This window comes from Pan troglodytes, chromosome 3, assembly GCF_028858775.2.
Source record: "Pan troglodytes isolate AG18354 chromosome 3, NHGRI_mPanTro3-v2.0_pri, whole genome shotgun sequence".
NCBI lineage: Eukaryota > Metazoa > Chordata > Mammalia > Primates > Hominidae > Pan > Pan troglodytes.
This window is the reverse complement of record NC_072401.2, coordinates 145,590,469-145,734,647: the sequence shown is the minus strand read 5'-3', so window position 1 is coordinate 145,734,647 and position 144,179 is coordinate 145,590,469. Positions and strand designations below refer to the sequence as shown.

At 38.0% G+C, this 144,179-nt stretch overlaps 1 protein-coding gene and 2 long non-coding RNA genes across 4 annotated transcripts; 2 read left to right on the top strand and 1 right to left on the bottom strand.

Moving 5' to 3' along the window:
- Positions 1-47,909: 47,909 nt before the first annotated feature.
- LOC129143851 (uncharacterized) lies at positions 47,910-101,854 on the bottom strand. The gene is made up of 3 exons (XR_008547792.2): positions 93,971-101,854; positions 91,896-92,000; positions 47,910-48,323 (listed from the first exon to the last, which is right to left on the bottom strand). It is a non-coding gene; the product is annotated as an uncharacterized LOC129143851 (long non-coding RNA).
- Positions 48,746-83,765, top strand: LOC100609966 (glycophorin B (MNS blood group)). 2 transcript variants are annotated; one of them, XM_009448361.5, is made up of 6 exons: positions 48,748-49,349; positions 72,615-72,713; positions 73,423-73,518; positions 74,453-74,491; positions 76,283-76,368; positions 77,611-77,699. In XM_009448361.5, exons 1-6 carry the CDS (start codon positions 48,812-48,814, stop codon positions 77,614-77,616), a joined length of 864 nt encoding a protein of 287 aa, XP_009446636.2. In that variant the 5' UTR covers positions 48,748-48,811; the 3' UTR covers positions 77,617-77,699. The 2 variants fall into 2 exon arrangements, with proteins under 2 accessions (XP_016807772.2, XP_009446636.2); XM_016952283.4 differs by lacking the exon at positions 76,283-76,368 and having other exon boundaries at positions 48,746-49,349; positions 77,611-83,765.
- On the top strand, positions 55,235-62,063 carry LOC129143852 (uncharacterized). The gene is made up of 2 exons (XR_008547793.2): positions 55,235-55,404; positions 57,787-62,063. It is a non-coding gene; the product is annotated as an uncharacterized LOC129143852 (long non-coding RNA).
- Positions 101,855-144,179: the final 42,325 nt, after the last annotated feature.

Sequence of the window (144,179 nt, the reverse complement as noted above, 5' to 3'; positions counted from 1 at the left end):
TTGCAAGCCCAGAGCCCTTACAAGCCCAGAGTCCTTGCAAGCCCAGAGCCCAGTTTGGAGAGATACCCAGAATTCTCACAGCTGCATTGCACTGGATTAGGAGTACAAAGTGTGCACTCCTTATTCCCCACCCATGCCCTGTGAGCCAAGCTGCTGCAGCGTGGCACTATCTCAAGACTAGAGATGACTCTGTTGTATGCCTTGCTCTGGGGTCAGCAGCCACTGCACTGGGACTCCATCTTCATTCCACTAAGCGCACATTGGTGACTGAATGCCACAACCCCAGCAGTGCGAATTCTAGGCCCAGGGATAGCCGTGACTTTGGTCTTGCACAGCAAGGAAGGCAACTCCTACTGTCCTCACTTAGAACCAGAGGAACAGTCCTGCCCAGGGTGAAATCACTCTCCAGCCAGCCAAACTGGTGAATGCCCTTCCCCAAGCGGGAGAAGCCCTCATATCTCCAAGCAGCCAACATGCTTCTGGGTTGAAGGAGCAGCTATGTGCCCACACCCACGTCCTGAGAAACAGCCACACAGTGCCCCACACACTACAGACAAGCCCCAGTCCCACCCAACAGCTTTGTATCCACAATCAGAGCCTGAGAAACAGACCTGTGTGCTGCCCCTGACAGACATGCTCCTTGGCTGTCTGAACAGCTCTGCGCTCACATGCCAGGACTGAGAAATAGTCTGCAGGCCACTGGTGGTGGGACAGCCCTCGAGTCAGCCAATTATCCCTGTGCCCATATCCCAGGCTGAGAAGCAGCCCTCCAAGCAGTATCTGGTGGGCAGATACTTCCCAAAGGAAGCAAAAGACCTCTACAATGAAAACTACAAAACATTTATGAAAGAAATTGAGGAGGATACAAACAAGTGAGAAAATATCTCATGCACATGGATTAGAAGAATCAATATTGGTAAAATGGCCATACACGTTCAATGCAATCCCCATCAAAATACCAAGGACATTCTTCACAAAAATAGAGAAAAAAATCCTAAAATTTGTATGGAACCACAGAAGGCCTTGAATAGCCAAAGTAATCCTAAACAAAGAGAACAAAGTTGAAGACATCACACTACCAGACTTCAAAATATACTACAATGCTGTAGTCACCCAAACAGCATGATACTGGCATAAAAACAGACACAGAGGCCAGTGGAACAGAATAGAGAACCTATAAATTAATTCACGTATCTATAGCTAACTGACTTTTGACAAAGGCACCAGGAACATCTACTGAGGAAAGGACAATCTTTTCAATAAATGGGGCTGCAAAAACTGAATATCTATATGCAGAAGAATGGAACTAGACTCTCACCTCTTACCCTTTATAAAAATCTAATTATAATGGTTTAAAGACCTAAAACCCAGATATGGAACTAGAAGAAAACATAAAGGAAACACTTCCAGACATTGGTCTTAGAAAACATTTTATGAATAAGACTTCAAAAGGAGTCAACAAAAGCAATAATAAATAAATAACATCATAGCAAACTAAAACACTTCTGCACAGAAAAGAAAACAACAGTGAAAAGACAACCTACAGACTGGTAGAAAATATTTGCAAACCATTCATCTGACAGGGGATTTATATGCACAATATACAAGGAATTCAAGCATCTTAGCAACATAAAAACAATCTGATTTTAAAATGGGTAAATGATCTGAACAGACCTTCCTCAAAAGAAGGCATACAAATGGACAACAAATATATGAAAAAATGCTCAACATTACTAATCATCAAAGAAATGCAAATCAAAACCACAATGAAGTATCATCTTGCCCCTGTTAGAATGGCTATCATCAAAAAGACAAAAAAATATCAAATGCTGGTGAGGATGCAGAGAAAAGGGAACTGTTATACACTTGGTGGGAATGTAAACTAGTACAGCCACTATGGACAACATTAAGGAGGTTCCTTAAAAAACTACAACTAGGACTACACATGATCCAGTAATCCCACTACCAGGTATTGACCCAAAGGAAAAGAGATCAGTATGTTGAAAAGACATCTACAACCTCAAGTTTATTGGAGCACTATTTACAATAGCCAAGATATGGAATCAGTCTAAGTGTCCATCAAGAGAAGAATGGATAAAGAAATGTAGTATAGATACAAAATGGAATACTATTCAACCATAAAAAAAATGAAATCCTAGGCTGGGTGTGGTGGCTCACACCTGTAATCCCAGCACTTTGGGAGGCCAAGGTGGGTGGATCACCTGAGGTCAGGAGTTCAAGACCAGCCTGGCCAACATGGTGAAACCCTGTCTCCACTAAAAATACAAAAATTAGCCAGGTTTTGTGGTGCACACCTATAATCCCAGCTATTCGGGAGGCTGAGGCAGGAGAATTGCTTGAACCCAGGAGGTGGGAGTTACAGTGAGCCAAGATTGTGCCACAGCACTCCAACCTGGGTCACAAAGTGAGACTGTCTCAAAAAACAAAAAACACACACACAAAACAATGAAATCCTGTCATTCACACCAATGTGGATGAAATCAGAGGACATCCTGTTACATGAAATAAACCAGGAGCAGAAAGTTAAATACCAAATGCTCCCACTCATATGTAGAAGCTAACAAAAAGTTGATCTCATAGAAGTAAAGCAGAAAATACTTGAGGCTATGAAGCATTGGGGGAAAAATGACATTGGGAGAGATTTGTTAAAGGATACAATGTTACAACTCAATAGGAGAAATATGTTCTAGTATTCTATACCACAGTATGATGACCAGAGTGAACAATAACCTAATATATAGTTTCAAATAGCCAGAAGGATATTGAATGTTCTCAAAACAAAGAAATGATAAACGTTTGAGATGATGGACAGGCTAACTACCCTGACCTGATCACTATGCATTATATGTATGGCAACATCGCTATGTACTCCATAAATATCTACAATTATTAGGTGTCAATTTAAAAAAATTAAAAAAAAAATAATAAAGGCATTCATACCAGAAAAAAAAACCAGAACAAAAGAAAAACATTTGTAAAATCTTCATACTATAATTCATTGTCACTAGACAATGAGCATATAAAGCATTGCCAACTGCAAGTGCTTATTAAGTTGATTAATATTGATCAAAGAAGTACAGAAGAGGGATGCAAAGCCCAGCCAATACCTAGGCATGTCAAATAAAATTCATTTTCTTTTTCCAATAGAATCACTAGATCAGTAGATCAGAGGAACATGGCCACATAGTGTATCTATGAATAATAGATCCTGGCATAAGCTTTCTTATCATATTCTTGTAGAGCAGATGGAGGAATACAGGCTAAATGAAATCACAGTTTGAAAGATTTTATCTTTATCTTAAAACTGGCTCTTTCTTCAGGATTTTCTTTCTTAGTTCATGGCACCGTCTTTCATAACCCAATATCTAAGCTAGAAACTTTGGTGTCATTCTGATTCCTCTTTCTCCTTCACCAGCCACATTCAATCCTCCACTATTTCTAAAATCCAATCTCTTTTCTCCATGCCCATTGTTCCTGCTCTGATCCAAGTCCTCCTACTGAAACAGCTTTTGACTTGTTTTTGGCCTCCAAAATATCCTCTTTTACTCCATCTCCATAAGTCCACAAAGATTATTTAAAATAAAAGTCTCTCAATGGCACTACTCTGCAAAAAACCCACCAATGGTTCCTCATCCACAGTCCTTCCTGATCTTAGGTTGTCATCATAAAATTCAAGATCTAGCATGTAGGCACTGGAGGTGCCACTTTGTTCCACACCGACATCTGGGCAAACGACAAATAAACCAGAATCACAAAGAACCATATAACCCTTTCATATAAATCTGGAGACATTCTGTGTGAAAGTTAAAAGTCTCAGATGCACAGAGCAATCTGGAATTAATGGTAGGACTGTAGTTAGATTTGCTCTGCAAGGACCCAAGAAATGGAGCTAGAATACATATATGCTAGAGAATCAACTTTTCACTATTACAATTCAAAAAATTTAATACTCAGAATTAAATAAGACTATGCAGAGATGAATTTCCCATCACTAAAGATATTCAAAATAGACTGGATGGCTGGGCATGGTGGCTCATGCCTGTAATCCCAAAATTTTGAGAGGCTGAAGTAAGTGGATCACTTGAGGTCAGGAATTCAAGACTAGCCTGGCCAACATGGCGAAACCCCTTCTCTACTAAAAATAAAAAAAAAAATAGCTGGGTGTGGTGGCACGCACCTGTAACACCAGCTACTCAGGAGGCTGAGGCAGCCTTGAACCTGGGAGGCAGAGGTTGCAGTGAGCTGAGATCACACCACTGCACTCCAGCCTGGGAGACAGAGCGAGACTCTATCTCAAAACAAACAAACAAACGCCATAAACTGGACAATTTGTTTGATCAGAGTACTATAGAAACTGTTCAAGTCTCTAATAATTCAATTATATGAAACCTAAAGTCCTTCCAATCCTCATACACTATGATTATGATTTTCTAAAATTAAAAATACTCAATACCACTAATTTTCTTTTTATAAGATTTAATACATCAAAATACTGGTAACTGGTGACTTATTTATAATAACATAATTTCTGTTTCACACCTTTCATCCAACCACATCCACCTCCCAATTACCCAACCCATCAGTTCTATCTTTTTTTTTTTTTTTTTTGAGATGGAGTCTGGCTCTGTCGCCAAGGCTGGAGTGCAGTGGTGCGATCTTGGCTCACTGCAAGCTCCGCCTCCTGGGTTCACGCCATTCTCCTGCCTCAGCCTCCCGAGTAGCTGAGACTACAGGTGCCCGCCAGCACGCTCGGCTAATTTTTTGTATTTTTAGTAGAGACGGGGTTTCACCGTGTTAGCCAGGATGGTCTTGATCTCCTGACCTCGTGATCTGCCCACCTTGGCCTCCGAAAGTGTTGGGATTACAGGCGTAAGCCACCACGCCCGGCCAGTTCTGACTATCTTAACTAGAGCAAACAAGAACTCCCTGGCTACAAAAAAAAAAAAAAAGAAAAAAAAAAAAAAAAAACCTCAATGATACAACCACTGCCCAAATCCATTTCTCATATGAGTCAGTGGGCAACCCTGACACTCAGAAAATGCCAATATCAAGGCATTTATCACTCAAAGTCCTTCAAAGATACCCTTTCACCCTAACTATGCAATAATATTTTTCAGTAGGTTCTAATTTTAAACTCAAGTCTAAAGTCTCTGATGAAATAAAGAATGCCTATGCAGATTCGCTTACCTCTACCACCCAGACTTTATGACACCCAGAGCCAGCAGAAAGGAGGAAAACGACACGTGGAAAATATAAATTCAAAAAGAATACTGCAATGTAACTTATGTGGTATTAATTCCATTATTTTGAATGATCAGTTTTGTTATTTTTATAGTATGAAACAAGTTTCCAGGACTAGAACTCTCTTCCAGGAATGAATTAGGTAATAAGTCGCTCATATTTCTCCCCAGATGGAAAAGTGGGAAAGGAAAAACAAACACAACATAAACATGGCAATGGTGGATGGCCATATCATTTTTCTGCTGCTACTCAAGCCTCTTCCTCTTTCCAAGTGCAGACGGACTGAATGTATGTAAAGATTTATCAAACTTTTCAACATTCTGGCCACCACATAGAAAAGATGTTACCCAGCACCATCTTGAAATTCATAAGTGTGAGGTTGGGAATCTGATTCTTCTCTTGAGGATCCTCCAAGCATCTAGAGGAAGAAGGTCTGTGGCCAAGTCTCTATCAAGTTGAGGTTTCTGAAGCCCATGGGAGGATTACAAGATGATAACCAGCCAGCATGCCGAAGATAAACCACTCTGGTGCTCTCTGTGGTACACATGCTATACCATGCCAGCTTCTGTACTGATATGGCAACTCCATCAGAGGAAAAATTTCAGAAGCAGAAGTGCAGGAGGATGGAGGGATCTGGGAAGCATGCAGCGAAAGAGCCACTGTAATAGAATGGTGAGCCTTGTAGGGGCTTCACTTCAGAAATTCCTTCTAGGGACTTCACTTCAGAAATTCAGATCTCTAAAGAAGAAAGCCTCTTCCCAGTATATCTGGGAGTGAAATATCAACAAATCACCTTCAATGTCTTTTCTAAAATACCTAGCAATGTGTGAACTCCAATGGAATGTTGACATTAGGTAATATCAGAAAGGAAACTTCACTAATGGTCACATAGCGTGAAGAAATGCAGCCACTAATCTGTTCTCCACTCTGTTAGTTCTCTTAATCAGTCTCCCTGGAATCTCCAAAGCATAATAACTCTCATTTGCACCTCTTCTGAAAATGGCTAAGTATGTTTTGAAATTGTATGGTTCATTTTGTGGTCATTCTAACAGCAATTACAATATTCTGTAGTTAACACAGCATAATGATCACTGAAACTCTATAATAATTATGCCAGCCAGTTATAAGTGAATCACTCTGGTAGAAGTCCTGAAATATAATACCACCAAATAACCTTTCTTGGCCACCCACAAAAGACAGCTTTCCCTCTCAGAGCAGAAGGTAAGTTAAGTATCTCTCGCAGTATCCTGGGAGAGATACTGGAAGAGACTGCACATAGCAATCTGAAAGAATATCTTTTGATTGTATCATTTGTTTTCAATATTGAGAACCTGAAGAAGTTGTAAAATATCAGTCCCCAAACCACATTTTTCCCTGTGTTGGATTATATCTAGTGTCCTGCAGGGATTTCTTTTTGCTAATGAATCATTTTACACAACTATTCTCCTTGCAGCTCAGAGCTGGCTGCTGCGGTGCTTTCAAGACATCTATGGTTTCATTGTAGGTGGGCTCTTATGATTATTCACAACTGAATGGTATTTAAAATTTAATATGTTTTGAATAGAGTTCAAATCCCACACAGGATTTGAACATTTTCATTTCTGCCTTGTTCCTCTTGACCACATTAGGTATCCTGAATAGATGCAGGAGAAGGAAGAGGGAGAAAGCAGAAGTAGAAGCCACAGTTCTTGGGAGCCAAACAAGCCATGGTAGAAAGAGCATCCGGCTTTAATTCTCTGCCAGAGCAAGCTGCCTGACATAATCACTCTTGGTCTCATTTTCTGCCTTATGACTGTATTCCATAGTTTCTGTTCTCTCTAGGAAAAGCTGCACACAAAAATTCCACCAAGCTTTGCATACTTTTGATGTCCATGGACTTTTATAAGCTGTAGTTCTATGCTTAAAGGCACCACTAAAAGTTTTCTTTCAGAAACTCCTTCAGTCCCGCCAAGGACAGGGACTGCATTTGTTTCATTTTTTACTGTCTTCCACTTCTTATTTAAATGTAGACATGAATATTTCCAAAATTAAAATTCCTATTCAATATTCAACATACTTTTTAACTTTAATTTCTACTATTTATTATTCAATTCAAGTGGAATGGGAATCCAGTGGCCAAAAAATAATAATAAAATAGCATTTAAAAATTTTTAAAGTCAGAAAAAGAAAGTATTAACAATTAACATTGTATTAGTTCGTTCTCACACTGCCATGAAGAAATACCTGAGTCTAGGTAATTTACAAAGAAAAGAGGTTTAATTAACTCACAGTTCTGCATGGCTGGGGAGGCCTCAGGAAACTTACAATCATGGCAGAAGGCATCTCTTCCCAGGGTGGCAAGAGAGAGAATGAGAGTCAGCAGGGGAAATGCCAGACACATAAAACCATCAGATATCATGAGAACTCACTCACCATCATGAGAACAGCATGGGGGAGACCACCCCCATGATTCAATTACCTCCCACCTAGTCCCTCCTGTGACATGTAGGGATTATGGGAACTACAATTCAAGATGAAATTTGGGTGAGGACAAAGCCAAACCACATCATTACATTCCTGGCCCTTCCCAAATTTCATGTCCTCACATTTCAAAACACAATCATGCCCTTCCAACGGTCCCCCAATGTCTTAACTTATTCTAGCATTAACCCAAAAGTCCAAGTCCAAAGGCTCACCTGAGACAAGACCAGTTTCTTCCACCTATGAGCCTGTAAAATCAAAAGTAAGTTAGTTACTTCCTAGATACAATTATAAGCATTGGGTGAATACACCTGTTCCAAATGGGAAAAATGTGGTTAAAACAAAGGGGCTACCGGCCCATGCAAGTCTGAAATCCAGCAGGGCAGTCATTAAATATTGAAGTTCCAAAATGATCTATTTTGACTCCCTGTCCTACATCCAGGTCATGCTGTTGCAAGAGGTGGGCTCCCATGGCCTTGGGAAGCTCCACACCTGTGGCTTTGCAGGGAACATCTCCCAACCTGGCTTCTTTCACAGGCTGGCATTGAGTGTCTGCGACTTTTCCAGGTGCAAAGTGCAAGCTGTCAGTGTGGATCTACCACTCTGGGGTCTGGAGGATGGTGGCCCACTTCCTACAGCTCCACTAGGCAGTGCCCCAGTGGGAACTCTGTGTGGGGGCACCCTCCACATATTTCCCTTCTACACTGCCCTACCAGAGGTTCTCAATGAGGCCTCTGTCCCTGCAGCAAACTTCTGCCTGGACAATCAGGCATTTCCACATGTCCTCTGAAACCTAGGCAGAGGTTCCCAAACCCCAATTCTTGACTTCTGTGCACCCACAGGCTCAACACCACGTGGAAGTTGCCAAGACTTATGGCTTGCACCCTCTGAAGCAATAACCCGAACTCTACCTTGGCCCCTTTTAGCCACAACTGGAGCTGGAGTGGCTGGGATGCAGGGTACCATGACCTGAGGCTTCACAGAGCAGGGGAGCCCTGGCCCTAGACCATGAAACCATTTTTCTCTTCTAGGTCTCTGGGCCTGTGATAGGAGGGGCTGCTGTGAAAGTCTCTGACATGCCCTGGAGACATTTTCCCCATTGTCTTGGTGATTAACATTTGGCTTCTCATTACTTATGCCAATTTCTGTAGCCAGCTTGAATTTCTCTCCAGAAAATGGGTTTTTCTTTTCTATTGCATTGTCAGGCTGCAAATTTTTCAAACTTTTATGCTCTGCTTCCTCTTGAATGCTTTGCCACTTAGAAATTTTTTCTGCCAGATATTCTAAATCATCTCTCTCAAGTTCAAAGATACACAGATCTCAAGCAGAGGCACAGTGCTGCAAGTCTCTTTGCTGAAGCATAACAAGAGTCACCTTCACTCCAGTTCCCAACGAATTCCTCATCTCCATCTGAGACCATCTCAGCCTGGACTTCATTGTCCAAATCACTATCAGCATTTCAGTCAAAGCCATTCAACAAGTCTCTAGGAAGTTCCAAACTTTCCCACATCTTCCTGTCTTCTGGGCCCTCCAATCTCTAGAAATTTCCAAACTTTCTGACATTTTCCTGTCTTCTGAGTCCTCCAAACTGTTCCAACCTCTGCCTGTTACCCAGTTCCAAATTTGTGTCCACATTTTGGGGTATCCTTATAGTAGCACCCCACTCCTGGTACCAATTTACTATGAAGAAATATCCAAGACTGAGTAATTTATTTAAAAAGAGGTTTAATTGACTCACAATTGCATGTGGCTGGGGAGGCCTCAGGAAACTTACAGTCATGGCAGAAGGCACCTCTTCACAGGGCAGCAAGAGAGAGAATGAGAGCCAGCAGGGGTAATGCCAGATGCTTATAAAACCATCAATTCTCATGATAACTCACTCACCATCACAAGAACAACACAGGGAAAACCACCCCCATGATTCAATTACCTCTCACTGGGTCCCTCCCATGACACATGGGGATTATGAGAACTATAATTCAAGATGAGATTTGGGTGGGGACACAGCCAAACTATATCAAACATCAAGTAATATTTCTTAAGCATCTCTTTGTGCCAGGAATTCTTAAAACGGTGTGTATGCACAAATACCGGTATCACTAACAAGAAGTCACAAGAGCAACAAAACCAAGAAATTGGCCAGTGAGTGAAATGGTGAGAAGTGGTGGTTGCCTGTTCGGTCTCATGCACTGAAATTTTTAAGAACTACACTGGGTCCTCTCTCATCTGCATGGTATATATCTGTCCTGGACAGAGGCTACAGCATTAGAAAGCTGGCTACTGAATTTTGACAACTCTGACACAACTGTGACTCAATAACATTTTTCTTTGAGATGAAGTTTCACTCTTGTTGCCCAGGCTGGTGTGCAATGGTGCGATCTCAGCTCACTGCAACCTCTGCTCCTGGGTTCAAGTGATTCTCCTGCCTCAGCCTCCCAAGTAGCTGGTCTTACAGGCACCCACCACCACACTGAGCTAATTTTTTATATTTTAAGTAGAGACAGGGTTTCACCATGTTGGCCAGGCTGGTCTCGAACTCCTGACTTTCAGGTGACCCACCCTCCTCAGCCTCCCAAAGTGCTTGGATTACAGATGTGAGCCACCATGCCCAGCCAACTCAATAACATTTTAAAAATTCAACCTGTTTCTTTTCCTCTCCCCTCCTAAATCGAGCAAGTACTCAATCATGCATTTCTTGCCTCTTGCCTCTTGCCTCTTGCTTCTGAGTAGTAACCTAACAGAAAAAAAAAAAAAAAAAAAAAAAAAAAAAAAGCAGAACTAAATTTCCTGGGCCTGGGAATCCTGAATACACCAGTTCCAGAGAAGGAAGAGAATATGGTGTCAACAAAATATTTGTAAGAAGCAAGGAGACAACTAAAAGCCCTACCACAAGGATTCTCCAAACCTGCAGGAAATGAGAAGGTGAGTAGCTGCTGTGTGCTTTCTGTGTAGTGCAAACAAGGAAGTGGCAAGATCCCAGGAGGAGAAGTGGCTCTGTGTGCAGCTCAGAAATTGAGACCACACCATGGTATCACAAAGCCACCGGACCTCCAGGGCTGTGCTAAAATACAGAATGAGTGTCTTACTGCTAACATGTGTGGGTAAGTGACTCAATCCCCAAATGCCATGTCCTGAATTTTTAGCACTGGGCAAATTTTTATGTTATAGTCATGATATAAATTCCAGGGAGATAGCAGAGCTCTTTTAAAGCTGAAGTTTCCTCCCTTTCTGAAGGCACAGGGGCTCAAAGTCCTCCTTTTTGAAGGCACAGGGGTTCAAAGTAAGGCAGGATGATTTACAGAAACATAAAGAGAGGAGGTTCTTCCTCCCCACCTGTAGTGTTCCCGTTCACCGGGGAAGACCGGGATTCATGTTTTTGTTTTAATTGGCACATGTAAGGGTACACCATAGTTCCTGAGTTTTTAAGAGCCACTTTTCTCCCCATCTGCAAACTCATTCCAGCAGCTAATCTTTCTTCCCACCTCAGCAAAGAATGGAGGAAATTCTTTAGTTCTTAGCTATTTGATCATTAAGTTTTTTTGTTTTGTCTTTGTTTTTGTTTTGAGACAGAGTCTCGGTCTGTCGCCCAGGCTGGAGTACAGTGGCACGATCTTGGTTCACTGCAACCTTTGTCTCCCTGGTTCAAGCAATTCCCCTGCCTCAGCCTCCTGAGTAGCTGAGATTATAGGCGCATGCCACTACGCCTAATTGTTTTGTATTTTTAGTAGAGACAGGGTTTCACCATGTTGGTCAGACTGGTCTCAAACTCCTAACCTCAGGCAATCTGCCTGCCTCAGTCTCCCAAAATGCTGGGATTACAGGCGTGAGCCACTGTGCCTGCCCGATCATTAAGATTTAATAGCTAATGGCAACTATTGTAATTGGGATTTGCAAACACTTAACCTGTTTTAATGAGACCTTATGGATCCCAGTTCTCTTCTCGGCTGCAGGATCTTGATTCTTTCTCAGGATGCAGTTCCTGCTAAACACACAGCAAACTTCCTTACATTATTCTCTAATTTATACTTTTCACACTCCTACACCACTCACAAGTCACAAAGACAACTACCTCTGCAACCTCGAATAGGTGAAGAAAAATGTCTTCCACAGGAGCTTCTTTGTAGACATTTTTGTGCAGCAATCAGAGATTAAATCTTCTTTGTGACTCAGCCACCTGAGTGATTGGCTACTACACAAAGCAAATTCATCTCAGTCTTTTTCCACTGTTTGAGAGCAATGATGGGTCAATACCTACTGCATTGTTTCACAGTATGGATTCGATCGATGTCTCTGTTTTTTCCCTCTCTCTCTTACAAAGGGACCTGAATCTTCCCTTTATCAATATTGAGCAAATGCTGATGGCAAGGAATTTTATTTCAAACTACTGAAAATCCATTTTAGGTTTTTTCCCACTTGCAGATTCAGATCATTGTCTTTTGCATGTGTTGTCCCCTTTGTGATGGCATTTTCTAAACAGAAAGTAATCTACTTGCCTGACACATGGTATGTGTTCAATAAATTTTAATTAATAATAATAGCCCTTGTTGTTGCTATAGTAATAAAAAGTAAAAGTGAGCATAGAGGGGTTGATCCCAGGGCTGGGTCAGGAATGCAGTGCCTCCGTGCGACCAGAGGACAGGACAAGGAGGTGTAGATGTTGTAGAAGGAAATGATAGGCTGGGTGTGGTGACTCACACCTGTAACCCTAGCACTTTGGGAGATGAAGGCAGGAGGGTCACTTGAGTCCAGGATTTGGAGACAAGCCTGGGCAATACAGTGAGACCTTGTCTCAATAAACAAACAAATAAGTAAACAAACAAACAAATAAATAAATAAACAAAATTAGCCAGCCGTGGTGGAGCACATCTGTAGTCCCAGCTACTCAGGAGCTAGACGTAGAAGGATTGCTTGAGCCTGGATGGTTGAGGCTGCAGTGAGCCATGATCATGCCACTGCTCTCCAACCTGGGCAACAGAGTGAAGCCCTTGAAAAAGAAGAAAGAAAGAAAAAGAAAAATGAGAGAGAGAGAGAGAGAAAGAAGAAAGAAAGAAGGAAGGAAAAAATGAAAGAAAGAAAGAAAGAAAAAGAAAGAAGGAAAGAAAGAAAGAAAGATAAAGAAAGAAAGGAAGGAAGGAAGGAAGGGAAGGGAAGGAATGAAGGAAGGGGGAAATTAGTTAGAAAAAAAATTTGGTTCCCAACTGGTTCAGAAATTTAAAAAAAAAACGGAAATGGTAAAGTAAAAAAAGGGAAAGCAGGAAAAAGAAAAGTTGGAAAATCAGAAGGTGAAGAAAAAAGAGCCAGGTATATAAGAAGAGTGGCACCAATGAAGAGAACTTGAGGGGAGTAAAAATCCCCTGTATACAGAGAAATAAGAAGAGAGAAATCCAAAGAGAAGAAGAGGGAGGGATGAAAGGAAATAAGAAACAGAGGAGAGAAGGGGCCTCAGGAAGCTTGGAATGGCTTTAGTTGGCTTGTGAATTTCAGAGGAAACTACTATTATTTTTCCCCTTTGAAATTCTAATCTAATAATTAACCATTATTAACAGTTTTTATTTTTGTAGTCCTAAATGAGTTCACACTGAAGGGGGTAATAATAGCTCCCCATTGACAGAAAATGGAACGGAAATAATTATTTCCTGGCTTTCACACATGGCCAGAGCAATATTACCTCAAAGGCCAGATATTACAGCTAAAAACTGCATCTGATAGCCAAACATCCTCACCCTCTGTGTTAATCTTTTGATCATGTATGTTCAACTCAAAGACTCTAGGAGTGTTAAAAAGAGTAATGACCTTAGTATGTGTAAAGTTCTTTGAAGGTTAAAAAGTACAAGTACTGTGTTTTTAAAAGTCAACATTTAATTTGTTCACTAAAATAAATTGTAAGGTTTTATTTAGGCTAAGTCTTTGAGAAAGAAAGAAACATGCATTAATTACATTGATTTATGTCCTGTGCTTCTCCTGATTGGGAAAGTGAACTCTTAACATGACCTTGAAAAGATACAAGATGCCAAGTAGGCGATGGAGAGGAGACAGAGTAAAGTAAGGAAAGGAAGTGACCTATTTTGAAATCGCAGCTAACACAGGAGCACAGCCAAGGACTATGAGACTGGGAAACTGACAGTTTGCCTTCACCTTCATCTCTTTATCTCCTTATCCTGTCCCCTGGCTGTATGGAAGCATTCCATTCCCTGCACCCCAAACCCCAGATCAACCACCTGGAACTGCACCAGGTACAACTTCTCAGATCCCCAAATACCACTTTCTTAGCAACACCTTTCCTCCTATTTCTCTCATCTCCTTTCAGCTGCCATATCTGTTCTTCCACCATGGAGATACCTGTTTTTCCTGTATCAGCACATCCTGCTGTCAATTCCTTCCCTCCTGCCTGGTTAGTCGGTGACTTCACCCACATCATCAGCTCCCTCACTCCTTCTCCTCTCTCTGCCTCAATCCAGGCCTGGGTGGACGCCATCAGTCACTTCTTAGCTTGTGCCCATATGATGTTCAGATTTGCCTCAACCGATTACATCAAATAAAATAAAATAAAATAAAATAAAATAGGATAACATTTAAATAGAATAGAAATAATAAAGGAGAGTAAAATAAAACAACAGTTTTTAGTGGCTTCAGTTACAAAATGATGGCTTCGACTAGACCTTCTGTTCAATTGGACTCAGTACTGACTCCATTCAGCTCACATTTGTATTCTTGGGGGGAGTAGTTCCAATACTTTACCCCTCTCAAATACTCTACTCCACTCCCATCTTTAATTTCCCACCAATGATCCTGCCCCATACTTCATACAGAAAAGGCAGACCATCAGAGGAACCTTATCCAACTTCCTTTTCCTTCTCCTTTAGAGCCGATGTATCCAGATACGTTATTATAGTCTAACCTTTTCTCTTAAAAGTGAAGTGGCCCCATACTTCCTAGACTAACTATCTAAGTGACTTGATTATGTTTACATTTCTAACTTCTTTACTACACCATGAGCTCTTTTTCTGGGTGGCACCAACCCTTCTCTTTCTTGAAGAAAAAATGGCATAGGAGCACCCCTGAATTATATCACCAAAAAGGGAAAACACTTCACGAAGCTTTTTAAAAATGCAGCACCTTCTATACTCTAATAATAACAGTTCACATTTATTGAGCAGATACTCTGTCCCAGGCACTCTAGTAAGTGCTTTACATTTGGTATCTTATTTGACCCCCACATTAACTCTTTCAGAAAAATTCTATTAGTACTATTACTAACGATGAAATAGTGACAAACAATCACAACAACCCCTGGGGAAAAGTGCTATACAGTGCTGATGGCAGGTTGATAGCATTATACGAAATATACAAAATCATTATTAATATTTTTATTTGGTCATTGGCTAAATCTCAAGACCCCAAAGCAAACCTTAGAACATTTAAAATATTTATTTTCATTATTTTGAAGACATTAAATATATTACTTATTCTAAATATTATGTGCTCAGATCTATAACATTACACAAGAAAATACTTAGAGACTTTAAGAAGTTTTTTGAAAGCAATGTTGTAACTCCTAGGAGTTTGCAGTAGAGAAGCTTCCTATCTTCTTATCTTACCATGGGGCATGTCTTGCCTCTTAATGGTGTCTTTTTTGTACATAGCCTGAAAGCCTAAAAGTTATCTGAAATGCCTCTCTTTCTTATTTATTTGAAGTGTTCTATTTTGGCATAGAATGAGGATGTTGGAAGATTTCTGTGTTTCTATCATTCTAATAAGACTGAAAAATTCTAAAAATTGTCAATTTATATTTGGGTGTTGCGATGGATTGAATTATGCCTCGTTTCCCAAAAATTCATGTGTTGAAATCCTAACTCCTAAGTATCTCAGAATGTGACCTTAATTGCAAACAGGATCACTGCAGATGTAACAAGTTGAAATGAGATTAGACAGGAGTAGGGTGGGCCTCAAATCCAACAGGACTGGTATCTTCATAAAAAAAAGAAATTTTGACACACTCAGGGAGAATACCTTGGGAAGATGAAGACAGGCATCAGGATGATACCATAGAAGCCAAGGAACACCAAAGATTTCTAGCAAACTACCAGAAGTTAGGGCACAGACATGAAACAGATTCTCCCTCACAGCTCTCAAAGAAACCAACTCTGCAAACCCTTTGATCTGGGACTTCTGGCACCCCAATCTGTAGTGCTTTATTACGGCAATCCTGGCAAACTAATACAGGTGTCTTCAAAGGGACAACGATATCTGTTAATGCATAGGACTGAGAAATCTGGGGGTGGGTGAGGGAAATTTCTGAAGAATGAAGCATAGAAAGCTACCACATAAACATTTTTTTCCTAATGTTCCTTTTCCTATTATTTTGTTTTTTTTAACATACTTACAGCTACTTTCAGATTGCTTTATTGTCTGCAGTCTTTAGAGGGCTTTTTTAAGAGAAAATGTTGTGTTTTCTGATTCTTCATGATGCTCTTTTCCCTGTGTGGTTTATAATGTTTTATTTTGAGTTCATTTTCAGTGGATTTCCATTGTTCTTCAGAAATGCAGTTTGTCCTGAGATGTGGAAGTTTTCTGACAAAACATCACTCCCAGAGCCTGCCTGGCAGGTCTCTCCCTGACCTGCCTGGCCAAAATGGTGAAACCCCATCTCTACTAAAAATACAAAAATTATCCGGGCATGGTGGTGGGTGCCTGTAATCCCAGCTACTTGGGAAGCTGAGGCATGAGAATTGCTTCAACCCAGGAGGCGGAGGTTCCAGTGAGCTGAGGTTGTGCCTCTGCACTCCAGCCTGGCTGACAGAGCGAGATTCTGTCAAAAAAAAAAAAAAAAAAAAAAGAAAGAAAGAAAAAAGAAAAAGAAAGAAGCCAACAGGAGATCCAGATGTTGAAAGTTTTAGATATGGATTTTTAAATTACTGTGGTTAATATGCTCAAGAAATTTGCTGGTAGTATGAATAATTTCAAAAAAGGATTGGAAATTTTAGAACAGAATCAAGTGGAAATTCTAGAACTGAAAATTAGAAAAACTGCAATCAGACATCAAAAATGGGACTAATGCCATGTATGGAATATGGTCTGAAAGGTCTAAAATATATGTAACTGGAGTTCCAGAGAAGAGGTAACAGAGACTAGAACAGAGGTAATATCTGAAGAAGAAGTAGCTGAAGAATTTCCAAGTGATAAAAGTCACAGTTCACAAAATACTACCGTGCCCAACTGGGAAAAATTCAAAACAACCGCCTAACCACATAAAAAGAAAGATATCTAAAATGACAGAGAGGAAAATCCTTGCAGATAGAAAAAAATAATAATAATACTTTTAAAAGAAATAATCATCAGTCTGACAGTTAATTTCACAATTGAAATATTGGAAGCCAGATGACAACAAGCACCTTCAAAACGCTAAAAGAAAATAACTGCAGCCTAGAATTTTGTATCTAACAAAAATAGTCCCCCAAATAAATGTTAAATAAAAACATTTTTATACAAGAACAAAACAAAAAGAAAATATTACCAGTAGGGCTGCAGAAAAACAAATTCTAAAGGGAGCCCTTCAAGACAAAAAAAAATAATTTCAAGAGAAAGCACAGAAATAAAAAAGAATAAATAAATACATAAATAGCAATGAAAAAAACTAAATGATAATATTAAACATGTAAAATAACAATCATATATTGAGGAGTTTATAGAATAATATACAAATAGCACTAAAATAAATGACAATAGAAGAAAATGGGAGAAGTACAAAAGTAACTGAAATCATTTTAAATCCTTAGATTGTCCAAAAAGGGGAAAAATTACTAATTTTTATTAGAATTAAATAAGCCAGGAATTCATGTATAATCTCTAAGGTAACACCTTAAAAAAATTAACAGTAAAAGAATGGTTAAGAAGCAAAAAAGAAAAACTCATTTTTAAGAAAGGAGAGGAAAATAAAAGGTAAGAACAAAGAAAAAAACACACATTGACAAATTTTGAAGGATTGAAGTTATACAGCGTGTAGTCACTGGAAATGAGGTAGAAATCAATAATAGAATGTAACCAAAAATGTATCAAATATTGAAAAATTAAGCAATACTCTCCTAAAAAGTCCCATAGCTAAAGGGAGAAATCGCAATGAAGTTAGAATATACACTGAGCTGGGTGATAATAAAAATATTACATATCAAAACTTATAAAAGGCAGCTACAGATGTGCTTTAAGAAAAAATGATCATCTTTAATACATCTATTCTAGAAAACAGGAGGGCTAAAGATCAATGACTGAAGTATTCACCTAAAGAAGATAGAAAAGTAATAGTACATTAGACCCCAATAAGTTAGAAAGAAAGAGTAACAAAGATTCAAACAGAAATTGAGTCAGGACAAAAAATGCAATGAAGGTAAATAAAACCCAAAGTTGTTCCTTGAAAAGGCAAATAAATGTATAACCTTTGAAAAAACTAATAAAGAATAAACACAGTAAAGGTACTGATTACCAATAGAGAGACTAAAAAGGAATGTCACCATAAAGTCAACATCTATTAGACAGATAAAGAGAATTTTAAGAACAATTTTGTGCTAACAAATTTGAAAACTTACCTTAAAACACATTTTATCAAAATTGATACAACAGAAAATAATTGGAATAATTCTATACGAACAATAATTTTGAATCTGAAATTAAAACTTTGCCACAAAGAAAATTCAGACCCATATGTGTTTATTAATGAATTTCTCTAAACAGTTAAGCAATAAATAACACCACTTACACAATCTATTGTGTAGAATAGAAGAGAGAACACTTTTCATCTCATGTTGTGAATCCAAGACACCCCGATGAGTATATTATAAAAAAGGAAACTTCTAACTCAAACATTCTGAAGCAATATCAGCAACCTAATCTGGTGATTTCTAAAAAGAATAACATATCACAACCAAGTAGGTTTTATTTAGGAACAGACCCTTGAATTTCAATCATGATAACTCAGTACAATAATAAAGGAGAAATTATCCTGTCACTATCTCAGTAGATGCAGCAACAAACAGATGTTGAATTTTTTGATAAAATCCAATGCCCATTTATGATAGAAACTTCCTAACTAGCAATAGAAAGAAATTTCTTTAATATGATAGAGTATTTACAAGATAATCTTAAGAAAGTTTTCAGAATTAGCATCAAGAGAAAGAAAACTACAGCCGAACTGAAAAAAAAAATTTCTCAGATGAAATTACGAAGTTTACAAGGCCCAGTTTTCAGAGTCTTCATTTTCACAGGCCACTATAAGTGTTAGGAATTGCTGGGGATTGTAGAGAATTTTGGAGAGAGAGCAAAGTGGGTTGCAACCAAGAAACATTTATATGTTAACATGTCTGGAAAATTGTGTAAAGTTGTCTCAGAAGAAATGAACTCACATCTTCAAGTTTCCAATAATTTGTGGTACATATTTCTTAATCTAAATAAGTATTCATTTTCATACCACATATTTCTTAATCTAAATAAATATTCATTTTCATACTGTATATTAGTGCATTCTCACACTGCTGTAAAGAACTATCTGAGAAGGGGTAATATATGAAGAAAGGAGGCTTAATTGGCTCACAGTTCTGCAGGCTTAACAGGAAGCATGGGTGGGAAGCCTCAGGAAACTTACAATCATGGCAGAAGGCAAAGGGAAAGTAAGCATGTCTTGTCATGGCAGACCAGTAGTGAGAGAGAAGGCGGAAGGGCCACACTCTTTTAAGCCATCAGATCTTGTGAGAACTCACTCGCTATCATGAGAACAGCAAGGTGGAAATCCACCCCCATGCTCCAATCATCTCCCACCAGGCCCCTCCTCCTGTTTGACATGAGATTTGGGTAAGGACACAGATCCAAATGATATAACATACCTTTAAAAAGCATTTTCAAAAACCTGTGATAAATATCATATTTAATGGAGAAATATTGAAAACCTTTTATCTGACATTGCAAAGGAGACAGGTTCCCCTTATTAACAACAGTTTTATTTAACATTGGTAGGAAAAAGATCCTAGCATGTATAATAATGCAAGAAAAATAACACATATAAAGATTAGAAAGAAAAACTGTCATTACTTATAGATTGTATTATATCCAAGCTGCAAGATAATCCATAGGAAAATTATTGTGATTAAATGAATTTAGAAAAATCACAGAGTTCAAGGTCAAGATGAAAAATCTATCTTTATATACCAATAAGTGATTAAAAATGATATTTTAAAAATTATATCATTAACAATTATATCAAAAGACCAAATATCTAGAAATAAATTAACAAATGTGCAAAGCTCTACACAAAAAATATGAAACATTATTTTAAAAAATTTCAAAAGACCTAAATAAAAGGAAGACATTCAATACCATAAACATGTATATTATTTTTAAATTATTCTATAAAGAGTATCTTCAATACTGAAGGAAATAATGTATACAATGGCCCATGGTCCATTTCCAAGACAAAGTGCCTTAAATAGACTTATGTTAGCAAACTACAGAAGAAACAGAACATACTAGGCCCCTGCTTGGATAGCGGATGCCTGCTTGTTGGCCTCCCCCTCCCCCACTCAACCCCGAAAACCGTGTTTCCTTGCCTTCACCAGAACCAAAGAAGTTTAGTCTAAGATAAAAGATTACTAGCCTGCAAAATAGTTCATGTTGTCTGTTTTTATTAGCCTGCCCAGCTACTTAGGTCATAAGTTAAATACTTGAAGAGCCCCTGAGCTAACTAGGATTGCAATGCATTGTGGGCTGCAACAAAATGCAGCAAAACAACCCTAAAAACAAACAAACAAACAAACACCTAAAGCTCCTGCCCAACAATCAATAGGTGATATCCAGGAAGATTGTGACCCCCTAGTATTCAGCCTATGAAAAACCGGGAGAGGGACCTGCACACTAGGGGTTAAATTGCTTGTTAAAACTGTGCTGTGTGTGCCTACACATCAGACACCCAATTTTTGCAAGAGCATCATTAAAAGTTTCACTTTATCTGTTCTCCAGGTCTCTGAGTCCATTCTTCGGGTTTGGACAGGTAGGTTTGTTTCTCACAATACCAAGTATAATACCAGTAGAATGTTTCATATAATTTAACAAGCTCTTTATAAAATTACTTGAAATTGCAAAGAGCCACAAAAAAACCCAGACAATATTGACAAAGAAAAGAGGAAGTCAGAGGACCTATACTACAAGATATCAATATAAATTATAAAGTTACCATAATTAAAACTGGAACTGGAGTAAACATGGACAAGTAGACCAATGTAGTAAAAAACAATTCTGAAAAAGACCCACACACATATAGATGCTTGATTTATTACCATGTTGCTGCTATAAACAAGGAAAAACTGTTTTTTAAAATAAATTATGCTGAGTCAGGCCAGGCACAGTGGCTGGCGCCTGTAATCCCACCACTTTGGGAGGCCAAAGCTGATCACTTGAGGCCAGGAGTTCAAGACCAGCCTGGCAAACATGGCAAAATCCCTATCTCTACTAAAATTACAAACATTAGATTGGCTCGGTGGCATACGCCTGTAATCCCAGCTATGTTGGGTGGCTGAGGCATGAGAATTACTTGAACCCAGGAGGCAGAGGTTGCAATGAGCCAAGATCCTGCCAATGCACTCCAGCCTGAGTGACAGAGTGAGATTCTGTCTCTAAAAAAAAAAAAAGAAAAAGAAAAGAAAAAAGAAATTATGCTGAGTCAGTAGAATATCCATAGTGAAAAATATTAACCCTTCCTTCATACTACATACCATTTTAGGTGAATTGAAGATTAGTATGAAAAAAAATAGACTTTCTAAAAAAAAATGTTAGAAAGTATTTTTATGACTTTTGGGTAGGCAAAAGTTTCTTAAGCAGAGCACAAAAAGCACTAGCCATAAAAGAAAAGACTGAGAAATTAAGAAATTAGACCACGTTAAAATTAAGAACTCCTGTTTATCACAAGACACAAGAAAGTGAAAGGCAAGTCTCAGAGCTATTATTTGCAATAAATATAACAAAGAAAGAATTCATATTGAGAGTATATCAAGAACTTAGAACAATCAATTTTTTCAAAAAGACAGAAAACTTGATTTTAAGATAGGCAAATTTAGTGTTGCTCACTTTCAGGGAGGCAGAAATTAAAGTTAAAATGACATACCACTGCATATCAAACAAAATGGTCAAAATACAAAAGGACTCATATGTCAAGTATTGTAAAGGATATGGACAGAGCAACTAGAACTTGAAGTCACTGTTAATGGGAGTGTAAATTGGTATAATCCCTTTGGAAAACTGTTTGCCAGTATCTACTAAAGCCGTATGTATGCATATCATATCACCCAGCAATTCCATTTGTAGATCTGCTCCTGACAGAAGTATGTACAAATGTGAACTGAAAGACATTTACAAAGTGCTTATGACACCGTTATTCTTAATAGCCTCAAATTGGAGAAAATTCATGTGTCTATCAACAGTAGAACAAATATATTCTGGTATATTTATTCAGTGTAACACCATGTAGCCATGAAATAAACATGTGTAGCAACACACCACATGGATGAATCTCTCAACAGCATTGAGTGAAAGAAGCCAGACACAAAAGAGTACGTACTATAAGATTCCATTTATATATGTATATAATGTACAAGCAGAGTCAAAGCTAATCTACAGAGCTTAAACCTCAAGGTATTATCTGTGGTCTGTTAGAAACTGGGCTACACAGCAGGAAGTGAGTGGCAGGCGAGTGAGCATTACCGCCCGAGCTCCATCTCCTGTCAGATCAGCGGTGGCATCAGATTCTCATAGGAGTGTGAACCCTATTGTGAAACGTCCATGCGAGGGATCTAGGTTTCATGTTCCTTAGGAGAATGATGATCTGGGCCAGGCACGGTGGCTCACGCCTGTAATCCCAGCACTTTGGGAGGCTGAGGAGGGCAGATCACGAGGTCAGGAGATCAAGACCATCCTGGCCAACATGGTGAAACCCCATCTCTACTAAAAATACAAAGAATTAGCCGGGCATGGTGGCGGGCGCCTGTAGTCCCAGCTACTCGGGAGGCTGAGGCAGGAGAATGGCATGAACCCAGGAGGCAGAGCTTGCAGTGAGCCGAGATTGCACCACTGCACTCTAGCCTGGGCAACAGAGCAAGACTCCGTCTCAAAAAAAAAAAAAAGAAAGAAAGAAAAAGAAATTGATGTTCTGATGATGATCTGAGGTAGAACAGTCTCATCCCCAAATCATCTTCCTCCTGCCCCGGTCCACAAAAGAATTGTCTTCCACGAAACCAGTCTATGATGCCAAAAAGCTTGGGGACCGCTGCTCTAGTGATGATAAGAAGATGCTGCCCATTGTGATAATGGTCAGTAATGGTAATTACATTCATTTACATTTTGCATTCTAATTATATTCTTTTTTAAAAATGTGCTACAGAAATATATACTTTTTTGAAAAAACGAGCCAATATTAAGGAAGTTATATTAGTCCATTTTCTGTGGCTACAAGAGAATACCTGAGACTGAGTAATTTATAAAGACTAGAGATTTATTTAGCTCACATTTCTGGAGCCTGTGAAGTCCAAGATCAGGTGGCTGTATCATGCTGCATCACAATATAGTGAAGGCATCACACGACAGGAACACATGCAAGAACAGCAAGCAGGCACATGCAATGAAGACAAAACATATAGCAACTCACTCTCGGGTAGCTATTCCAGACCTATACTCACTCAAAAGAGATGGGATTAATCTCTTCATAATGGCAGATCTCTTATGACCCAAACACCTCTTAAGGATCCCACCACCTCTCAACACTATTACACTGGGGATCAAGCCTCAATATGAATCTTGGTGTGGATGAAGCACATTAAATAATAGCAAAAGTAAATTTTTTCAAAAAAAAATTTTGGAAAGACACTATGCATAAATTTTCTAAGCCTTTAAGGATTTTTTTTAAGTTTGAGTGAGAAATCTACATAAATTCTATATTATTTCCTAGAGCAAACATGGATGAATTCTTGGTGGAAAAAAAAAACACGAAGACAAAAATAACCATGTCTTCTCACAGCTTTATTTTATATCTACTTTTCTTTTCATTCATTTTTAAATTAAACAGATTGTAATATTCATTTTCTATTATTTGTTTAGCAATTGCAAAATCAGATATGACAAAATCAACTAACAGCATAGTAAATGTATTTCCCTTATGCTTGTACACAAAAATCTGTTAGTTTTCTACTTTACTAGGTTTTTTTGGCATATTATTTAAATGTACCCTCATTCACAGGAGTCCTCTAGAGCTAAAACACATAGTGATGTATGGTCTTTTCAGTTGATCCATTGAACATGATTACCATAGTCAACCAGAATTTTTTGGCAAGGTAAGTCAATTCTGTGTCAGAAGTGTATAACAAATTTCATTCCTTCCACTATTATAATTATAAGGGAGTAAAGTTGAGAGCGTAGCAACATGGATGTCTCCCTGACATAAATGAGAGAAAGCTCTCTTTGACTTCTCCCTGTCGTCTTCCCTCAAAAGAGCCTTCAACTTTACATAAAGCTTGCAAGAAACAGTACTCTACGGACAGTAATCCCTTCTGGGGTCTTTTTTTCCCCCCAAGAACTTCAGAGAAGCTCTATTAGTAAAGATGGTAACATTTATACAATGGCCCATATTCACCTCTTTATCCTTTGAAGATTGTGCCCCCAAATTTGCCCTCGAATCTAAGGCTTCTCTGTGACAGCACCTGTCACATAATTCTCCTCCAATTATTTCCAGTTGCCTAGATGTCACGTCTATTGAAGTTCATGATAACCACAGATATTATCTTGGTAATAAGAGTTTATTACTATGTTTACACATGAAATCCAGCTCATGTGGCCTTGGAAGAATTGCTTAACATCCCTAAGCTTAAGTTTGCTTCTGTAAAATGAGGAAAATGATAGTATTTCATAGAGCTGGAAGATTGAAGGTAATAATGCATAAAAAATACTGGGCATAAAGTATAGTAAGTATTCAATTTATATATTGAATATATCTTATAATTAAAGGGGCTCTACTTAGGAAGATTTTTCTCTCTTATGTATGTAATATCCACACTATTTTATATTTTAAGGACACAGCTATATTTGTTGTTGCACCTATTTCTCTCCTGTAGTTCAATAAAGTAAATGTTTGAAGAATTAAAAACAATTTCCCTGATAGACCACAATTCTCACACTTTGGAATTTATTCTCAATGACTCCTCATGACACTGCCAATTAGTATGCCCTTTATTACATTACCATTTTCTTTTGAATTCTCCAGAGGTTGTCCACACAAAATACTTCGAAAACTTTAGGAAAGTAAGTGTTGCAACGGTCAGAGTGATTGTGGAAAAAGGGCTACAGGGTCACTAATGAAAAGTTCAAGATAAATAGGTAGAATTTTTCTTTCCCTTTTTCAATTTCAACCTGAATTTTTCAACTTATAAACATTCTCTTAAAATTTTCATTCTCTTAATAAAGTGAACTTTTAGACAATCAAACAGCTTGCCTCATTCTATAAGAGTAAGTAAAATTTAACAAAATGGCAATTAAACCTTTTTGCTGCTTAGAGTAATTTACATATTGACAATTATTATATTCACGTTTTTGCCATTATTGATGCTACAAAATATTCTTTAACTCAACACAAACAAGAATTACAACACTTTACAATAACTACTCAGTTTTAATTGGGAATAAATGATGTTTATGTTCCTGAACTTGTGCTTTTAAAGAAAAGCCATATCAATAGCCAAACTATACAAGAGTTGACTCAGCTCAGCTTCAAATCACAAATATTGCATTAACTGACACTGATGATTTCAAAGAGGTTCCAGATAAGTGTGCTCATTTTACTCTTCACTCCAGTGTCATTTGATTGGTCCCACACTTACCTAATTAACAAGGTAACTCACATTGAATCCCATAATTGATTCAGGCCCTCAAATTAACCTCAATCCCCTATTCAACCCCATGTCCTTGGGTTTTCTCCACATAATTTCTCCAACGCCTACTTTCCTAGTCCCTCTCTCATTTTGTCATCTGCTGCCCACTCCCTTTGGATTCCTTTTCTTTTGCATTTGAATATCCTTCAAAAGTCCAAATGAACTAGTATCTCCTGCCTCATCATGAATGTTTTGTATAGATCACTGGACAACAGAACTCAGAGACTGAAGTATTTATGATCAGATTGTTCTGGCGGAGTGACTAAAGCATGTAATATTTGAGGGATTTCAGAAAGGACCTCACAGCAATATCAGTATCAAGTTGCTATTTTTGAATTTTGTGGTTGAAATATAAGTATTTCCACTGCCAGAGACCCAAGTTTCAATTCTTACTTGGTTGTTGACTATTTTATTTTTCTGACCTTTACTTTTCTCATTTGTAAAGTAAGGAAAATAGACTGTATGGTTTCTTTCAGCTTTAAAATACCATGCCAAAAGGTTAGAATTTATGGATCTGCTATAAATCAAAATAATTTAATGTTTTAAATATTATTCAAGCTCTGTTAAATTTCTAGGAGGCTTTATTCTTTTATTAATCTCATCTCTACCCACATCAATTATGAAAAAGTCATGCCTACAATGAATATATTATTTCATTATGAGTTTTTAGAAGCATATATCTCCTACACAAAACAGCACACAGTACCCTCTCCGAATGCTTAGTTCTCAGAGCACATATTGTAGCCATTTCATGATCTTTATAAAATAATTGCGCTCTAACACAAAAAGGCACAGGTATCTCAAGGTTAATCTAAAACTTTAGGGAAAGAGATCTCATTTCCTTTGTAAATAAGTCTATTTTTTGTGGAGTTGTTAATCAATTTAAGCAGGAAAGTGTGAAGATTGATTTAGCTGTACCTCAGGCCAGTGCTTTGCTGAGTATGATCAATAATCACGCAGCCTATACTTCTAAACGTTCTTTTTTTTTGAGTTTTTTTTTTTATTAAAGTTCTAGGGTACATGTGCACAACGTGCAGGTTTGTTACATATACATACATGTGCCATGTTGGTGTGCTGCACTCATTAACTCATCATTTACATTAGGTATATCTCCTAATGCTATCCCTCCCCCCACCCTCACCCCATAACAGACCCCGGTGTGTAATGATCACCTTCCTGTGTCCATGTGTTCTCATTGTTCAATTCCCACCAATGAGTGAGAACATGTGGTGTTTGGTTTTTTGTCCTTGTGGTAGTTTGCTGAGAATGATGGTTTCCAGCTTCATCCATGTACCTACAAAGGACATGAACTCATCATTTTTTATGGCTGCATAGTATTCCATGGTGTATATGTGCCACATTTTCTTAATCCAGTCTATCATTGATGGACATTTGGGTTGGTTCCAAGTCTTTGCTATTGTGAGCAGTGCTGCAATAAACATACGTGTGCATGTGTCTTTATAGCAGCATGATTTATATTCCTTTGGGTATATACTCAGTAATGGGATGGCTGGGTCATATGGTATTTCTAGTTCTAGACCCCTGAGGAATCGCCACACTGTCTTCCACAATGGTTGAACTAGTTAACATTCCCACCAACAGTGGAAAAGTGTTCCTATTTCTCCACATCTTCTCCAGCACCTGTTGTTTCCTGACTTTTTAATGATCACCATTCTAACTGCTGTGAGATGGTATCACTGTGGTTTTGATTTGCATTTCTCTGATGGCCAGTGATGATGAGCATTTTTTCATGTGTCTGTTGGCCACATAAATGTCTTCTTTTGAGAAGTGTCTGTTCATATCCTTTGCCCACTTTTTGATGGGGTTGTTTGTTTTTTTCTTGTAAATTCGTTTGAGTTCATTGTAGATTCTGGATATTAGCCCTTTGTCAGATGAGTAGGTTGCAAAAATGTTCTCCCATTCTGTAGGTTGCCTGTTCACTCTGATGGTAGTGTCTTTTGCTGTGCAGAAGCAGTTTAGTTTAATTACATCACATTTGTCAATTTTGGCTTTTGTTGCCATTGTTTTTGGTGTTTTAGACATGAAGTCCTTGCCCATGCCTATGTCCTGAATGGTATTGCCTAGGTTTCTTCCAGGGATTTTATGGTTTTAGGTCTAACATTTAAGTCTTTAATCCATCTTGAATTAGTTTTTGTATAAGGTGTAAGGAAGGGATCCAGTTTCAGCTTTCTACATGTGGCAAGCCAGCTTTCCCAGCACCATTTGTTAAATAGGGAATCCTTTCCCAATTTCTTGTGTTTGTCAGGTTTGTCAAAGATCCGATGGTTGTAGATGTGTGGTATTATTTCTGAGGGCCCTGTTCTGTTCTATTGGTCTATATCTCTGTTTTGGTACCAGTACCATGCTGTTTTGTAGACTTGTAGTATAGTTTGAAGTCAGGTAGCATGATGCCTCCAGCTTTGTTCTTTTGCCTTAGGATTGACTTGGCAATGCGGGCTCTTTTTTGGTTCTATATGAACTTTAAAGTAGTTTTTTCGAATTCTGTGAAGAAAGTCATTGGTAGCTTGATGGGGATGGCATTGAATCTATAAATTACCTTGGGCAGTATGGCCATTTTCACAATATTGATTCTTCCTATCCATGAGCATGGAATGTTCTTCCATTTGTTTGTGTCCTCTTTTACTTCATTGAGCAGTGGTTTGTAGGTCTCCTTGAAGAGGTCCTTCACAGCCCTTATAAGTTGGATGTTCTTTAAGCAATACGTTGGCAGGCAACAGCCAGTACGTAAAACTGAGGTTAAATTATATCTTCTATCAAAGATGTAAAAACCAAAGCCTCACAGTAATATCTGACTTGTAGTCTGCAATCAATAATATGGGAAACTTATATTTGATATACGATGAAATAAGACTGTTGATTGGGTAAAAAGGTAATTAGCATAAAGAGAAGAAAATACACATTGGAAATGATACTTTTTTTTTTGGGATGGTGAGATCTTATGGGTCTTCGGTGATATTAAAAATTCATAATTACCTTGGTAACTAGGAGTCTGTCTGTTTCCTAGACTGTCTTAACATTAACACCATCTCTTGCTTCAAAGAAACAGATTTGTTATACCTACAATTGCTTGTTTTATAGAGTCAACCTTGAATTACCTTAGAGAAACAACTGCGCTTCTCTATCTCATTCTCTGAAGCTATTAAGTGATTTCATAGCATGAAACAATACTTTAAAGACTGAAAGTGTATGTTGTAGCCATCAATAGAGTTATTTAAAGAATGTACTTTCTTAATTGGTCTATATTCCTTAATGTGATATTATTACTGTAAACAAAAAAATCTTTAGATATAAGTAAAATCTTAATAATGATTAAACTAGCAAATATGAAGAGAAAAATAAAATAAATTTTGCCAATTCAGTTTCTATTTTAAGTTACTATTTTATTTTTTCTTAGTGAGTGACCTAGAATCTTCAAATTAATTTCAAATACACCCGATACTTGAGTATTATAATATATTTGACAATTTATTCGAAAGAAGTCAAGGTCTTGAACTTTAATTTCTTTAATCCATTTACATATGGTCTGAAATGGCCTTTTAGAATAAAATGTTGATTAAAAATAACCAAAGCATAAAGATTCAATTCCATCCATTCATATCAAGGGCTACACTTCTTTCATTTATAAAATTGAGTCAGATGGTCAACAAGATCTATTTGCCCTACATTTCATGTAACATCTTGAGCACAATGTAAGAATGTGTTCATTAACTTGTTCTTTCAAATATTTAATTCTCTCAGCAGGGAAGGAGTCTATATCATGTCCTCCAAGGACACAGGAATAAATAATAGAAAGATCTCAGATACACACAAAAATTAAATACAGAGAAAGAAAAAGCTTTCTGAACAAGTAGAAGATTGCTAAAGATTGTAATCTGTCTGTAGCAAATGAACAGTTGCCCCCATTAGTTAAAATGCTATGCTATGTCGTTAGCCCTTTGGGAATCCTCCTCACTTGTGTTGCTCTTTGAATCAGAGATGCCAACTTCTTTTGAGAAATTCACCTCCTGGCATCACAGCACAAAAGTAGCTCAGATTAGTCACATAGGGAGTCTAGTCATAAAAGAAAATGAGGGGTAAAAAACTTATAAAAATCAAGTCATAAAAGAAGGTAATATGCTTTGGCTCTCTGTCTCCCACCCAAATCTCATGTCAAATTGTAATTCCCCATGATGGTGGAGGGACCTGGTGGAAGGTGATGGGAGCATGGGGGTGGATTTTCTCCTTGCTGTTCTTGTGATAGTGAATGAGCTCTCACAAGATCTGTTGTTTTAAAAATACGTGGCACTTTCCCCATCACTCTCTCTCTCCTGCTCTGCCATGGTAAGCTGTGCTTGCTTCCCCTTTGTCTTCTACCATGATTTTAAGTTTCCTGAGGCCTCCCAGCTGTGCTTCCTATACTGCCTGTGGAATTACTCAGTCTCAGGTAGTTTTTTATAGCAGTGTGAGAATAAACTAATAAAGATAATTGTTACCAGAGAAGTGAGGCATTGCTATAAAGATACCTGAAACTGTGGAAATGACTTTGGAACTGGGTAATGGGCAGAGGCTGGAACAGATTGGAAGGATCAGAAGAAGACAGGAAGGTGAAAAAAAGTTTGGAACTTCCTAGAGACTTGTTGAATGGTTGTGACCAAAATGCTGATAGTGATATGGACAGTGAAGTCCAGGCTGAGGTAGTCTCAGATGGAGATGAGGAACTTACTGGGAACTGGAGTAAAGGTCAATCTTGCTATGCTTTAGCAAAAAGACTTGTGGTATTGTGTTCCTGCTCCAGCAATCTGTGGAACTTTGAATTTGAGAAAGATGATTTAGTGTATCTGGTGGAAGAAATTTCCAAGCAGCAGAGCATTCAAGATGTGGCCTGGCTGCTTTTAAAAACTTACACTCATTTGCATAAGCAAATGTTTAAAAGGGAAGCAAAGGGTAAAAGCTTGAAAAATGGGTAGCCTGAATATGTGGTAGAAAAGAAAAACCCATTCTGGGGAGAAATTCAAGCTGGCTTCAGAAATTTGCATAAATAAAGAGGAGCTGAATGTTAATTGCCAAGACAATGGGGAAAATCCCTCCAGGACAGTTCAGAGACTTTCACAGCAGCCCCTCCCATCACAGGCCTGGAGGCCTAGGAGGGAAAAATGCTTCTGTGGGCAGGGCTCAGGGTCCTGCTGCTCTGTGCAGCCTCAGGTTATGGCACCCTGCATCCCAGCCACTCCAGCTCCAGCTGTGGCTAAAAGGGGCCAAGGTACAGTTTGGGCCATTGCTTCAGAGGGTGCAAGCCTCAAGCCTTGGCAGATTCCACATGGTGTTGAACCTGCAGGTGCACAGAAGGGAAGAGTTGAGGTTTGGGAGCCTCGGCCTAGATTTCAGAGGATGTATTAAAATGCCTGTTGCAGGCAGACTTCTCCTCATGGAGAACCTCTACTGGGGCAGTGCAGAGGAGAAATGTGGGGTTGGAGCCACCACACAGAGTCCCCAGTGGGGCACTCCCTAGTGCAGCTGTAAGAAGGCCACCATCCTCCAGACCCCAGAATAGTAGGTCCACTGACAGCTTACACCATGCTCCTGGAAAAGCTACAGGCACTCAACATCAGCCTGTGAAAGCAGCCACAGGGGCTGTACCCTGCAGAGCCATAAAGGCAGAGCTTCCCAAGGCTTTGGGAGTCTACCCCTTGCATGGGTGTGCCCTTGATGTGAGACATGGAGTTAAAGGAGATTATTTTGGAGCTTTAAGATTTATGACTGCCCTGCTGGGTTTGGGACTTGCGTGGGGCCTGTAGCCCCTTTGTTTTGTCCAATTTCTCCCTTTTGGAATGGGAGCATTTACCCAATGCCTGTACTCCCACTGTATCTTGGAAGTAACTAACTTGTTTTTATTTTACAAGCTCATAGGCAGAAGGGATTTGCCTTGTCTAAGATAATCCTTTGGACTTGGTCTTTTGAGTTAACACTCAAATGAGCTAAGACTTGGGGGACTGTTGAGAAGTCATGCTGCTTTTGTTTTGAAATGTGAGAAGAACATGAGATTTAGATGGGGCCAGGGACAGAATTATACAGTTTGGTTCTGTATCCTTACCCAAATCTCAAGCCAATTTGTAGTTCCCAGTTTTGGGGGAGGAACCTGGTGGGATGTGATTGGATCATGGGAGTGGATTTTCTGGAGTGGATTTTCCCCATGCTGTTCCTATGATGGTAAGTGAGTTCTCATGAGATCTGGTTGCTTACAAGTGTGTAGCACTTTCCCCTTCACTCTCTTTCTCTCCTGCTCCACTATGGTAAGATGTATTTGCTTCCCCTTCACCTTCTGCCATGATCGTAAGTTTCCTGAGGCCTCTCAGCCATGCTTTCTTTACAGCCTGTGGAACTGTGAGTCAATTAAACCTCTTTTCTTCATAAATTACCCAGTCTCAGGTAGATCTTTATAGCAATGTGAGAACAGACTAATACAGAAGGCTTGTTTTGAGATCTAATTATGTGATGTTACAAACTACTACATTGTTTAAATCTTCTAAGAGGAATTAATGTCTAAAATTACTCTCCTGGGCCATTGCAAAAGGGCATCTGAGTGAATAGGTATGTGGATGCTGAGTTCAGTCCCACATTCTGCTTACTAAGACATGGCCCATGAGGGTGAGCTTTTCCAAATAGGCCATCTTTTTCTACTTTTCACAAAAGAACAATATGAGCTAGCTAGACCTTTGTCTATTATAAACTAAGCAACAGATCCTACAAGCCTAGAAGATTCTATGAACTATGATGCTAATCCAAAAAGGAAAACAATATATGTCAATAACTCTTTCAAGGACATAAAGAATCCAGGGGTGAGACTACTTTCTGGTTCCAACCTAAAGACCAGAAAAGTAATAAGACAAGCATGCTGAGTACAGAATTTGTGAAGGTGCTGCAGAACTATGTTGAGCTTCTCTTACTGCTTCTGGGCTTCCTCTTGCCCAGTGAATGAGAGGCCATGACCAGAGGTCATCAAACAATAACTGGAGCACATTTTTATTTGAATGGCATTATAAATTCATAGAATGATTTATTTTAGTGTATCAAACCAATGAAAAACTAATGAATGTTAAAATATATAAGCACACGTTATTTTCTGATTTTTTATGTTAATAGAAATTCTAATGGGTGTGAGGTGATATCTCATTGTGGTTTTGCTTAGCATTTTCTTAATGATTAACAATATTGGGCATCTTCTTATATACTTTTGGCCATATGTATATCATCTTTGGAGAAATCTGTATTCAAGTTCTTTTCCATTATTTAACTGCTTTTTTTTTTTTTACTGTTGTGAGTTACTGGAGTTTTTTTTATCTAATCTGGGTATTAACTACTTATTAGATATATGAGTATCAAGAAGATATTGTACACCCATGTTCATAATAGCATTATTCACAAAAACCAAGAGGCAGAAACAACCGAAGTGCCCATCAATAGATAAATGGATAAAAGGTGGTATATATGAGATACCATTCAGGCTACAACATGAATGAACCTTGAGGATCTTGTGCTAAGTGAAGTAAGTCCCTCACAAAAGAAATGAATTTGTATGATTCCACTTATATGAGGGATCTAAAATAGTCCCCTTCATAGAAATAGAAAGTAGAATGGTTGTTACGGGGTGGGGGGTGGGAGAAGGAAGAAATGGGGATTACTATAGACTTAAGAATGGTTAATGAGGCAAATTTCATATGTGCTTGTTACTACAATTAAAAGTTTTAAAAACATATAAATAATAGAATGCTGAACAATTGTTTGCATTTAGTCAAGATCAGTGCTTAGATGTTTCAGAGAGTGGGACTTCACCATATTGTGACAGAGTGAGCACTGTGTGTGACCAACTCTCAATCAGAGGCCTCCTATTTGCTCTCCTACTAATAAAATACAGAGAAGACTTCAGGGCATAAATCTTACTAGATGAATATTTACTCTTCAGACCATTTTCCCAAGTGTGGATTGTGACCCTCTAAAGAAGGATTTAAAGAGCAAGTAGAGGCCAAGGGTCCTGGGAAAACTATCACCTTATCTCCTCACTTCCCCTGGTCCCAGCCTCCCTGAGAGATGCACTAGGACGCAGCACATGTGGTGGGTGTAGCTTGGACGCATGCCTCAGAGCCTGTGAGAATACCCACGCTGCCATTTCTAGCAGTATGACTTTAGGTGTATTCACTTTGCTTAGCCTCATTTTCATTACCTGTAAAATGGGGATAGGTTCTCAATATTGAAGTAAGATGAGGCATGGGAAGCTCTAATTTAGACTAAAAAGAGTAATGTGGAAAATAAGAAATTACTGGCCAGAATTGACAGCTTTCTGATGTATACTTGCATGAACATGAGATGACAAGTGTCCAGAAATACAGCAGTATGATGTGAATTAGAAATCTATTTTCAGGGGCATGGCTTTCAACTGTGCCTTAAAACTTGGAAGCCATCCACAATAGCACTATCTCAAAAGAAAATTTGACAAATAAGAACTCTCATGACTGAGATTATAATGAAGAAGAAATGTGAGATTATAAATTCCAAATGAGATTATTACTTTTCCTGATTTGGTCATTTTTGTCATGTAGATGTAGCAGGCATCAGGATGCAAAACTGTCTTGTGGGTGTGATTTGGGGAAACTGGTCCAAAGTGCATTTTGACATGAGAGAATGTCATATTCTAGATGCTATTAGTAACTCTTTTGAAATCTCAGTATGTAACTGTACATGCCCTTCAGATTGGAGTCAAACAGTTTGTGTTTCTGTAGAGTTTTATTTCTTCGATGGGAAAAAGGTATAAAAACTGGTTTACTTTGTGGGGTGAAATGGATTCTAGGTGGATGGGGGTGGATAATCAATTAAGTGCTTATATTGATTATGAAAATGTCAGTCAATGAGGTTATTGGTAGAAAGAACAGAGTTCATTGTTGTATGTCACAGAAATTTTTTTAATGAAGTTTTAGCATAGATCTTTAAGCATGATTCCCAGCAGAATAATGATGAAACACTGTAGTTCATTTGGCTTGCTCCAGCAGAGGATCTGTATCCAAAGTTGATAGGAAATAACATGTTTGAGATTTGGGGCACTCCCTCAGTCCATATTAATTATTTATGATGATCAGCAGGCCAGTTATAAAATAAAAACAATGGTTTCAAGCCTTTGCATAGCTGGGTTTCTTTCTTCTGGTAAAAGTGCTTGGTTCTATTTCTACAGAGTATAGATCTAAATAGTCTATGAAATCAATCATTTTTGATCTTCCATTATCATTGTAATTTATTATTTTTAAAGTCATGAGATATTTAATCAACTTTTTAAAGTGATGGATACAATCTTCCAGTACATTGGTTTATTTTGAAGTTTTAGGTCTTTGTACATTATCAAATTCAAAATCATTGTTTGAATCAAAAAAACATAGATGATTAGGCAAAGATTATTTTTTCCATTTTGTTCATTCAGTCAATATGATAGGCAGAGTAATGTCCCACCCCAGGAGGTCTGCATCCCAACCCCCAGAACCTGTGAATATGTTGTTACATGGCAGAGGGGAAGTAAGGCTGAAGATGAAATTGAGGTTGCTAATCAGCTGACCTTGAGAAGGGTGGATTATCCTGGATTATCTAGGTGGGCCCAATGTAACCACAGGGTCCCTAATGTGGAAGAGGGAGGCCAAGGGAGAGAATCATAGAGATGACAGCATGAAAAGACTCAGTCTGATGTTGCTGACTGTGAAGATGGAGAAAGAGGCCATAAGCCAAGAAATGTGAGTGACCTATAGAATTTGGAAAAGGCAAGAAACAGAACCTCCCCTGGAGTCTCCAGAAATAACCCAGCCATACCAACACTTTTATTTTTGCCCAGTGAGACCCATTTTGGACTTCTGACCTCCAGAAATTTAAGATAAATTCTTGTTTTATTCCACTAAGTTCATGGTAATTTGTTATAGCAACAACAAAAAAAACTAATACAGTCAATTCATTGTTTTTGTTTTTAATCTTCATAGGTACATGACAGTTGTACATATTTATGGGATACATGTGATACTTTGATCAAGCATACCATGTGTAAGGATCAAATATTGGTAATTAGGATTTTCATCACGTCAAACATTTATGATCATTTCTTTGTGTTGAGAACATTCCAAATCTACTTTTATAGTTATTTATTTTGAAATATACAAAATAAATTATTGTTAACTATACTCACCCTATCTACCTGGGCCCAAGGAGATGGGGTTCCTTGGGGTTTCAGAAAAAACTTCAAGAGTGGGATCTGATCTCTAAGAAAAGACTGTGGAGCCCAAAAAGAAATTTGAGGTCTCTTGGAGATGCCATGTAGTTCTATGGCCTACTGACCTTAAAATCCTTCTCATCTCTATTCACCTTTTTAATGCTTTCAGGAATCAATTTCCTCCTTCAGGAAACTGGCATCTTCTGTAGAGAAACTTTTCTATGCAAATACTTGTCTTTACAGAAGTAAATGAAGTTAAAAATATGGAACTTTAGGTATCTAAGTAATTAGACTTGGTCTTTTGTTCTTTAGCAACTTTTTAATGAATATAAAACTGATTTTCTGTCATTCAATAGCATTTATTTTACTTTGAAGAATCAGATAAAGTATGCTCCATAAAATTTCAATCATCCCGCTTTTTTTTTACTGTATGACCTGGAAAAATGAGATAACCTCCTCTCCACCAAACAGCTCACAGGTACTCCAGTGCATAAGGAGTCCTCTGCCTCTTAGTCAAGGAAAATGTTAACTTGCAGTAATGACTACATTATTAGGAAGCTCACTGAAAGAGGATCTTATGAAACATTAAATGTAGCACAATAAAGGTGAAAACTACCTTATACTCATCATGTAACAATCAGAAGTTTCCATAAGCTTTATTTTTATGATGTCTAACTATAAACATGGCTTAATGTACCTTTACTAATAATTGTGTTTGCCTAAAACTTCATCAAGATTTTTGGTTTATTTTTCTTGTATTGTTTTTCCATTTTTTTATTTTGCTTTTATTTTTAAAGGATAGAAATATTTTAAGAAATGTGTTCAGACAGCAGGATGTAGTAGAAACAACACTTTCTTTGGAACCAGAAATCCACAGTGACAATATGACACCTGGCACTGACTGAGAAACCCTAGACAAGTTCATGAAATGATTTCTACCTCAATTATTTCCCCCATAAAGTGGGCACTTTGCAGGGTTATCATAAAAACTATATGAAATATATAAATACCCATGTCCAATTGGAGAAGATATTTACTAATCATGTCTGCTAAGGGGTTAATATCAGAATATATAAAGAATTCCTACAACTCAGCAACACATCCAGTCAAAAGATGGTCAAAGAACTTGCATAAACCTTCTCCAAAAATGAAATACAGGTAGCCAAGAAACAAGAAAAGATGCTCAACATCACTAGTCATTAGGAAATGCAAATCCAAACCACATTAGGGTGGCTACTGGGCCAGGTTTGGTGGCTCATGCCTGTAATCCCAGCACTTTGGGAGGCTGAGGTGGGCGGATCACTTGAGGTCAGGACTTCAAGATCAGCCTGGCCAAAATGGTGGAACCCCCGCCTCTACTAATAATACAAAAATTGGCGGGGTGTGGTGGCATCTGTGTGTAATCCCAGCTACTCAGGAGGCTGAGGCAGGAGAATTGCTGGAACCTGGGAGGCAGAGGTTACAGTGAGCTAGAGATAGTGCTACTGCATTCTAGCCAGGGAGACAGAGCGCGACTCCGTCTCAAAAAAAAAAAAAAAAAAAAAAAAAAAAACAAGGCAGAGGGGATGTCTACTGTATTAATCCATTAGTGCTGCTATAACAAAATACCACAAATAGGATAATTTATCAAGAACACATATTTATTTCTTACAGTTCTGGAGGCTGGAAATTCCAACATCAAGGCACTGAGACTCAGTGTCTGGTGAGTGCTTATTCTCTATGCTGCTAAGATGACCCCTTGGTGCTGATCTTCCAGAGGGGATGAACACTGTGTCCTCACATGGCAGAAGGAGGAAGGGCAACAGGGCCTAAGTAGTTTTCTCCTACCCTTTATAAGGCACTAATCCATTCATGAAGGTGAAGCCCTCATGACTTAATAATCACTTTCCAAAAGGCCCCACCTCTTAATATCATCACACTGGGGATTAAGTTTTAACCTTAATTTTGGAAGGGACACATTCAAATAAGAGCAGATACTATAAGAAAAAATATATATAAAAAAATAAAAACTACACATACACCAGAAAATAAATATTGGCAAAGATGTAAGGAAATTCAAACCCTTGTGTCCTGCTAGTGGGAACATAAAATGATGCAGCCACTGTGGAACAGTATGGCAGTTTCTTAAAGATTAAGTATAGAATTACCATGCAATCCCGCTTTTCCACTTCTGGTATATATCCAAAAGAATTAAAAGCAGGGCTTCAAGAAGTTATTGCATATCCATGTTCATTATAGCATTATTCACAATAGCCGAAAAGTGGAAGCAACCCACCTGTCCATTAATGGAAGAATGAATAAACAAAATGTTGTAAATTCTTCCTTATAAAGGAAAGAAATTCTAACATACACTACAACATGGATGAATCTTGAGGTCATTATGCTAAATGAAATAGTCACAGAAAGACAAATTCTGTATGATTCCACTCTATGAGGTATCTACAACAGTCAAATTCACAGAAACAGAAAGTAAAATGGTGGTTGCCAGGGGCTTAGGGAGGGAAAAATGGGAAGTTGTTTAATGGCTATAGAGTTTTATTTTAGGAAGATGAAAAAGTTCTGGAGATTGGTTGAATAATGATGTAAGTATACTTAACAGTACTGAACTATACATATAAAAATGGTTAAGATGGTTAATTTTGTTATGTATATTTTGTCACCATTTTTAAAAACTCATAACATGTAGGAAGTTCTGATTTAATGCTGAGTAGATGGATGGGTGGGTGAAATCTTATGGGGCAGTGAAAAGGTCATTGCATTCAGGTGACCTTGTCCTATCCTACTAGTTGTGTGACTCTCAGCCTCTCAGAAACTCGGCTCTCTTCTCTTCAAAAGAGAAATAGTAACACCCTCGTCCTCATAGGCTTATTGTGAGGCTTGCCTTCAGTAAGCCATGTATGTGGAAGCATGACACCTTGCATAATTTAATAAGAGTTGAGGTAGTAAAATATAATTATTTGGTCAACATACATGCGCACGCAGGCACACACACACACGCCCCACACAGAAAGAGAAAGAGAGAGAGCCTGTCACCCAAGGTTACATTTTTCCATAAGTATCACATCTGCTGTCAATATCACTTAACTAATTAGGGCCCAGGGTTCTAAATCACAATTTGAGAATGGGTTATAAATACAGAGAAGTGTCTTAGTATGCTCAGTAGTTTTTAATCTTTCACAAGAGATTATGAAACAACCTTGTGTACAATGGAAAAAGACATAAATCTCTTGTTCTTCTGTAAAATTATTTATAATAGTCTTCTTTTTTTTCTTCCTATTAGTCTTTCCCTGTCTTCTGTTGAATTCTGAAATAAATGTGTCCTCCAATTTGTTGGGGGAACATAAACTCATATTTCATCTCTCGTGGCTCTGGGAAGGAAGTGGGTTTTAATTTAAAGCAAAGCTCATGTATCTAGCAATATATCTACTTTGGTTTTTTCACCTTTATTAAAGGAAAAATAGGAAATTAAGTGTATCCTGGTAGAACAATTTGGTTGATAAAGTAACATTAAGAGGAAGTTTGGGGCTCACTTCATTTTACTCACTGACCACTGCTGATGCAAAAGAGGGTAAGTGCTGTCACTTCCTTAGGCTGCCATTTGGTTCACACAAACTGGAAATCTGGCTGCTTCTTAGATGCCTTGGGAAGAAAACCCAAGGGCACGCGATGCACTTCCTCACTGATACTGAGAATGTTTCAAGTCTAGCCTGTAACTGCCAGCTTGTTTTGTTGCTTTAAATCAAATATTCAGCCTTGGGAAAAACACTTAGCCTTGAAATATCTGCCTGAAGAATTGTCAGTTCTGTTTTAACAGCCAGATCACATTTTTGGCATGTATTGGGGAAGACTGAGTCTGTGTCTACAGTCTATATCTGCTTTCAGAGAAAAAAAAAAAGAGAGAGAGAGACTCCACTGAAGGGATGTAAAAAACACAGCTCAACTGGGTCAAAATGTTGTTTTAGAAACAGTTGCCCTTGTAACAAAATTCAAAAAAACTCTTACTCAAACCACTGCATTCAAACCCATGTCCTGCTGATCTCTCATATGTAAAGTATAGATAGATAAACTCGTCTCAGTTCATGTCCTTTGCAGGGACATGAATGAAGCTGGAAACCATCATTCTTAGCAAACTAACACAGGAACTGAAAATCAAACACCGCATGTTCTCACTCATAAGTGGGAGTTGAACAATGAGAACACATGGACACAGGGAGGGGAACATCATACACTGGGGCCTGTCGAGGGTGGGGGTCGAGGGGAGGGATAGCATTAGGAGAAATATCTAATGCAGATGATGGGTTGATGAGTGCAGCAAACCACCATGGCATGTGTATACCTATGTAACAAACCTGCACGTTCTGCTCATGTATCCCAGAATGTAAAGTATAATAATAAAAAAAAGAAACTCATCTCAGCTTCTGACTTGCACAAAAGAAAAGCTTCCTGTGGTTTGTCTGCATGTTCTACTTCAACAACCAAGCTGACAGCAGAAAGTGGCAATACAGGGCAGTAGCACTTTTTAAAGAAAAGTTTGAAATTTGAAAGAAAGATAGGATAAGTGAAGGGTAAAAGCAGAGCCAAAGGAACTGAGGGAAAAGTTGCAGTATCAACTCTACTGGACCGGAGCCCTCGGTACCCTTCAAATTGCCCCTCTTAAAACAAATGCTTACACCTATGAATAAATATTTGTTTACTTGCTTTAATCTCCAATTTTGCAGCCAATAGAACCTGCCTGAGCTCTCCCCAACACTTCCCACTTTGAAATCTTCCTCTGTGTTCTCTCCTACATCCCACCATTCATGCCCCACTACCATTCTCCCATCCTCTACTAGTCAGATGGTCTTAGGACTACTCTAGGTCCCCAGGGCCACAGAGGCCCCTAGTTAGGTGGAGAGGTGGAGAGGGGTTATTAGCAGGTGGGGAGACCTGCAGGGATGACCGAGCAGGTGGAGAGGAGTGACCAGCTTATTATTCATTCGTTCATTTATTCAACAAATATTTATTTAGAGTCTATTTTCTGCCAGGAATTATTATAGATTCTGAAGATCCAGAAATAAAAACATAATCAAAAATCCTTCTCTCCTGGAGCTTACATCTAGTGAGATAAAGAGTATATAGTATGTTAAATGGTCAGGAGTACTACAGAAAAAATTAAAGCTGGGAAGTAAGAAAAAGATTGTTACAGACTGGTTGCAATTTAGGTTAGTCAAGGGAGCTATCTTTAAAGGGTGACATTTGAGTAAAGATCTTAAAAGAGACATGAGCCAAGAAATTATATAGCAAAGGAGTATTCCAGAAGGATGCATCAAAGCGAAAAGGTCCTGAGGTCTGACTTGTTGAAGTAGCAGCCCAAAAGACAGAATTACTAAAGGGGAGAGTTGAAGGAGACGAGGTCAAAGAGGTAGGAAGGACTGATCGTGTAGGCCCTTGGCTGATTTTCTTAGTACAATGGGGAACTATTAGAGGATTCTGAGAAAATAACTACTGTGACTTGACTTATATTTTTAATACATCTGGAATGGACACTCATTTTCATTTATGACTTGCCTATTCCCAGTAAGTTCCTAAGAAAGGTAAAGGGGAAAACAACTGAGGACTAGACTAGTAGGAAGGAGTTATTAGGTGGAGAGACACTCGTATTGTTGTGAGATAACAAAGGCAACAGGAGTCAGTGCTATAGATGTTCTATTGCTCAAGAAAGAAACTTCAAAGAGAAATGTATTGCTCTTGCATGACCAGGTATGGAACTTCAGAATGAATGTCTGAGTATACAACATTGTAAGCAGAAATCTGAGTCTCAAGAGAAGAAAAATCTCAGTTTGAGCACCTGGCTGCTGAGCTCTGACCCATCTTAGGAGAGCTTCATCATGTAAGAGCCTGGATGACATCGCTGGTGTTAAACCCTGTGGATGATCTTAATCATTCTTACTTGATCCCTCTGCAGTATTGAAGACTGTTTTTCCATTCTTAAAATCCTCTTTCCTTGTCCTTCTGTGACTTTAGGAACACCTCCCTTCTCTGGTATTTCTCCTTTCTCCAACACCATTCCTTCTCTGGACCCGTTATGGCCACTCTTCTTCCTATGCTTTGTTCAGTTCTCCAGTGTACATTTTAGCCCTATTTCCTCTCACTCTTGCTAAACTTACTCTTTCCAGTGATTTCAATTATCATAGATATTTGGACATTTACTCCACTTGAATATCCCATAGTCTTTCAAAGCCAGCATATTCCACATTTAGTCACCATATTTACTCCTTCCGCTATTCCTTTCTATTTTTATTTGTTGACCCTTACTTATCCTTCAAAATTCATATTACATTATCCAGAAAATCTTTGCTGGGGGCTCATCTCCAGCTGTTTACAGCCTGGTCTCAGACCCTATATTCCAGCTCTAACAGCTTTCACTTTGCACTTACCTCCACCATAGTATTTGTTACACTGAGAGGCAATTATCTGAGTAGGTGAAAAAATAGTATATTTTAAAAACTCTCTGATCGGGATGTAGAATTTATCCGGAGTACAGAGAGAACTGATTTTTCATTAAAAAAGACTTTTTTTAGAAAACATAGTCAATAAAGAGATGTATTTCTCTGCTTAATAAAGTAGGAGAGTACCTCTCTGAATCAGAAATTTGGGTTTAAAAAGAAAAACTAAGGAATATTCTGCTTTTCCTCAATAACTGAGGAAGAATACAGGAAAAGCCAGGAGTTTGGAGTCCTGAGGAAGTAAGAAAAAAAGGAGAAGGAATTCAATCCTGAGGAATGAATCATAGCAATACAGTGACAGGCCAGGATCAAGAAGAGAGCTGACCGAGAGGGGATTCCCTATGAAGATGGCTTGCAGGCTTCAGACACAGTGTTGTTTTCTCCTCTCTGCTGCAATTCCTCTCTCTTGTCTCTAAACCCTTAGTAAAATTATTTCATATATGATAGTCTTGTGTTAGCTGTCCCTGGGAAGGAATGAGAAGGGGCTGTGTCCATGAATTCCATGTAGGGCATAGTGGTGGGCAGTGCACACCCTGGACCAGGGCTCTGATAAAAGAGGTGATTGAGGAGAGGTCTTGAAACAGCTTTTGGAAGAAGATAATGTGGCTCCCCCAGTATGTTAGTCCATTTTGCATTACTATAAAGGAATACCTGAGGATGGGTAATTTATATAGAAAAGAGGTTTAGTTTGACTTATGTTTCTACAGGCTGTACAGGGAACATGGTGCTGACATCTGCTTCTGGTGAAAGCCTCACAAAGCTTCCCAATCATGGTAGAAGGCAAAGGGAGAGCTGGTGTATCACATAGCAAGAGGGAGCAAGTGGCTGGGGAGGAGGCATCACATTCTTTTAAACACATGGGGAAAGGATTCCCTTTTTAATAAATGGTGCTGGGAAAACTGGCTAGCCATATGTAGAAGGCTGAAACTGGATCCCTTCCTTACACCTTATACAAAAATTAATTCAAGATGGATTAAAGACTTAAATGTTAGACCTGAAACCATAAAAACCCTAGAAGAAAATCTAAGCAATACCATTCAGGATATAGGCATGGGCAAGGACTTCATGTCTAAAACATCAACAGCAACGGCAACAAAAGCCAAAATTGACAAATGGGATCCAATTAAACTAAAGAGCTTCTGCACAACAAAAGACACTACCATCAGAGTGAACAGGCAACCTAAAGAATGGGAGAACATTTTTGCAACCTACTCATCTGACAAATGGCTAATATCCAGAATCTACAATGAACTCAAACAAATTTACAAGAAAAAAACATACAACCCCATCAAAAAGTGGGCAAAGGATATGAACAGACACTTCTCAAAAGAAGACATTTATGCAGCCAAAAAACACATGAAAAAATGGTCATCATCACTGGCCATCAGAGAAATGCAAATCAAAACCACAATGAGATACCATCTCACACCAGTTAGAATGGCGATCATTCAAAAGTCAGGAAACAACAGGTGCTGGAGAGGATGTGGAGAAATAGGAACACTTTTACACTGTTGGTCAAACTGTAAACTAGTTCAACCATTGTGGAAGTCAGTGTGGCGATTCCTCAGGGATCTAGAACTAGAAATACCATTTGACCCAGCCATCCCATTACTGGGTATATACCCAAAGGAATATAAATCATGCTGCTATAAAGACACATGCACACTTATGTTCATAGCGGCACTATTCACAATAGCAAAGACTTGGAACCAACCCAAATGTCCAACAATGATAGACTGGATTAAGAAAATGTGGCATATATACACCATGGAATACTAGGCAGCCATAAAAGATGATGAGTTCATGTCCTTTGTAGGGACATGGATAAAACTGGAAACCATGATTCTCAGCAAACTATCGCAAGGACAAAAAACCAAACACCGCATGTTCTCACTCATAGGTGGGAATTGAAAAATGAGAACACATGGACACAGGAAGGGGAACATCACACACCGGGGACTGTTGTGTTGTCGGGGGAGCGGGGAGGGATAGCATTAGGAGATATGCCTAATGCTAAATGATGAGTAAATGGGTGCAGCACACCAACATGGCACAGGTATGCATATGCAACAAACCTGCAGGTTGTGCACATGTACCCTAAAATTTAAAGTACAATAATAAAATTAAAAAAAAAAAAAAAGAAAAGCTACTCCTGCTTGCTTCTGGTTACATTTGCATGGAATGTCTTTTTCTACCCCTTTACCTTAAGTTTATGTGAGTCCTTATGTGTCAGTTGAGTCTCATGGAGGGAGCAGATAGTTGCTTTATGAATTCTTATCCATTCTTTAATTCTGTATCTTTTAAGTGGAGCATTTAGGCCATTTAGATTCAATGTTAGTATCGAGATGTGAGGTACCATTCCATTCATTGTGCTATTTCTTGCCTGTATACCTTGTTTTTCAGTTGTTGTTGTTTGTTTGTTGTTGTTGTTGTTGTATAGGTCCTGTAATATTTACGCTTTAAAGAGGCTCTGTTTTAATATTGTTCCAGAATTTGTTTCAACATTTATAGCTCCTTTTAGCAGTTCCTGTAGTGCTGGCTTGGTAGTGCCAAATTCTCTCAGCATTTGTTTGTCTGAAAAAGACTGTATCTTTCCTCCATTTATGAAGCTTAGTTTCGGTGGATACAAATTCTTGGCTGATAATTATTTTGTTCAAAGAGGCTGAAGACAGGGCCGAAATCCCTTCTAGTCTATAGAGCTTCTGCTGAGAAATCTGCTGTTAATCTGATAGGTTTTCCTTTATAGGTTACCTGGTCCTTTTACCTCACAGCTCTTAAGATTCTTTCCCTCATCTTAACTTTAGATAACCTGATGACAATATGCCTAGGCAATGATTTTTTGCAATGTATTTCCCAGGTGTTCTTTGAACTTGTATTTGGATGTCTAGCTCTCTAGCAAGGCCAGGAAGTTTTCCTTGATTATTCCCCAAAATATGTTTTCCAAACTTAGATTTCTCTTCTTCCTCAAGAAGGCTGATAATTCTTAGTTTGGTTGTTTAACATAATCTCAGATTTCTTGCAGGCTTTGCTTGTATTTTCTTATTCTTTTTTCTTTGTCTTTGTTGGTTTGGGTTAATTTGAAAACCTCATCTTCGAGCTCTAAAGTTCTTTCTGTTGCTTGTTGGAATCTATTGCTGAGACTTTCCAGAGCATTTTGAATTTATATAAGCGCATCCATTTTTTCCTGAAGTTTTGATTGTTTGTTATTTATCCTATCTATTTAATTGAAAATTTCTCCCTTCATTTCTTGTATCATTTTTTTTTTCACTTTCTTAAATTGGGCTCTGCCTTTTCTGGTACCTCCTTGATTAGCTTAATAACTAACCTTCTGAATTATTTTCCAGGTAAATCAGGGGTTTCTCCTTCATTTGGATCTACTGCTGGTGAGCTAGTGAGATTTTGGGGGGGTGTTAAAAAACCTTGTTTTGTCATATTACCACAGTTGGCTTTCTGGTTCCTTGTCTTTTGGGTAGGCTCTGTCAGAGGGAAAGTCTAGGGCTCAAGGCTGTTGTTCAGATTCTTTTGTCCCACAGGGTGTTCCCTTGATGTAGTACTCTCCCACTTTTCCTAGGGATGTGGCTTCCTGAGAGCAGAGCTGTAGTGATTTTTATCCCTGATTTTATCCCATGCAGGTTGTCAGGGAAGTTGAAGTCACAGGCCTCACCCAGTTCCCACATAACCCGAAGGGCTGGTCTCACTCCCACTATAGCCCCTACAACAGCACCGAGTCTGTTTCAAGGCAGTGGGTGAGCAGGGCTGAGAATCTTCCCCAGGCTACCTGCCTCCCAGCTGCAAAAGCAAGTAGGGCTTTGGTACTTCCCCACCTGTGGAGTCTGCACACTGGATTCATGCCCTCCCCCAAGTTCTGGCCAGGAGACTTCTCAATCTGTTCAAATTGTTACAAAGTTCAGCTGCAAGTTTCCTTCTCTTTGTGACCATTTCCCAGTGCCTCTGGTAGCCCTCCTCAAGGACCCCTGTGACGCAAGGCAGAAATGGATGGCTAGGGAACCCAGTGAGCCCACAGGGCTTTTCGCGCTGCTTTCTCTAGCAGTGTATGTCACTTGGCTCTCTAAATTGACTCAGTTCCAAGTAAGGTCAAAATCTTCTCCTGTGATCTACACCCTTAGGTTCCCCAGTGAGGATGTGTGTTCAGGAGCTGACTATTCCCCTTTCCCACTTCCACAGTTTGCAGTTTGGGCTCCCACAGCATTTGGGGTGTCTCCTGAGACCTGCAGGAGCAATCCACTTCCTTCAGAGGGTCTGTGGGTTCTCTCGGCTTTCCTGATTTATTCCTGCAGTCAAAGTTCATGATACAAGCCTCCACACGCTGCTGTGTCTGTCCAAGTGGGAGCTGCAATCCAGTCCTGCCTCCCATCCACCATGATCTCTGGAATACATCTGAAATGTTCTATGTCTTGATTTGAGTGACAGTTTCACACATATATTCATGTATGTGTGTGTGTGTATATGTGTGTATATATACATATGAGTTACACACTTACAGTTTGTGAGTGTTACATTCTAATAAAAATAAATCTTAGAAACGACTACATATTTGTTTCTCTTCTTTTATCAATAAACTTCCTCTAGTATTCATATAGAGAACCAGGCCTAAATTCATGTTTACAAAGGTAAACGGCAGAATGAATTGATATCCTAGACGTTGAAAACAACAAATGTGAGATTAAAATTTCAAACAGTTTTGAAAACTACTACATTGTGTACTCTTGCACTATCTCTCTCTTTCTTGATATCACACCATTGCTCATGCTGTTTTCTCTGCTTAAAATGTTCTTACTTCTCCCATGACTTGTCTACTCATCCTTTAGGTCTCATTGCTTGCTCTGGAAAACCTTTCCAGAACCCCAAGTCTGAGTTAGGTACCCCTCTTATGTACCCTTATAACACCCTTTGCTTACTACTATCATCCACTTGACACTCCATAATGCAATTGCCTTCTTAATTTATTTGTTTCCCAATTAAGCTGTCAGTTCCTGAAGGGAAACTTGAGGTACTGAAGGTTGTGTCTTCCACACTTGGCACAGTGCCCGGTAGGTGCTCACAAATCATTGGTTGAATTATTATTTGGATGTAGAACAAGCTGGACCTATCAATTCTCAGCAGAAAGATTAGGTATGATACCTGATTCCAGCAGTATAGCACAATGGACTTAGAAACTGCGAACAGTTTTTCACTGTCTATGTCACCATTGCAGTGATGAGAGTTTCTCACCTCTGGGGTTTCTTCAACGCACATCACATCTCATTATAATTTTAAAGAAAGGAAACTGAAAACTGGGTTAAAGAAATCTCATCACTAGAAGGTGTTGAAGAAGACTCCTAAACAAATTAGATTTCCAAACCCAAATGCCAAAAGCTTAGAAAGAGTATAAATGAATGTGATGGATTGTGTTTTCGCTCCCAATTATTAGGGCCCTTCCCGTAAGTGTTTTATATAGCCTCACCATTGACCTATGACTTGCAGGACTTCCATTTGGAGGAATTATATTTACTTGTCCCATTGAGGTCAGCTTGGCCACTGATTTACTTTGGCTAATAGAACGTGAGAAAAAGAAATAACACATACCATGTCTGAGAGGAAGCATTAAAAGCCATTCCTTATTTGGCCTTTTTCCCCCAGTTTGCAACAAGAACAGCATATTCCAAATGGGGGTGGCTCCTTCAGTCTGGATCCTGGAACTTGTCACCGTCATAGACCAAATGTAATGTGAGCAGGAAATGAACCAGTGTTGCTGCAAGACACTGAGATTTTGAGGCCTTACCACAGTAGAACCTAATCTAAGAAATGGAAGCAAGCATCAGGTGGAGCACTTACCAGACTCAAGAAAGCCTATTTGTCCCAAGAGACAGCCAGTCCTTATCTCTCATGGATTGTCACAATGTAGAACTGCACGCTAACTCTTGCCAGATCTTCCTGTAAGAGGAGCCAAATTTTTAATTAAATCAATTCCTGATTTTTAATTAATATATACCTTCTTTTTAAATGTTGGCGCTAAATCCATACGTTTAAAAAACACTTAGGGCAAATCAAATCAAGTAATACACTCATAATCTCTTTTCCATTCCATAGTTTGCTCATATATAAAATAAGAATGCGCTGGCCCGGCGTCGCTGGGCTTTCCTCATGGCGTCCCCGGGCTTTCCTCACGGCGTCCCCGAGCAGCGTCGCAGAGCGGGCCGACTTCCGGGAAGGAACTGACCAGCGACTGAGCGGCGGCCGGCGCGCTTAGCGCCCTGAACATGCGTCAGTCCCTGCGGGCGACCCCGGGCTCCGGACAGGCGGAGGCGGCGGCGGCGGCGGCGGCTCCGGAGGGAAGGAGGCGGCGGCGGCGGAGACGGCCGGCGCCTGGCGCGGAGCCCTAGGGAGGCAGTTCAGCGCGGCCTTGGGCCTCGTCGAGAAGGATGTTGTCCCGACAGAAAACCAAAAACGAAGTGTCCAAGCCGGCCGAGGTGCAGGGGAAGTACGTGAAAAAGGAGACGTCGCCTCTGCTTCGGAATCTTATGCCTTCATTCATCCGGCATGGTCCAACAATTCCAAGACGAACTGATATCTGTCTTCCAGTTTCAAGCCCTAATGCCTTTTCAACTTCTGGAGATGGAGTAGTTTCAAGAAACCAGAGTTTCCTTAGAACTCCAATTCAAAGAACACCTCATGAAATAATGAGAAGAGAAAGCAACAGATTATCTGCACCTTCTTATCTTGCCAGAAGTCTAGCAGATGTCCCTAGAGAGTATGGTTCTTCTCAGTCATTGGTAACGGAAGTTAGTTTTGCTGTTGAAAATGGAGACTCTGGTTCCCGATATTATTATTCAGACAATTTTTTTAATGGTCAGAGAAAGCGGCCACTTGGAGATCGTGCACATGAAGACTACAGATATTATGAATACAACCATGATCTCTTCCAAAGAATGCCACAGAATCAGGGGAGGCATGCTTCAGGTAGCTTAACATTATAAATAATATAGTAGTTTATATTTATTGACATGTCAATTAAAAAGATGTTCTTTTCTAGATTTTCTTGGGAAACGAACAAATACTACTAGCGCAATATTTTTCCACTTTGCTCGTCCTGCTTAAGCCTGTGTGCAAATAGTTGTTAATCTACACTGAATGGAAGAGTCCTTGTGACCATTTATTTTATTAACTCGTGTTATATAAACTTGGTACTTATCTCAAGGCTGTCTAGACTCTTAATGCTGTGACCCTTGAAAACCTAGAGAATTTAATGTCTCCAGTTGGGCTGAATTTAGGTTTAGGTTTGGTAGAATAATGGGAAGGGTAAGTCTTCAGAGACACTTGACTTGAGTCCTCAGAGACACTTGACAAACTAGGGAAAGGAAAGAAGAATAGGAACAACTGGGCATGCTCAGTGATACCTTGAGCAACCACATTACTTCGCTAGATCCTGCACTTTTTCTCTGAACAAAAAGTAGTTCAAGAATTATTTCCTGAGTTGATCAAAAAGACTGACTGTCTTATGGTTAATTATGTGTTGAGCATGTCTTTTTATTATTTTTGTAACAGACAAAAATATTACCATATAATTTAAGAAAAGAAGGTACTTTCCATATCTCCTGAGTTGGAGATACTTCTGAAAGGAGCAGAAGAGATGGGAGAAATGTACAGTTCTACTTTATTCCTAAAGTCCTGGTTTTACCAGATAAAATGAAGTGAGATGAAAATTAAACTTTCTTGTCCGATTGTTTTTTTCTACCAAGTTATAGACTTTAAATTTTGGCAGGATAAAAATAAAACGTGAGACAGATTTACTTTTTGGCTCACATAACTTCAAATAAGGCGACTTAAAAATGGTTTGGAGCATTAGTATTTTGACTGTAGAAAAAATTTATTCATTTAGTATTAACTGTTTATGTGTCTAGCGTTTTCCTTGGGTCTGTTGGTCTCTGCTTTCTGGTACCTTATTTGTCCAGTACCTTATTTGTGGAAACAAAACCAATCTATACACAATGGTCACAGAACAATTGTTATACTTTGTGATACTAACTGTAAGTGCAACAGGGAATCAGAAGAGAGATGAGTATAGGCTGGAATACCTAAAGAGATGATTCATGGAAGAGGTAGGACTTGGAGTGGGCCTTGAGCTTGGCCTTTAGATTAACAGGGGCCAGAAGAAGGACATTTTACGTGGAAAATTGGGAATAGCACAATGAAAACAGAGTAGGCATGGTTAAAATATAAGGAGCAGTGTAGTTCTGCCTGGTGTGAAGAAATAAGATGTAAGGTCGAGTGGAGATTTGTGGTTCAACAACAGGCTTAGATTTGAGTCAAGTGGAAGCTCTTGCACATTTCGGAAAGACAAGTGATTTTATGAAAGCAGTGTTTAAAGATTAGTTTTGTACTAGAATTAAGGGTAGATTCCTAGAGAAAAGAGGATTGCAGGTACCAGTGGGTACCAGTGGTAATAGGAAAAGGCAAATCTAGGATGCTTTTGAAGGAAAAATGAGAATTAGAGTTCAGGAGAAAGCAGATCACTGAAGTTTTAAAAATAATGTGGAATAGTTGGTAAGAACAACTTATTTTATGGAAGCTGACATCAGAGTCTCACTGGAACATTGTAGAGGAGAGGTTTTCTAGGCATGTGGAAATGCAGTAACAGGCATGGGTAAAAGTACCTTTTACTTTTTAAGGAATTAGGTTAAAGAATTAGCTGCATGCTTGAGTGTTTATTTTGGTTATTTCTGATATGCAGTTCTGAACCTCAGGAATAATTTGTTATCTAACTAAAATAGTAAGTTTTAAAAATAAAGCTCATTTATATTTTCTTCTAGAATAATAACTGCTTATTACAGGAAATTTGCAAAATGCAGAAACATAAAGGCAAAGTACCTGTTCACCAGAGATCCTCTTAGTATGTTATTTTCTTCATCTTTTTCCATGCCAAATTCTTTTTTTACATGGATGTGATTATATAATATTTTGTACAGTTTTCTGTTCTTTTTACTTGAATGATTTTCTTCATGTTGTATACTTTTTATGAGTGGTTTTAATGACTGCATAATTTTCCATTTGGTGCATATTCAGTGGTTAATGAGGACTTGACCTATACTTCAGAAATTTGGAAAGAGGAGAAGTGGGACATGCCCAAATTAATGGGACTTGGCCACTAATGGGGTTTGAAGGATGAAGGAGAGGGAAGAGTCAGATAGGATTAGCACAGCACATGACTGCCTAAGAGATGTTCACAAAAATAAATGGCTGAATGAGTGAATGAACCCAGCGGTTTTAAATCTGCAGGCTTAAGACAGTTATTGGTAGCTGAGGGAGAACAGAAATAGCTATGTTTACTGTTAATATAGAATATGTGTTATTCTTTGCACTCACCTTTCCCTCCTATATTGCAGACGTCACTGATAGCTTGTAATACTTTTCTACCTGAGGTTTAAGTATGTAAATATGAAGAATTAATAATAAGTTAAATTCTTGTTTTGAAAATCTAATTTGCCAAATATAATTTAGGAAATACTATAAGAACTAAATCTCTACTGATCCTCTCTTAGGAGCAATTTGACATAATTTTTGTAAGTTTAAAGACAGACTTTAAAACAACTTTCCAGTCACAACTTCAAAATAAAGTACAAGTTAATTGCAAAAAATAAATAAATAAAAATAAAAAAAAATAAAATAAGAATGCTAATATCTGTTCTGCCTCTCTAACAGGGTTACTTTGAGCGTTAGATTTGTCTTAACTTGTAGTTGTTTTTTTATTTTAAAAAATTTTGAAATGATAAACTAACAAAAGTCAGGGAAAGTTCTTAGACTACTCTGGCAAAGGAGGCTGGACAATTCTAAGGCGAGGAGGTACCAAGGAGGCTAGTAGTATAAACCACTGTGCCTCAACTTTCCTGCCCCTCCCCTGTTCTCCACTCCTCCATGCAAAACATGAAAAGCAGACTTCTCCACTGGCAGATCAGACTAGCATGCAACCATCTTCAGGAATAATCTAAGCCTGAAATAGTTGAGAGGTAAGTAATTGACAAAAATGAATGGTTCTCTGTCATGAAACAAGCAAGGTATAAGTTTGTGTTGATCGATCCAAGTTGCCTTTCCTAGATTATAACATTGAACTTCATCCTTCTTAACTACGTCATAGAAATGACTCAGGCAATTCAAAAAATAGCTTAAAGACATGTAGTATCAAGAAAATTGGATAAGTTTTTTATGTTTGATCAAATGCCTCAAAAGTACTTGTTTTATTTTATGCAAAGAGTCAAAATTCTTAAAAGATGTGGATTTATCTAATAATTTGCATGATATAGCTCATAGGTAGAATTTTATGATAATTCTGAATGTGTACTTCAGTAAAAATATTTTTGAAAAATTTAAATAAGATTAGGGAATGCCTGAAAGAGAAATATGTAATCTGATGTATATTTTTTTCTGTTGCATTTTCAGGGCTCACATTTTTTCCTTCCATTGTGCAGAGACGCCACTAGAGGGCACTATACGGCTCAGCTTCCTCACACCCTGTGTGAGGTGCTGAATCTGACCTCTGATTTCCTCATTGAGAACCCTCCAGGTTTTGACTTACTTTAATAGGGCCAGGTACTCTACAGGGCATTGTGCCAGATGCTGGAAACAGAACAACAGAGACAGGACCCACAAATACAAAGGAACAGATTGTTCAGAACAACCTGAGACAGGCGTTAATAAACAGGCATGTGTGAGCACTACAGGAGTTTAGAGAATTGCTAAAGATGTGATTCTGCAGGAAAGGAAAGTGGGAGGTCATGGAAGAGAAAGCACTCTCAGACTCGGACCAGTCCAGGCTGAAGAAGGTATGAAAGCTGAGTTTTAGGCTGAGTTTCCTTTTCATTTTTCCCTTCCTGCCTTAGCAATGGGCCTCCATACTGGAGGGAACCTGAAGCTAGGATATGACATAGGTTACCCGCAGGATATATAAAAAATGATCAGCCTATACACCCAGGACTGCCCGTGAGAAGTTGCTTTCCTCTGCACTGCAATATTCATTTGTCATTTATTGATTTGAGAAATATTTATTGTCAAGTGTGCCCCAAGCACTCATTGGTAAATAAGATAGCCATAGTCAGAGTGTGTCCACTTAAAAACTGTAGTCCAGTGGAGACACAATGATTGCAACGTAGTGTAATAAGTCCTGTGATAAGGCAAGAAGATGGAACCACACAAGTATAGAGCAGGGGCACCTGACAAAGACAGGAAGTCAGGGAAGGCTTCGTGGAGGAAGTACTATTCAATGAAGACCCCAAGCAGAATTGGAGGCCACCTAAAAAGGAGTAGGTGTATTCCAGGTGAAGACAGCACAACCCAGAGGAAAAAAGAATTAAATAGGATTTTATTTGTGTATACACAATTTTGAGATCTTGCTGTTTTCCACTTACCCATTTTATCCTGAGTCTCTATATCTTTAACTATTTTTGAAAACATGATTTTAATAGTTGCTCTAATAGTCCATTGTAAGAATAGTGACATTTATTTACCCATTTTCAGAAATAGCATTTTTAAGACTCATGCTAATCGCTCTCCCTTTGTCAATATAAAATCATGTGAATTAATTCTTACTGCTTATATGAATATCAACAACATTTCCTTTACTTGGTTGACTCTTGAGCACGATTCCTGCAACTCAACCTGATATCCAGCCATAACAAACACTGAATTTATGGAAGGTATTAAATTATTTTGTATTGTTTAACTTTTTAATAAAATTTGCTGGAGTTGTTTTACATGAATTGGCAGGGCCTTAAGAGGCACTCTGGATTCTTTTCCTGCTGCTCAGATTACCCCCTCTGTGTCATTCATTCTTCCATCTCTCCCAAGTCTGCATCTCCGCTCCCTCCATCCACTAGTCCCTCAGTCTCAGGCTCCTCCCTCTCTGGGATGCTCTGCTGATACTTATCTCCATCTTTTATCCAGTAAATAATTATTTTTTCTCTGTGGTCCAGTTTCCTGAAGCTGCAAACATTAGCTTCATAAATGATTTTTTAAACCACACTTTGGGTAAATATGTAAGTATGATATATGTGGCAAATTGCTCACATAGCAAATTGATTTTCTGGGTCAGGCAGGAAAGACTTTCACAAAAATCTTACAGGAAGTAAGATGATTTAGATGGAGTATCCAGTCACCTTCTGTTGAACCATTTCAGACCTAATTTATAGTTTTTGTTCTGTCTCCCTTTAAAATTGAGCTTCCTCACATTTCCATACCTTTCATTTTAACCTACTTTAATGATAAGGTTTTTGGTTTGTTGGGTTTTGTTTCTGACTGTTTGCATTTATTGTCTTGGTATTCATTTGTGCTTACTTAGCAAGGTATGTTTCAGAGAGAAACAGCTCACTGGTTTCATAGCTGCGCAGCACTAGCTCTTCAGTTCAAACTCTATTTTCACTGAAAGATTTCTTGCATCTCATGTTTCTTACATTGCTGTGTGACTCACCATGAGTTTGAGAGTCTTTCAGAACCTCAGAACACTCAAATGATTTAAATTTCTCAAATATGTTCATTTCACATATAGGAAGTCACTTTCATTTGGACCACCGCGTCTTGACATTAGAAATGAGAAGGTCCATGGCTCCACAACAGCTACCTCAGCCTGGCACGTGCCCTGGCCTCAGAGATTCACAGTCCAGTTCTTTGTCCAGTTGGGTGGCTCCTGTCTCCCACCTTACCATGCCCACTTAACTGATGCAAAGTTAATATCACAAGTAGCCACCTGTTCCTTGCAGTGAAAATTGTACTTACCACTTTCATAGCCCCAAGATATCCATGTATCTTTACTAACAGGCACTTAACAACTTGCATCAATTAAAATGCCTCCCCTGCCTATCAGCTGATGATGGCCGCAGGAAGGTGGGCCTGGAAGATAACAGCTAGCAGGCTAAGGCCAGACACTGACACTTGCAGTTGTCTTTGGTAGTTTTTTTGCACTAACTTCAGGAGGCAGCTCATGATCTCAGGATGTATGGAAAAATAATCTTTGTATTACTATTGTCAGGTAAGTGATTTTATTTCATCTTGGTCCTGTTATATTGGGTATGAGATCATAGAATAAAATATAAACTACCCTATTTTAGTTCTATCTTATTTAAATGAATAAATGAGTAGTATTTCCTATTCCAGTCTGGTGGATGGATTTTACTGGGACTCAGCTCCCAATATGGGGAAAATGGCACAAGGGAGCCCAGTATTTATGGCCGAATCCAGTTTTCTAGTATGAGAAGCTTACTTCAATTCTAAGTCTAGCTAGAATTAAAATAATTTTATCAAATGCTATGAGAAATACCTCTCTGTGAATAAATGTATTGCTTTGTTTGAGTTATAAGGAGATTCATTTCGAAACTAAAGAGTTATTAACGAAGGTGTTGGTAGCTATATGACTTTTAGTTTTCAAAAGGTATAATTTCCTATTTCTGCCAAATGGTGAGAAGCCAAAAGCATGAACACTGAAACCGTGGGGAGTTAGTTGTTTGCTTCTCCGTGGGTCCATTACTGAAGTGTCACAGAGGAAGAAACAAAAACAAAAACAAAAACAACTCTTACTGGCTTAGGTGTCCTGTGAATTTTAGGAGAAATTTAAATCCATTAAAATAAATATCATAGGGTCATTATTAAATTGTATTAATTCAATAATTTGAATTTAACTTAGTTTAAATTTAATTATTAATTTAGTGTATTAAATTAACATGATTTGGGCCTCTTTCTGAGAATATTATAGTTAAACATCCTCTCAAGTGCAGTGCTTATGTGTTAGCAATACTAGTGCCCAGCACACAGGGGGCAGGCAGTTGCTTGAAACATTCTGAGTCTATTAGACATTGCTGTAACCCAAGTGACAGCAAGTATCAAGGATCTACTGAGCACTCTGTAGCATACAGGGAAGAGAGATCAGCATTTTCTAAGATACCCTAGGGGAGGATAAAATAGTGCAATAGTTAAGAGCACAGGCATGAGGAACAGACAGAACTGGGTTCAAATCTAGTTTTACTTCTCAAGGCTGGGGAACATTAAGGCAAATTATGTGCCCACATTTTTATGTGTCCTCGTGTTTAAAATGCAGGCAATGTTGGTACTTGCCTTATAATAATTGCGTAAAGATTAAACAAAATATTTAATGGAATACACTTACTGATGCCTGAAACAAAGTAAAATGTTAAGCTTACTATGCATTTTCTAGGATTAGAATTAACTATCGTGATTAATAAGTATTAATAATATATTATTAAAATAAGCAGTAGCTATCAATAATTACAGACTAGGGAACAAACCTACATATGTGATTGGTGATTTCTGAAAATTCAGAGAGAAAAGAAAATTACAGAAAGAAAACAGAAAACATAGCTACTATAATTTTTTAAGCAGAAAAGTATGATAACATTTAGTTTGAAGAAAACAAATGAAAGGGATGTAGTGTAATATTTGTATATGTATTCATATATTTGAAGTGCTATTACACAGAAAAAAAGATGTATTCTTTGTATTGCTCCATGGGGCAAACCAAACTGTGTGTAACTCAAACAAAATTAGACACTGCATACTCTACTGGGGGTGAGCCCAGCATTTGGGAAAACTCTGTGTGACTTACAACTGCTCCAAATTTGGAAAGGGTTCCTGGCAAAGAAATGATTTTTTTTTAAATTTATACAACTACATAAGCAGTTAGTGAATTAAAGCCTTAAATGGCACTTGATAAAGAGGTCATTGGGGCAAGATGACCCTGAAAGCTACAATGGTCTCCAGTACCCAAGCTGTTATCATCTTCGTAGCTTCAGAAACCCTCCAAGGAAACTCTGGATGTGGCTACTTTATAGTATAACAGAAAGGTGTAAGATCAAGTTTTCCCCCCATACTGATTAGCTGAAGAGTAAACATGGTAAAGTCTTTTCCTTTTTTTTTTTTCTTTTTCTTTTTTTTTTTTTTTTTTTTTTGCTATGAAAAAAGATGATTGCCTTGCTTTCTCCAGGAATCTTAAGAATAAAGACGATATTTCTAATTCTAAACTTACCAGAGATGATCTTCCAAATGGAGAATCCATTTTTTCTAATATGACTTGATTCCCAGTCCCTGAATTCCTGCACTCATTTGATGATTCAGTCATTACATGTCAGATTGTGAACCAGACACTGAGCCCACAGCAGGAAGAAAAATGGGCTCCCGTGGAGGATACACGGAGGGTGGGCGCAGTGGATGGTGGGAGGGAAAGCAGATAATAAATGGAACAATAACTATCTTATTAAAATAAGATAAAAACAGTCAAAACTAATACAAAGCATATAAAACCAGGTAAGATGATAAACATGAATGCCGAAAACTGCTTAAGAAAAGGGTAGCAGGGAATTATTTTCTGAGTAGATAACATCTATGCTAAACGTGGAACAAGGAGACGGAGCCAACCCTGAAAATTCTGGGAAAAGAGGACGGAAGGCAGAGTGAACAGCAAGAGCAAAAATTCTGAAACAGGAGGTAAGTTAGTGTTTTCAAGGAAAAGCTGGAGCTTTTATCTGAAAATCAGATTCTGAAGCTAAGAACCAATTTGAAAATACAGTACTATACCACTTCAACTAGGAAATTATGGCATAAACCAGGAGTCTCCAAAAGCTTTTTGTGTTTACTTAAAAATTCATACAAAATTTGCATTCTAGGTCATAATATACTAATTTAATTGGAGGAAACAAAGGCACTGGTATGATATCATCATGCCTACTTTATTCATCCGTGTATCCCCAGAATCTAGCACAGTTCCCGATTAGTATTTATAGTAGCATATTGGTTGAATAAGCAAGGAAGGAGGTGAAGGGAGGGAGAAGGAGAGATAAGCAGAGAGGGAGAGGAAGGAAGAAAGAAAAGGAAAAATGAAGGAAGGAAAGAAGAGAGGAGGGAGAGAGAGAGGGAGGCAAGAAGGGAGAAGAGAGAAGGGAAGGGAAGAGACAGGAGGAAGGGGAGGAGGAAAGGAAAGAGGAAATATTTGTTTTCATCTGGTTAGACACAGTGAGTGCTCCGCATAGACAGATCATTATTACCCTGTGCATCTGACTCATACCCCTGCAGGTACATCAGTCTGAAAAGCACATGTTAAGTGAAGAAACAAGGCTTCTTTCTTTCTTTCTTTCTTCTTTCTTTCTTTCTTTCTTTCTTTTTTTCAGGGATCCAAGAAGAGAGCCTTGCTAGCTGTCTATTTAATTGGTACAGGAAAGAGTTACAGGAACTGTATGCCAGGGAATACATGACTATAAATTCTTGAAAAGCAAAACCTGTGTCTTCGCTTATGTGTCCCACACATTGTCAGCCACATAGTAGGCAGTCAATATCAACTACTCAAAATGACAAATGACAAATGACCAGAATTTTGTAGCAGACTAGTTTAGCCATGAAAAATCATTTAACACCTGTGGGCCTCAGTTTTCTTGTGCCTATTCAATAAAGCGCCGAGTAGATGGTATCTACAATCATTTTTCATTTGTAAACCCCAATGAATCCCCAAAATTCAGCCTGAGATGAGCTGGACTAGTTGCCAAATCTATAAATATCTTTAGCATAGTGTGAAATAGGGTTTTTAGAAAGAAACAGACACCCACTGTGAACTCCTTTGCAGAGAAGGTCTGAATAGAGGGGAAAGTAGGGATGGTATCTCAAACTTACTTTGCAGTGATTTTAAATTAGGAAATTTAGCTTAACATTCTTGTGATAAATTTCTTTTCACCTTGGTTTCTAGAAGATTATTCAAAACATCTATGAGACTATTTGAGAAGTATACTTTTGGGGAATTTCCTCCAAGTTATCTTTATAGATTATATTTTGACACCAACTGCAAATGTAATATCTTTTGCCCAAAAGAAAACCCAATCCTACTTATATGGTGCTGACAAAATCAGGCTGGACCTACATTTTTACATCATAGATTTCCAGCCATTATTATCATATCCACATCTTTAGTAAGTACCTATCTGTGTAGTTTTCTGTGATAAATGAACTAAACTAAAACTAAAGCAAAAATCTTGAAAAAAAATTCCGGGTTTATCTCTGAGTGTTGGGATTATAAGATTTTATTTTATTTTTCTCATTTTAAATACTTTCTAAATTTTCTGCAAAGAGAACCATATAATATAATCAGGACAAGTTTCAATATATTTTAAAAAGTAAACCGAACAAACACAATCTCTGCTTTCTAAGAAGTCTTTAATTTTTGTACGTTGGTCACTGACTATGACTATACAATTTATTTGTGATATTTATTAAGAATTTCTGTCTAACCCAAATTATTATATGTAAGCACTGGAAAAATGATGTCATCTTTGTTTGTAGTGTACAAAGTTCTATAAACAGCTATTTAATCAACTTTGGTATTTCCATGCCTAGATTTATATACAGCAGGTTAGGTTCCGTACATAGGCAGGTTCTGAATAATAATAACCAACACTGATATAGCACCTACTTTGTGCCATGCACTGTTCTAAGCAATTTACATACACTTAATTTTTAAAATTGTAGTAAAATACACATAAGATAAATTTACCATTTGAACCATTTTAAAGTGTACAATCGGTAGCATTTAATGCATTCAAAATGATGCACACCCATCACCATTATCTAGTTTCAGAACATTTTCATCACTCCAAAAGGCAACCTCTTACCCATTACCAGCCACTTCCAATTCCTCCAGCCCTGGGAAACCACTAATTTGTTTTCTACCTCTACAGATTTACCCATTTTAGATATTTCATATAAATGGAATCATATAATAGGTAGCCTTTTGTGTATGGCTTCTTTCACTTAAAATAATGTGTTTAAAGTTCATCCATACTGTAGCGTGTATCAGTATTTCATTCCTTTTATAATAAATATTATTCCATTGTGTTGGTATATCACATTTTGTTTATCCATCCATCATTTGATTAAAATTTGAGTTGGTATATTACATTTTGCTTATCCATCCATCATTTGATTAAAATTTGTGTTGTTTCCACCTTTTGGCTGTTGTGAATAGTGCTGCTATAAATATTCCTGTACTAGTTTTGTTTGAACCCACTTTTAATACTCAAAGATGTATAGGGGTAGAATTGCTGGGTCATAGTCATTTTATGTTTAACTTACTAAGGAACTGCTAAACTCTTTTCCACAGGAGCTGCACCTTTTGACCTTTTCACCAGGGTGTATGAGGTGCCAATTTCTCCACAATCTTGCCAGAAATTGTACTTTCTCATTTTTTTAATTATAGCCATTTCAGAGGGTATGAAATGGTTTTTCACTGTGGTTTCTTGCATTTTCCTAATAACTAATGATGCTGAGAATCTTCTCATGTAGTTGTTGGTAACTGCATTTTGCATATCTTTGGAGAAATGTTGGTTCTAGTCCTTCACCCATTTTTAAATTTATTTTTATCTTTCTGTTGCTAAGTCGTAAGAGTTCTTTCTATGTTCTGGATAAAGAGTCTTATCAGATATACTATTTGCAAATCTTTTCCTTCATTCTGTAGATTTTTGTTTCTACTTTTGATAGTGTCCTTTGATGCACAAATGTTTTTCATTTTCAAGTCCAATTTATTTTTTTCTTTTGTTGCTTATGCTTTTGATATCATATCTAAAAATAATTGCCAAATTTAAAGTCATAAAAATCTCTCCCTATGTTTTCTTCTAAGAGTTTTGTAGTTCTTCTCTTACATTTAGCTCTTTGGTTTATTATCAGTTAATATTTCTATATGCTGTATGTTAAGAGTCCACCTTTACTATTTTGCAGTTGTCCCAGCACCATTTGTTGAAGAGACTATCCTTTGCCCATTGAATGGTCTTGACACCCTTCTTGAAAGTTAATTGGCCGTGGATATATGAGTTTATTTCTGGAGTCTCAATTCTATCCTAAGAATATGTCTGTTCTTGGGGCAAAATCACACAGATTTTATTGCTGTTACTTGGTTATAAGTTTTGAATTCATGAAGTGTGATTCACCAAACTTTGTTCTTCTTCCAGATTGTTTTGGCTATTTAGATCCCTAACAATTTCATAGAAATTTTAGGATTAGGTTTTCCATTCTTGCAAAAAACAATTATGTGCATTTTAACTTAATCTGTTCAATAACTCTATAAGGTAGAGACTAATCCATGTATAATGATGGAACAAAAATATAGAGATTAAGTAAATTTTGCAAGGTCTCAGGTAGTTGCTAGAGGAATTTGTTTGAGCCTAGGCAGTTCCACTGCAGAATCTGTGCACTTGGAGAATATGTTATGTTGCCTGTACCATACGTAGTGATGTTCCAGGATTGGCTCCGTTACTCTTACAACATTGTCACTCAGTGTTCTGCTTGTGCTTTCACCAAGCTGAAGACTTTAATGAAGGTTGACGGTCTGTCTTCCTCACATGGTGCAGCTAAGGAACTCTAACTGTGTGGCTGTTATGTTAGCCTTTTGCTCCTTTTTATATGGGCTATAGAAAACGTTTTTAAATTCTGGAGGCCTCCTTTTGATGTTATCACTTATTTCCCAGTCATCATTATATTTTTAAAAACCAAAATAGAAGGAAATAAATACAAAACATAAAACATGAATAGTACAGCTATTTGAGGCAACTGAGAATAGAGATCATGGCACTGAAATTGCATTTTGCTAGGAAAAAGACCACAAAAGTTCTCCCCTTGCTACCTTTCCTGAACTATTCTGCTAGATTCAGACCTCAAAAACATTGTGTCAGGAAATACAGAAATGTTCTTTCAAAATGAGCGTATGGGAATGTGGGAATGCCTAATAAAATCTGTCCTCATTGATTCGTTAGCAAAAAATCATATAAATCCATAGCTTGTGATTGCAAGCAGATATATTTCAGATCCTTTCTGTGTTTGTTTTTTGCTTTCTTGATCTATCACAATTGGAGAAAACTTAAAATTTCTCAATGGTATTGTATTTTTAACAATTTCTTATTCTGCTTGATATTTCTCATTGCTATATTATTGGGCTAAAATGGTCCATAATTACTTAAGAATCATTGTGAAATATATTGCTTAATGACACAAGTAAATCTTTTTCATTGTTTGTAATGTCTTTGCTCTTAATTCTACTTTGCCTAAGATTAATACGGTTATTCCTGTTTAGTTTTATATGTATTTATTGATTTATTTTGAAGATGGAGTCTCGTTCTGTCGCCCAGGCTGGAGTGCAGTGGCACGATCTCAGCTCACTGCAACCTCTGCCTCCCGGGTTCAAGCAATTCTCCTGCCTCAGCCTCCCAAGTAGCTGAGAATACAGGCGCACACCACCACGCCCAGTTAATTTTTTGTATTTTAGTAGAGATGGGGTTTCACTGTGTTGCCCAGGCTGGTCTCCAACTCCTGAGCTCAGGCAATCCACTTGCCTCGGCCTCCCAAAATGTTGGGATTACAGGCATGAGCCATTGCACCAGTCCTAACCTATCTCTTTTGACTCAATCTGAAAGTTTCTGTCTTTTAACACAAAACCATAATCCATATTCATTCATTAATTCACAACTGACATTTAGTATCTTATTTCTGTTATCCTATTTCATATTTTATTATATGATTCCTTGTTTCTGCTCTTTTGATATATATACTATGTTTTATTTGCCCTTATCCTTTCATGTGTTTCTAAAGTATACAGCCTACTTGTAATTGTCCCATTAGCTAACTTTATGTTTTTGAAAGCATTCTCTCTCAGAATTCCCATTTTAGTGGTGCAGCACACATAGAAAGTCTTAGATTTTCTGGAGCTAGATAGGCTGGATAAAGGTGTGCATGAGCCACAGGTCAATGGCTTGTGCAGGCCGTGAGTGCATTTCAGGTATGTCATACGCTATTGATCTGGCAGCCAGGTATTCAGTTACGGTATAACCAGGTTCATCAGGCTCAAAACATAATCAAGTATTATTGAGACATAGTTAATGTGCACTACAAATCACAGCACACAGACTCACACACACACTTGTCTGAAATAAAATTCCACAAAATAATACCTTCCCTTATTCTGTGTGATGTACTTTGACATATTCTCTCCTATTTTATACAACTTAATTTTTTTTAGAGACAAGATTTTGCTCTGTGGCCTAAGCTGGACTGCAATGGCACAGTCATAGCTTACTTCAGTCTTGAACTGCTGGATTCAAGTGATTCTCCAGCTTCTGCCTCTCAAGTAGCTGAGACTTCAGGTGTGCTCAACCACACCTGACTAATTTCTTTGTTATTTAATTTGTAAATATGGGGTCTTGCTATGTTGCCCAGGCTGGTCTCAAGCTCCTGGCCTCAAGGGATCCTCTTGCCTTGGCCTCCCAAAGCACTGGGTTTACAGGAATGAGCCACCACACCTAGACTACAACTTAATTTTTTAGTGCCAGTGACAACCCACTGGACTGATTTCATAGCCCATTAGTAGAGGAATGCACCATCCTGACTGCAGGTTAGAATTTTCTCAGAGAATCTATGTAGCACTGATGATTGGGTTTCACATCCAGACATTCTAGTTATGCTAATACAGGGGCCAAGCAAACTATAGCCTGTGAATGGCTGGCCCCCTAGTTTTGTATACCTTACAAGTTACAAATGATTTTTACTTTTTTAAGTGCTTAAAAAAATCAAAATAGGCCGGTACAGTGGTCCAAGCCTGTAATCCCATCACTTTGGGAGGCTGAGGTGGGCGGATCACAAGGTCAGGAGATCGAGATCATCCTGGCTAACACAGTGAAACCCCATCTCTACTAAAAATACAAAAAATTAGCTGGGCTTGGTGGCAGGTGCCTGTAGTCCCAGCTACTTGGGAGGCTGAGGCAGGAGAATGGAGTGAACCCGGGAGGCGGAGTTTGCAGTGAGCCGAGATCGGGCCACTGCACTCCAGCCTGGGTGACAGAACAAGCCTCCATCTCAAAAAAAAAAAAAAAAAAAGAAAGAAAGAAAAAAATCAAAATAATAATAATAATATGTGAATATTATATGAAATTCAAATTCTACTGCCCACAAATCATTATTGGAACATAGTCATACTCATTTATTTATGCTTTGGTTTACATATTTTCTGTAGCTGCTTTTGCACAGTGACAGAGTTGAATATTTGTAATAGATGGTCCACAAAGCCTAAAGTAGTTGTGGCCCACAAATCCTAAGGTAGTTACTCTCTCTCCCTTTACATAGGAAGTTTACTAATACTTGTGCTAAGGGATCTCAACAGACAATTTGAAAAACTTAAGTTTTAGACTAAAGATTTGCGATCTAAATTCCTGTGGAGCTTTCTGAAGCTGCCAGGTAGAGATGGGAACAGGTTGTGAGGCTGCAGGCCAAACACTCAGGCCAGCTTCCACCAAGCAGTTCAACTCTGTCTGTTTCACACACTGATGAGCTTATCCTTGGAAAGTGATTAAAGTAAAATTAAATGCGAATTGAGGGAGGAAGTGAGGGAGACTGGAAGTGAGGGAAACAAAACCCTAAGAAACACCAACATTTAAGATGGCAAATGATGTTATTTCTAAAGTCGTTCAGGCTAATATCCCATACTGTAGCTGTTCACTTTATAGATAAAGGTGACGCTAGAACCATAGAAAATGTAAGAATTGACCTCGAAACTCAGGAAGATGAAGTTTACATATATTAATCTATATTACCAACTGGAGCAGTTGTTCTCACTGCTGGCCGCACATCAGAATCCAATGCCTGGATATCACAGATGATTCTACCATGCAGTCAAGGATGAGAACAAACTAGTTTCATTTCTGCAATTTTGTATTGTTCAACCAGTGACAGGAAGTACCAGTGGTGTGAGAACTTTGGGATAAAGTTTTTGTTTTCAATTGAAATTATTTTCATCCAGCCCAACTTCCTTAAGCCCAAATTTAATGTGTGTGAATTTCAGCTACAGAAATACCAATATCTTAGACTAAAGTGGACACAGGTAAAATATGTGAAATCCCCTTTTGTTCTGAGGATTCTTTAGTAGGCAGGAGTGACCAGATTGGAATATGCTTGGCTGGAAAAATTAAGATTCAACTTAACAAACTGTTAATAACCAGAACCATCTACTCTTCCGTAATGTGGATTTGCCACTGCAGGTCACCCTACAATGCTATGTTAGAGATACAACACTCCTACCCTCAGGCTATAAACAAGGTGAATTATTATCTTTATATCTCTTCATTTAGCCCTGATTTGCTGAAGTGAAGGCTTGCTTGAGAGTTGGTTGCATTATAATTTGGCGAGAATTTAATCTCTCAATGACAACTTACTTGATTCCCTCATTCTCTTTCTGCTACATAGATCACAGTAGACCTTGGCAGACAGTTCTGTAGTTACATAGGTCTGAATTCAAAATCCAGCTCTGCCACTTGGCGGCTGTGGACTTAAGCAAGTCAGGCAATGTTTCTGATGTTTTCTTTTCCTCCTCCACAAAGAATAATCAACATATAACAATAGGGTCTCAGCTAGTTGTTTTAAAAATGGTTAGAGAGATGTGTGGAATGAAGTAAGTGTGCAGTAAGTGTCAACTACAAATATTATTATCTTAGACATACAGATTTCCATGATTCATGAATGGTGAAGCATCTTAGAAGACATCCATTCTAAGCCAGGCATGGTGATGTGCACCTATAGTCCCAGTTGCTCAGTAGAATGAGGCAGGAGAATTGCTTGAGCCTAGGAGTTCGAGGCTAGTATGGGCAATATGGTGAGACCCTATCTCAAGAAAAAAGCAAAACTTTTTTTAAAGCTTAAAAAGAGAGACATCTGTTCCACTACTCTCATCTTAGAGGCCAGAAAACTGAGGCTCAGATAATTTCAGAGACTTGCACAGATCCCCTAACCATTTGATGGCAAAGCCAGGAATAGAACTCTGCTCTCCTTTCCCACTGGGACAGTGGACAGAAATTCATCTTGATTTCCATCTGTCCAGGCTGAAGAATGTTCACTGGCTGGAATGACAGACTGACCGATTTTTTTCTCCACCTCTGCTGTCTCAGCAATGGTTTGGGACAGTGTGGATGACCAGAAGCTGGATAGTACAGAGCCAGGCTAAAAAGTTCAGGCTTCCTAAAGGGAAGCTGCAGTCCTCCTAGGCCACAACACCTTCAAGATAGAATACATAAAGCACCCTTCTCTACCAAGTTAGGAAAGGAAGAAGTGTGACCAATTAGCTGTATGGGGACTGCCAAAGCACGCCAGTCTGAAGATGAGCAGAAACTGGCTCATTCCATTTGGCACCTAGCACACTAACTGCACCAGTTAATAGGCCATGTTTTCTCCAGAGCCATTGGCTGAAGAGTTCAAATAAAAAGTATTGAGAATAGGCTATCCAAAACAGTAGGCTCAGATGCTGTCACACAAAGCACTTTATCCTTACGTTCAATTTTTCTAAATTGTAGTTGGCTGCTTTGGCTTAATAAAAACCTTCCAAAAAAGAAAAATGAATGGCCACAGACAGTATGGGTATCTAACTATATTATCACAACTTGACCAAGATTGAACTTGCCAATTCTTTGGTTCAAGAGCAAAACAAAATCGTTCCCTTAAAATATTGCTTCATGGGAACAGTCTTCTTCAAACATCTTTTAGCACAGACAAGATTCCCATTTATACGTTAATTCTGTCCAAGACAATGAGATCGAGCAGAAAAGGCATTGAGTTGGAAGTCAATTGATATGGGTTTTTGTCCCAGTTTTACCACAAATTAGCTGAGCATAACTTCCACAGATGCATTTATCAAGTAGTTTTCGTGGTCATTGCAATGCCAAAAAACTGTAGCATTTAGAAAATTTAGTTTTCAGATTTGGAAACTATTTAAGGCATTTCATATGAAGGGTGTGTCCTTGTAAGAGTTTGCTTATGCAAGATAAGGCTTCTTTCAGCTGCAAGTCAGGAGCAAACCAAAACTCAAAGCAGCAGCTGCATGAGCTGACTTTATCACATCTTGACAAGAGCTCAGCCACTGGAAGTTTTGGCATACAGCAAAACTGAAGGGTACTTATACAATATCACATTTTATTTTTATTGTTTCTAATAGCATTCCAGGTTAGAAATGTCAATTATTTGGGAAAGCTGAGTGGTCTGATAGATAAAGCATATAGCAGAGAGCTAGGAGGCAGGCTATTTCCAGTTGTTATCCTAACATGTCTTGGGCCCCCAAGTCACCCTACCTCCTTGGTACAATGGGAACAGTGGCAGAAGTCCATGCTCTCTCCCCCAACACATGGGGATAAGAGACAAGAGAGGTGAAATGTTCTGGAACATATCCGATGTTATACAAGTATAAGCTGTGAGATGATCCAAACACAAATTTTGAATATTTCATTTTCTAGAAAGTATACCAATTCATTCCACCCTTCTCAAACCTAAATTATACAATTCAATTCAGGTCACACAGATTTACTTTGTACTAAGTACCACAGCAAATGCCATTTCAGTGCCTGAAAACTGAAAAACATAAATTTAAAGTAGGAGTTTGAGGCCTCACTAATATGACAAAACATACCTTTACATTTTATTTTGCACTAATTTGCCACTTAAACATTAAACTCTTATCAATCTGAGAGATTTGCCAACACTTGCCTGCTAGGTGACCTAAGCCTCCACATCAATGCATGTTATACTCCCCTTTCTCCATATGTTAGCCCATGCTATTTCTTTATCCCTCCTCCTCTGCATCTTCACCTAAAACTCTGCCCATTCTTCAGGGTTCATCCAGTGATTCATTTGCAAGTAGGCATGGGGTAAGGTCCTGAGAGTATGTTTCTCAGAGGCCCATGCAGCTAAGAAAATGTGCAGTGTTGGCACAAGGTCTGTCTATTCCTGGGTAGCCAGATGCTGGACACATCTTTCATAACACCACAAGGTAAATATACTTCACTTGGAGAGAGAAGTGAAATTTTTCAGGTAGAGACTGGATGTGTTCCTGCCAGAAGATGTGAAGGGGTTAAGAAACTGACTCTCATCTCAGCATTGCTAGAGCAAAACATAATTTCTCATAGCGGCTATAGTATAAGGACACTGAGGGGTAAGAGATATAATCTAAGTAATACAATAAATTAGTGTGGAAAAAAATCATCAAAATGAAGACTACGTGGTTTTTATTAAAATTCTAGCTTTTAGGATGTCCAGGGAGCTCAGGAATTTAGTTGTCCTTTTTTGTATGTACAATATGCCCCAATGCTTGGTGACTAATATACTAAAACATTAGAGAAATCTTGCTGACAAGATCTCAACCAGGCAGCGAGATCTGGAAGGTGAGACTAATATTGGGGGTCAGCAGAATTAAGTCTCAGTTCTGCTGCTTACCAGATATGCTAATCTGAGCTAGTCATTTAATTTTTATGAGACCAAATGTCTATCTGTAAAGTCGGCAATTTGGATTAGATGTGCTGCAAGTGGTTTTCTAGCTTAAATGTACCTTCTGAATTCAACAGGTCAATACTTAAACTGACCTTTAATCTACGAATGACACAAGTAGATTTTTGAAAGCTAATTTAGTTACAGAAAGCTGAGAGCTCCAAAGGCAAAGAGATAAAAATAACAGGAGAGTCTTCCCTTAATCCAGTCCCTAAGCAGTTTTGGCAAACTAAAGTTTGTTGTTCAATGGTTACGAGTTTGCTTCAATGCTTTCTACCCAGTTTACTGAACTAAATAGTATATAGCTATAGTAAAAAGTCCTATTCAAAAACCATCTTCTCACAGATATTTTGCAGCTTTGCAGAATTGAATATGTCCACAGATGTCTATTAGCTGGTTAGGGTCTTAGGAATCTAGAAGAGCCAAGTAGCTGTGTGAGCTGTTGCTATCAAATGTAGTTTTGAACATTCTTGGTGATTTTAAGGTATCATATTGTGGAAATTTGGTTTCCTTACCTTGAATTTTGAATGAAGATTTAGCATTTAAGGATGTTTCTTTGGTTTCTCCTTCCAGATAAGTGTTTTTTTTTCAACCAGATGCTGGTTGATTTAATTTGAAGCTATTGATGAAATTCTTTAAATTGCCCCCATGTGATTCTACTCTGGAATAACTAACAAATTATTTAAAAGTTAATTAATACTAGAAAATACAAAAACTCATTTTTATGGGAACTATTGTTCCTTCAAGATCACACTGTTTAGTAAACTATAGACTTCCAATAACAAGCCTCTGTGCCTTCCTCTTACCACTAAGCAAGCATGGGTATTAATTTCTACTGAAAGGCTTATGCTTTTTTCCAGAAATGGAAGAAAAATGAACTATGAAAAAGGTCATTTTATAGGTCAGCTACCATTATGAGATTGTTGAGGAAATGATATAAAAAACAATTTTTATCAAATTATCTTTAGGGCATTTATATGTTTATTTTCTTACTGTGTTGATTTAGGTGACTATAAGAAGTTGTATCAGAGCAACTGATTCTGGTGAATTAAAGCAAGTATTTCTAAGAACATAAGTGGCAACTTTCAGTCTCAAATCAATTTGGCCACCAACCAGTTTTTGTAAGGGTACAAATAGGACATAACATGCCCAGATGGGACTTGGATAAAGTGTATACAATTTTACATTGAGGAAATTGTGTCAATGTGTTACCTTCAGTGTTAGAAATTCCCAAGTTCTGACAATAGTTCAGAGCCTTGTTAAAAGCCAGAGTGGAGGCATGTAGATCCAGCTGGAAAGAGAGGCATTATGGTCTCACTTAGGACAAATTTTAAAGCCAGTGTTAGGGTCTGAGTCCAGCTTTGTAAACTTGAGTACAGTGTTTGATCTCTGGGGTTTCAGACTTCATTTCGGTACAAAATTTCCACCAAGTGCTCTTTTACTGTGAGGAGTAGCTGTTGAAGAACAAAGAAGTCTACCTATTTGCTAGAGTGTTACAATTGTTTTGATAAAGCTCGAAACTTATCTAAATAAGCTCTCTCTCCCTAAGCATGTTTTCATTTTCTTAAGTTACATATACTTTGCTTAAAAATTTAAAATACTTTTCACCTCCTCTGACTTCATTTAAAATTAAAATAATTAAAGTGCCAATTTAAGAGATATTAGCTCCCATTGTGGGTTCTTTGCCATATTCTTTTGACAACCTGCTGTAATTTTCTGCCCCCTTTAAAGCCTCAGGCTATAGGCCTTCTCCACCAAAGGAATGCTAAGAAGTGATAAGGACCTTCTGTGAGCAGAAGTGGCTTGTTTGCAAAGGGACTGCTTATCTTGGCCACTCTGGAACACAAGATGGGACCCTCTACTGCAAAGCTCCGGCATGTTTTTTTTCCCCTAAGTTATCCTCCATATTACTGACAGTGATTTTCCCTAAATAAAAAACTGCTGCAAACCCTTCATCTATCTAGAAATAAGCCAAAGCTCATATCTAACATTTATTAAGAGAGATGGATTATTTTTGTTCATTAGTTATCTTTGTAAATAATTTTTACATACTTTAATTGACTCATAAAAATGTCTTTCTGTAATTTTAATCTTAAAATTTGTTAAACTTCAAAATCCCTATCACCAGATTATTGTTTAAAAGCATTGGTTTTTATATTATCTTAAAAGCCATTATACCTGAGTGCTGAACAACTTAGAAACATTCAGTAATTGTTTTGCATGCTATTTAGAGAATTCGTATGGCAATCGTTTATACACACATGATGGAATCAGGTGGCAGGCCAAGTTAAAGAGCAAGGCCAGAAAAGAACTTAAAAGAGAAGAGAAAACATAGACAGTTTAGGAACAATAGATCATGTCTTCCCCATGATTTGGAGGTAAACTGATTACCTATCAGCTGATAAATAGAGAAAGGTTTTAGAACTCTTCCCTTGAGTAGACTAATGAGAGGTGTCAGAGAAGATGTTTTCTGTTATTTGTGCGCTCTCCAGGAAACTTTGAGCATTCAGCTGAGGGGCCAAGTTGGCTGCCTCTGAGAAGAAGCCCTTCCACCTCCACTCCATTGCACTTGGGTGCCATTCCCCTCATTTGAATGTCTCAAAGAGATGAGCAAAGGTACATCTACAGAGTTCAGGGTACTGATGTTTATCATAATGATTTATAACTCTCAGAAGAGTGAAAAACACATGAATGCACAGAATAGGAGACTGAAATATAAACCACAGAACATTCATACAATGGAATACTCTGCAGTCATAAAAATCTTCTCATAGAAGAATATTTGACAGCATAGGGATATCTGTGGCATATTAAGTAGAAAGTCAGACTTGTAAACATTATAGACATATTCACATATATTTAAACACCATGATCCCATATTTACATATAACAACTAAAAGTTCAGATGGCTATATATCAAAATGTGTCAAATGTTCAACATTGCATCAGCTGACTGTAGATGAATTTTATATTATACTTTGTGCTTTCTTGTAGTTCCCAAATTTTCTTTATTGAATCTATATTACTTTTGCAATTTAAAGAATTTAATTTATAAAATTTTATAAAATAACTTATAAATTTGAAATGTATTGCATTTAAGAATAAAAAGTGTTTAATTACAAAAGTAATTCACAATTTATTTAATGAGATTTTAAAAGGATATTTGTGAGTCTACATTCTGATTTCATGTTTGCATGCATGGTGTTTTTTTTTTTTTTTTTTTGAAACGGAGTCTCGTTCTGTCGCCCAGGCTGGAGTGCAGTGGCGTGATCTCTGCTCACTGCAAGCTCTGCCTCCTGGGTTCATGCAATGTACTAGTGTTTTCTTATTGTTTCCACTTTTATTGAAGAAGTAAAATTGTCCCTAGCAGATGGAGACACTGAGATATGGGACAGAACTTTTGTTCTGTATAATTATTATGAGCTTCCACCTTTCTTAGCATAGACAGTTTCCAAAATGCAACTTCAAGTTACCCCTTTATAAGCATAATAACAATAATACCCAACATATATGTAATGCTCTTTATGTGTCAAGTACTATACTAACACATACACATCACATACACACACATACCACATACACACACATATTTAAACTAATTTCGTTCTCACAATGACATTTTGAGGCAAGTATTATTATTGTACAGATGAGAAAACCAAGGCACACTTTATCTGTAAACCTCTGCTGTACAAAAATTCTGGAGGGGCTTCTGGCCCCTTAATTTTAAAATAAGGCCAATAATACAATACTTACCACACAGCAATTCTCTAAACATTATGTAAGATATATACCAAAGCACTTAGCTCAGGGACTGGAGGGATGTGAGAGGAATTTGTCTTTTGTGATACGCTTTATGGTCTGCTCAGTCACCTCGTTCTTAATCCCTTTCTCAACTTCTATTTTATACAGAAATTGTGAGCATATCAGCATCAAGTACCACTGGTGTGGAAATGCACACTTCAACCTCTTCTTCAGTCACAAAGAGTTACATCTCATCACAGACAAATGGTTTGTTTTCATTTTTATTTTTAAATTGTGGCTCCGAAATGATTTTTGTGATGCAACCCTATTTTAGGGGACCTGTCACTGCAGAGAAACTGACAAACACTGAGAAATGCGAGCTAAGTAGACACAGCCTACTAAGTAGACACAATTCCTACTACGGAGGAATTCTTGCCGCTGAAATATCTCACAGAAATAATACTGTGAGTTAAAGAAATTAAAACAATGTGGCAAAGCACAGAAATGATGCACGTGACCATGAAATAGTGGGCCAGATAAAGGGGACCTAATAGTGCGGTGGTACAGAGGGTCTGTGGGCCAACTGAGTTCAGCTCAGACCCGGGCTCAGCTCTATCCCAGCTGCTGACCCAGGGTGAGTTGCCCTGCAGGGTTTCTATCCCATTAATTTTAAAATGGGGCCAATAACACAGTACTTATCTCACAGCATTTCTCTAAAGGCTAAATAAGAAGATGTGTCTAAAAGTTATTAGCTCAGAGCCTCACACATTCTCAGTGACTGATAAACAATAAGCAAAGCTGGGTGCTGAGATAAGAGGAATCTGGTGGCAGTCTCTCTTGTTAGTTTTCAGGTGAGAAGAAGAAATTCTGGAGCCGCTGCTGGGAGGGATGTGGGAGAGTTTGTCTTTCATAATACGCTTTATGTCCACACAGTCACCTCATTCTTGATCCCTTTCTCAACTTCTCTTATATGCAGATAAGCACAAATGGGACACATATCCAGCCACTCCTAGAGCTCATGAAGTTTCAGAAATTTATGTTACAACTGTTTACCCTACAGAAGAGGATGACGGTATGTTCTTAGTTTTAAATAGTTGCTCTGGAGTCATTGTTGTGATTGAACTCTATTTACACGAGCTGTAACTCATGACAGTTCTCAAGCTTTCATGACAGAAAACCCATCTCTTTTACTCCAAAGCCCATATATCACCCACAACTATTAACTGTGACCAAGAAAGAGAAGGCAAGCCCCAATTAACCTTTGGACGTAAAGCCTAAAGAATGAAAAAATATACCTGAATCCTCAATCATCAAACAACATAGTACATACTAAGTAATTTGTAATAATTAAACTCTAGAAAATTGTGTGGCTTTGGTAGTAAGAGAGCTTCATGATGTAAAATCGCAAGTGGAGACAGAGACAAAAGTAGGATGTGGACTGAGAGGGAAGGTTAGCACAGGTGGAACAGTAAGGCAACCATACTATCAATTGCTGCTGACACAGAATCCAGAGAGACTATTGGCAAAAGCTCACATGAGACACAGTAACAGCTTAGATTCAGACAGTGGCTGTGGCAGAAATCTGGAAAATTGATAGCCGCATGATCCCTCTTTGCATGGGACTGGCATCTGTGTGGAGTAATGGCTCCATATGCCTCCTTTCTTCTCATTATTTTTACATGTTTTAAAAATGCATTGCTTCTTGTGGAAGTCAATAAGTGATTCTTCCAATACTTTCTCATTCCTTTCCCCTCAGTTATGAGACAAGTTGCTTATTTCTCATCCATGAATACTTGTTGGGTCATTAAAAGTAGATACTGAAATTACTAATGGTACGACTGACACATTACCTCATAAATGTTACTAGCTAGATGTTGAAAGTTGACCAACAACTCTCAAAATATCATGAAGAAAAGGAAACCCACAGAACGGTTTGATTCCAAAATGATTTTTTTCTTTGCACATGTCTTACTTATTTGGACTTACATTGAAATTTTGCTTTATAGGAGAATGGGTACAACCTGTCCATCCTTTCTCTGGACCAGGTATGTTAATATTTGACAAAGAATAAAAGTCATTCCATTTTAAACTATCCATTGCTTGTTTCAAATGCCTAAGAAAATGTGTCAATCTTAAAACAGAAGAGCATATGTTGTTAACTTTATTCACATGAAATTGTAAAGGCAAAGAAAATATTCTCTTTTTAAAATTAAAATAGGCATTTCTTATTTTAAAAAATATTTTGGGGGCCAGGGGCAGTGGCTCATGCCTATAATCCCAGAACTTTGGGAGGCTGAGCCTGGCTAATTGCTTGAGCCCAGGAATTTGAGAACAGCCTGGGCAATATGGCGAAATCCATCTCTACAAAAAATACAAAAATTAGCTGGCATGGGGCATGCACCTGTAGTCTCAGCTACTTGGGAGGCTGGCTGAGGTGGGAGGATCGGATCCATTGCCTGAGTCTGGGAGTTTAAGGCTGCAGTGAGCTATGACTGTGCCACTATACTCTAGCCTTGGTAAGACCCTGTCTCAAAAACAAATACATAAGTAAATAAAAATAAATAAAAACATTTTGGAAATAGAAATACATAATTTGGTAATAGTTTTTCTCTTAAGTTAGATGTTATACCTTTCTAACCAATCCTGAGTACTTGAAAAAAGCCTCATAAGAGCTTATAAAACAAATGAACTTCCCTCTTCCCTCATATAAAAAGCAAGACATTTAAAATCATCTAATTAACTGGTACTGTATTTCAAGGGTAAATCTCAGCCTTGATTCATTTTTGGCCCAATGCAACCACTTAGGGACCATCTTGACAACCTCGGCTGAAGGGACATCCCTTCCCCTCACTTGAGTATCACTGTGTGTGCTCATTTGCTATTCTGCATTCCAAACCTCCCTTCACACTTGGCTGTGTCCACGGCTCACAGGGTAAAAAGCACATCATAGAACTTCATCACTATCACATACATTCAAGCTAAGTGGTCAAGAAGGCTGGGCAACACCAGCAAGAGGAAATGCTACTTTTACTTTTTATCAACAACAGGACTTTTAAATATTAATTAGGCAAATAAATGAGCCATTTTTCCTTTATGTCTAGCCTTCCATTCTATTTACTTCAACTGGAAGCACTATAAATATGCTATAAATATGGAAATATCTCTTACTTAATTGATTTCAATTATTTCATTCCCAACATATAAATGACTCAACAAGCATTTTTAGTGACTACATTGGAGACTATGCATAAGAATACTGTGGAAGGAATAAAGCTTAGAATATAGATGACCTGCATTATAGTTATAATTCTACTTTTAACTAGTTGTCTGACCAAGGCTAAGTTAACCTTATTCAGCTTCTTTTCTTCATTTGTAAACTGTTTATACCAGTTTCTTTCCAAAATTATGATTCTATGATCTGTTCAATGCTCTTTTATATGTTAAGACATTGTTTTCTCTCATAACTTCCAAACTATGGGAGAATTTGTGTTTTTTTTCCCCGTATCTGAGGAGAACGTCCACTGAGTTCTTATCTACAGTTACACTAGTGAAGAACGCTGGGTCTGGAATCAGAAGCCTCAGGTCTTAGTTCTGTCATCAACTATTTTGCGACCTTGGACAAAAGACTTGATCACTCACAGTCCCAGTTTCCCACAAGGTTACTGTAAAGCACACAATTTAAAAAAAGACAAAATACACATAATAGTATGTTAATTGTACTTTGTATTAAAAGGCAAGGTGATGTTATGCTGATGTTATCTGTCTTATTTTTCTATTGCTATGTGGTCATTTATTTCAGACTTTCATAATTTTGCTGCTCTCTTTAACTCCTGTAGTGATAATACTCATTATTTTGTGTGTGGTGGCTGGTGGTATTGGAACGATCCTCTTAATTTCTTACGGTATTCGCCTACTGATAAAGGTGAGAATTCAGTTTTTAATTTTGCTCTAAATACCAGTGTGAACAGCTCTAGGAGGGTTTATTCCTCTGAGTTCAGTTAAACTCAGAAGAGAAACAGAACTGCATAAAATTCCATCTTTTTCAACTGCACACATAGAAGTCACTGTGTTTCTCTAGCAGAAGTTTTTTTTTGCATTTGCCCAATTAAAGGGAACCTCTAAATATAAGTCTGTCCCCCATTTTCCCAATGAAAGATCTCCCTAAGTTTTTGTCTAACTTGCTTTCACATATTTTGATGGATATTGAGGAAATATTAAGATTCTACTTATAGTATTTACCCTATTAGTGTATAAAATATTTAAAATAATATATTTACATATGTTTAAAACTTTGGGTGAGGCCAAGGCAGGAGGATTGCTTGAGCTCAGGAGTTTGAGACCAGCCTGAGCAAAAAGGTGAAACCTAGTCTATACAAAAAATATGAAAATTAGAAAGGCGTGGTGGTGCACATGTGTAGTATCAGCTATTCAGGGGACTGAAGTGGGAGGATCGCTTGAGCCTGGGAAATCAAGGCTGCAGTGAGCTGTGATCATGCTACTGCACTCCAGCCTGGGCAACAGAGTGAGACCCTGTCTCAATAAATATATAAATAAATAAATAAAAATAAAATAAAACTTTTGCCTTTCTTAATTCTCACATGTTCTGAAACAGATTTTTCAAATTTCCACCCATGAATTCTTAACATCAGTGATTTTTTTTGAATCATTAATGCTTTTTTTAATTTTTTTTTTTTTTTGAGACAGAGTTTCCCTCTGTCACCCAGGCTCGAGTGCAAAGTGGCGCAATCTCTGCTCACTGCAGCCTCTGCCTCCCTGGTTCAAGTGATTCTCGTGCTTCAGCCTCCACAGTAATTGGGACTACAGGTGCAGGCCACCATGCCTGACTAATTTTTGTATTTTTTTAAAAGCAGAGATGGGGTTTCGCTGTGTTGGCCAGGCTGGTTTCAAACTTCTGACCTCAAGTGATCCACCTGCCTTGGCCTCCGAAGTGCTGGGATTACAGGTGTGAGCCACTGCGCCCGGCCCCAATTAGGGTTTTTATAAAGCCAAAAGAACTTGGCAACACCCCTAGGTACCCTTTAGAAGCCTCCAATTGGCTACACCCTATGAAGGATTGGCCTGTGACCAATCAGAGGCTGAAGTGGAGGCTTAACTCATGGTCAAGCAGAGGCTGAAGTGGAAACTTCTTGTCTTTTTATCACAGGCATGAGGATGTGGCCTGCATGCTGCCTGATCTTGCCTAGAACCGGCTGCACCTGCTGTTCTCTTGTTTATGCAAACTGGCTGCACCTGCTATTCCTTTGCTTATGCCCCTACCCCTGGCTATCCTAATTCCCTGTTCTCCTGCCTCACTATTACTGTATTCTCTACTTCTAAATAAAAATAAAACAAAATACAAACCATTTTCATGTATTATAGTCATGATTTGTTATTTCAAGCTATGTTTAAAATGTAAAGCCCATTACATTAGGATAGATGAGAAGAAAGAAGGGTCTGAACAAAGCCAACAGCGGAGAACACGCAGAAGGGGAATGAAGACTCCAGCCTGGACTCTCATTAGGTGGTTGTCCAGGATAACATGAAGTCTCATGTGAAATATATTGGAAAAGAACAAGATTCAGTCAAGTACCCAAGGTGCCTGACTGCTGAAACGGCACTGTAATTTAAAAAGCAAAGACAAGTTTATCACACTGTGAGATCCTTGAGGGCAAGGACCAAATTCTATTCAAATCTTTGTCAAAAACCAGATTTTTGATAGGCTTACTGTAGTATACATTGATCTTAATTATAGTTCACCTGCCAGGAGTTAAGGTCCCTCCTCAACAGTAAAGAGAATGACAGGCACAGGGGTAGGAGCACATAGAGAAGGGCCTGACTTTCAAATGAACTCTGGAGAGCACTCATCACCTCCAGAACACAGCAGATCTTACTGAGATGGCTGGGTCAGAAATCTCTGAGGGACTCCAGGATGCCCATGCCTCAGAAAGAACAGGTTAAACCAAAGGACCTGGGGTCCCAATGTGCAGCACGTTTCCTCTTCGAGTACACACCAGATACATTCTGACTGCCTTACCCTTGGAGTGAGAAGGAGGAGTGTCTGAGGTCTCTTTTCTCCCATCCTAAAAACAGGACGTAGAGCAGGCCATGGCCATATGCTGTATGCCCCCCCTAAGTGAGCAGTAAGAGATTGTCACAAATCTGCTATGTTCAACATCCCCATTTGAATAAATGAATGTTATTACCTCTCCAGGTGACTGCTTTGAATGCATAAATTCTAAAGTATTTCAGAAACCTCAGACATTACAGTCACACCATGATAAAATCTGGTAGGTCTGATGATAAGGAATGGTGTTTGTTGCATATTTAAAAGATTGCAGACACTTCTACATTAAAGGTTCTTTCTGTGGGTGAGGGGGCTGTGGGATGGGGGAGATGCCAGGATATGTATAGAGCTTAATTTCACTTGGTGGGATTACAGCTAATTTTTGTCTTTTTCTTTATACTTTTTTTCTAGCTTCTTAATTTTCTGTAACAAAACTGTATTACATTTTTGAAGAGACAATAATGAAAGCCATTAACTTTTTCAAAACTAAATATATATATACATATATACATATAGCAACAAGACAGTTGCTAGCACACATCTCCCCCTAACAGATAGAGTTACACTAGTTTACATGGGGTTTTACTTATAATTGACATAGTTATCCTAATCTATGCATTCTTTGACTATGTTGCATGTCTAAAATGTTCCAGTGACTGTTCAATTGTGGATTACAGAGAACTCTCATTGTCCAAATTAGAGGCAGGAATCTCAGTCCTGTGGGAAGCATCCAAAAAGTTCTTCAGCACAGATAGGTTTAGGAATAAAACTGGAGATCTTTTGAGTGGTTCTCATTTTTATAAGCTTGGTCCTGAACTTATCTGCCCCTTAGTTATTTTTAGAATTGATCTCATGCTCAGGTCAATCATTTCACAGTGAAGAATATACCATTTCTCAAACTGCCTTCTTTCCAAATTTTATGACTAGAGTTCAGCCTGAGTTCCAGAATCAGGTGATGAACATCACTCAATGGAGCATATTAACTAGAATTGTCTCCATCTGGGTCTCTTCCAAATGGTCTTGTCAAATGCTATCAGAGCATCATATATTAGAGAATATGTTATATCAGCCTCCACTTAAGTTACTCACAGATTGTCCTTGACCCTTCTCATGGCTCTTCTCTCTTGTAGGTGGTATTATTGGTAACATAATTTGCTCTGACAAAAGCAAATAAAGGAAATTTTAGACCTTTATTATTCAACTGGATAAAACTGAAGGTTCAGAAGTGATTTCAAATATTGCCAACCAGGTGAAAATTATTTCCATTCTCAGCTGAACGCTATTACCTTTAAATCAAAAGTAATCAGTTTAATGTAAGTCTTACCTAAGTCTATTAAACTTTTTCTAGGCCTACCAAAGCATAAAAATGCTGAATATTTTAATGTCCTCAGATTAAAGTATCCCCATCTCTGAATATTTTGAAATTTTAAAAAGAAATCACTAAAAGGTGACCAGCAGCATTTATTCTTACTAAAAAGAATGGATGAGATGGCATGGAATATAGTAACACCCCCACAGCTTGTCTCCCTGTCTCTACTCTTGTTTTTTATATTCCCTCCTTCACAGAGCAATTTTTTCAAACTATCAATTAGATCATGTATTTCTCCTACTTAAAATCTCCAGTAGGTTTTTCACTGCACCAGAATAAAATCACCACTTGTTAGCATGCTCTCTGAAGTTCTGACTTGTCCACATGCTCAGCTCACCTGGCCTGCCCCTCTCAACCTGCTCCCACTCTCTCCTGTCTTTAGGTTGCAACCACTGAACTTTTCCCCAAAACTCCAACATACTAAGGTTGCTCCTTTCTTAGGAACTTTGTTCTAATTTTTTCTCCTTTTTTTGCTTCATATCTTTCCTTGACTGCCTCCATATTATTCCTGTCTCACACCTTCAAAGAAAATTCTGATGACAGTATTTTTCATCTGCTTTGTTTACTATGCATCCTCAGAGCCCAGAATAATGGCTAGAACACAGGAAAACTCAGTAAAATTTCATTGAATGAAATAGGTCTTCCCTGCCTACCCAAGGCAAAGCAGCTTGTAGTCTTCTTCCTTCCTTCCCATGAATTTCTCTTTCATTTTCTTCCTGTATTTTTTTCATAGCACTCAGCTCCCAACACTACCCTCTTTATGTGTATAACTGGTTATTGGCAAGTCTCAATTCAGTAGGGTAAAAAAAATTAATTCTTTAAATTTGCTTATACTGCATGGAATATACTTTTCCTATTTCTTATTCCTATTCCCTAGAAACATCTTGGGGAGATACGAAACTTTCTGGTCTTTTTTGTTATTAAAATTTCAAAACACCAATCTTATATGTAAATGAAAGCTATACAGCTACTTTCTTTTTTCTAGGTTTTCATGCCTCTGGGATTTGGATTAGAGAAAGCAAGCAAAGAAAGGACATTTTTTTACTTCACTGTTCACAGTGTAATCGTGTGCCTGACGGCTGTAGCTACTAACTTGGCTTACATTGACTGACCACTAAGGGACTCTAGGAGTCAGAATCTAAATGCTGACTCTCTCAAAGGTGTAGAGAGAATTTCAGAGGGCCTTACCATGACATGGGGATTAAACTCCAGTTCTGCCCAATTCTCATCACGAAATCCTTATCCCATGCCTCATTGTGTTTGGTGTCCCCTTGCCTAGGGGACAGTCCTCCTGGGTAACATCAGCAAGATAACACTTCAGTCACATTCCATTTGATCCTTTGAATACTCTGGGGTCCTTACCCACCAAATGGATGGAGTTCAGCTGCTCAATCACTGCCTTTCTCAGAACTCGGTTGTCCAACCACAATTCCCTTCCCCTACTCACGTAGGGATAGGGCTATATTGGCAAAATGCCGCCCGAACAGCCTGCTGACAGTAAACCAAATATTAGTTCCTCTCACCTTCTTGAAGGCATTTACAGTCTTTGTAAGCTTTTCTCCTAATTTTCCCTTTCCCGTTCCTGCTTAGATTCTAAGAATGAAGTGCATCCTTCTCCTTTTCTTCATCAGGTGAAGTGGGATTTACCCATTACCATATATTCACCACCAGGTCACTGACGAGAGACTCCAGTGAATCTCTTCCCCTCTGCATTCCTCTCCTTGTACAGACTAGAGGGTCACATTGTGTAAAGCCTAACATAGCCCTGCAAAGAGATCTGGCCCCCGCAGTGAGCACAAGCTCAGTAATTCTCTTTAGAGTGAGGTGGTAATCAGTGCCTCTTGGTTTCAGCTGTGGTCCTAGTGGCTAATTATGGAAGGATAGGAATAGTCTCACAACATCTTACCTGTATATTATATGCCACCCATAACCATAAAGACGCCAGGATTTAGGTTCCTTGAAGGTAATGACTATGGGTCCCTCTCTGTGGAAGAATAGTGAATAGAAGACAGAAATCACTCAATATGTGGAATGACTGATATGGCTTGGCTGTGTTCCCATTCAAATCTCATCTTGAATTGTAGTTCCAATAATCCCCACATGTCATGGGAGGAACCCAGTGGGAGGTACTTGAATCATTGCGGTGGTTTCCCCTGTGCTATTCTCATGATAGTGAGTAAATTCTCACATAATCTGATAGTTTTATAAAGGAGCTTCCCCCTTTACTCAGCTCTCATTCTTCTCCTTCCTGCCACTATGTAAGAAAGATGTGTTTGTTCCCCTTTGGTCATGATTGTAAGTATCCTAAGACCTTCCAAGCCATGCAAAACTGTAGATCAACTAAACCTCTTTCCTTTATAAATTACACAGTCTTGGGCAGTTTTTTATAGCAGCATGAGAACAGACTAATACAGTAAGTTGGTACTAGAGGTGGGGTGCTGCATTAAGGATACCTAAAAATGCAGAAGTGACTTTGGAACTGGATAACAGACAGCCTGTGAAAGCAGCCGAGAGGGGGGTTGTACTATGCAAAGCCACAGGAGCGGAGCTTCCCAAGACTGTGGGAGCCCACCTCTTGCATCAGCATTAACTGGATGTGAGACATGGAGTCAAAAGAGATTATTAAGGTGCTTTAAGATTTAATTACTGCCCCACTGGATTTCAGACTTGCATGGGCCTGTAGCCCCTGTTTTTGGCCAATTGCTCCTATTTAGAGTGGGTACATTTACCCATTGCCTATACCCTCATTGTATCTAGGAAGTAACTAACTTGCTTTTGATTTTACAGGCTCATAGGTGGAAGGGACTTGCCTTGTCTCAGATGAGACTTTGGACTCGGACTTTTGAGTTAATGCCGGAATGAGTTTAGACTTTGGGGGACTGTTTGGAAGGCATGATTGTGTTTTGAAATGTGAGGACATGAGATTTGGGAGGGGTCAGGGGCATAGTGATGTGGTTTGGCTGTGTCCCCACCCAAATCTCATCTTGAATTGTAGTTCCCACAATCCCCACGTGTTGTGGGAGGAATGTAGTGGGAGGTAATTGAATCATTGTGGCGGTTTCCCCCATGCTATTTTCATGATAGTGAGCAAATTCTCATGAAATCTGATGGTTTTATAAGGGGCTTCCCCATTTACTTCTGCCATCATGTGAAAAACGATGTGTTTGCTTCCCCTTCTGCCACGATTGTAAGTTTCCTGAAACCTCCTCAGCCACGCAGAATTCTGAGTCAATTAAACTTCTTTCCTTTATAAATTACCCAGTCTCAGGCACTTCTTTATAGCAGCATGGGAATGAACTAATACAATGACTGACTGACTGGAAAAATTCAAACGTTTTCTTATGACCAATTCAATTTGCTAGAGCAATTAGAAGATCACACCTCAAAAGTATTCAGTACATTCATACTGTTTTTCAAAACATTTAACTTGTTCAAAACTCATTCCACCTTCTGACCAATAAACATCTATTCAACTTCTTATGCACATGCATTTCAAATTGCATCATTTTCAACCTCACTACTTTTAAAATGTAAATTAAAACAACAGAAAATTTATTCATTATCTATGAAACCTACTAAGTGGTATTTCTAAGATAATATCCAATGTGCTAAGGCTGCAGTAAATTCTTATTGTTGTTATGGTAATGTAACTTGGTGCAATCTTTTAGAAGGAAATTTGCATATATATTCCAGCACCTCCAAGATACTCATAGGAACTAAAATTCTAACAAATATTAAAAGCGTAGCAGGCAGACATATGTTGTTACATACCGATTGCTTCTTCCTATATCACACACTCCCACACACACTCATCTGAACTTCTTTATTGTATAAGACTGATACATTTTTCCCTATTACTTATACCAGCAACTACAAGAAAATTGAATCTACAGACAAGCTGAAAATAAAGTTACTTTTATAAAACCATGTTAAACATTTGGATGGGTCAAATACAATGAAATGAAATAAATAACTGCTGCTGAAAATATAAAGAAAAAGTGACCAAAAGCAAAATGGTCTTGAAGGAAAACTTTGAAAGAGATGTATAGGAAGACCTCAGCTTTTGCCTGCATCATCCTACCATGTGAAGATTGATTAAAGCAATAAACAAAGTTTTATGGCAGATAGAGGGGACTCTATGGTGCACATATTGGCCCCAGGCAAGAAAACATCATCTGGAGAGGTTCTTTCTCCTCAGATACTATGATATTTTTAGTGGTTTATTCTACAAACTTCAAGTGTGAAAAAAAGGGGCAATAATGTGTTTATATATCAAGTACTTGAGACTGCTTGCTAGAGGCAATCACAGTTCTTATAAAAAGAGCTGTTTGCAAAACTGCAAGGAGAGAAATCGCAGTTATTTTACTTTAGTTGTTTATGTTAAACACTAAGGAAAGTGTCATAAGGATGTAAGAAACCAAAACAATTGAATAAAATGTAAAAATTACAGTCCATTCTTGCAACAGTTCCTCATTTATTTCTAACAAAATAGCTCCTATCAATCTCAAACTCATTTAACACCTCTTACCTAATAAAAAGGATAAAATAATAAATCACTTGTAAATGTCAAACAATAGCAGAGCAATTAAAAACAGATAAGTGAAAATGGTAATTTAAATGTTTCTTAAAGAAATTTAAAATGAGAAGATGGAGGCTTGAGAAAATATTTACAAATTCCATCTATTTGAAATCTGCTTAAATGAAGAAAGATAATGAAGAAAAGTATAGAATAAACAACAATCTACTCTGAAATTTAAGAAACAACCCAACCTCATACAAGAAACTCTGCAGAATATCTGCTTTGGGCCAAAAAGAAAGAAGGTACTGGAGAGTTGGCATAGCATTCCCACCTGAGGGCACCAAACAGAGCTACAAAAAGAAAGTAGAGGAAATTAGAAGGATCCCACTACAGATTTTTATTTATCCAGTCCAAAACATCAATAGTGCCAAGGTTGAACAGCCTCCATCTAGAAGAATAAACGTGTGTTAATAGTCAGAAAAATTATGAAAATGAAGAACAATGAGTGGGAACTTCTTCAGCCAGGAATTATAATATAGAGTTATATTAAGCATTAATTGAAGGAACATTCTGGGTAAAGAAATATATATTCAGATAAGTGAAATATAACAATTCATTTGTAAATTCAAATACATGTAATAATTTAGTGTCATGAAGAAAGCAGCTTTCAAATCAATATAAAAAGATAGATTGTTTACCGTATTCAGAAAACTTGTCAGATACTCAATAAGAAAAAAATGGATCTCTACTACTCATTCTTTACAACATAAAATATTTGACATAATTAAGGTTAAGGTACTAAAATAAAAACAGGAAAGCCCTAAAAGAAAATATGGATAAAGTCTTTTAGTTTTAGCAATTAAAGACTCCCTTGGCAGACACAGAAACTCTAAACAAATATGGTAAGTCTACTTTTATTTGAGGGGAAAATAGGAACAGAGGATGTTTTGATACTTAGTGGCTTGGGTTTTAATGTAACAATCAATCAATCAATGAATGTACTGTAACTTTACTAAAAGTCACCTACTGTTTGAAAGTAAAATTTTTAAAACATAAATAGATAAGTTGAAAGTAAGGGATGGAAAAAAAAGATGTCTGAGGAAAATAACAACTGAAATAAAGCTAGTGACTTCCTTTGATGTTGGCAATATTCTCTATGTTGATCTGGGTGGTGGGTACATGGCTGTATACATTAGAAAAAAATTATCAAACTCTATTCTTAAGATCAGTGCCTTACATGCTCTTTATTGTATGGGTATTATATGTCAATAAATTTGTAAAGAGGCTGTAAAAATACAGAAATTTCATGTAGCTATATTAATAACAAATAAAATAGATGATAGATAAAGCATTTTCAAAGATAAAGAGGCCACTACGTAATGACAAAAAGGAATCATCTTGGAAATAATGTCAGAGGCATTTGAACCAGAGTGCCTCCATCTTGGGTAGGGGCCTGGTAAAATAAGGCTGAGACCTGCTGGGCTGCATTCCCAGGCAGTTAGGCATTCTAAGTCACAAGATGAGATGGGAGGTTGGCACAAGATACACGTTATAAAGACCTTGCTGATAAAACAAGTTGCAGTCAAGAAGCTGGCCAAAACCCACCAAAACCAAGACGGTGATCTGACCTCTGGTTGTCCTAACAGCTACACTCCCAACAGCACTATGACAGTTTACAAATGCCATGGCAACGTCCAGAAGTTACCCTATATGGTCTAAAAAGGGGAGGCATGAATAATCCACCCCTTGTTTAACATGTTGAAAAAGGAGAGTTCCCTGACCCCCAACTCACAGGACGTGCAACAGGGGTGTGGTTTTTCTGTTTGGCCACCATGAGCTCAAACCCCTTACGGGAGGGAGAGCATGCAGATAGGCAGGTGCAAGAGCTAGAGAAAGTGCTTTTGGGCTCCAGCCCCATGGTGGGATCTAAGGATGGGTGCCTGCAACTCCCAAAACCCCAATGCGCATGTTACAGTGCCTCTTAGCTCTGCTGTCCACAGATGGCTTAAGTGTTAATCAGCTCAGTGACCTCCTGGTATCCGGATCCTTGTCCGGTGTCCAGGAAGAATCAGGTCACACACAGACTTGAAGGATGGTGAATATGGGACTTTTATTGAGTGGTGGAGGTGGCTGTCAGTGGGATGGATGGAGAGCTGGAAAGGGGATGGAGTGGAAAGATGATCTTCCCCTAGAGTTTGGCTGTCCCATGGCCTATCTCCTCTCCAACTGTCCCCAGCTGAACTCCTCTTGACATTTAGACATTCCTTCTCTTCTCTCCTTCTCTGCTGCACCACTCTTCTGCTCCTCTGATCTTCTGCTCATGGAGCCTGAGGCTTAGGGTTTACATGGGTATAGGATGGGGGGCGTGGCAGGCCAAAAAGCAACATTAAGGTGTGAAAACAGGAATCCCTGTTCAAATTTAGGGCCATGGATTTCCAAGGTTGAGGGTGGTGTCTTTGCCAGGGAACTGCCCCCTTCTCCCCAATATTTCCTTGCCTCCTGTTCATACCAATATAATCAAGAAATAACCATAAAAATGGGCAATCAGTAGCCCTCGGGGCTTCCCTGCCTATGAAGTAGCCATTCTTTGTCCTTTACTTTCTTAATAAACATGCTTTCAGTTTATGGACTCACCCTTTCTTTCTTGTGCAAGATCCAAGAATCCTCTTTTGGGATCTGGATCAGGACCATTTTCCAGTAGCAATAACAGTTTAGAACGTGGATTAGTTTAATAGCCTAACAAATATAAAGTAACATAAAGTGAAAAGTTCAAAACATTCAGTAATTGACTTAGGAAGACTAAAAGCTAATTAACTTAATATGAACTCAAGAAGTTAGAAAAAGAACAAGAAGAATAACCAAAACAAAATAAAAGTAGACAAAAGGCGTAATAAAGAAGAGAAGTCATTAAAATTGAAAATGAAGTGAAGTGAGCTGCCTGTATGGGAAGCTGCTGGAGGACAGATGGAACAACAGGAGCCAGATTTACCCTCCAGCAGGAAATGACACCAAGCAAACAAACAAAAGGTATGAAAACAATGATTTTCAGACATTGGACATCAGTAGCACAGAAGAGTGATTGCCAAGAGAGAAGAAACAAACAAAATGGAGGTGAGCTCCATTGTCCAGCTCACAGCCTGGAGGGTTCCCAAGCCCCACTGCAGGGTCTCTCTGAGATGAGGAGGCAGAGCTGATTCTAGGAAAAGTCTGGCGGTTTGAGTTTGCAAGTCAGAGAACCCAAGAGGAAAAGCTGCACAAAGAACTCTAGAAATTTGCAGAGGGCTCCCCTGAAGTCTTTGGCTGAGGTCTAATCAGCACGTAGATGTGAGAAAGCTAGCCATATATTTCAAAACTTCTTTAATATTGTAACGACCAATGAAAAACTCTTGATCTTATTCTGGGTCTTAACTTTCTCTTTTACAATACAAGGTGTGCAGAGAGAGTGATTTTAGGTGTCATTTAGCACTAAAATGTTCTGACCTTTCTACAAGCTAGCCCTTTCATTGGATACTTTTTTGTCCTTTTGGGGAATATACATGAATATTTTTTGTTCCTGACTCAGGTAAAAGAAAAAGGAACTCAGGCTGTTAAAAGATGGCTTTCATTGTAATGCTGCAGCTCTTCCATTTTCCATGAGTAATTCTAAGTAACATCAAACCTTCCAATCATGACAGAAAAGTGACGCTTGGCAGAGCATTAGCAAAGTTTTCTTCCTTCTGGAATCAAAAGAATTTAAAGTCAAGAGGAAAGCGTACAAAGGAAAGGGAAAGTAAATGTAGATATCAATTTCAATGACTTAACTTTTCTTTCAGCCTACTTTTTACTTGGAGCAATAAGCCCTGAGGTCTCAGTCAGACTTCCTTCTAACTATTTTCTAGAAATGTAAGAAAGTTCAGGAAAAAGGGGGAAATTTTAGATGATAAAATACTAACTCATTTGTCTTTAATTATTTCATTACTGTTATTAGTGACAAATATGAGAATCTCAGGTTTACATAAGAATACACATAAACCACAAATCGGTCTTACTGAATTTTCCTGACTGATTTTCAGTCTGTTCTAGAAGTGACTATCAAAAACAAAGCTGTACATGTAGATACAATATTTTACAGACTAACACTTTAAAATTGCTATGAACATAGAGGACAAATAAAATTTTGAAGGGACTTATAAAGCAAGTTGACTTTGAAAATGTTCTATAAAATTTTTATATTTTTAATATCACCCCCAAGTCAAAGAATGTTAAATGAAACAAGAAAGCCAGTGGAATTTCCCCCTTCCTGACCATGTTGATATTACTGTTTATATCCAAGTGTTCTTGGGTCAGTGTTGAAAAAAAACAAAAAAGCAGAATTGCCTTTACAGAATACATAGAGTCAACTCTGTTTTAGAAAGGTAATCTTTAAGTAGACAGTCCTGTGACATCTTTGCAGCATGAATGGGGCAGTAGAGGGGGAGAGAGGTGGACTGTGAGAACTGAAGAGGTTGTTTACCTCAGCTCAGGATCTGTGACGGGGGAGTAAGAAGTTATTCTCTCCTGGGTGTTGGGTGGTAGGAGTTGGCACTTTTGGAGATCTCACCATTGTCACTACTCAAGCTTGCAGCCAGCTCTGATCAGAGATATCAGCCCACTCCTCGAGGCAGGATTTACCTGAATCTCTTCATGCTAGGAGCCCATCGTTAGCAATGAAAACCCCTCCCACAACTGAGTTGCCATTGAAACATGTGTTTTCTACATAGCAGGCCAATGTTTATAGACCCTTATGGATTTAACCCCATCTGAACAACGTAAGAGGTCACTAAACAAAACTTAGTTTCATTTCCAGAGCCACTTATCTCACCTATTTTGCCCACCTCTGTTCCACACACCCCATCCCACCCCAATTCAAAGACAGCTTCATTTTCACTTTGCTTTACTAATCTGCCATTCCCTATTTATTCATACACCTGGTTTCTTTGTTTGGCTTAGTGCTTCCCTGCTGCACCTTCCTTACCTTGTTTAACTACACTGGACCACTGTTTACACTGTATTTTTAATTGCCTATTTTATTTGTCAGTCTCCCCACCTTAATGGTTTCAAACTCAGGGACTAACTCGTCCTGCTCACCATGGTGTTCATTGCACTTCACATAGTAAGTGACATACAGTGGTCATTTATAAACACTCACTGTGTGACTGAATGAATAAGTAAATTAACTAATTAGCTAATTAATACTCTAGTAAGATCTTATGAAAGATTTACATCAGTTCCTAAAGCAAAGGATGCAATTACATGGTAAAAATGACATTATTGTTGTTATTACTGTTATCACTACTACCATGATAAGCACAACTGGAAAAGCAATAGATGAGCATAGTCATTATTCATATAGATAATCCATATGAAGAAATCCAAAGAAGTTCAAAAGTATCTTCCTCAGATATATTCTCCCCCAGATATCTATCTACTTGCTTTCCCCCAGATTTCATGAGGTTCCTCCCTCATGTCCTTCACATTTACTCCCAAAATGTTTTCAGAGAGGCTCCCTTCATTATCCTTTAAAAAAAGCAATCTCACGTCCTGTCTCCCAGACACACACACACACACACACACACACACACACACACACCCCCCTGTAATGAACACAGTGCTACTGGCTGGAAGCTCACTACTGTCAGCCCTCTCTGGGAATTGCCCTCAGCAGAGGAAAGTCATGTCACCAAGGTCACAGTCCCCTTCCCAAAGGACAACTTGCATCCAATTTCTGGTCATTGCAGGAATATAAAGGCCTGGCCTCCATACCCCAAGTCAAGGCAATCGGAAGGCCCATCCCTGCTTTCCAGTTCCCCATGGAGTCGGCAGAGGCCCAACTGTGCCTGCTTTGGAACCCATCTTCTCTCTCTACCCAACCCTGCTTCCTTCCTCAGAGGACTTTGAATGAACTTCCTGACTTCAATCTCCATCTCAGATTCTGCTGCCTGCACATCGGACCTACAGAACTTTTCCTTTATTCTGCTTTATTTTTTTCTCCATAGCACTTACTACATTTATTGCTCTATCACATATTCACATATCACATATTCATTACTGACCTATTATATATTCATTTTCTACTGTATTATTGGCCCTCTCCCTCCTCCCATTAGATTGTAAGCTCCGGTGGGGCAGGAATTTTGTTTTACTTGCTGCTGTAACCACAGGACTTGGAACACTGAAAGCACTATATAGATTTTCATGACAAATATTAAATAAATGACAGTTGGGACTTGCAAACTTAGAGCCTGTTTACATTGCTGTTCCTGAACCCCAGGTTTTACTGTCTGCCAAAAATCCAAAGTACCTACATTGGTATCCATTAATTAAGATCAGACCAGAAATTAAGAATATTTAAAGGGATTTGCACTAGCACAATTAGGACTACAGCAGCAAGAGTTAACATTTTCAGGGGAACAACTTCTGTCACTTTAATTTATATAAGTTCGATTATAATAGTCATCTTCAGAATAATGATGGCTAGCATTAGCATAGAGTGCTCTGGGTCACAAAGCTTTGCACATATTATTTCATTTAGTTTGATGCTGAGGAAACCACGTAAAGGACATAGAATTGTTATGCTAGTTTCACTAATGAGGAGACAAAAGCTCTGAGAGCTGAAATGACTTTTCCAATGACACACCTAATAAATGAGTTCCACCCAGGTCTACTGACTCCAAATCCACTGTTCTATATCTCAGTACATCACCCTAATAATTCCCTGGAGAGTGACTCCACAAAACTAAAGCTCTTCTACAATACCGATCAGAAAAGCAAAATGGGGGCCCCACCAGCAACCCAACTAAAAGACATCCTGTATGTAGCTTATTTAAATTTGTTCCAAATAATATATTTACTTATGCAACATTCATGAGAATTCTGAGTTGTTTTGGTTTCATTTGTGGGGTTTTTCGCATATATATTTGCAACTGAGAATGAATACCATAGATCAGGACACTTCTTATCTGTTACTTATATAATATCTCTGAACATTCATCAACTCTTCGCTGTTCTGTTAAATATGTATACTTACTCAGCTATGAAAATAGAGTGACTTTTGATTTTGTCAATGACTTTTATTCTCTCTTTTATATATTTCAAAGGTAAAAATAGTAAAAATTCATATAAACAAAAACAAAGAAAATTACATATAGCATTCTCACAAAGACATCACATTATCACATTGTATTTGTATATATTCTTCCAATACTCTCTCTCTCTCTCTCAATATAATACATATTGTTTTATAAATTTATTTTTTTGAATTATTTTATGTTCTGATGGTATATAAATGCTATCTTGTCATTTGGACATCTAGAAATCAATTAGAATTTTTAAAAAATTTTAAGTACGTTCTCATCAACAATATAATTGCATTATACGTACACAACGTGATTGTCTTCAGCAAATAAATAAATAAAAACCTAAGGCTTACACATTAAAAATAAAAATAAAGGAAAATATATGTTTACTCCTTTTGCGTACCTGATTTCTGTTTACTAGGGCCCAACAGAAGGTCCAAAACGTTCACGTCTTGTGATGGCCTGTCTTAGTCTTACTGGGCTGCCATAATAAACAGATACCACAGACCTGTGTGGGTTAAACAACAGAAATTTATGTCTTCACAGTTTTAGAGTCTGGAAAGTCCAAGATCAAAGTCCAGCAGGGTTTGGTTCTGGTGAGGACTTTCTTCCTGGATTGTAGATAGCCATCTTCTCGCTGTGTCCTTGCCTGGTAGAAAGAGAGGTGGTGAGCTCTCTGGCATCTCTTCTTATAACAACATTATCCTGTTGGATCAGGGCTCTACCCTTACCACCACATTTAACTTCAATTACTTCCTTAGAGGCTGCATCTCCAAATACAGCCACATCATGGGGTAGGGCTTCAATATATACATTTTGTGGGGAACCACAGACACTTAGTCCACAACAAGGCCCAAGCCTAAAAATAAGAATAGGTCTAAATAATATGCTCTCAAGGAAGGATCTTGGGGACAACCGAATGTACAGAGTTTAGTATCCCAAATCCATGCTAGGCAAGGCATGCTACTATCCAGATAGCAGCTAAGGTGTGACACAGCTTCACACAGTATAGTTGACTTAGCTGCTACTAGTATTATTGCTATTAGTGAGTCACTTTATTGTTTAAGTCTCAAATTTCTTATCTGAAAAATAGGAATAATATGTTCCTCAAAGGGCTAGTGTGAGGATTAAATGAAGTTACGAGTACCAACTCTAGAGCTTACACATAAGCCTAATAAATGTTAGTAGAAATGAAGAATGACAAACTGTTCCAGATCACCCCAAAGGATATCCAGCTGTTTCCAGATTGCTAAGTCCGTAAAGGTATGCTCCCAGAGTTCTAACCCAGTACCAAGGAAAGATCTGGATTTACTCAATAAACCATGAGCATATAATCAACGCACACTTCCTCTCTGCCAGGCTCTACACCAGGTAATATACTTTCTTAGGTAGGAATTATCAGATTAAAAGTGTTAATTATAGTTAACATATAATTAACAAGCGCACTAGAGGGCAGTGTCTATTGGTAATGGTTAGTCTTTTAGGACATTAGAGCTGCAGGTTAGGGTTCTAAGAAGTGAATCACTCTCTTTGATAATTATCAAACCTAACAACGACCATACCTCCTAAGCACATCTCAGTACTAAAGTTCATTGACTGTCAGACTTTTCTCAGTGTTTGCTCAGACAAAAGGAAGATGAGCTTTGAAAACTGTGATGGGACTTGAGACACTCCTTTATTTGCTATCAGCATATAAACAAAAACATCACAAAAAATCTTGGCTTTCCACTGAGCATCATCCCAGGTAACAGACCCTAAGCTAGGTTCACCACTTAGGCTATATCATTCAAATAACATAACTCGGTGAGGCTGGTACTTCCATTATCCCCATTCTTAAGATGACAAATAATTAAAATAAAATAAAAGAAGATGTGGCTTTAAAAGTAACCTGGCCAGGTCAAAAGCCAAGAGCTGAGAAAAGTTCCAAACACAAATTTTTCTAACTCAAAAGCCCATGCATGAGTTTACAACATGTCCAGGAGGGGCAACCTGAAATTAAGAAAGGCTGGTAATTTAGAATTCTGAATTGCAGGCAAAGGCCTCTTCTTTCATGTAACTTTCAGTAAAGACTGAGAGCTAGGATATAATGGACTATTCCAACTTGGTATCAGAGCTCTCAAAGGAAATGACATAAAACAGCTATTAGAAGGCCAAATGTAAAAGAAAATAGGAAGAATTGACTTTTCAGAGCTATTCATTTTCACTCAGAGATGGAGTTGATACTAAACCCTTGTTTATACTGGGTATGGAATCATACACATTGTTGAGATCTGGGTCTGATTACACCTATGGCACTGTGCAGTGTATTTCAGTGTAAACAGAGTAAGTCTGAGTTTGATTTAGAGAACAACAAAAAATACGCTAAAAAAATAAAAACTACATGTGAGGGGGAAATACCTCTCCTTTGGCCCCTTTGCTCCTGATCGGTGAGCATTTTTGCATTTTTCAAAGACATCAAAGGGTTGCTACAAGGCTTACCTTGCTCACAGGACTTTGGATGTATCTTCTAGTGCTGCTGAGAAGATGCGTCATGACAAGGCACATCCACCGGGGTGTGGTGTGTCAAACTTGAATCACCGGACTTGAGAAAAGAAGGCAGAGTTTGTGTTCCATGCTGAAGATAGCCCATGTATTTCTCTCAGGGAGGAAAAAGTTTTCGAGGTTAAAAAAAATTGAGAAAAAAGGTAAAGAAAAAAATAGGCTTTTTAAAAATATATAAACATCTATAAAAATCCTATCTTAAAATATCAGTAATACAAGTAAATTAAGGTACTAGTAGCAAGATTACCAATCTAATGCAAAGTCTATTCATTGCTCTTCATATGCTTATTCTTTTCCACAAAGTTTTTGCAAGGTGGAATGACATGAAGAATATTGCTTGGAAAAATAGATGATCTAACTTTATAAGCAGTTCTCAAGTATTCCTCTGCTGCCAGAATTTATAATGAATCTGCTTACTACCCTGGCCTCAGCCAAATTAATGAATAATTGCCTTTCTCCTTCCGGTGAGTCTCACAGATTACTACACCTTTTTTACCCAAGAAGTCCTATCCTATTGTATCCTATTGTATCTGCCTGAAGGAAATAGATTCAGCTCCATCAAAGGTATACCTTTCAGGAAAATAATCTTAAAAGTGAATTGTTTTAAAGATAAAAATGTATGCATTTTCTTTTTCTTCTGATCTTCTGCCTTAATGTCTTCAGGTCCATTATAATATAGGTTTTAGGGTAATGAGTACATTACACCAATAGATTTGCTCACATATTTAAAGAAAAAGCATAGCCTAAACATGCATAATATTAAAAGAAACAAAGTAAACACAGACTATAAAAGTAAACAGGTCAGAGTAAATTTTATGCATAACTACAGAAGCCACCAGCAGAGGATGCAGTCAAAGCCCTATCCTTGCTTGTCTCTGGTAACTGCTTCCCAGTCATGTCTTATCACTACCTTGTACTGGGTGTAGCACAGCAAAGCAGCATTTGTCACTGACACAAGTGTATTCCAGGGCATCTAGAAAAAGGGATATGGAATTAGCTCTTTCTTCAGCAGTCATAGGTCTGAGTCTCTCTGCCTACCACTTTTCATCTATTTTACTGAAATTCAGTTTTCTGAGCAATTAAATTCTGGCTGAGAGAAATGTTTCTGCAATCCTTTTCAATATACTCACTTTCCAATGTAATCCCAAACTCTGACTGGGTTCCACATTATAAACCTAATTCCTTAAGATTTATAGTGTCTTAAACTTTCTTTAATTAGACTTTCACGTTGTAAAGGACTGAGATAATTACATTTGGAATGTTTATAACTCATAACTATGTGCAAAGAGATATTCTGTTATCAAAAAAATGGCTAGATTAATGCCCAGTAGTGGTCAACTCATCTTTTGGGGGGTGGGGCAGCAATGCACCATACTAGTTAATTTTGAGTGGCAAGCTAATTTATTTCTTCTGAATGATTTACCAGGAATAACAGTAACACAAAAATAAAAAGGCTATACAAGTGCCAAGTAATTAAGCATGGTAATGGAATTACATCAGGCTGCCGTGTGGGGTCTAGGCTTCAGGACAAGAATAGAAAATTGATTTATATTATCTAGGTGATCATGTCTTTACTTTACACATCTTCTGCTACCAATTTATAATACTTTAGTCTGCTTTTTTCCTAAGATTATGCCAGCTAGAAGGCATTTGTTTTAACTTCTGTATTTGTAGTCTGTAAATGTACAGAAACTTTCTTGTCTTTCAGAGATACGTAGATAATATAAAGTGTTAACTTTTCTCCACACTGTACAAGTACTTACGTATTTGATTGATAGGTGTTTAAATTGAAAATCAGGCAATCAAGTTCTATTATCTGCCAATATTCTAAACAGAAATTATAAAATATATTATTATAGGGATAAAAAATAGAATAGGGACCCAGTTTATAAAAGAACAGTGATTTACTATATCTCTGTTTATATATATTTTGAAGAACAGTGATTTACTATATTACTGTTTGTATTTACTGTATCACTGTTCTACATGTATATATATATATATCTCCTTCATGCCCTTTAGGACATTAGTACATTTGTGAGTAGAGACTTGGAAACAGAAATGAGTTATTTAAGGAAATCAGTTCTCTAGAACACACATCTCTTAAAAAGGCAATAATATCTTGGTGTCCAAGTGGCCCCAATTTAAAAATAATAGTTACTGACACGTTTTCTATTCTAATGGGTCTGCTACTCTCCCGTTCTCCCACCTACCTTATCCCACAAAAGAATAGTCCATAGAGAGGTATTATGTATATGTGGGATATTTTTTCTCTTTTAATTTTTATCTTGTCTTCTAAATAAAAGGCATAAAGATTTATGTAAAATGGTAAGTGTAAACAGAATATAAAGTCTGCTCAACTGTAAGTATTAGAAACTTCAGGATATTATTTTTCTAATTTTGAAGTTCAGAAATGTAGCAACAAAACCTCACTTGCAAGAACAGATGGTCAAGTTTCAACAGATCATAGATCAGATCAAGTGAGAAAAAACATAAGATGACAACGATATCTGTATTTCCTATTCTAGAGAAATAAAGCTGAGATTTGGTCCTTAAAATCATGAAATTAAATTACAAAGGTCCATCTTCTCCTTTCTTCTGGTTTATTTCTCATAGGAGGAAAAAAAAAAAAAGCCCTCATCTGGGAGGAATTTCTAGTGCGGGATCTGGAACCCTGGCAAGTTCTGATAGTTTCATGTGACATGATAGCACGTCACATCGTCAGGCACTCAGTGTGTTCTCTGCTTATTCACTTAGAAACCGGAGTCTGTACCAATCAAGATGTATTTCCAGCTAACCCAGGGGTCACCTTGAGTTGTTGACTGCCTGCAGCAAGAATGACAAAAACTTTTTCCAGTATTTTACAATTATAATGTTAGACAACGTCATTTTTAAGGCAAGAACTAAATGAGAAAACTTAGCAATACACTAGAAAAAGAACGAGTTAAGAAAAAACAGAAATATGCCCTATTAGGGTTAAGAAAACTGGCTCATATTATCCTGAATAAGATAAAGCTAATGGAAAAGTGTAAATTAGTCCAGTTAACCCTATGCTCTAGGCAAAAACAAAACAAAAACCTCTGTTAAAGAGAAAACTCAGAATATATTTCTCAAAATCCATTTGGCTCATAATGAAATTTTTCTCTTTTTATAGTAAACCAAGGAATTGTTCTAACTCAGTGAAAACTCAAAAAATAAGCAAAGAGAACAATCACACATACAAAATATTTGAATGTTAAATACATGGAGAAGATCTTTGACTTCATTTGAAGTGAGTCAAAACCTTCCTGAGAGGCAGATAACAATATGTCTTAAGACCCACTAGACTCAGTAAGTCCAGCTTTGAAATTTAAGAATGTGCACCAAGATTTAGCAAAAATTAGATGCTACCACAGTATCCAAATAAATAAATAAATAAATAAATAAATAGGAACTTATTGAGTTCTGAAATATCCATAAAATGAAACACTCTGAAACATTAAAAAATCATGTGAGAGAAGTTTATTTATTGTAAAAGAAAGATATTCAAGATTAAAATAGAAATTTGACACAGCTATTTTATGTGTCATTTTTGGGTATGGCCATTTTTTCACAGCTTAACTGAGGGAAAATTGAAACACAAAACTGTATTTAAGGTGTACAACAAGGGTGTCCAATCTTCTGGCTTCCCTGGGCAACATAGGAAGAATTGTTTTGGACCACACATAAAATACACTAACACTAATGACAGCTGATGAGCTTAAAACAAAAACTGCAAAATAATCTCATAATGTTTAAAGAAAGTTTACAAACTTTCTTTGAATGTGTTCAGCCACATTCAAAGCCTTCCTGGGCTTCATGCAGCTCATGGGCAGTGGGTTAGACAAGTTTTGTGTACAATGGGATGCTGTAATCCAGTACTGCCATTTCCCTAAGAGAAAGAGAATGAGTTATTTTTTAAATTATTATTTTTCTTTTTTTCTCTTTCCTCCTCTGCCCCTGTTCCCCACTTCCTACTTAACTCTTTAGAAATGCAATTAGAACCTCTACCTTCCCTTCAACAGACACTCCCTACAGGACAAGTTCATCTAAGTGTGTGCATACCTAGAAGCCCCAGAGCCGAAATCTCTCCCACCAGAAGATTGCCTCTAGAGACAAGAGTCAATTTACAACCTAAAGTTTGCCCACAGGAAACTCTCTCCCATCTGGAGAGTATCTCCAGACCACAGCCACCTTACAATCTAGCACTAGCTCAACCACTGCGTAGATAAGGCAACAAAGCAAGTCACCTAGACCCCCAACTGCTCCTTCCCTGCCTGTCATTCACGCCAAGTTTCCCTTTAAAAGCTCTGGCTTTCTGCCCCAAAATTGAAGCAGTGCCTTTAAAGGCAAGAGCCTGGACTTCTTTCCATAAGCTAAGCTTTCAATTAAAAAGTCACTTTCTTTGTAACACACCTCACTCTTGCAAACTGGACTCGGCAAGCATCGAGTGACTGAATCTGCAATTGAGTTACAAAGCTTTGATATGTGTAAATATTGGGCAGTGATATCAAGTTAGTCAACACCTCCATCACTTCACATAGTTACCTGGGCGTGTAGTGAGAACTTTTAAGACCTGCTCTTTTAGCAGATTTCAAGGATGCAATACAGACAGTTCTCTACTTAAAATTTTTCAATTTTAAGATGGTGTAAAAGTCAGTCAGTAGAAACTGCATTTTAAGTACTCATATAACCATTCCATTTTTCACTTTCGGTATAGTATTCAAAAATTACATGAGATATTCAGCACTTTATTATCAAATAGACTTTGTGTTAGGTGATTTTGCCAAAGTACACTAATATAAGTGTTCTGGGCGTATTTAAAGTAGGCTAGGCTAAGCTATGATATTCTGTAGCCTAGGTGTATTAAATACATTTTTAAGTTACAACAAGCTTGTGAAAACCATGGCCCACGGGCAACATGCGGCCCAGTATGACTTTGAATGAGGCCCAACACAAATTTGTGAATCTTCTTAAAACATTATTAGATTTTTTTGTGATTTTTTTTTTTAGCTCATCAGCTTTCGTTAGTGCTAGTGTATTTTATGTGTGACCCAAGACAATCCTTCCAGCATGGCTCAGGGAAGCCAAAAGATGGGACACCCCTGAGTTACAATATTTTCAGCTTACGTTGAGTCTGTTGGGATGTAACTCCATTGCAAGTCAAGGAACATCTGTACAGTATTATTAACTATTGTCATCACGCTGCATATTAGATTCCAAGAACTTACTCATCTTGTAAGTGAAAGTTTGTACTCTTTGACCAACATGATTTGGGTGATATTACATGGCCCTAAAGAAATAATTTTAATTTCATCTTCGTAAAAAATCAGTCACATATATGACCAAAATTTTACCTCATCCCTGGCATTCACCTCTCGAGCCTACACAGTAAGCAATGTGGTGGGCAGAAGTAAGTCAAGACAATATAGTAAGTGAGTCTGAAATATAAAGCTAAAGTGACAAAGTACATGAGGTTTTAAATGCACACAGCATCAAAATAGGTGTGTGTGTACTCATACAATTTATTAAGAAAGAAAAATATCAAATAGCTAAAAAACATATTTCACATTAAAACTGCAAATTCGTACAAATGGTGAAACCCTCATCTCTGCATACCAGTCACATAGAAATAAGAGAATGAAGCCAGTATCACCCTAATCCCCAAACCAGGAAAGGACATAACAAAAAAAGAAAACTACAGACCAATATCCCCAATGAACATAGATGCAAAAATCCTCAACAAAGTATTTGCTAACCAAATACAGCAGCACATCAAAAAGATAATACACCATGATCAAGCGGGTTTCACCCCAGGGAGGCAGGGATGGTCTAACGTATGCAAATCAATAAGTGTGATACACTACATAACCAGAATTAAAAACAAAACCATGTGATCATCTCAATAGATGTAGAAAAAGCATTCGATAAAATTTAGCATTGCTTTATGATAAAAACCTCAACAAACTAGGTGTAGAAGGTAATTACCTCAAGTTAATAAAAGCCATATATGACAAACCCACAGGCAACATCATACTAAATGGGGAAAAGTTGAAAGCGTTTCCCCTGAGAACTGAAACAAGCCTAGGATGCCCACTTTCACCCCTTCTATTCAACATAGGACTGGAAGTCCTGGCCAGAGCCATCAGGCCAGAGAAATAAATAAAGGGCATCCAAATCAGAAAAGAAGAATTACAACCTCTATGGAAAACAGTATGGAGATTTCTTAAAAAACTAAAAGTAGATCTATCCTTCAATCTGGCAATTGTACTACGGGGCATCTACCCAAAGGAAAAGATACCACCTTAGTCCTTGCAAGAATGGCCATAATTAAAAAGTCAGAAAACAATAGATGTTGACCTGGATCTGGTGAAAGCAGAATGTTTATACACTGCTGGTGGGAATGTAAATTAGCGCAACATCTATGGAAAACAGTATGGAAATTCCTTAAAAAACTAAAAGTAGATCTAACCATTTGATCCAGAAATCCCACTACTGGGTATCTACCCAAAGGAAAAGAAATCATGATATGAAAAAGACACATGAACAAATATGTCTATCACAACCCAATTCACAATTGCAAAGATATAGAACCAATCTAAGTGTCCATCAACCAATGAGTGGATAAAGAAAATGTGGTATATACACACCATGGAATACTACTCAGCCGTAAAAGGAATGAAATAATGTCTTCTGCAGCAACTTGGATGGAGGTGGAGGCCATTATTCTAGGTGAAGTAACTCAGGAATGAAAAACCAAACACTGTATGTTCTCACTTATAAGTGGAAGCAAAGCTATAAGTACACAAAGGCAAATAGAGTGATATAATGGACTTTGGAGACTCAGAATGGGGAGGGTGGAAGAGGGAGAGGGTGGAAGAGGGGTGAGGGACAAAAAACTACATATTGGGTACAATGTACACAACTCAGGTGAGGAGTGCACTAAAATTTCAGAATTCACCACTATGTATTTAATCCATGTAACCAAAAACCACTTGTACCCCAAAAGCTATCGAAATAAGAATAAAATAAAAACAAAAAAATACAAAATGTATTAATAAGCGCATAATTCTCTAACACAAAAGAGTGAAAGTTCTGTACACCACTAGCAGAGGTGTCCTAAAAGAAACAGGCAACCAGGATATATAGCAGTATATATGTATATCCACAAAAGTACACAATGAATTTGAAACAAGTTACATAACTGGTTTTATATGAAGTTCTAAGTTGTCATATATAACACATGTTACATGATTATACATATAATAATAAATTGTCAATATAAATTACCAGAATTGGCCCAAGAAAAAGTGGACAAAAATGAAAAGCCTAATTATGAAAAAAGAAATTGTTAAAGGCTAATTACCAAAACTTTATAACAAACATCATACTTAACAGAGAAATTGCAGACATATTTTTAAGAATAAGAAAAAATAATATTAGCTATGACATACGTACAATTCCTACTTAGAAGGATAAAGTCAAGACAAAGAAATAAAAATTTTAAATTATTAATATTATTTTTGATGGACAAATTGCAATTATATACATTTATGGGATACAATGTGATGTTTTGCTACATGAATACAATGTGGAATGATTAAACCAAACTAATTAACATATTCATCCCCTTGATTACCCATTATTTTTTATGATGAGATATTTCAAATTTGTTCTTAGTTATTTTGAGACATAAATACATTATTATTGGCTATAGTCACCCTGCTGTGCAATAGATCTCAAAAATCTATTCTTCCTCTTTATGTGAAACTTTGTACCCTTTGATCAACAGCTCCCCATTCCCTCCCTCCCCCACACCCTACCCTCTGGAGACAACCATCCTACCTCCTACTTGAAGTAAAACATACTTATGAAGTATTCCATTAAAATAAGAAATACACAAAATTGCAGCAAAATCAAAGGCAACTTCTATTAGCATTTAATTGGGGCCTTCAAGTAAGGTATAAAGTGTCAGATAGGTGGCTAACTAGTGAGCATTATGAGTACAGCACCTGATCACCCAACATATTTTTAGGACATGTTCTAATTTGTATAAGATAAGAATATTTTATTTTTAAAACTACAGTAGGAGAGAGCTTGAGAGCCCATCTTTTTGGCAATGTCAATATGATGCCTCTACTTCTGATCAGAGGCCATCTATTCTGAAAAACACCATCTGTCTTCTTCCTACTCTTCTTGTCCCCCAGCCTGACCTTTCCAAGCTGCCTCATCTTCCCATCCTCTCCCTTAAGCACCCAATTTCAGGTGAAGTAAGAAAGGAAATATTTTGTTACAGAGTTAGTGACAAGAAAGCAATTCTTTTTCTGCCCCCTTCCTATCATATAATATATAATTATATATAGGTATCTAATATATATTCTAAAAAGCATTTCACAAAGCAACAGAACATCAAACCACAGAATTTTATAAAGCAAAGTCGTTTTCTGTTTTCAAAACATGTAGAGTGACATTTGCCAATTTGTGGAAGCCCCTCTCCACCTTGAGCCAGAGTCCTCTCCCCATTTCCAACTCTGCCTCTGCCAAAATTGAAGAGGGCACCTGAGATGCTAGACAGATCTCAATCATCCTAAGTTCCACAAAGTCTTGTCCAAATCCAACATTGGTTTGCCCTTTCTAGAATTTGCTTTTTGTTTTTATTTGGAATAATATTGATTTATCACATGAATTATTGTCTCCTCTTTTCTCAAGTGAAGAAAAAGAACCCTAATCATATTTTTACCTAAGTACTAGTTTAAGATGAAATGAAGAATCAATACACCAAGGATTTCTTAGCAGGGGTAAGCTTAGGGTAGGGAGCTTGTACAGAAATTAGAGAGTATGTAATTACGTTTTGACACACGCTCATGAATCCAGAATCAATACATTGAAATAAAGCCAGATCATTAGTTTCCTTTGTAAACTTAGACTTAACTAAATGATTTGGATGAAATTCAATACACAGTTTTGGTTCTGAAACTACATGATGTAAACATTATTTCACATAGCAACGGAACATCAAACCAGATAATTATACAAAGTAAAGCCTTTTCTTGTGTTCAGAAAGTCTTTGCATTAGTCTCAACATTTCCTACATTCCCACAAAGAAACGAAAATTTCGAAATGGCATAAAACTATTTAGTATTAACTGAAATCAAGCCCCATTTTGTGAGCATTGAAAATTAAGTGTGTAGCTATTTGGGAAGATGAGTTGCATTTATGTTGATGTTTATCTTATGTAGACCACATGATGAGTTTTGACTAATGACCCATTACGTTGTTCCTTGTCACTTTACTTAGTCTATTTACACCTTTTTCCTGGCCAAAACTTCTCATATATATAAAAACTCCTGTTTACTCAACTGACTGTGGAGCCGACTTGATCATAGATTTGGCAGGCAACCAGCCCTTCTCCCCTTCCCTGAGATCACCTTATACTTCCTCCAATGAGAGTTGAAACAACTTGTTTCCTAGGAACTGGAAGTTAAAAGCATATCAGAATTACATAACTAGCAAGAAAATGTTTCACCATCTAAAGTGATACTTCCAGTTTACAGAACCCTCCCCCTTTGAGCCAGAATCCTCTCCTATTTTTACCTTCTCCCCCTTCCAGAATTGCAGAGGATATCTGAGATACAAGAAAGTGGCCATGACCCACAATGAGCACTCAGATCTACATGGGGACTCTGGCTAAGCCAGTCATCCAAGATCGTTCTAGTTATTATTATTCTTTTAGAATAGCTCTGACTTCATTAAATATATTTTATAATGCTTAAAAGAAAATGTGATGCCATTTTTGGAATGTTACTGAGTAACTTGGTCACTGGCTATAATTTTATCATTGATTATAAGTAACTATAATTACTAGGAATCGGAGAACTGAATGATATATGGTAAAGCACTGGACTGGCAAATTTGGGTTCTCATACCATCCCTCCAAGATATTTGCTCGGTTTCCTTAGTTAATTATGTTAACCTCTCTGTACCTCAGTACACTCATTGGTAAATAAGGGACGATGTTAACTCTCCCACCTACTATATGGTTCTTGTGAGGGTCAAATGACAGACTCCAAAGTAATTTGAAATCTACAAAGCACTTTGCAAATTCAACAAGTTACTTTGTATACCCTTAGAGATATAACTTATCAAAAATTTTAAGCCAACAATAATTAAAGAAAAAACTTTGCTACTGAGAAGCAGCCATAAATTTCTAGTTTACCATCCTTACAGTTTATGATTTAAATATGTTTTAATATGTGGATTGGATATGTAAAAGGAAAAGTTGTTTCTACATCAATCATATCTTTCCTTGGGTTAAAAGCATCACAAACCATTTAAATAACTTCACATTTATCTTTGTCTCCTCTTTCTCCCACATGCTCCATATCCAGCCAATCAAATCAGCGAGTTCTCTTGAGATGTCACTTCATCTGTCTCCCCTCCCTCATACCTACTGGTACTCTCCACATAGTCAGGCCTATTTTAGCTATAAGTGGCTTAGGGAGAAAAAAAATAATTTATTTATAAATGTTTAAATTTCAGAAGTAACTTATAGCTTCAGGCATGTTTGGATTTAGGAGTTTTAAACAATATTGTCCTGACTCTGTTGTCTCCATCAAAGGGTTCTGCTTCCCCGGCTGTCTCTCACAGGTCCTGCACATACAAAGGCAAAAACGGCCATTAGCAGCTCTGGCCTTAAATCTACCAGCTGAGAAACCTCAGTGGAAACAATATCACTTTCCCACTAACTTTTGTAGAAGTCCAGTGCTGACACTCTTTGGGCTGACTAGGGTCCCATATCTTTCCTGGACTCAAGCCCTCTGATAGGAGAGATGGAACATAGTCATGGGCCAGCCTGAGTAGCATGCCTGCCACACCTACCCACCCACCTCCCATTCTTAGACCCCAGAAACTGGGTTTATCCCACCGAAAAACAAAAGGACTGAAAGTGGCTTTCCACTTCTCAGAAGTGGCTTTCCAAATAATAATAATAAATAATATCATTGAAAATCATTTCAATATATTGAAAATATTATTGAAAATCATTTCAATATATTGAAAATATTATTGAAAATCATTTCAATATATTGAAAATATTATTGAAAATCATTTCAATATATTGAAAATATTATTGAAAATCATTTCAATATATTGAAAATATTATTGAAAATCATTTCAATATATTGAAAATATTATTGAAAATCATTTCAATATATTGAAAATATTATTGAAAATCATTTCAATATATTGAAAATATTATTGAAAATCATTTCAATATATTGAAAATATTACTGAAAATCAAATCAGAGTTTTTAAACATCTTTTAGTGCTGAGAAGACAAAACTGGAGGCCATGATTCACTAAGGGAGAGGAGAAACAGAGAACACTTCATACTCTCATTTGAGATCTTTAGGGGCTATAGCACTCCAGGAAACCAATCTTAAGAAGACTGAAATCAAGCATTTGGTCTCCTCCTTTACTTGATTAAGGTGATTTGCCTCCGCTATAGCTTCCAACCAGAGGACAGGGCAAACTCTCTCAGGAAAGCTGTAACACAATCCACATCATCCCTGGTTTTTTATATTCAGTATCTGGCATTCAGCAACAATCTACCAGTTATACAAAATATAGCAATAACACAACAAATAGGAACAACACAAAAAAATCGACAATGGGAAAAGACTCACAGATATTGTCACTAGCAACACAGAATTAAAAGAAGTGCTTAAAATGTTTAAGAAATAGAGGGTAAGATGGGGAGTTTCATCAAAGGAATAGACTTAATAATCATATAGAAATTTGAGAACTGCAAAATGAAGTAACAAAAATTAAGAATTTGATATATGAATTTAATAGCAGTTTGGATATAGCAGAATAAAGAATGGACTACAACACCAACTGGAAATCCAGGCAGATGTAGACAGATTTTAAAATAAATTTTGTGGCCGGGCACAGGGACTCACGTCTGTAATCCCAGCACTTTGGGAGGCTAAGGTAGGAGGATTGCTTGAGCCCGGGAGTTCAAGACAAGCCCAGGAGACAAAGCAAGACCCATTTCTTAACTAAATAATTAACTGGGTGTGATGGGATGTGCCTGTAGTCCCAGCTACTCAGAGGGCTGAGGCGGGAAGATCGCTTGAGCTCAGGAGTTCTAGATTGCAGTGAGCCGTGGTTGTGCCACTGCACTCCAGACTAGGCAGCAGAGTAAGACCCTGTTTCTAAAACACACAAAAATTGGGTTTTTAAAATTATAATTAAAAGTCAATAATGTTCTTTATCGGTGGAAGAAAGGAAAAGTCCAAATGAGTTTTATTCAAACAAAAACAAAATGGGACAAAAAAGAAAGATGATATGAGTGGAAGAAATATTCCTCTAAGCAAGGACCCGTTACCTGGGTCCAGACTGCGGATGGAAAGGTTCTCTACATGACTGTGTTTTCTTTGCAGAAGATGGATTTTTCTGTATGCTGTACTCTTCTATAAGCTGGAAAACCAAAGGAAAATTGATACTTAGATCATACTAAAGCTAATAATTAGGAAAGCTTATGACAATTAAAGGACACTGTTATGCTTTGAAGGGTTGTCCCCTCCGAAACTCATGTTGAAGCTTAATCTCCAATGTGGCAGTATTGAGAAATAGGGTCTTTAAGAAGTGATTGGGTCCTAACAGCTCTACCCTCATGAACGTATGAATCTATTAATGGATTAGTGGGTTCTCATGGGAGTGAGACTGGTGGCTTTATAAGAAGAGAAAGAGAGACTTAAGCTACCACACTCAGCCACCTCACCATGTGATGCCCTGTACCACCTCAGGACTCTGCAGAGTCCCCACCAGCAAGAAGGCCCTCACCAGATATGGCCCCTCGACCTTGGGTTTCTCAGCCTTCATAACTGTAAGAAATAAATTCCTCTCCTTTATAAATTACCCAGTTTCAGGTATTCTGTTATAAGCTACAGAAAACAGAAAAAGACAGACTCTTACTAATGAACCTAAAGAGTATAAGCACTGAAAAGACCTCAGTGTTAAAACTCCTGAAAATTAGGAAGGGGATACATACTGAGAACTGGTTTTTGTGCATAGTGTAAATACGCAACGTGAACTCAGAATCAGATGAAAAATGAGAGTTCAATTATGTAGTCTATTAATTTAGATTCCGAGCAAACCATACGAAAAGATTTCAATGGCCGGGTGTGGTGGCTCAAGCCTGTAATCCCAGCAATTTGGGAGGCCGAGGTGAGCGAGATCACCTGAGGTTGGGAGTTCAAGACGAGCCTGACCAACAGGAAAAACCCCGTCTCTACTAAAAATACAAAATTAGCTGGGCATGGTGGCACACGCCTTTAATCCCAGCTACTTGGGAGGCTGAGACAGAAGAATTGCTTGAACTGGGGAGGTGGAGGTTGAGGTGAGCTGAGATGGTGCCATTGCACTCCAGCCAGGGCAACAAGAGCGAAACTCCATCTCAAAATACAAAAAAGAAAAAGAAAAATAGAAAAGAAAACAGAAAAGATTTCAAGTGTAAGCAATTTATTTTTAGAGAATTAAGCATTAGGAGAGTACATAAGTGAAACTGGCCAAGGATAAAAGTTGTATTATGAAGCCAGCTACCATTGTGCACTACCAGTGCCTAATACGTTAGAGCTCTGGAAAATTGTATGAAATATACGCCTACAAATTATTCAACTAGAGGGATAAGAAAGCTGGCATTTTCATAAACCAACTCCTATCATTTATTGCTTGAGGATTGAATTGAATATGTCAAGTGGAGACAGGGCTAATTCCCTAGAACCTCCAGCCTGGAGTTTGCAAGGGAAGACTGGTCCTTTATTTAGTAGAAGGAAACCCTTGGGAAGAGGATACAAATACTGCCAGTTGGAAGTCACTGTCTCCTTGGAGCATGCTGAAATAATGAAGTCCAAAGAATATGGGTGAGGTATTGTCCCATATTAAATACGGGTGAGATCATTTGGCAGGCTGATGGAAGTAATGGCCCAACTCTCAACTTCTTCCTGTATCTATGCCCTTTTGCCATGTGACTTTGCATTTCCTCTCACTATAGGGGAGTGTACTTCTTTGTGCTTTGATTCTGAGTTTGGCCATCTTACATGCTTTGGCCGACAGGACAAAAGCAGATGCATGCAGAGGCTTGAAAAAATCTTTCACACTAACTGTCTCTTAATCCTCTGACTTTGCTGTGAGACATACCTGGACTAACCTACTAACCTACTAAAGGTAAAACAGAACCAGGTTATCTCAATCATCCCAGATGAGTTATACTAGATCAGCTAATATGCAACCCATCTCCATGCATGTGAGACCAGAAGAACCAAGTTGCTGGCCCACAGACTCATGCACTAAATAAATTTTTATTGTTTCAAGAGGCATTTTGTGTTGTTTATAATGCAGCATTATTATGGCAATAGGTAATTAGTACCTATAAGGAATGTGCTACCGTAGCATAAAACAGACATATGTGGAATTAGCTTTGGATGAGGTAGGTAGCAAACAGAAGCTGGAAAAGTGTCAATGATACTACTAACAAAGCCTGGAAAAATGATGAGGCAACTGTTAGAACAAAGCAAAGAAATGATCACCCACGTTACGTCGGCATGAAACATCTGTTAGAACTGGTCACTTAAGATAACTTGAAGATACAAAATGTACCTTAAGAATTTTTGGACTTGATCTCCAGGCAGAATGTTGAAAATATCAGCTGACTCTTACTAGTTGTATATAAAGTACTAAAAGAAAGAAACAAATGTCGACAAAAACACACACACAGTTTACAAGGAGAATATGGGGAATTAAGAGATGCTAGAATTTATTAGAATAGAAACTAAAGTTGATTTTCATCTTTGCTGTCTCATGGCAGAAAAATATTTTCACATTAAGACTTGGCCTCAAGGTAAAGATAAAAATCAAGGGTCTGGTCATGAGACTTTGAAAGAATTAAGCCAGTGCCTAGAGATGCTCTCAGCTGGAAAGAACTTTCAGGAAAATTTAGGGTATTGTTCCTCAATAGCCCAGTACCCAAAAGAGCAGTGGTTAAGTGTAAAAGCAGAACTGTAATCAGGCTAGGGAGGCTATTATACTATGGATCAGGATCAGGCACTCTCCTTCTCTCCCTGTTTCTCTTCTTCTCTCTTCTTCTTTCTTTCCCTTCCTCTACTTTTTCCTCCCTCTTCCTTTCCCGCTCAGTTTTCCTCCCTCTCAGGTTTATAAATATCCCCAAGGCATGGGCTAGAATCAGACTCAAGTTGGAATCAGAAATTTCATACCTCCTATCCACTTCCACTGCAACCTCTTAAAACCAAATCAAAGATGTATTGGTAGATTAGCTTTGTCATATCGTTAGTTGGAGGCTTCATTTCTGATTCCTTATGTCCTTTCATGTTAATATAACTCAGTATCTAACAGTTAACAAAGCAACAACAGTAAGGGCGTGCTGCCCAGGCAATATGATTCAAGGGAAGGAGATTGAAATAGTCAAGACTTTCCAACTTCAGGGGTGGGAGTTGTTCAAAGAGAATCCTGGAACAATGCCCTTTTCAGAAATATATTTGAGAGGCTGAAGAATGGAGGTTGAAAGTTTCATTTGTTTATCACTTTTGATCAGAGAAGTTGTCCGCATGTGTGTAAACAGCAAACAGCTCCAGGTCTTATAGTTGGCCCTCCACACCATACTGTTTGAAAATAATGAGTACTTTCATTTTCCAAGAGTAACACCTGGCTTACAATTACTAGCAACACTGCAGGTCAGAAAAACAGACTGCTTTTCTGAATGCAACTTGAAAAACTCCTTTTTGATTTCTGTAGCCAGAGGAAACACAGCTAATAAGTTTCAAACACTACAGGCTCCAGAGAGCTGTAGTTTTTTTCTTTCTTAGTTGGAAGAGCACATATGAAATAAAAATAAGTATAAAATTCTGCCACGAAGAAAGTTACATTTCTAGCCCAGAATTTTTTTAAAATCTTAATAATAATAATGATAATGATAATAATGAAAATCTAAATGTCACATCGATTGGCAAAAGAGAAAAGGCCATGCCTTCTGACTCTAAGTCCAGTGCTCTTTCCACTGCCAGCTCATTTGACTGGATAGATTAGATACTATAAAGATAATTTCTACTCTAAAAGTTTTCAAGTAAGTTTTTTCAATATATATACTTTTTTACTTTAGAAATGGAGTCTCATTCTGTCACCCAGCCTGGAGTTCAGTGGTATGATAATAATTCACTGTAACCTTGTACTCCTGGGTTCAAGTGATCCTCCCCCTCAGGCTCCCAAGTAGCTAGGAGTACAGACATGTACCACCACACTCAGCTAATATTTTGATTTTTTGTAGAAATGGGGTCTTGCTATGTTCCTCAGCTTTGTCTCAAACTTCTGGCCGCAAGCAATCCTCCCATCTTGGCTCTCAAAGCACTGGGATTACAGGCAGAGCCTATAATCTCTATGTAATCTCTTCTGGCCTCAATATTGAGATCCTGTAAATTATTATTTGGGGGTGAAAAAAAGCATGTTACAAATAGTATGTAATATGATCACATATTCAGAACACTCTTTTAAAAGTCTAACATAATTGACAATTGAACTAATTATATTCATATTAAGTTGAAGACAATTCATCAATTAATTTATCAAAAGCAAGACCTAAATGGAAGGGACAGCTAGTATTCCATGATTCTCTGAAGAACACAGATGAAGGAAAACTACTGCTTTTTCACCAAATGTCAGTCAGACTAGTCATTAAAAGAGGCTTCTGGGGAGGAGTCATCAAATAATATCCCAAAATTGAATGAGTGAGAATACAGTCTGACAAATTATTATTGAAAATATCATAAACTACATCTCTAAGATAGCCTTATAAGGAACTGAGAAATTCTACAGTGCTTGGAATAAACACGCTTGGAAAAAACTCCCAATGTACAGGTAAACCCATATCTAAATCATGCTAGTAAGAAGTGTTGTTTATTAATTTGGGGCAGAAATAATGTTCAAAAACTTTAACCTCTTTGACCACATGGTACCACTCAATCAGAATGAATACTCGGTAATGCAATGTATTTAACCCAAGCCAGTGAAATATCAACCATGGTTTTAGATAGCAGCAGTAAACTGAGTTAAGCAATAACCATATTCTACCTGACCCCCGCTAAAGCCTTAAAATAAGTGCTTAAAAGGGTAAAAGTATATAATCCACAACTGATCATATTGAGAGATGTTCCAGTGTTGAAGCTATAAACCCATAGAGCATTTCTGGTCCGAGGGCTACTTTTGTTTGGCCTGCACGGCATTTGTTTAATGTCAATTAATTGACAATATTTTGTAAACAATAGACTTCATATAAAATATTTTTACTTCTCTTGAAATATCAGAAGGTCCACGAATAATGGCCCAGAACTCCTTATGACAACAAAATAGTTAGCAGCATTTTTTCTCGTTTATTTTTTTTGTTTTTTCAGAAAGAGCATGCTCCCTGTGTTGATGCAGTTGCCCCCCTCCCGGGCTTTGTTCTATACATGGATGTAACCTGCCACACACTGGTAGACACTAAGTTTGGAACCCATGTAATGTTCAACTAGTCAAACAAGGGAAAATAGCATCAAGCTTACCATTAATTTAAGTCACCTTTTGCAAAAGCTCCTCTACCCCATATGTTTTTTAACCGACTAATTGAACTGTCAGCAAAAGTAGGAAACAGCATCACAGGTAAATAAGCTACTTGGAAAGAAATATAAATACTATGTACAGGCTGTCCATAAAAACCAGGGTAGAGAATATTTTATTATATTAGTAGAATAGTGTTTGCTGTGTCATTTCCTTAAAATTTATCACAATGCTCCTACACACGGAGTCTAAACAAAGTGCCCCTGAATTACAGTAGAAATTGGATTTCAGATTAACAATTTCTTCTCTCCTAACAATTCAGACTTTTAAATTTTGCTAACTAAGACTTTAGCTCGGCTGTAGTTGACCGAAGAATTGGAAACTCAGTTATTAGTTTGCTGTAAATCTTTTTTTGCCTCAGAAACACACTTTTGGGGGACATTAGAAAGAAGATTGATTAGAGACACCTGGTGCTCATCCTCCCCAGAAGAAAGAAGCAAGGCGACAAATAAACAGATAAGATTTGGATGGTGTGTCAAAGGAAGAACACTGGAGTGCAGAGAGGGAGTGGAGATGCACCTGTGGTGATGGAAAGTCCAGGAGGACAGCATGGAGACCCTCAGCCTCTGTGGTCCCATCTTCCCCACCCGGATCATATACAGCCAGAATCAGGAGGGACTTCCTGTTGCAGGGGAAAGGTAAGGAGAAGAACCGCACCAGCCCCCATTGCGACCACAAGCGCTTACAGTCCTTGTAAGACAATTTCACAGTCCTCGCAAGCCCAGAGCCCAGTTTGGAAACATACCCAGAATTCTCACAGCTGCATTGCGCTGGATTGGGAGTACAAAGTGTGCACTCCTTATTCCCCACTCATGCCCTGTGAGCCAAGCTGCTGCAGCGTGGCACTATCTCAAGACTGGAAATGACTCTGCTGTATGCCTTGCTCTGGGGTGAGCAGCCACTGCACTGGGACACCATCTTCATTCTACTTAGCTCACATTGGTGACTGAATGCCACAAACCCAGCAGTGCGAATTCTAGGCCCAGGAATAGCCGTCACTTTGGTCTTGCACAGCAAGGAAGACAAATCCTACTGTCCTCACTTAGAACCAGAGGAACAGTCCTGCCCAGGGTGAACTCACCCTCGAGCCAGCCAAACTGGTGAATGCCCTTCCCCAAGCTGGAGAAGCCCTCATATCTCCAAGCAGCCAACATGCTTCTGGGTTGAAGGAGCAGCTATGTGCCCACACCCACGTCCTGAGAAACAGCCACACACTGCCCCACCCACTACAGACAAGCCCCAGTCCCACCCAACAGCTTTGTATCCACAATCAGAGCCTGAGAAACAGACCTGTGTGCGGCCCCTGACAGACATGCTCCTTGGCTGTCTGAACAGCTCTGTGCTCACATGCCAGGACTGAGAAATAGTCTGCAGGTCACCCCTGGTCGGAAAGCCCTCGAGTCAGCCAATTATCCCTGTGCCCATATCCCAGGCTGAGAAGCAGCCCTCCAAGCAGTATCTGGTGGGCAGATACTTCCCAAAGGAAGCAAAAGACCTCTAAAATGAAAACTACAAAACGCTTATGAAAGAAATTGAAGAGGATACAAACAAGTGAGAAAATATCTCATGCATATGGATTAGAACAATCAATATTGGTAAAATGGCCATACACGTTCAATGCAATCCTCATCAAAATACCAAGGACATTCTTCATAAAAATAGGGGAAAAAATCCTAAAATTTGTATGGAACCACAGAAGGCCTTGAATAGCCAAAGTAATCCTAAACAAAGAGAACAAAGCTGAAGACATCACATTACCAGACTTCAAAATATACTACAATGCGGTAGTAACCCACACAGCATGATACTGGCATAAAAACAGACACAGAGGCCAGTGGAACAGAATACAGAACCTATAAATTAATTCACATATCAATAGCCAACTGACTTTTGACAAAGGCACCAAGAACATCTACTGAGGAAAGGACAATCTTTTCAATAAATCGGGCTGTAAAAACTGAATATCTATATGCAGAAGAATGGAAGTAGACTCTCACCTCTTACCCTTTATAAAAATCTAATTATAATGGTTTAAAGACCTAAAACTCAGATATGGAACTAGAAGAAAACATAAGGGAAACACTTCCAGACATTGGTCTTAGAAAACATTTTATGAATAAGACTTCAAAAGGAGTCAAGAAAAACAAAAATAAACAAATAACATCATATCAAACTAAAATGCTTCTGCACAGCAAAGAAAACAACAGTGAAAAGACAACCTACAGAATGGTAGAAAACATTTGCAAACCATTCATCTGACGGGATTTATATGCACAATATACAAGGAATTCAAGCATCTTAGCAACATAAAAACAATCTGATTTTAAAATGGCTAAATGATCTGAACAGACCTTCCTCAAAAGAAGGCATCCAAGTGGACAACAAATATATGAAAAAATGGTCAACATTACTAATCATCAAAGAAATGCAAATCAAAACCACAAGAAGTATCATCTTGCCCCTGTTAGAATGGCTGTCATCAAAAAGACAAAAAATAGCAAATGCTGGTGAGGATGCAGAGAAAAGGGAACTGTTATACACTTGGTGGGAATGTAAACTAGTACAGCCACTATGGACAACATTAAGGAGGTTCCTTAAAAAACTACAACTAGGACTACACATGATCCAGGAATCCCACTACCAGGTATTGACCCAAAGGAAAAGAGATCAGTACGTTGAAAAGACATCTACAACCTCAAGTTTATTGGAGCACTATTTATGATAGCCAAGTTAAGGAATCAGTCTAAGTGTCCATCAAGAGAAGAATCGATAAAGAAATGTAGTATAGATACACAATGGAATACTGTTCAGCCATTAAAAAAAATGAAATCCTAGGCTGGGTGCGGTGGCTCACACCTGTAATCCCAGCACTTTGGGAGGCCAAGGTGGGTGGATCACCTGAGGTCAGGAGTTCAAGACCAGCCTGGCCAACATGGTGAAACCCTGTCTCCACTAAAAATACAAAAATTAGCCAGGTTTTGTGGTGCGCACCTATAATCCCAGCTATTCAGGAGGCTGAAGCAGGAGAGTTGCTTGAACCGGGGAGGTGGGGTTACAGTGAGCCAAGATTGTGCCACTGCACTCCAATCTGGGTCACAAAGTGAGACTCTTTCTCAAAAAACAACACACAAAAAAAACAATGAAATCCTGTCATTCACGCCAATGTGGATGAAATCAAAGGACATCCTGTTACATGAAATAAACCAGGAGCAGAAAGTTAAATACCAAATGCTCCCACTCACATGTAGAAGCTAACCAAAAGTTGATCTCATAGAAGTAAAACAGAAAATACTTGAGGCTATGAAGGGTTGGGGGAAAAATGACATTCGGAGAGATTGGTTAAAGGATACAATGTTACAACTCAATAGGATAAATAAGTTCTAGTATTCTATAATGCAGTATGATGACCAGAGTTAACAATAACATAATACATAGTTTCAAATAGCCAGAAGGATATTGAATGTTCTCAAAACAAAGAAATTATAAACGTTTGAGATGATGGACAGGCTAACTACCCTGACCTGATCACTATGCATTATATGTATGGCAACATCGCTATGTACTCCATAAATATCTACAATTATTATGTGTCAATTTAAAAAAATTAAAAATAATAATAATAAATGGATTCATACCAGAAAAAAACAAACCAGAACAAAAGAAAAACATTTGTAAAATCTTTATACTATAATTCATTGTCACTAGACAATGAACATATAAAGCATTGCCAATTGCAAGTGCTTATTAAGGTGATAAATATTGATCAAAGAAGTACAGAAGAGGGATGCAAAGCCCAGCCAATACCTATTCATGTCAAATAAAATTCATTTTCTTTTTCCAATAGAATCACTAGATCAGTAGATCAGGGGAACATGGCCACATAGTGTATCTACGAATAATAGATCCTGGCATAAGTTTTCTTATCATATTCTTGTAGAGCAGATGGAGGAATACAAGCTAAATGAAATCACAGTTTGAAACATTTTATCTTTATCTTAAAATTGGCTCTTTCTTCAGGATTTTCTTTCTTAGTTCATCGCACCGTCTTTCATATCCCAATATCTAAGCTAGAAACTTTGGTGTCATTCTGATTCCTCTTTTCCTTCACCAGCCACATTCAATCCTCTACTATTTCTAAAATCCAGTCTCTTTTCTCCACGCCCATTGTTCCTGCTCTGATCCAAGTCCTCCTACTGAAACAGCTTTTGACTTGTTTTTGGCCTCCAAAATATCCTCTTTTACTCCATCCCCATAAGTCCACAAAGATTATTTAAAATAAAAGTCTCTCAATGGCACTACTCTGCAAAAAACCCATCAATGGTTCCTCATCCACAGTCCTTCCTGATCTTAGGTTGTCATCATAAAATTCAAGATCTAGCATGTAGGCACTGGAGGTGCCACTTTGTTCCACACCAACATCTGGGCAAACGACAAATAAACCAGAATCACAAAGAACCATATAACCCTTTCATATAAATCTGGAGACATTCTGCGTGAAAGTAAAAAGTCTCAGATGCATAGAGCAATCTGGAATTAATGGTAGGACTGTAGTTAGATTTGCTCTGCAAGGACCCAAGAAATGGAGCTAGAATACATATATGCTAGAGAATCAACTTTTGACTATTACAATTCAAAAAATTTAATACTCAGAATTAAATAAGACTATGCAGAGATGAATTTCCCATCACTAAAGATATTCAAAATAGACTGGATGGCTGGGCATGGTGGCTCATGCCTGTAGGCCCAAAATTTTGAGAGGCTGAAGTGAGTGGATCACTTGAGGTCAGGAATTCAAGACTAGCCTGGCCAACATGGTGAAACTCCGTCTCTACTAAAAATTAAAAAAAAAAACACAAAACTGGGCGTCGTGGCATGCACCTGTAATACCAGCTACTCAGGAGGCTGAGGCAGAAGAGTCACCAGAACCTGGGAGGCGGAGGTTGCAGTGAGCTGAGATCGCACCACTGCACTCCAGCCTGGGAGACAGAGAGAGAATCTATCTCAAAACAAACAAACAAACAAACGCCATAAACTGGACAATTTGTCTGATCAGAGTACTATAGAAACTGTTCAAGTCTCTAATAATTCAATTATATGAAATCTAAAGTCCTTCCAATCCTCATACACTATGATTATGATTAATTTTCTAAAATTAAATATACTCAATACCACTAATTTTCTTTTTATAAGATTTAATACATCAAAATACTGGTAACTGGTGACTTATTTATAATAATATAATTTCTGCTTCGCACCTTTTATCCAACCACATCCACCTCCCAATTACCCAAGCCAACAGTTCTTTTTTTTTTTTTTTTTTTTTTTTGAGATGGAGTCTGGCATCAAAAGAGCCACTGTGATAGAATGGTGAGCCTTCTAGGGGCTTCACTTCAGAAATTCCTTCTAGGTACTTCACTTCAGAAATTCAGATCTCTAAAGAAGAAAGCCTCTTCCCAGTATTTCTGGGAGTGAAATATCAATAAATCACCTTTAATGTCTTTTCTAAAACACCTAGCAATGTGTGAACTCCAATGGAATGTTGACATTAGGTAATATCAGAAAGGAAAGTTCACTAATGGTCACATAGCATGAAGAAATGCAGCCATTAATCTGTTCTCCACTCTGTTAGTTCTCTTAATCAGTCTCCCTGGAATCTTCAAAGCATAATAACTCTCATTTGCACCTCTTCTGAAAATGGCTAAGTATGTTTTGAAATTGTATGGTTCATTTTGTGGTCATTCTAACAGCAATTACAATATTCTGTAGTTAACACAGCATAATGATCACTGAAACTCTATAATAATTATGCCAGCCAGTTATAAGTGAATCACTCTGGTAGAAGTCCTGAAATATAATACCACCAAATAACCTTTCTTGGCCACCCACACAAGACAGCTTTCCCTCTCAGAGCAGAAGGTAAGTTAAGTATCTCTCGCAGGGCCTCTGGAAGAGACTGCACATAGCAATCTGAAGGAATATCTTTTGATTGTATCATTTGTTTTCAATATTGATAACCTGAAGAAGTTGTACAATATCAGTCTCCAAACCACATTTTTCCCTGTGTTGGATTATATCTACTGTCCTGCAGGGATTTCTTTTTGCTAATGAATCATTTTACACAACTATTCTCCTTGCAGCTCAGAGCTGGCTGCTGTGGTGCTTTCAAGTCATCTATTGTTTCATTGTAGGTGGGCTCTTATGATTATTTACAACCAAATGGTATTTAAAATTTAATATGTTTTGAATAGAGTTTATACCCACACAGGATTTGAACATTTTCATTTCTGCCTTGTTCCTCTTGACCGCATTAGGTATCCTGAATAGATGCAGGAGAAGGAAGAGAGAGAAAGCAGAAGTAGAAGCCGTAGTTCTTGGGAGCCAAACAAGCCATGGTAGAAAGAGCATCTGTCTTTAACTCTCTGCCAGAGCAAGTTGCCTGACATAATCACTCTTCCTCTCATTTTCTGCCTTATGACTGTGTTCCATAGTTTCTGTTCTCTCTAGGAAAAACTGCACACAAAAATTCCACCAAGCTTTGCATACTTTTGATGTCCATGGACTTTTATAAGCTGTAGTTCTGTGCTGAAAGGCACCACTAAAAGTTTTCTTTCAGAAACTCCTTCAGTCCCACCAAGGACAGGGACTGCATTTGTTTCATTTTTTACTGTCTTCCACTTCTTATTTAACTGTAGACATGAATATTTCCAAAATTAAAATTTCTATTCAATATTCAACATACTTTTTAACTTTAATTTCTACTATTTGTTATTCTATTAAAGTGGAATGGGAATCCTGTGGCCAAAAAAAAATAATAAAATAGCATTTAAAAATTTTAAATTAAAAGTCAGAAAAATAAAGTATTAACAATTAACATTGTATTAGTTCGTTCTCACAATGCCATGAAGAAATACCCGAGTCTTGGTAATTTATAAAGAAAAGAGGTTTAATTAACTCACAGTTCTGCATGGCAGGGGAAGCCTCAGGAAACTTACAATCATGGCAGAAGGCATCTCTTCACAGGGTGGCAAGAGAGAGAATGAGAGTCAGCAGGGTAAATGCCAGACACATAAAACCACCAGATATCATGAGAACTCACTCGCCATCATGAGAACAGCATGGGGGAGACCACCCCCATGATTCAATTACTTCCTACCTAGTCCCTCCCGTGACATGTAGGGATTATGGGAACTACAATTCAAGATGAAATTTGGGTGAGGACAAAGCCAAACCACATCATTACATTCCTGGCCCTTCCCAAATTTCATGTCCTCACATTTCAAAACACAATCATGCCCTTCCAACTGTTCCCCAAAGTCTTAACTCATTCTAGCATTAACCCAAAAGTCCAAGTCCAAAGGGTCATCTGAGACAAGACCAGTTTCTTCCACCTATGAGCCTGTAAAATCAAAAGTAAGTTAGTTACTTCCTAGATACAATTATAAGCATTGGGTGAATACACCTGTTCCAAATGGGAAAAATTTGGTTAAAATGAAGGGGCTACAGGCCCATGCAAGTCTGAAATCCAGCAGGGCAGTCATTAAATTTTAAAGTTCCAAAATGATTATTTTGACGCCATGTCCCACATCCAGGTCATGCTGTTGCAAGAAGTGGGATCCCATGGCCTTGGGAAGCTCCACATCTGTGGCTTTGCAGGGAACATCCCCCAACCTGGCTTCTTTCACAGGCTGGCATTGAGTGTTTGCGATTTTTCCAGGTGCACAGTGCAAGCTGTTGGTGTGGATCTACTATTCTGGGGTCTGGGGGACGGTGGCCCACTTCTTACAGCTCCACTAGGCAGTGCCCCAGTGGGAACTCTATGTGGGGGCACCCACCACATATTTCCCTTCTACACTGCCCTACCAGAGGTTCTCCGTGAGGCCTCTGCCCCTGCAGCAAACTTCTGCCTGGACAATCAGGCATTTCCACACATCCTCTGAAATCTAGGTAGAGGTTCCCAAACCCCAATTTTTGACTTCTGTGCACCCACAGGCTCAACACCACGTGGAAGTTGCCAAGACTTATGGCTTGCACCCTCTGAAGCAATAACCCGAACTGTACCTTGGCCCCTTTTAGCCACAGCTGGAGCTGGAGTGGCTGGGATGCAGGGTAACATGACCTGAGGCTGCACAGAGCAGGGGAGCCCTGGGCCCAGACCATGAAACCATTTTTCTCTTCTAGGTCTCTGGGCCTGTGATAGGAGGGGCTGCTGTGAAAGTCTCTGACATGCCCTGGAGACATTTTCCCCATTGTCTTGGTGATTAACATTTGGCTTCTCATTATGTATGCCAATTTCTGTAGCCAGCTTGAATTTCTTTCCAGAAAATGGGTTTTTCTTTTCTATCGCATTGTCAGGCTGCAAATTTTTCAAACTTCTATGCTCTGCTTCCTCTTGAATGCTTTGCCACTTAGAATTTTTTTCTGCCAGATATTCTAAATCATCTCTTTCAAGTTCAAAGATACACAGATCTCAAGCAGAGGCACAGTGCTACAAGTCTCTTTGCTAAAGCATAACAAGAGTCACCTTTGCTCCAGTTCCCAACGAGTTCCTCATGTCCTTCTGAGACCATCTCAGCCTGGACTTCATTGTCCAAATCACTATGAACATTTTAGTCAAAGCCATTCAACAAGTCTCTAGGAAGTTCCAAACTTTCCCACACCTTCCTGTCTTCTGGGCCCTCCAATCTCTAGAAATTTCCAAACTTTCTGACATTTTCCTGTCTTCTCCTGAGTCCTCCAAACTGTTCCAACCTCTGCCTGTTAGCCAGTTCCAAATTTGCATCCACAGTTTGGGGTATCCTTAGAGTAGCACGCCACTCCTGGTACCAATTTACTGTATTAGTCTGTTCTCACACTGCTATGAAGAAATATCCAAGACTGAGCAATTTATTTAAAAAGAGGTTTAATTGACTCACAACTGCATGTGGCTGGGGAGGCCTCAGGAAACTTACAGTCATGGCAGAAGGCACCTCTTCACAGGGCAGCAAGAGAGAGAATGAGAGCCAGCAGGGGTAATGCCAGATGCTTATAAAACCATCAACTCTCATGATAACTCACTCACCATGACAAGAACAATACAGGGAAAACCACACCCATGATTCAATTACCTCCCACTGGTCCCACCCATGACACATGGGGATTATCAGAACTATAATTCAAGTTGAGATTTGGGTGGGGACACAGCCAAACTATATCAAACATCAAGTAATATTTCTTAAGCATCTCTTTGTGCCAGGAATTCTTAAAATGGTGTGTATGCGCAACTGCCTGTATCACTAACAAGAAGTCACAAGAGCCACAAAACCAAGAAACTGGCCAGTGAGTGAAATAGTGAGAAGTGGTGGTTGCCTGTTTGGTCTCATGCACTGAAATTTTTAAGAACTACACTGGTTCCTCTCTCATCTGCATAGTATATATCTGTCCTGGACAGAGGCCACAGCATTAGAAAGCTGGCTTCTGCATTTTGAGAACTCTGACACAACTGTGACTCAAAAACATTTTTCTTTGAGACGAAGTTTCACTCTTGTTGCACAGGCTGGTGTGCAATGGTGCGATCTCGGCTCACTGCAACCTCTGCCTCCTGGGTTCAAGTGATTCTCCCGCCTCAGACTCCCAAGTAGCTGGGATTACAGGCGCCCACCACCACGCTGAGCTAATTTTTTATATTTTAAGTAGAGACAGGGTTTCACCATGTTGGCCAGGCTGGTCTCGAACTCCTGACTTTCAGGTGACCCACCCTCCTCAGCCTCCCAAAGTGCTTGGATTACAGATTTGAGCCACCATGCCCAGCCAACTCAATAACATTTTAAAAATTCAACTGTTTCTTTTCCTCTCCCCTCCTAAATCAAGCAGGTACCCAATCATGAATTTCTTGCCTCTTGCCTCTTGCTTCTGAGTAGTAACCTAACGAGAAAAAACAAAAAACAAAAGCAGAACTAAGTTTCCTGGGCCTGGGAATCCTGAATACACCAGTTCCAGAGAAGGAAGAGAATGTGGTGTCAACAAAATATTTTTAAGAAGCAAGGAGACAACTAACAGCCCCACCACAAGGATTCTCCAAACCTGCAGGAAATCAGAAGGTGAGTAGCTGCTGTGTGCTTTCTGTGAAGTGCAAACAAGGAAGTGGCAAGATCCCGGGAGGAGAAGTGGCTCTGTGTGCAGCTCAGAAATTGAGACCACACCATGGTGTCACAAAGCCACCGGACCTCCAGGGCTGTACTAAAATACAGAATGAGTGTCTTACTGCTAACCTGTGTGGGTAAGTGACTCAATCACCAGATGCCATGTCCTGAATTTTTAGCACTGGGCAAATTTTTATGTCATAGTCATGACATAAATTCCAGGGAGATAGCAGAGCTCTTTTAAAGACTGAAGTTTCCTCCTTTTCTGAAGGCACAGGGGCTCAAAGTCCTCCCTTTTTGAAGGCACAGGGGTTCAAAGTAAGGCAGGATGATTTACAGAAACATAAAGTGAGGAGGTTCTTCCTCCCCACCTGTAGTGTTCCCGTTGACCAGGGAAGACCGGGATTCATGTTTTCATTTTAATTGCCACACGTAAGGGTACACCATAGTTCCTGAGTTTTTAAGAGCACTTTTCTCCCCATCTGCAAACTCATTCCAGCAGCTAATGTTTCTTCCCACCTCAGCAAAGAATGGAGGCAATTCTTTATTTCTTAGCTATTTGATCATTAAGTTTTTTTTGTTTTGTTTTTGTTTTTGTTTTTGTTTAGAGACGGAGTCTCGCTCTGTCGCCCAGGCTGGAGTACAGTGGCGCAATCTTGGCTCACTGCAACCTTTGTCTCCCTGGTTCAAGCAATTTCCCCTGCCTCAGCCTCCTGAGTAGCTGAGATTACAGGCGCACGCCACTACGCCTAATTGTTTTTTATTTTTAGTAGAGACGGGGTTTCACCACGTTGGTCAGACTGGTCTCAAACTCCTAACCTCAGGTAATCTGCCTGCCTCAGTCTCCCAAAATGCTGGGATTATAGGCGTGAGCCACTGTGTCTGCCCGATCATTAAGATTTAATAGCTAATGACACCTAATGTAATTGGGATTTGCAAACACTTAACCTGTTTTAATGAGACCTTTTGGATCCCAGTTCTCTCCTCGGCTGCAGGATCTTGATTCTTTCTTAGGATGCAGTTCCTGCTAAACACACAGCAAACTTCCTTATATTATTCTCTAATTTATACTCTTCACACTCCTACACCACTCACAAATCACAAAGAGAACTACCTCTGCAACCTTGAATAGGTGAGGAAAAATGTCTTCCACAGGAGCTTCTTTGTAGACATTTTTGTGCAGCAATCAGATATTAAATCTTGTCTGTGACTCAGCCACCTGAGTGATTGGCTACTACACAAAGCAAATTCATCTCAGTCTTTTTCCACTGTTAGAGAGCAATGATGGGTCAATACCTACTGCATAGTTTCACAGTATGGATTTGATCGATGTCTCTGTTTTTTCCCTCTCTCTCTTACAAAGGGACCTGAATCTTCCCTTTATCAATATTGAGCAAATGCTGATGGCAAGGAATTTTATTTCAAACAACTGAAAATCCATTTTAGTTTTTTCCCACTTGCAGATTCAGATCATTATCTTTTGCATGTGTTGTCCCCTTTGTGATGGCATTTTCTAAACAGAAAGTAATCTACTTGCCTGACACATGGTATGTGTTCAATAAACTTTAATTAATAATAATAGCCCTTGTTGTTGCTATAGTAGTAAAAAGTAAAAGTGAGCATAGAGGGGTTGATCCCAGGGCTGGGTCAGGAATGCAGTGCCTCCGTGCGACCAGAGGACAGGACAACAGGACAAGGAGGTGTAGATGTTGTAGAAGGAAATGATAGGCTAGCTGCGGTGACTTACACCTGTAACCATAGCACTTTGGGAGATGAAGGCAGGAGGGTCACTTGAGTCCAGGAGTTGGAGACAAGCCTGGGCAACATAGTGAGACCTTGTCTCAATAAATAAACAAATAAGTAAACAAATAAATAAATAAACAAAATTAGCCAGCCGTGGTGGAGCATATCTGTAGTCCCACCTACTCAGGAGCTAGACGTAGAAGGATTGCTTGAGCCTGGATGGTTGAGGCTGCAGTGAGCCATGATCATGCCACTGCTCTCCAACCTTGGCAACAGAGTGAGCCCCTGAAAAAGAAGAAAGAAAGAAAAAGAAAGAAAAGAGAGAGAGAGAAACAGAGAGAGAAAGAAAGAGAGAGAGAGAAAGAAAGAAAGAAAGAAAGACAGACAGACAGACAGACAGAAAGAAAGAAAAGAAAAGAAGGAAGGAAGGAAAGAAAGGAAGGAAGGAAGGAAAGAAGGAAAGGAAGGAAAGAAGGAAGGAAGGAAGGAAGGGGGAAATTAGTTAGAAAAAAAATCTTGTTCCCAACTGTTTCAGAAATTTAAAAAACAGGAAAGGGTAAAGTAAAAAAAGGGAAAGCAGGAAAAAGAAAAGGTGGAAAATCAGAAGGTGAAGAAAAAAGAGCCAGGTATATAAGAAGAGTGGCACCAATGAAGAGAACTTGAGGGGAGTAAAAATCCCCTGTATACAGAGAAATAAATAACAAGAGAGAAATCCAAAGAGAAGAAGAGGGAAGGATGAAACAAAATAAGAAACAGAGGAGAGAAGGGGCCTCAGGAAGCTTGGAATGGCTTTAGTTGGCTTGTGAATTTCAGAGGAAACTAATATCTATTATTTTTCCCCTTTGAAATTCTAATCTGATAATTAACCATTATTAACAATTTTTATTTTTGTAGTCCTAAATGAGTTCACACTGAAGGGGGTAATAATAGCTCCCCATTGACAGAAAGTGGAACAGAAATAATTATTTCCTGGCTTTCAGACATGGCCAGAGCAATATTATCTCAAAGGCCAGATATTACAGCTAAAAACTGCATCTGATAGCCAAACATCCTCACCCTCTGTGTTAATCTTCTGAACATGTATGTTCAACTCAAAGACTCAAGGAGTGTTAGAAAGAGTAATGACCTTAATATGTGTCAGTTCTTTGAAGGTTAAAAAGTACAAGTACTGTGTTTTTAAAAGTCAACATTTAATTTGTTAACTAAAATAAATTGTAAGGTTTTATTTAGGCAAGTCTTTGAGAAAGAAAGAAACATGCATTAATTACATTGATTTATGTCCTGTGCTTCTCCTGATTGGGAAAGTGAACTCTTAACATGACCTTGAAAAGATACAAGATGCCAAGTAGGTGATGGAGAGGAGACAGAGTAAAGTAAGGAAAGGAAGTGACCTATTTTGAAATCGCAGCTAACACAGGAGCACAGCCAAGGACTATGAGACTGGGAAATTGACAGTTTGCCTTCACCTTCATCTCTTTATCTCCTTATCCTGTCCCCTGGCTGTATGGAAGCATTCCATTCCCTGCACCCCAAACCCCGGATCAACCACCTGGAACTGCACCAGGTCCAACTCCTCAGATCCCTAAATACCACTTTCTTAGCAACAATTTCCCTCCTATTTCACTCATCCCCTTTCTGCTGCTATATCTGTTCTTCCACCATGGAGATACCTGTTTTTCCTGTATCAGAATATCCTGCTGTCAATTCCTTCCCTCCTGCCTGGTTAGTCGGTGACTTCACCCACATCATCAGCTCCCTCACCCTCTTCTCCTCTCTCTGCCTCAATCCAGGCCTGGGTGGATGCCATCAGTCACTTCTTAGCTTGTGCGCATACGATATTCAGCTGTGCCTCAACCAATTACATCAAATAAAATAAAATAAAATAAAATAGGATAACATTTAAATCGAATAGAAATAATAAAGGAGAGTCAAATAAAACAACAGTTTTTACTGGCTTCAGCTACAAAATGATGGCTTCAACTAGACCTTGTGTTCAATTGGACTCAGTACTGACTCCATTCAGCTCACGTTTGTATTCTTGGGGAGAGTAGTTCCAACACTTTACCCCTCTCAAATACTCTACTCCACTCCCATCTTTAATTTCCCACCAATGACCTTACCCCATACTTCATACAGAAAAGGCAGACCATCAGAGGAACCTTATCCAACTTATTTTTCCGTCTCCTTTAGATCTGATGTATCCAGATGCATTATTATAGTCTAACCTTTTCTCTTAAAAATGAAGTGGCCCCATACTTCCTAGACTAACTAAGTGACTTGATTATGTTTACATTTCTAACTTCTTTACTACACCATGAGCTCTTTTTTGGGTGGCACCAACCATTCTCTTTCTTGAAGAAAAAATGGCATAGGAGCACCCCTGAATTGTATCACCAAAGACGGAAAACACTTCACAAAGCTTTTTAAAAATGCAGCACCTTCTATACTCTAATAATAACAGTTAACATTTATTGAGCAGTTACTCTGTCCCAGGCACTCTAGTAAGTGCTTTACATTTGGTATCTTATTTGACCCCCACATTAACTCTTTCAGAAAAATTCTATTAGTACTATTACTGATGATGAAATAGTGACAAACAATCACAACAACCCCCGGGGAAAAGTGCTATACAGTGCTGATGGCAGGTTGATAGCATTATACAAAACATACAAAATCATTATTAATATTTTTATTTGGTCATTGGCTAAATTGCAAGACCCCAAAGCAAACTTTAGAACATTTAAAATATTTATTTTCATTATTTTGAAGACATTAAATATATTACTTATTCTAAATATTATGTGCTCAGATCTACAACATTACACAAGAAAATACTTAGAGACTTTAAGAAGTTTTTTGAAAGCAATGTTGTAAGTCCTAGGAGTTTGCAGTAGAGAAGCTTTCCATCTTCTTTTCTTACCGTGGGGCATGTCTTGTCTCTTAATGATGTCTTTTTGGTACATAGCCTGAAAGCCTAAAGGTTATCCGAAATGCCTTTCTTATTTACTTGAAGTGTTCTATTTTGGCATAGAATGAGGACGTTGGAAGATTTCTGTGTTTCTACCATTCTAATAAGACTGAAAAATTCTAAAAATTGTCAATTTATATTTGGGTGTTGCGATGGATTGAATTATGCCTCGTTTCCCAAAAATGCATGTGTTGAAATCCTAACTCCCAAGTATCTCAGAATGCGACCTTAATTGCAAACAGGATCACTGCAGATGTAACAAGCTAAAATGAGATTAGACAGGAGTAGGGTGGGCCTCAAATCCAACAGGACTGGTATCTTCATAAAAAAAAGAAATTTTGACACACTCAGGGAGAATACCTTGGGAAGATGAAGGCAGGCATCAGGATGATACCATAGAAGCCAAGGAACACCAAAGATTTCTAGCAAACTACCAGAAGTTAGGGCACAGACATGAAACAGATTCTCCCTCACAGCTCTCAAAGGAACCAACTCTGCAAACCCTTTGATCTGGGACTTCTGGCACCCCAATCCGTGGTGCTTTATTACGGAATCCTGGCAAACTAATACAGGTGTCTTCAAAGGGACAACGATATCTGTTAATGCATAGGACTTAGAAATCTGGGGGTGGGTGAGGGAAATTTCTGAAGAATGAAGCATAGAAAGCTACCACATAAACATTTTTTTCCTAATGTTCCTTTTCCTATTATTTTGTTTTTTTTTTTCAACATACTTATAGCCACTTTCAGATTGCTTTATTGTCTGCAGTCTTTAGAGGGCTTTTTTAAGAGAAAATGTTGTGTTTTCTGATTGTTCATGATGCTCTTTCCCCTGTCTGGTTTATAATGTTTTATTATGAGTTCATTTTCAGTGGATTTCCATTGTTCCTCAGGAATGCAGTTTGTCCTGAGATGTGGAAGTTTTCTGACAAAACGTCTCTCCCAGAGCCTGCCTGGCAGGTCTCTCCCTGACCTGCCTGGCCAAAATTGTGAAAGCTCATCTCTACTAAAAATACAAAAATTATCCGGGCATGGTGGTGGGTACCTGTAATCCCAGCTACTTGGGAAGTTGAGGCATGAGAATTGCTTCAACCCGGGAGGCGGAGGTTCCAGTGAGCTGAGGTTGTGCCTCTGCACTCCAGCCTGGCTGACAGAGCGAGACTCTGTCAAAAAAAAAAAAAAAAGAAAGAAAGAAGCCAACAGAAAATCCAGATGTTGAAAGTTTTAGATATGGATTTTTAAATTACTGCAGTTGATATGCTCAAGAAATTTTCTGGTAGTATGAATACTTTCAAAAAAGGACTGGAAATTTTAGAACAGAATCAAGTGGAAATTCTAGAACTGAAAATTAGAAACACTGCAATCAGACATCAAAAGACGGGACTAATGCCATGTATGGAATATGGTCTGAAAGGTCTAAAATATATGTAACTGGAATTCTAGAGAAGACATAACAGAGACTAGAACAGAGGTAATATCTGAAGAAGAAGTAGCTGAAGAATTTCCAAGTGATCAAAGTCACAGTTCACAAAATACTACCGTGCCCAACTGGGAAAAATTCAAAACAACTGCCTATCCACATAAAAAGAAAGATATCTAAAAAGACAAAGAGGAAAATCTTTGCAGATAGAAAAAAATAAAAAGCACATCATACTTTTAAAAGGAATAATCATCAGTCTGACAGTTAATTTCACAGTTGAAATATTGGAAGCCAGATGACAACAAGCATCTTCAAAACGCTAAAAGAAAATAACTGCAGCCTAGAATTTTGTATCTAACAAAAATATTCCCCCAAATAAATGTTAAATGAAAACATTTTTATACAAGCACAAAACGAAAAGAAAATGTTACTGGTAGGGCTGAAGCAAAACAAATTCTAAAGGGAGCCCTTCAAGTCAAAAAAAAAAAATTTCAAGTGAAAGCACAGAAATAAAAAAGAATAAATAAATACATAAATAGCAATAAAAAAACTAAATGAATATTAAACATGTAAATTAACAATCATATATTGAGGAGTTTATAGAATAATATACAAATAGCACTAAAATAAATGACAATAGAAGAAAATGGGAGAAGTAGAAAAGTAAGTGAAATCATTTTAAATCCTTAGATTGTCCAAAAAGGGGAAAAATTACTAGTTTTTATTAGAATTAAATAAGCCAGGAATTCATGTATAATCTCTAGGGTAACACCTTAAAAAAATTAACAGTAAAACAATGGTTAAGAAGCAAAAAAGAAAAACTCATTTTTAAGAAAGGAGAGGAAAATAAAAGGTAAGAACAAAGAAAAAAACACACATTGACGAATTTTGAAGGATTGAAGTTACATAGCGTGTAGTCACTGGAAATGAGTTAGAAATCAATAATAGAATGTAACCAAAACATGAATCAAATATTGAAAAATTAAGCAATACTCTCCTAAAATGTTCCATAGCTAAAGGGAGAAATCCCAATGAAGTGAGAATATACACTGAGCTGGATGATAATAAAATATTACATATCAAAACTTATAAAATGCAGCTACAGATGTGCTTTAAGAAAAAATGATCATCTTCAATACATCTATTCTAGAAAAGAGAAGGATTAAAAATCAGTGATTGAAGTATTCACCTAAAGAAGATAGAAAATAATAGTAGATTAGACCCCAATAAGTTAGAAAGAAAGAGTAACAAAGATTCAAACAGAAATTGAGTCAGGATAAAAAATGCAATGAAGGTAAATAAAACCCAAAGTTGTTCCTTGAAAAGGCAAATAAATGTATAACCTTCGAAAAAACTAATAAAGAATAAAAACAGTAAAGGTACTGATTACCAAAAGAAAGACTAAAAAGGAATGTCACCATAAAGTCAACATCTATTAGACAGATAAAGACAATTTTAAGAACAATTTTGTGCTAACAAATTTGAAAACTTACATTAAAACACATTTTATCAAAATTGATACAACAGAAAATAATTGGAATAATTCTATACGAACAATAATTTTGAATCTGAAATTAAAACCTTGCCATAAAGAAAATTCAGACCTATATGTGTTTATTAATGAATTTCTCTAAACATTTAAGCAATAAATAACACCACTTACACAATCTATTGTGTAGAATAGAAGAGAGAACACTTTTCATCTCATGTTGTGAATCCAAGACACCCCGATGAGTATATTATAAAAAAGGAAACTACTAACTCAAACATTCTGAAGCAATATCAGCAACCTAATCTGGTGATTTCTAAAAAGAATAACATATCACAACCAAGTAGGTTTTATTTAGGAACAGACCCTTGAATTTCAATCATGATAACTCAGTACAATAATAAAGGAGAAATTATCCTGTCACTATCTCAATAGATGCAGCAACAAACAGATGTTGAATTTTTGATAAAATCCAATGCCCATTTATGATAAAAACTTCCTAACTAGCAATAGAGAGAAATTTATTTAATATGATAGAGTATTTACAAGATAATCTTAAGAAAGTTTTCAGAATTAACATCAAGAGAAAGAAAACTACAGCCAAACTGAAAAAAAAAAATTCACAGATGAAATTACGAAGTTTACAAGGCCCAGTTTTCAGAGCCTTCATTTTCACAGGCCCCTGTAAGTGTTAGGAATTGCTGGGGATTGTAGAGAATTCTGGAGAGAGAGCAAAGTGGGTTGCAACCAAGAAACATTTATATGTTAACATGTCTGGAAAATTGTGTAAAGTTGTCTCAGAAGAAATGAACTCAAATCTCTAAGTTTCCAATAATTTGTGGTACATATTTCTTAATCTAAATATTCATTTTCATACTGTGTATTAGTGCATTCTCACACTGCTATAAAGAACTATCTGAGAAGGGATAATATATGAAGAAAGGAGGCTTCATTGGCTCACAGTGCTGCAGGCTTAACAGGAAGCATGGGTGGGAAGCCTCAGGAAACTTACAATCATGGCAGAAGGCAAAGGGAAAGTAAGCATGTCTTGTCATGGCAGACCACTAGTGAGAGAGAAGGGGGAAGGGCCACACTCTTTTAAGCCATCAGATCTTGTGAGAACTCACTCACTATCATGAGAACAGCAAGGAGGAAATCCACCCCCATGCTCCAATCATCTCCCACCAGGCCCCTCCTCCTGTTTGACATGAGATTTGGGTAAGGACACAAATCCAAATGAGATCACATACCTTTAAAAAGCATTTTCAAAAACCTATGATAAATATCATATTTAATGGGGAAATATTGAAAACTTTTTATCTGACATTGCAAAGCAGACAGCTTCCCCTTATTAACAACAGTTCTATTTAACATTGGTAGGAAAAAGATCCTAGCATGTATAATAATGCAAGAAAAATAACACCTATAAAGATTAGAAAGAAAAACTGTCATTACTTATAGATTGTATTATATCCAAGCTGCAAGATAGGAAAATTATTGTGATTAAATGAATTTAGAAAAATCAGAGTTCAAGGTCAAGATGAAAAATCTATGTTTATATACCAATAAGTGATTTAAAATGATATTTTAAAAATTAGATCATTAACAATTATATCAAAAGACCAAATATCTAGAAATAAATTAACAAATGTGCAAAGCTCTACACAAAATATGAAACATTATTTAAAAAAATTTCAAAAGACCCAAATAAAAGGAAGACATTCAATACCATAAACATGTATATTATTTTTAAATTATTCTATAAAGAGTATCTCCAATACTGAAGGAAATAATGTATACAATGGCCCATGGTCCATTTCCAAGACAAAGTGCCTTAAATAGACTTATGTTAGCAAACTACAGAAGAAACAGAACATACTAGGCCCCTGCTTGGATAGCCAATGCCTGCTTGTTGGCCTCCCCCTCCCCCACTCCACCCCCACAACTCTCTTTCCTTGCCTTCACCAGAACCAAAGAAGTTTAGTCTAAGATAAAAGTTTACTAGCCTGCAAAATAGTTTGTTTTGTCTGTTTTTATTAGCCTGCCCGGCTACTTAGGTCATAAGTTAAATACTTGAAGAGCCCCTGAGCTAACTAGGATTGCAATGCATTGTGGGCTGCAACAAAATGCAGCAAAACAACCCTAAAAACAAACAAACAAGTAAACAAACACCTAAAGCCCCTGCCCAACAATCAATAGGTGACGTCCAGGAAGATTGTGACCCCCTAGTATTCAGCCTATGAAAAACCAGGAGAGGGACCTGCACACTGGGGGTTAAATTGCTTGTTAAAACTGTGCTGTGTGTGCCTGCACATCAGACACCCAATTCTTGCAAGAGCACCATTAAAAGTTTCACTTTCGCTGTTCTCCAGGTCTCTGAGTCCATTCTTTGGGTTTGGACAGGTAGGTTTGTTTCTCACAATACCAAGTATAATACCAGTAGAATGTTTCATATAATTTAACAAGCTCATTATAAAATTACTTCAAATTGCAAAGAGCCACAAAAAAAACCCAGACAATATTGACGAAGAAAAGACGAAGTCAGAGGACCTATACTACAAGATATCAATATGAATTATAAAGGTACCATAATTAAAACTGTGGAACTGGAGTAAATATGGACAAGGAGACCAATGTAGTAAAAAACAATTCTGAAAAAGACCGACACATATACAGATGCTTGATTTATTTCCATGTTGCTGCTATAAAGAAGGGAAAACATTTTTAAATTAAACAGATTGTAATATTCGTTTTCTATCATTTGTTTAGCAATTGCAGAATCAGATATGACAAAATCAACTAACAGCATAGTAAATGTATTTCCTTTATGCTTGTACACAAACATCTGTTAGGTTTCTACTTTACTAGGTTTTTTTGGCATATTATTTAAATGTACCCTCACTCACAGGAGTCCTCTAGAGCTAAAACACATAATGATGTATGGTCTTTTCAGTTGATGCATTGAACATGATTACCATAGTCAACCAGAATTTTTTGGCAAGGTAAGTCAATTCTGTGTCAGAAGTGTATAACAAATTTCATTCCTTCCACTATTATAATTATAATGGAGTAAAGCTGAGAGAGTAGCAACATGGATGTCTCCCTGACATGAATGAGAGAAAGCTCTCTTTGACTTCTCCCTGTCGTCTTCCCTCAAAAGAGCCTTCAACTTTACATAAAGTTTGCAAGAAGCAGTACTCTAGGGACAGTAATCCCTTCTGGGGTCTTTTTTTCCCCCAAGAACTTCAGAGAAGCTCTATTAGTAAAGATGGTAACATTTATACAATGGCCCATATTCATCTCTTTATCCTTTGAAGATTGTGCCCCCAAATTTGCCCTTGAATCTAAGGCTTCTCTGTGACAGCACCTGTCACATAATTCTCCTCCAATTATTTCAAGTTGCCTAGATGTCACGTCTATTGAAGTTCATGATAACCACAGATATTATCTTGGTAATAAGAGCTTATTACCATGTTTACACATGAAACCCAGCTCATGTGGCCTTGGAAGAATTGCTTAACATCCCTAAGCTTAAGTTTCCTTCTGTAAAATAAGGAAAATGATACATATTTCATAGAGCTGGAAGATTGAAGGTGATAATGCATAAAAAATACTGAGCATAAAGTATAGTAAGTATTCAATTTATATATTAGCTCTTATTATAATTAATGGGGATCTACTTAGGAAGATTTTTCTCTCTTATGTATGTAATATCCACACTATTTTATATTTTAAGGACACAGCTATATTGGTTGTTGCACCTATTTGTCTCCTGTAGTTCAATAAAGTAAATGTTTGAAGAATTAAAAACAATTTCCCTGAGAGACCACAATTCTCACACTTTGGAATTTATTCTCAATGACTCCTCATGACACTGCCAATTAGCATGCCCTTTATTACATTACCATTTTCTTTTGAATTCTCTAGAGGTTGTCTACACAAAATACTTCAAAAACTTTAGGAAAGTAAGTGGTGCAATGGTCAGAGTGATTGTGGAAAAAGGGCTACAGGGTCACTAATGAAAAGTTCAAGATAAATAGCTAGAATTTTTCTTTCCCTTTTCCTTTCAACCTGAATTTTTCAACTTATAAACATTCTCTTCAAATTTTCATTCTGTTAATAAAGTGAACTTTTAGACAATCAAACAGCTTACCTCATTCTATAAGAGTAAGTAAAATTTAATAAAATGGCAATTAAACCTTTTTGCTGCTCAGAGTAATTTACACATTGACAATTATTATATTCATGTTTTTGCCATTATTGATGCTACAAAATATTCTTTAACTCAACACAAACAAGAATTACAACAGTTTACAATAACTTCTCAGTTTTAATTGGGAATATATGATGTTTATGTTCCTGAACTTGTGCTTTTAAAGAAAAGCCATATCAATAGCCAAACTATACAAGAGTTGACTCAGCTCAGTTTCAAACCACAAATATTGCATTAACTGACATTGATGATTTTAAAGAGGTTCCAGATAAGTGTGCTCATTTTACTCTTCACTCCAGTGTCATTTGATTGGTCCCACACTTACCTAATTAACAAGGCAACTCACATTGAATCCCATAATTGATTCAGGCCCTCAAATTAACCTCAATCCCCTATTCAACCCCATGGCCTTGGGTTTTCTCCATATAATTTCTCCAACACCAACTTTCCTAATCCCTCTCTCATTTTGTCATCTGCTGCCCATGCCCTTTGGCTTCCTTTGCTCTTGCATTTGAATATCCTTCAAAAGTCCAGATGAAGTAGTATCCCCTGCGTCATCATGAATGGTTTGCATAGATCACTGGACAACAGAACTCAGAGACTGAAGTATTTATGATCAGATTGTTCTGGCAGAGTGACTAAAGCATGTAATATTTGAGGGATTTCAGAAAGGACCTCAGAGCAATATCAGTATCAAGTTGCTATTTTTGAATTTTGTGGTTGAAATATAAGTATTTCCACTGCCAGAGACCCAAGTTCCAATTCTTTCTCGGTTGTTGATTATTTTACTTTTCTGACCCTTACTTTTCTCATTTGTAAAGTAAGGAAAATAGACTATATGGTTTCTTTCAGCTTTAAAATACCATGACAAAAGGTTAGAATTTATGGATCTGCTATAAATCAAAATAATTTAATATTTTAAATATTATTCAAGCTCTGTTAAATTTCTAGGAGGCTTCATTCTTTTATTAATCTCATCTCTACCCACATCAATTATGAAAAAGTCATGCCTACAATGAATATATTATTTCATTACGAGTTTTTAGAAGCATATATCTCCTACACAAATCAGCACACAGTACCCTCTCCGAATGCTTAGTTCTCAGAGCACATATCGTACCCATTTCATGATCTTTATAAAATAATTGTGCTCTAACACAAAAACGCACAGCTATCTCAAGGTTAATCTAAAACTGTAGAGCAAGAGATCTCATTTCTTTTGTGAATAAGTCTATTTTTTGTGGAGTTGTTAGTCAATTTAAGCAGGAAAGTGTGAAGATTGATTTAAGTGTACCTCAGGCCAGTGGTTTGCTGAGTATGATCAATAATCACCCAGCCTATACTTCTAAATGTTCTTTTTTTGAGTTATTCTTTTCTTATTTTTTTATTTTTTAATTTTCTTATTATACTTAAAGTTCTAGGGTACATGTGCACAACGTGCAGGTTTGTTACATATGTATACATGTGTCATGTTGGTGTGCTGCACTCATTAACTCGTCATTTACATTAGGTATATCTCCTAATGCTATCCCTCCCCCCTCTCCCCACCGCACCATAGGCCTCAGTGTGTAATGTTCACCTTCCTGTGTCCAAGTGTTCTCATTGATCAATTCCCACCTATGAGTGAGAACATGCAGTGTCTGGTTTTCTGTCCTTGCGATAGTTTGCTGAAAATGATGGTTTCCAGCTTCATCCATGTCCCTAGAAAAGACATGAACTCATCATTTTTTATGGCTGCATAGTATTCCATGGTGTATATGTACCACATTTTCTTAATCTAGTCTATCATTGATGGACATTTGGGTTGGTTCCAACTCTTTGCTATTGTGAGTAGTGCTGCAATAAACACACGTGTGCATGTGTCTTTATAGCAGCATGATTTATAATCCTTCGGGTATATACCCAGTAATGGGATGGCTGGGTCATATGGTATTTCTAGTTCTAGATCCCTGAGGAATTGCCACACTGTCTTCCACAATGGTTGAACTAGTTTACAGTCCCACCAACAGTGTAAAAGTGTTCCTATTTCTCCACATCCTCTCCAGCACCTGTTGTTTCCTGACTTTTTAATGATCACTATTCTAACTGGTGTGAGATGGCATCTCATTGTGGTTTGATTTGCATTTCTCTGATGGTCAGTGATGATGAGCATTTTTTCATGTGTCTGTTGGCTGCATAAATGTCTTCTTTTGAGAAGTGTCTGTTCATATCCTTTGCTCACTTTTTGATGGGGTTGTTTTTTTTGTTGTAAATTTGTTTGAGTTCATTGTAGATTCTGGATATTATCCCTTTGTCTGATGAGTAGATTGCAAAAATTTTCTCCCATTCTGTAGGCTGCCTGTTCACTCTGATGGTAGTGTCTTTTGCTGTGCAGAAGCTCTTTAGTTTAATTAGATCCCATTTGTCAATTTTGTCTTTTGTTGCCATTGCTTTTGGTGTTTTAGACATGAAGTCCTTGCCCATGCCTATGTTCTGAATGGTATGGCCTAGGTTTTCTTCTAGGGTTTTTATGGTTTCAGGTCTAACATTTAAGTCTTTAATCCATCTTGAATTAATTTTTGTATAAGGTGTAAGGAAGGGATCCAGTTTCAGCTTTCTACATATGGCAAGCCAGTTTTCCCAGCACCATTTGTTAAATAGGGAATCTTTTCCCCATTTCTTGTTTTTCTCAGGTTTGTCAAAGATCAGATAGTTGTAGATGTGTGGTATTATTTCTGAGGGCCCTGTTCTGTTCTATTGGTCTATATCTCTGTTTTGGTCCCAGTACCATGCTGTTTTGGTTACTGTAGACTTGTAGTATAGTTTGAAGTCAGGTAGCATGATGCCTCCACCTTTGTTCTTTTGGCTTAGGATTGACTTGGCAATGCAGGCTCTTTTTTGGTTCTATATGAACTTCAAAGTAGTTTTTTTGAACACTGTGAAGAAAGTCATTGGTAGCTTGATGGGTTGGCATTGAATCTATAAATTACCTTGAGCAGTATCACCATTTTCACAACATTGATTCTTCCTATCCATGAGTATGGAATGTTCTTCCATTTGTTTGTGTCCTCTTTTACTTCATTGAGCAGTGGTTTGTAGTTCTCCTTGAAGAGGTCCTTCACATCCCTTGTAAGTTGGATGTCCTTTAAGCAATACGTTGACAGGCACCAGCCAGTAGGTAAAACTGAGGTTAAATTATATCTTCTATCAAAGATGTAAAAACCAAAGCCTGACAGTAATATCTGACTTGTACTCTGCAATCAATAATATGGGATAATTACATTTCATATACAATGAAATAAGACTGTTGATTGGGTAAAAAGATAGCATAAAGAGAAGAAAATACACATTGGAAATGATACTTATTTTTTGTTTGGGATGGTGAGATCTTATGGGTTTTAGGTGATATTAAGAATTCATAATTACCATGCTAACTAGGAGTCTGTCTGTTTCCTAGACTGTCTTAACATTAACACCATCACCTGCTTCAAAGAAACAGATTTGTTAAACCTACAATTGCTTGTTTTATAGAGTCAACTTTGAGTTACCTTAGAGAAACAACTGAACTTCTTTATCTCATTCTCTGAAGCTATTAAGTGATTTCATAGCATGAAACAATACTTTAAAGACTGAAAGTGTAGCAATCAATAGAGTTATTTAAAGAATGTGCTTTATTATTTGGTCTATATTCCTTAATGTGATATTATTACCATAAACAAAGAAATCTTTAGATATAAGTAAAATCTTCATAATGATTAAAATAGCAAATATGAAGAGAAAACCAAAATAAATTTTGCTGATTCAAAGTTTCTATTTTAAGGTACTATTTTATTTTTTCTTACTGAGTGACCTAGAATCTTCGAATTAATTTCAAATACACCCAATACTTGAGTATTATAATATATTTGACAATTTATTCAAAGGAAGTCAAGGTCTTGAACTTTAATTCCTTTAATGCATTTATATATGGTCTGAAATGGCCTTTTAGAATAAAATGTTGATTAAAAATAACCAAAGCATAAAGATTCAATTCCATCCATTCATATCAAGGGCTACACTTCTTTCATTTATAAAATTGAGTCAGATGGTCAACAAGATCTATTTGGCCTACATTTCATGTAACATCTTGAGCACAATATAAGAATGTGTTCATTAACTTGTTCTTTCAAATATTTAATTCTCTGAGCATGGAAGGAGTCTATAACATGTCCTCCAAGGACACAGGAATAAATAATAGAAAGATCTTGGATACACACAAAAATTAAATACAGAGAAAGAAAAAGCTTTCTGAACAAGTAGAGGATTGCTAAAGATTGTAATCTGGCCATAGCAAGGGAACAGTTGCCCCCATTAGTTAAAATGCTATACTATGTAGTTAGCCCTTTGGGAATCCTCCTCACTCAAGTGGCTCTTTGAATCAGAGATGCCAGCTTCTTTTGAGAAATTCACCTCCTGGCATCACAGCACAAAAGTAGCTCAGATTAGTCACATAGGGAGTCTAGTTATAAAAGAAAATGAGGGGTTAAAAACTTATAAAAATCAAGTCATAAAAGAGGGTAATATGCTTTGGCTCTCTGTCTCCCACCCAAATCTCATGTCAAATTGTAATTCCCCATGATGGTGGCGGGACCTGGTGGAAGGTGATCGGAGCATGGGGGTGGATTTTCTCCTTGCTGTTCTTGTGATAGTGAATGAGCTCTCACAAGATCTGTTTTTTAAAAAATACACGGCACTTTCCCCATCACTCTCTCTCTCCTGCTCTGCCATGGTAAGATGTCCTTGCTTCCCCCTTGTCTCTACCATGATTTTAAGTTTCCTGAGGCCTCCCAGCTGTGCTTCCTATACAGCCTGTGGAATTACTCAGTCTCAGGTAGTTCTTTATAGCAGTGTGAGAATAAACTAATAATGATAATTGTTACCAAAGAAGTGAGGCATTGCTATAAAGATACCTGAAACTGTGGAAATGACTTTGGAAGTGGGTAATGCACAGAGGCTGGAACAGATTGGAACTATCAGAAGACAGGAAGGTGAAAAAAAGTTTGGAACTTCCTAGAGACTTGTTGAATGGTTGTGACCAAAATGCTGATAGTGATATGGACCGTGAAGTCCAGGCTGAGGTAGTCTCAGATGGAGATGAGGAACTTATTGGGAACTGGAGTAAAGGTCAATCTTGCTATGCTTTAGCAAAAAGACTTGTGGTATTGTGTTCCTGCTATAGAAATCTGTGGAACATTGAATTTGAGAAAGATGATTTAGTGTATCTGGTGGAAGAAATGTCTAAGCAGCAGAGCATTCAAGACGTGGCCTGGCTGCTTTTAAAAACTTACACTCATTTGCATAAACAAATGTTTAAAAGGGAAGCAAAGGATAAAAGTTTGAAAAATGTGCAGCCTGAATGTGTAGTAGAAAAGAAAAACCCATTCTGGGAAAAAATTCAAGCTGGCTTCAGAAATTTGCATAAATAAAGAGGAGCTGAATGTTAATTGCCAAGACAATGGGGAAAATCCCTCCACGACAGTTCAGAGACTTTCACAGCAGCCCCTCCCATCACAGGCCTGGAGGCCTAGGACGGAAAAATGCTTTTGTGGGCAGGGCTCAGGGTCCTGCTGCTCTGTGCAGCCTCAGGTTATGGCATCCGGCATCCCAGTCACTCTAGCTCCAGCTGTGGCTAAAAGGGGCCAAGGTACAGTTTGGGCCATTGCTTCAGAGGGTGCAAGCCTCAAGCCTAGGCAGATTCCACATGGTGTTGAACCTGCAGGTGCACAGAGGGGAAGAGTTGAGGTTTGGGAGCCTCAGCCTAGATTTCAGAGGATGTATTAAAATGCCTATTGCAGGCAGACTTCTCCTCATGGAGAACCTCTACTAGGGCAGTGCAGAGGAGAAATGTGGGGTTGGGGCCACCACACAGAGTCCCCAGTGGGGCACTCCCTAGCGCAGCTGTAAGAAGAAGGCCACCATCCTCCAGACCCCAGAATAGTAGGTCCACTGACAGCTTACACCATGCTCCTGGAAAAGCTGCAGGCACTCAACATCAGCCTGTGAAAGCAGCCACAGGGGCAGTACCCTGCAGAGCCATAAAGGCAGAGCTTCCCAAGGCTTTGGGAGTCTACCCCTTGCATGAGTGTGCCCTTGATGTGAGACATGGAGTTAAAGGAGATTATTTTGGAGCTTTAAGATTTATGACTGCCCTGCTGGGTTTGGGACTTGCGTGGGGTCTGTAACCCCTTTGTTTTCTCCAGTTTCTCCCTTTTGGAATGGGAGCATTTACCCAATGCCTGTACTCCCATTGTATCTTGGAAGTAACTAACTTGTTTTTATTTTACAAGCTCATAGGCAGAAGGGATTTGCCTTGTCTAAGATAATCCTTTGGACTTGGTCTTTTGAGTTAACACTCAAATGAGCTAAGACTTGGGGGACTGTTGAGAAGTCATGCTGCTTTTGTTTTGAAATGTGAGAAGAACATGAGATTTAGGTGGGGCCAGGGACAGAATTTTACAGTTTGGTTCTGTATCCTTACCCAAATCTCATGCCAATTTGTAGTTCCCAGTTTTGGGGGAGGGACCTGGTGGGATGTGATTGGATCATGGGAGTGGATTTTCTGGAGTGGATTTTCCCCATGCTGTTCTCATGATGGTAAGTGAGTTCTCATGAGATCTGGTTGCTTACAAGTGTGTAGCACTTTCCCCTTCACTCTCTCTCTCTCCTGCTGCACTATGGTAAGATGTATTTGCTTCCCCTTCACCTTCTGCCATGATCATAAGTTTCCTGAGGCCTCTCAGCCATGCTTCCTGTACAGCCTGTGGAACTGTGAGTCAATTAAACCTCTTTTCTTCATAAATTACCCAGTCTCAGGTAGATCTTTATAGCAATGTGAGAACGGACTAATACAGAAGGCTTGTTTTGAGATCTAATTATGTGATGTTACAAACTACTACATTGTTTAAATCTTCTAAGGGGAATTAATGTCTAAAATTACTCTCCTGGGCCATTGCAAAAGGGCATCTGAGTGAATGGGTATGTGGATGCTGAGTTCAGTCCCACATTCTGCTTCCAAGACATGGCCCATGAGGGTGAGTTTTTCCAAATAGGCCATCTTTTTCTACTTTTCACAAAAGAACAATATGAGCTAGCTAGACTTTTGTTTATTATAAACTAAGCAACAGATCCTATAAGCCTAGAAGATTCTATGAACTATGATGCTCATGCAAAAAGGAAAACAATATATGTCAATAACTCTTTCAAGGACATAAAGAATCCAGGGGTGAGACTACTTTCTGGTTCCAACCTAAAGACCAGAAAAATAATAAGACAAGCATGCTGAGTACAGAATTTGTGAAGCTGCTGCAGACCTATGTTGAGCTTCTGTTATTGCTTCTGGGCTTCCTCTTGCCCAGTGAATGAGAAACCATGACCAGAGGTCATCAAACAATAACTGGAGCACATTTTTATTTGCATGACATTATAAATTCATAGAATGCTTTATTTTAGTGTATCAAACCAATGAAAAACTAATGAATGTTAAAATATATAAGCACACATGTTATTTTCTAATTTTTTTATGTTAATAGAAATTCTAATGGGTGTGAGGTGATATCTCATTGTGGTTTTGCTTAGCATTTTCTTAATGATTAACAATATTGAGCATCTTCTTATATACTTTTGGCCATATGTATATCATCTTTGGAGAAATCTCTATTCAAGTTCTTTTCCATTATTTAATGGCTTTTTTTTTTTTTTTGCTCTTGTGAGTTACTGGAGTTTTTTATCTAATCTGGGTATTAACTACTTATTAGATATATGAGTGTCAAGAAGATATTGTACACCCATGTTCATAACAGCATTATTCACGAAAACCAAGAGGCGGAAACAACCCAAGTGCCCATCAATAGATAAATGGATAAAAGGTGGTATATATGAGATACCATTCAGGCTACAGCATGAATGAACCTTGAGGATCTTGTGCTAAGTGAAGTAAGTCCCTCACAAAAGAAATGAATTTGTATGATTCCACTTATACGAGGGATCTAAAATAGTCCCCTTCATAGAAATAGAAAGTAGAATTGTTGTTGCAGCGGGGTGGGAGAAGGAAGAAATGGGGATTACTATACACTTAAGAATGGTTAATGAGGCAAATTTTATATGTTCTTTACCACAATTAAAAGTTTTAAAAACATATAAATAATAGAATGCTGAACAATTGTTTGCATTTAGTCAAGATCAGTGCTTAGATGTTTCAGAGAGTGGGACTTCACCATATTGTGACAGAGTGAGCACTGTGTGTGACCAACTCTCAATCAGAGGCCTCCTATTTGCTCTCCTACTAATAAAATACAGAGAAGACTTCAGGGCATAAATCTTACTAGGTGAATACTTATTCTTCAGACCATTTTCCCAAGTGTGGATTGTGACCCTCTAAAGAAGGATTTAAAGAACAAGTAGAGGCCAGGGGTCCTGGGAAAACTATCACCTTATCTCCTCACTTCCCCTGGTCCCAGCCTCCCTGAGAGATGCACTAGGACGCAGCACATGTGGTGGGTGTAGCTTGGACGCATGATCAGAGCCTGTGAGAATCCCCACTCTGCCATTTCTAGCAGTATGACTTTAGGTGTATTCACTTTGCTTAGCCTCATTTTCATCACCTGTAAAATGGGGATAGGTTCCCAATATTGAAGTAAGATGAGGCATGGGAAGCTCTAATTTAGACTAAAAAGAGTAATGTGGAAAATAAGAAATTACTGGCCAGAATTGACAGCTTTCTGATGTATACTTGCATGAACATGAGATGACAAGTGTCCACAAATACAGCAGTATGATGTGAATTAGAAATCTATTTTCAGGGGCATGGCTTTCAACTGTGCCTTAAAACTTGGAAGCCATCCACAATAGTGCTATCTCAAAAGAAAACTTGACAAATAAGAACTCTCATGACTGAGATTATAATGAAGAAGAAATGTGAGATTATAAATTCCAAATGAGATTATTACTTTTCCTGATTTGGTCATTTTTGTCATGTAGATGTAACAGGCATCGGGATGCAAAACTGTCTTGTGGGTGTGATTTTGGAAAACTGGTCCAAAGTGCATTTTGACGTGAGATAATGTCATATTCTAGATGCTATTAGTAACTCTTTTGAAATCTCAGTATGTAACTGTACATGCCCTTCAGACTGGAGTCAAACAGTTTGTGTTTCTGTAGAGTTTTATTTCTTCGATGGGAAAAACGTATAAAAACTGGATTACTCTGTGGGGTGAAATGGATTCTAGGTGGATGGGGGTGGATAATCAATTAAGTGCTTATATTGATTATAAAAGTGTCAGTCAACGAGCTTATTGGTAGAAAGAACAGATTTCATTGTTGTATGTCACAGAAATTTTTTTAAATGAACTTTTAGCATAGATCTTTAAGCATGATTCCCAGCAGAATAATGATGAAATACTGTAGTTCATTTGGCTTGCTCCGGCAGAGGATCTCCATCCAAAGTTGATAGGAAATAACATGTCTGAGATTTGGGGGATTCCCTCAGTCCATATTAATTATTTTATGATGATCAGCAGGCCACTTATAAAATAAAAACAATGGTTTCAAGCCTTTGCATAGCTGGGTTTCTTTCTTCTGGTAAAAGTGCTTGGTTCTATTTCTACAGAATATAGATCTAAATACTCTATGAAATCAATCGTTTTTGATCTTCCATTATCATTGTAATTTATTATTTTTAATGTCATGAGATATTTAATCAACTTTTTAAAGTGATGGATACAATCTTCCAGTACATTGGTTTATTTTGAAGTTTTAGGTCTTTGTACATTATCAAATTCAAAATCATCGTTTGAATCAAAAAAACATAGATGATTAGGCAAAGCTTATTTTTTCCATTTTGTTCATTCAGTCAATATGATAGGCAGAGTAATGTCCCACCCCAAGAGGTCTGCATCCCAACCCCCAGAACCTGTGAATATGTTGTTACATGGCAGAGGGGAAGTAAGGCTGAAGATGAAATTGAGGTTGCTAATCAGCTGACCTTGAGAAGGGGGGATTATCCTGGATTATCTAGGTGGGCCCAATGTAACCACAGGGTCCCTAATGTGGAAGAGGGAGGCCAAAGGAGAGAATCATAGAGATGACAGCATGAAAAGACTCAGTCTGATGTTGCTGACTGTGAAGATGGAGAAAGAGGCCATAAGCCAAGAAATGTGAGTGACCTATAGAATTTGGAAAAGGCAAGAAACAGAACCTCCCCTGGAGTCTCCAGAAATAACCCAGCCATACCAACACTTTTATTTTTGCCCAGTGAGACCCATTTTGGACTTCTGACCTCCAGAAATTTAAGATAAATTCTTGTTTTATTCCACTAAGTTTATGGTAATTTGTTACAGCAACAAAAAAAAAAAAACTAATACAGTCAATACATTGTTTTGGTTTTTAATCTTCATAGGTACATGACAGTTGTACATATTTATGGGATACATGTGATATTTTGATCAAGCATACCATGTGTAAAGATCAAATATTGGTAATTAGGATTTTCATCACCT

Coding starts and splice junctions, on each gene's coding strand:
- LOC100609966 (XM_016952283.4), top strand. CDS start 48,812: ATGTTGTCCCGACAGAAAACCAAAAACGAAGTGTCCAAGCCGGCCGAG. Junction 49,350..72,614: donor TCAGGGGAGGCATGCTTCAG/GTAGCTTAACAT, acceptor TATTTTATACAG/AAATTGTGAGCATATCAGCA. Junction 73,519..74,452: donor CCCTACAGAAGAGGATGACG/GTATGTTCTTAG, acceptor TTTGCTTTATAG/GAGAATGGGTACAACCTGTC.